This window comes from Oncorhynchus kisutch, linkage group LG13, assembly GCF_002021735.2.
Source record: "Oncorhynchus kisutch isolate 150728-3 linkage group LG13, Okis_V2, whole genome shotgun sequence".
NCBI lineage: Eukaryota > Metazoa > Chordata > Actinopteri > Salmoniformes > Salmonidae > Oncorhynchus > Oncorhynchus kisutch.
The window spans coordinates 66,320,234-66,464,412 of record NC_034186.2 but is presented as its reverse complement, the minus strand read 5'-3'; the positions used below and the strand labels follow the sequence as shown (position 1 = coordinate 66,464,412).

Here is a 144,179-nt window from a genome sequence, read left to right as displayed (position 1 = left end):
TGGTGATGGTGTTGGAGTAGAGCAACACCATTGCGATTGAGGAGTCAATCGCAATGTAACTCTCTAGGCTAATATCAGAGTGTACTATACTTGTCCCTCTTGTGAAAGGACTGTATATTATTAAGCCGTTAGCCATAAGCCATTAGGCCATAGCTCTTCAGAGGGGGTTTCAGGGAAATCTGTAGATTGACACAAGGTCAGTGAGGACATACCCCTGGAGGGCTTCCTCTCTCACTCTCTCTGATTGTCTCCTTTTCCTTTCTTTTGGTTCGATCTTTCATCCTTTTATTTGTACTGTATCATCACTGTGTGTGATGCTGTATATTCACTCATTTTTACGTGTACACTTTTTTCCTCTGCGTTGCTTTTTAATTTAAATGCATTAAAACTGTAATGGATATGTTCCTTTTTAGATTGAAGAATGTGCCTTACTGATTGACTGCTTATAGAAAACAGCCATTTGAATCATTTGACACCTTAACACTGTGGTTGTTCTGTTTTTGCACATCGGACTCCAGTACTATATTTGAAGTTGTATGAACAATAAAAAGGAAAATAAATACATTATTTCCAGCACTGAATCTTGCACTGTGAAGTCCATTGTACAAAAGCAAACACATGCTATCTGAAGCTTAACCTAAGGAATATATAAGGTATTGGCGATGGTCCACTGTCTCTATTACAGGCTTATAAACTCAGGTTTTCAAGAAGAGCTGTGAAAATCAAACATTCACCTGGGTTACATAAACTCCATTAAACTCTAGCCTATACCTACAGTACTTAACACGTTAGGCCCTCCCTCTCAAATTGGGGGACCTCAGTAGAATGGGCAAGCGTTCTATAAACTCTGTGCTATTTCTTCAACCATTGCAAATGTGTCTGACTCATACAGCCTCCTGTTGAAACACTTTCCCTGTTTCCCAGACGCTGTCATTGGATTTGTTCTACTCCAGACAGGAGTGCCATTCCTACTCCCGGTATTTAAGACAGGCTTACTGACTGTCAAGGTTGTTCACCGGCACCGCACTGCCACCGACTCGACCAGACCTGGAAATTGGCTTGATTGTGTGCTCAGGACGCAACGATGGGGAAGGACGCCGCAAGAGCAGAGTGGGACAATCCCATGCAATTTGTCCTGGCGTGTGTATCATACGCGGTTGGACTGGGAAATGTGTGGCGTTTTCCATACTTGTGTCAAATGCATGGCGGGGGTAAGCAATATTTATTTATTGTTTAGGTGCAGCGCATAGCCTAATTTATGGTTTAATCCATAATCTATTGTACATTTAGTCCAACAGTTATTTTTTTGATTAAATATAGAACTGCAATATTGGACACTGTGTAAAATGAATGAATACAATTAGTGTTTACTGATTAAAAGTGGTAATGTAGGCTATATGAATAGCCAGTCAGAGTCCAATTTATTCACCTTTATCCATGCGCAATGGCACACTGATGTTGTGTGGTTGTAGAATGGGTTAGTTATTGTTTTACCCTGGGTGAAACGTTGTCAGTTTATTATCCATTTACATGGAATCTGAACAATTACTATATTGGTTAGAGTCAGTCACATTGTTAAACATTTATAGTGAGTGAAGGTGTTTACTGTGCAGCCATTTGTTTTCTTCCTCTAAAAGTTAATGGTGCAGGAATGGATTAAAAAATGATCTCACTTAGTTGTTAGTTGTCACGCCCTGGTCGAAGTATTTTGTGTTTATCTTCATTTATCTGGTCAGGCTAGGGTGTGGCATGGGTTTTTGTATGTGGTGTGTATGTACTGGGATTGTAGTTTAGTGGGGTGTTCTAGTTAAGTCTATGGCTGTCTGAAGTTATTCTCAATCGGAGGCAGGTGTTTATCGTTGTCTCTGATTGGGAACCATATTTAGGCAGCCATATTCTTTGAGTGTTTTGTGGGCGATTGTCCTTAGTGTCCTTGTTCCTGTGTTAGTTTACACTAGTATAGGCTGTTTCGGTTTTCTTTACGTTCTTTGTTTGGTAGTGTTTATAATTGATTCGTGTTTTACGTTTATTTAACATGGATCGCAATCTACAAGCTGCATTTTGGTCCGACTCTCCTTCACCACAAGAGAGTCGTTACATTAGTTCAATTCGTATTTTTCATTTTCCTCCCCCATAAGTCACTGAGAACCATTAGTCCTCTCAAAAACAGAGGGTATGGACGTACCAAAGCGCATATATAAAGGAGCTTTCAAAAGCGCACGCATAAAATAGCTTTCCACTCCAAGTTTAGACTGATACAGATCACATTTTTAACCCTTAACAGGCCCCGTTGTTTATCACAGAATAACAATGGACCCGTTGTTTATCACAGAATAACAATGGATTAACATTTTCTTTTGCATTTCACTTTTAATGGTCTCAACTGATTGCAACGTTTTACAACAGGTGTTATCATGTGTTCTTCCATTCATAGATTCATAGAAAATGTTCACATACAGGAGACTCCTTGATGCCTCTGTTGCTTTAAGGCCAATATGTCCATTCTGTAAATACAGGTGTGGTATGCAAGTAGAGTTATTCTGTATTTCTTATTGTAGAGTTATTGCCTTAATGTAACTGTCCAGTGAAAACAAAACACTTAAAAGTTAATATTGTGTTAACCCAAATAATGTTATTGTTTAATCCTATACTCGTATTTATGTCCAAAGCATAAATTGGATAAAATACACTTCAAAAACCCAAACTTGTATCTCAAACAGACAGTTAAATAGTTTTTTGCTATTTCCTCATAGAGTATCAAATCAACAAGACTTATGGTGAAATGCTTATGGGCCCTTCACAACAATGCAGAGAGTAATAACAAAAGGAATAAATACACAAAGAGTAACGATAACTTGGCTATATACACGGGGTACGGGTACCGAGTCCATGTGCAGGGGTATGAAGTAATTGAGATAAATATGTCCATATAGGTAGGGGTAAAGTGACTAAGTAACGGGATAGAAAATAAAGAGTAGCAGCAGCGTATGTGATGAGTGAAAAGTTAGTAAAAAGAAGGTCAATGCAGATAGTCTGGGTAGCTATTTGGTTAACTATTTAGTAGTCATATGGCTTGGGGGTAGAAGCTGTTCAGGGTCCTGTTGTTCCAGACTTGGTGCATCGGTACCACTTGCCCTGCGTTAGAAGAGAGAACATTGGGTGGCTGGAGTCTTGGACAATTTTTAGGGCATTCTTCTGACACCACCTGGTGTAGATGGCAGGAAGCTCGTCACCAGTGATATACTGGGTTGTACAAACTACCCTCTGCAGGGCCTTGCGGTCAAGGGGGAAGAGGGGGGAAGAGGGGGGAAGAGGGGGAAGAGGCAATGTCGTGATGTGATGGGGTTGAGGCACGACTCCAACACCATCATTAAGTTTGCTGACGACACAACAGTGGTAGGCCTGATCACCGACAACGACGAGACAGTCTATAGGGAGGAGGTCAGAGACCTGGCCGGGTGGTGCCAGAATAACAACCTATCCCTCAATGTAACCAAGACTAAGGAGATGATTGTGGACCACAGGAAAAGGAGCACGTCCCCATTCTCATCGACAGGGCTGTAGTGGAGCAGGTTGAGAGCTCCAAATTCCTTGGTGTTCACATGAACAACAAACTAGATTGGTCCAAACACACCAAGACAGTCGTGAAGAGGGCGTGACAAAACCTATTTCCCCTCAGGAAACCGCAAGGCACTTCAGAGGGTAGTGCATATGGCCCAGACTACCCGGACTATTTGCATTGTGTGCCCCCCCCAACCCCTCTTTTACGCTGCTGCTACTCTCTGTTTATCTTATATGCTTAGTCACTTTAACTATACATTCATGTACATACTACCTAAATTGGCCCGACCAACCAGTGCTCCCGCACATTGGCTAACCGGGCTATCTGCATTGTGTCCCACCACCCGCCAACCCCTCTTTTTACGCTTCTGCTACTCTCTGTTCAGCATATATGCACAGTCACTTTAACGATACCTACATGTACATACTACCTCAATACGCCTGACTAACAGGTGTCTGTATATAGCCTTGCTACTCTTTTTTCAGATGTCTTTCAACTGTTGTTACATTTCTTTACTCACCTACACACACACACACATACCTTTTTTTGGCACCATTGGTTAGAGCCTGTAAGTAAGCATTTCACTGTAAGGTTTACACCTGTTGTATTCGGCGCATGTGACAAATAAACATTGATTTGATTTGATTTGTGTGTGGACCATGTTAATTCCTTAGTGATGTTGATACCGAGGAACTTGAAGCTTTTGACCCACTCCACTACCTACCCTTCGATGTGGATGGATGCTCAGCCCTGCGTTTCCTGTAGTTCACGATCAGCTCATTTGTCTTGCTGACATTGAGGGAGAGGTTGTTGTCTTGGCACCACACTGCCAGGTCACTGACCTTCTCTCTATAGGCAGTCTCACCGTTGTGTCGTCAGCAAACTTAATGGTGTTGGAGTCATGCGTGGCCACGCAGTCTGAGCTGCCTGAGCTTAGTTATGAGCTTGTAAGGTGTTGAATGCTGAGCTGTGGTCAGTGAACAGCATTCTCACAGAATACAAGGACTGAGACCACATTCATTATGTAAATTAAGTATAACTATTAAGAATGAGAACACATTTTCAAGGGTTCAATTCTCGGACCGACTCTTTTCTCTGTATATATCAACGATGTCGCTCTTGCTGCGGGTGATTCCCTGATCCACCTCTACGCAGACGACACCATTCTGTATACATCTGTCCCTTCTTTGGACACTGTGTTAGCTAACCTCCAAACGAGCTTCAATGCCATACAACACTCCTTCCGTGGCCTCCAACTGCTCTTAAACGCTAGTAAAACTAAATGCATGCTTTTCAACCGTTCGCTGCCCGCACCCGCCCGCAAGACTAGCATCACTACTCTGGACGGTTCTGACTTAGAAAATGTGGACAACTACAAATACCTAGGTGTCTGGCTAGACTGTAAACTCTCCTTCCAGACTCATATTAAACATCTCCAATCCAAAATGAAATCTAGAATCGGCTTCCTATTTCACAACAAAGCCTCCTTCACTCACCCCGCCAAAACATACCCTCGTAAAAACTGACCGATCATCAACATCGGCGATGTCATTTACAAGATAGCTTCCAACACTTTACTCAGCAAACTGGATGTAGTCTATCACAATGCCATCCGTTTTGTCACCAAAGCCCCTTATACCACCCACCACTGTGACCTTTATGCTCTAGTCGGCTGGCCCTCGCTACATATTCGTTGCCAGACCCACTGGCTACAGGTCATCTATAAGTCTATGCTCGGTAAAGCTCTGCCTTATCTCAGCTCACTGGTCATGATAACAACACCCACCCGTAGCACGCACTCCAGCAGGTATATCTCACTGGTCATCCCCAAAGCCAACACCTACTTTGGCCGCCTTTCCTTCCAGTTCTCTGCTACAAATGACGGGAACAATTGCAAAAATCGCTGAACCTGGAGACTTATATTTCCCTCTCTAACTTTAAACATCAGCTATCTGAGCTGATCGCTGCAGCTGTACATAGCCAACCCAATCTACCTACCTCATCCCCATATTGTTTTTATTTACTTTTCTGCTCTTTTGAACACAAGTATTTCTACTTGCACATCATCATCTGCTCATCTATCACTCCAGTGTTAATTTGCTAAATTGTAATTACTCTGCTACTATGGCCTATTTATTGCATTACCTCTTCACGCCATTTGCACACACTGTATATAGACTTTCTTTCTTTCAATTGTGTTATTGTACTGTATGCTTGTTTATGCAATGTGTAACTGTGTTGTTGTTTATGTCGCACTACTTTGCTTTATCTTGGCCAGGTCGCAGTTGTAAATGAGAACTTGTTCTCAACTAGCCTACCTGGTTAAATAAAGGTGAAATAAAAAATAAATAAAAAATCATAATAATTTAAAAATCTGGGTGTCATGTGAATCTGAAGCTCAGTTCATCACCTTATAGATGATGTGTGTGTTTTTGTCTCTGCTACTGCAGGTGTTTTGAATGGTAAAATATACTGTGTGTGTGTTCTTTTTCTGTCCTCAGGTGGGTTCCTGATCCCATACATGCTCATGCTGGTCCTGTTGGGGGTACCCCTGTTCTACATGGAGTTAGCCATTGGCCAGAAGATGCGTCTGGGCAGCATTGGAGCATGGAGAGCTATTAGCCCCTATCTGGGGGGAGTGGGTGAGTACTGAAATATATATACAGTGGGGAGAACAAGTATTTGATACACTGCCGATTTTGCAGGGTTTCCTACTTACAAAGCATGTAGAGGTCTGTAGTTTTTTTTTATCATGGGTACAATTCAACTGTGATTGACTGAATCTAAAACAAAAATCCAGAAAATCACATTGTATGATTTTTAAGTCATTAATTTGCATCAAGTTTCTAAATGTTTTATTACTATTTTCTACATTGTAGAGTAATAGTGAAGACATTAACATTTTGTTTAACACTTTTTTGGTTACTACGTGATTCCAAATGTGTTATTTCCTAGTATTGATGTCTTCACTATTATTCTACAAAGTAGAAAATAGTAAAAATAACCCTTGAATGAGTAGGTGTGTCCAAACTTTTGACTGGTACTGTATATATTATTTATTTATTTATTGTTATTATTATTATTAATATTTTTGGGGACAGAGGACACTGCACATAGAGTGCAACACATGTATGGGTGCACATTGCCATTAAATAAAGTACATAAACTTGCCTATAATTTATCACATTACACATATTTAAATATACGGTTTTGTTACATTTAGGCCAGTACTTTTGTGTCAAATATACAGTGTTGGGGAAACTACTCTAAAAATATAGTATATAGTTTAAGCTACCAATTACTTCACACTGGAAGAAAAATATAGTTTACTTCACTAAAGTTACTTTGAAAAAGTAGTTATTATCTGCTTCTAGTTTAAATGGATCTGTTCTTCTCTCTGCTGGTTCCAGGTATGGCCAGTGTTGTGACCTCCATGTACCTATGCCTCTATTACAACGTCATCAATGCATGGAGTTTCTGGTACCTCTTTCATTCATTCCAGGTTAGTTCCAGTCTCACAATGTCAAAATTCTAATTATTTGACCTACATTCAGATGTATGATGCGATCATAAAATGTAGACAATCTTCAATAACTTGTTACAATCTTATTGCCAGATATATCCAGAACCAACAGAATCAAAGTCACCACTCAGCTTTGAGTGCACACTATTGGTCCTGTGCAGACTGTTTTGTTTGGAGTCTTAGAAGATGCAGTTCATTGCTCTAGTGCTATCTGTAACATCCTGTGCCTGACCTGACCTGTGCTGTTTCCTCCCACTCTGCCCCAGTCGGTCCTGCCATGGGCAGAGTGCCCGGTTAACAGCAACCTGACCGGCCCTGTGGAGGAGTGTGAGCGGGCCACGCCCACCCAGTACTTCTTCTACAGAGAGACCCTGGACATCTCCGGGTCCATCGAGGAGAACGGAGGGATTCACATGGGACAGGCGCTCTGCCTCCTGCTGGCCTGGATTATTGTCTACCTGTTCATCGTCAAGGGGGTCAAGTCCACCGGGAAGGTGAGAGGTCAAGAGTTCAGCTCGGGAACGATGGACAGGGTCAGGACAGTTATAGCACCCTTATGTCATACTAGCTGCAGATCTAGTGGACATAGGTCACTATCGTCTCCTATGTCATACAGGTAACTGCCAAAAGAAAGGAAACACCAACATAAAGTGTCTTAATAGGTTATTGGGCCACCACGAGCCAGAACAGCTTCAATGCACCTTGGAATAGATTCTATAAGTGTCTGGAAATTTATCGGAGGCATGCAGCACCATTCTTCCACGAGAAATTCCATTTGGTGTTTTGTTGATTGTGTTGAAAACGCTGTTGCAGGCACCACTCCAGAATCTCCCATAAGTGTTCAATTGGGTTGAGATCTGGTGAATGAGATGGCCTTGGCATATGGTTTACATCGTTTCATGCTCATTCAGTGACGCCTCATGCCCTGTGGATGGGGGCATAGCCATGGTGGCAAAAATAATGACCTGCCCAGTATTTGTATACATGACCCTAAGCATGATGGGATGCTAATTGCTTAATTAACTCAGGAACCACACCTGTGTGAAAGCACCTGCTTTCATTATACTTTGTATCCCTCATTTAGTCAAGTGTTTCCTTTATTTTGGCAGTTACCTGTATTTTTACTGAGCAGAGGAAAACATTCAGCTGAGAGGTGACCTCAATAACAAAGGAAAGGGTCAAAAAAGTTATTCGTAATGGTGAGACAAGGTACAAACAGTTCAATATTCTATATGGTCAGATAGTTGTCCATCAAGGCCTGGCGAATAAAACAGTCAAAGTTTGTGGCTGCAGTTTGCCAACTCAGAATTATGGAGCAGGGAAAGGAGAAGCAGATCCAATGGATCTTTACTGAACTGAGGAAAACATCTGCTGAGAGAGTGAGGGGGCATCATAGGAAAGTTTTGAAAACCTTGGCCTACTTCATTACAAAACTATCTGGAGTAGGAGTCTCTGAGGAGACAAGCCAGGGTGAAAGTAAAGGATACCGTGTCAACACAGACAGAGAACTGTTTTCTGGTCTGCTGTTCACAGTGGACTCATGGCAGAACCGGTGTTATGGGCGGGCCCACGGGCCCTGGCCTGCCCTGCTGTACCTCCTTGCCAGTCCAAATAAAATATTGAAGTTTTAATAAATGATTTATCCGAGACACGCACGGACACAAAGACTCTGATAAAGCGTCTGAGCGTGTGAAACAGCAGTGAAACAACCATGTCTCCGTATGTGTAGACCATGTATCTGATGCTCTCTGGACAAAAGGAGTATGGCATGACTTACCTTTTCTGTCCAGACACCATCAGATACATCTGCTGCATTGTTTACATTTACATTTTTACATTTTAGTCATTTAGCAGACGCTCTTATCCAGAGGGCTCACTCACGTCCAAATCTATCCTGAATAAGCCCAATGTCTTTCTATGGGCATAATATGCAGATATAAGCTTGTCGCCTACATTCCCGCCTTTGGGACCACGACTCACATTGTTAGTGCAGAGATGAGAATCTGGTCATCATATACAAATCTCTGGTTTCAGCCACTTGTGAATTAGAAAGGAAACCGTGCACTGTTCGATGCTGGCTTCCCCTAAAGTTAATTGATGTTTTGCCAAAATTATATAATTACTCCTGTCTAAATAAAATAATTAAAAATACTTTACCAGAGAGCTTGACTTAGCCACAGAGGATCACTAGCGTCTTCATTTTTTAAACTAGCTGTGGATTGTTTCAAATCACAAGTGCTGTAGGCCCTATTTGGGAAGCCAGCAAATTTGTCAACGGGCGTGGCAATAGGCCTATCTGATTATTGAGTTGCGGATGCCAGTGAAAAGCATCTACAAATGTGTGAAGATAATGTGTCTTGAGTATCATTTAAAATGTTGAGACAAGAATAAGGGGACGGGTGAGTGGTGAAAATATGGGCATCTGCGTCTCTCTCCAGAATGCATGCACTCAGCTCTCAAAAATGTGCTTCAATGTCTTCCAACAATTCTTCACATTCATTGTTTATTGTGTGAATTATTTTCCCTTTGATTGCTTATTTTGATCAATTCCCCATTATATACAGTATGTAACCAGTAGGCCTAATAAAGTTACCGTTAATCCCCGTCATTTGGTTACATACATTTCTGTTAATTCATGTATTACAGTAATTTACCGTTCTCATTCTTGGAGTGGAACGTTGTTTGCAGAGTTCACAACCTGCTACACTTGTGAGAAACAGGTTTTGGTTTATTTAGGAGTTTTGTCAATTTTCTTCAATGTTTTTCATTTGGAGTGCTCCATGTGGGAAATGAGCATGTGTATGGTTTCTCTGTCATAACGTAGAGGGAGCGCACACGTCTGAGCACGCCAACCTGCTAAATTTAAACAATGGTGCACTTCACTAGCGATAGCTCAAGTCAAGACAGATAGAAAGGGAGGCAGAAAGGCTAATGCGTTTGAAAAAACAGAATTTTCACAAGGATATTTTCTACTGTTTTAATTTGTTTTAGGCCTATTTTACTTAGTTGACGATGGAAGTTATAGGCCTACTGCTGCATTGGCCTATAGGCTAACGCTGAGTTCCATGTTCTAATTTCTTTAGCTGCCAATGGATCACAGTGTATCTATGTGTCCATGTGGCAAAGGCTAGTGCTCTTGCATTAATTCAGATTTTAATTCAGATTTTTCTGATTAACCACGTGAGAGTAATTTTGAGAAAGGAAAACGTTATTATTTAAATGAAGCTGTTCCACAAATATAACTGTCATGCAGATAGGTAGAAACGGTAGGATAAATTGTAAGCTTCCCCAAACTTGAAACTCACGAGCTGCCTATGATCTTTATTACAACACGCAAGAGGTCCTGTGAAAACTGAATCGTTCTGAGTCGTTCTGATTCGTTCTGACAAGGGGCTTTTGATTTTGATCTAAAATGACCTAGAAGAGGTCACATTTTAATCATCACATGCTTCATAAACAACAGGTGTAGATTAACAGTGAAATGGTTTCATACGGCCCTTCCCAACAATACAGAGAGAAATAATCGAAAAGTAATAGCATCGTTATCAATTGATGGAAAGATATACACAAACAAGTTCACTTCCACCTACAACTTCACAGTAAATTCAGTGAGCAACATTATAAAACCATGGGAAAAGTGGGCCAAATTTGTGTTGGCAAACAAGCAACCAGTGCAGCATAGTTGAACTTTGACCCTGAATCCCGCTGATGTTTCTCCCCTCTCTAGGTGGTGTACTTCACAGCCACATTCCCCTACCTGGTCCTCATCATCTACCTCATCCGTGGGGTCACCCTTCACGGAGCCATCAACGGTGTGAAGTACATGTTCACGCCCAAGGTATGAATGATTAGATGAATGAAACAATGTTATTGATCAAATACAATCAAATCTTATTGGTCACATGCACATGCACAGCAGATGTTAATGTGAGTATAGCGAAATGCTTGTGATTGTAGTTCCGACAGTGCAGCAATATCTAACAAGTAATCTAACAATTCCCCAACAACTACCTAATACACACAAATCTAAGTAAAGGGATGGAATAAGAATAAGTACATATAAATATATGGATGTGCAAAGACAGAGCGGCATAGACGCGATGCAATAGATCTATGTTTTCCCAGCCAAGGTATGGTAGCTCATGTACATTGTTCTGTTATGTTATGTTTAATCCTGCTTTACACATGTGTGTGTGCCATTACTAATGTGTGTGTGTTTGCTGTCTCAGATGGAACAGCTGGCTAAACCCACCACGTGGATCAACGCGGCCACTCAGATCTTCTTCTCTCTGGGCCTGGGCTTTGGATCCCTCATTGCCTTTGCCAGCTACAACCAGTACAACAACAACTTTGAGAAGCAGGCCATCGTCGTGTCCATGGTCAACAGTAGCACCTCCATCTTCGCCAGTATCGTCACCTTCTCCATCTATGGCTTTAAGGCCACCTTCAACTACGAGAGCTGCCTGGAGAGGTGAGGCCCTGGGTGGGGTCGCGGTCTGGTTGGTTGTCTCAATGACTTTGGCATCGAACTTTCAACTCAGAGAAGTAGGTAACACCAGCCAGCAGCACTCATCCAGTACAAACGTGAACAATTCTAGGTCAAACATGTACAATTAATTTAACGTCTGTAGACTGTAGCACTTTCTGCAGACATACAGATGGAAGAGATGACAGGTGCTTGGACTGGGGAAAGCATTGGAATCTAGATCAGCAATGAGTGGAATTGTATAGGGTGCTAGATATACTGTATGATTCAGATCAGAAATGCCCTTTCCAGTGGCGTAGCATGCAGCCCCACTAGGCGGGGAGGTCCCAACCAAAAAATGTATAAATGTCATAAGCCATGGCAAAATGTTTAGAATGACAGGACATTAGCTATAAAACTGCTAAATCTTCTCTCAACCTCATGGCAAAATGCGTAGAATAGCAGGAAGTTACCTGGCCCACCCCACCCCCTCTAAAAAAAAGTTCTGAGAAATCGCACTACACCACTTGTCCTTTTTCATGACACTGACATTTCTCTTCTTCTCCCAGGGTGCGACTGCTGCTCCTGAACACCTTTGATCTAGCAGAGGACACCATCAGTCTGGAGAATGTCAACCACTGGATCGCTGAGCTGAACAGGACACACCCAGAACAGTTTGCCAGTCTGGGAGGTAGGCTGGAGACCTGTGACCTAGAGGCTGAACTAGACACGGTAGGTCATGATAACACACAACTCAAATGAACTAATAAACTCAAAAGGAAAACTTGTGCAAAATACTGATAAGACAACTTCATTTACTACTTCTCTTAGTGCTCGATTCAATCTGAATCGCAGAAGTTCTGCGATATGGCGAGATTGATATTTAAAGGCAGTGTTCCCGCGTTCACGGTGACTGCTGCATAAATCGTCTTAATCCGATCTAACCCGATCTAACCTTAAAACCTTAAAATGTTTGCACTATAGCACAGAACGTCTAACAAAATACCTCTGGTTTCCTGACAATATGTTATCATGTAGCAACAAAATTTATAAATTTTACTGTGAGTCAATAAAAACTTTACTCACCATTCTATAAATCGTTAATCTTTTAGTAATAGTTAAATGTCACCTATACAACTTGATTTGACTCTGTGGTGGTGGTAGTGAGATGTGGCAAGTTTCATTGGTTGTTGCAGTTACAATTAATGTTAATATTTCATTTTCAATTGTCTCCTGGATTTTCCATTTTGACTTTAATAAACTATCCCACTTAAGTTTCCAATGGAGGAAAGCAAAAAATGAAATACTGACTTTAGCCACTTTTGCACTATGCTCTCTCTCTCTCTCTCTCTCTCTCTCTCTCTCTCTCTCTCTCTCTCTCTCTCTCTCTCTCTCTCTCTCTCTCTCTCTCTCTCTCTCTCTCTCTCTCTCTCTCTCTCTCTCTCTCTCTCCCTCCCTCCCTCCCCCTTCCCAGGCTGTTGAGGGTACAGGCCTGGCCTTCATAGTGTACAGTGAGGCCATTAAGAACATGCCCGTGTCTCAGCTGTGGTCTGTGCTCTACTTCATCATGCTGCTGCTGCTGGGCATGGGCAGTATGCTGGGCAACGTCATCGCCGTCATCACCCCCCTCAGTGACTTGAAGTTCATCAGCCACTACATGAGCACCAAAACACTCAATGGTGAGATAGAAGGGGTGATGAGGGGAAGAGTGGAAGGGGGGTTAGGGTTGAGCTACGGTGTGGTCGTGAAGCTAGGGTTAGGGTTGTGGTTGGGGGTAAGAATTGAGCTAAGGTATGAACATGAGGGTTAGGGTTGACCCTTGACCTTTAGGTTGGTGTGTCTGTTCTGCCTGCTGCTTGAGTTAGGTGTGTGTGTGTGTGTGTGTGTGTGTGTGTGTGTGTGTGTGTGTGTGTGTGTGTGTGTGTGTGTGTGTGTGTGTGTGTGTGTGTGTGTGTGTGTGTGTGTGTGTGTGTGGCTGGGTGAGACAACTACATATCACAGTCGTAGTAAATAAATGTTTTCTTAATAAAGAAGTTTTCAGCAAAGTCAGTGCTAGTAGGAAAATACAAGTGAAAGTTTTTAATGTCTTATTTATTACCTTATTTAAGATATTATTTGATGAGATAGGTTTTCAGACATTTTCAGAAGACGGGCAGGGACTCTGCTGTCCTAACATCGGGGGAAGCTGGTACAACCATTGGGTTGCCAGGACAGAGATAAGCTTGGTAGACTAGGCTGAGTGGGCCAATCCTGTAGGTCTGGTGTGTGTGACTAACAAGTGTGTTGTCATATCCTGTACGTCTGGTGAGTGTGACTAACAAGTGTGTTGTCATATCCTGTAGGTCTTGTGTGTGTGACTAACAGGTGTGTTGTCATATCCTGTAGGTCTGGTGTGTGTGACTAACAGGTGTGTTGTCATATCTTGTAGGTCTGGTGTGTCTATTCTGCCTGCTGCTTGGCCTGGGCTTCACCACCCGCTCTGGGAACTACTGGTTCACCATGTTCAACGACTATGGAGCCACCTTCTCTCTGCTCTTCATCGTCCTCATTGAAGTTATCACCGTCTGCTACATATATGGCATCAAAAGGTGTGTGTGTGTGTGCACAATATTGACAATGAAGAATGACTCATTTCAGAAACTTTCTAAGCATCATCACCTTTGCTGTGTGAAAAAAAAAAAACTAGCACATTTCGTCGTATAGTACCTTATCTCCAAGAAACAATAGTTGAGCTGAATTTATTTGAAACAGTTTCTACTGGAGAATGTGTAGCCCTACTGCAGTTGTGTTAGCAGCCAGTAGAGTTAAGTCTTTAAAGTACCTCATAAAAGCTGTATTGTAACCAGTAATGCCAAACAACACTTAGCATAATCCTCCACAAATACCTCATATTCCTTTCACTCTTCTCTCAGGCTTTTGACTTGGTTGTCCTGTGGTTTTTTAAGTTGGGCTTGTACTGTTTATTAAAAGCAAAATGGCTTATGAAGCATATAAGCAATTTCCTTTGAATGTTGAATTAATTTTTAAACTAAAATACCAAGGTTGTCTTTTGCCCGTACAAAATATATGAAAGTATTTTAGGGAAGGGAAAGGGGATACCTAGTGAGATGCACAACTGAATGTGTCTTCTGCATTCAACCCAACCCCTCTGAATCAGAGCGGTGCGGGGGGCTGCCTTAATCGACAGAGTCCTCATGTCAATGCTCCTGCAACCTTTCCCTCTCCAGGTTTGAGAAGGATGTAGAAGACATGTTAGGTCATCGTCTTAATTGGTACTGGAAGATCATGTTGGCAGGAGTCAGTCCCATCCTCCTCATTGCACTATTCATCTTCTACATCGTCAACTACATCCAGGGAGGAACGCCCACATACCAGGCTTGGAACAAAGAACTGGTAAGGCCTCTCTTTTTATCTCCAATATCTTATCAATAACCCTGTCATTACACTAACAAGCACTCGGCCCAAAAAACTGGTAAGATAAGGTATTACTTTATTAATCCCCAAAGGGGGATTTGGTTGTACCAGTCATGCATGAATGAAAGAAAAGTACTGTAACAGAATATGATGCTTCGGGTTTTATTCATGCACCCAGATACAATGTTGATCTCTGCCTGTCCTGTTGTCTTCCCCCTCCTCCAGGGGAAGTCTGTGGTGACGGAGTATCCTCCCTACGCCCAAGCCTTCATCGGCCTCCTCCTAGCCTCCTCTGTCTGCTGTATCCCTTTGACGGCCCTCTACACCTACTGTAAGAAGAGGAACCTGGCCAGTGGGAAGAGAGAGCGCACTGTCAGCACTGTGTCAGCGTAAAGACCGACGTATTGGTTGACAGACAGAGTGACACAAGGCAGAGCTGCTACATTACGGCTCTGAGACTGACTGGACCCGCTAGTTAAAGGATCGACAGCCTACCTTACGTATCATGGCTGTCTTAACAGAACAGTACCTCACTCTCCTGGTGCAGTGGTTCATGCCACACCACAAACCAAAGGCCCTCTTTCTCCCCCCGGGGCAGGCTGGCTCTGCCACTGTGCTGCTGGTGGACAGACCGCCAGATTTGTACCTAGTATTAGGCCTAGTCGTCCTTTGACAACTAACATTTACTGGGTGATAATAACTTTTGTATTTTGTAGCTGTGGTTCTGAGCAGGGCTTAGAACTACGTCCAAAATATTTCAGAAGTGAAGAATGAACAAATACTCTTGTCAATGGTTTATTGCATTGTTTAAAGGCCCAGTGCAGTAAAAAACGTGATTTCCTGAGTTTTATACATATTTCTAGGCTACTGTGATATTGGGAAAATTATTATAATCTTTAGTAATAATAATTTAGTGTAAGAGCTGTTTGGTGGGATGGAGCATGGTAAATGAGTTAATAGACCAATAAGAAAGAGAGATCCAAACCTCTGCATATAACAGTTAGTTTTCTGTTTTCTCCTCCCCACTCAGATCACTCCAAGACAGTCCGAGCAAAATTCTTGCCTGAGAAATTGCTCTTTGCTAAGTAGCTATTTTTGTTTATTTTTGACCATTGTTTTCATTTAAAATCACAGTAAGGCACTTAATTGTAACCCATCAATTATTTGATATTGAGATAAAAATGGCTGTTTTGGACCTTTAATGTTTAGCTTTCAGTCGCAGATTTTTGAGACACAGTGTGTCAACCCTCTTTATTTAAAGCGCCACAAAATGTTTAAGATATTTTTTCCCTTAAATGTCATTATGGTGAAGTATGTTGTATCCCATTGGTTTACTGTAGATATTCTGTAGATTACTCAATGAGTTGTGAGATATGTTGAGTGCCTGGATGTACAAGGCAGACCTACGTCTGACTCGGTTATGACTGAATACAGTCTGACTGGTGTCAAATGACCAAGAACAACTTGTAGCAATAGCTGTATGTTTGCAAACATACTGATAATTTCACATATAACGAACAAATCTCTATGACCAGGACCAAGACCATATCTATACCTATGGGCTTTGTTGTCAATCCACCATCAGTGACTTCTAACCAGGATGGGTACTCAGTAGGGTGTAATGTAACAGAATGTTCAGATACATATATATTTTGTAGAACATACACTATTTTCTGTCTAATGGAATTGGAAATCATGTCATAGAAAACTCTATAGGAAGCATTTCTTTCTGCAACATTCCCAGAACGTTTCACCTCCTGAACGCGTGAAAGTATCTGTGCTCTTCTAAGTAGAAAGTACTGTAGTGTTGCACTGCTGTTATAGAATCCATATCAACTGGACTTGGGATACAGCCCAATGGCTATGCACCAATGTGCTGTGCATATTCACAAACAAAGACACAATGTAGGCCTTTTTACAGTCAAATGTATGGGTTTGCACAGAAACACTTGCCAAACATGTTGTAATACTGTGAGCATTTTTAATGTAAACAATTAGAAACAATAACAGGGGCGCAACTTTCACTGGGGACGGGGTGACATGCCCCCTCACATTCTGAAATTGCATTTTTGTCCCCTTCCGGTTTTGTCATTGGAATGTGATACAAAATGAGGCAACTGTGTGTTTTAGGACCATGCAGAGGCCTCCGAGCGGTCGGGTAGGCTGTTTGAAGTGTTTATTATGTTGAGTACATGTTGGTGTTAGTGTGAACCAAGTATTGGTGTGAACAATTATTATTTTAACTGTTCATATGTGTGATGTGTTCATATTTTATAAGTAGTATTTTCTATGGTGAAATTATTAAAGACATGAAGACATTTGAACCATTGGTATGACTGAACAAGTTACACATACAGAAGCCAGCCTGTTGCAAACCAGGCATGTCATTCAGTCCTACTTGCTAGTATCCAGCAAGGATGACACATTTCAATGGCATGAAATCTGGATTTTTTAAGTGCTTGGTTTGACAAGCTATGTACTTTATAATACCATTGGATGTATAGACCACAGAACTATACTGAACAAAAATATAAAGGCAACATGCAACAATTTCAAAGATTTTACCGAGTTACAGTTCATATAAGGAAATAAATAAATAAATAAGGCCCTAATCTATGTACTTCATATGACATATGACTGGGCAAGGACACAGCCATGGGTGAGCCTGGGAGGGTATGGGGTCACCACTTGGGAGCCAGGCCCACCCACTGGTGAGCCAGGCCAAGCCAATCAGAATGAGTTTTTCCCCACAAAAGGGCTTTATTACAGACAGAAATTCTCCTCAGCATAGCCTCAGACGATCCCGCAAGTGAAGAGGCGGATGTGGAGGTCCTGGACTAGAGTGGTTACACGTGGCCTGCGGTTGTGAGGCTCATTGGACCTACTGCCAAATTCTATAAAATGATGTTGGATGCGGTTTATGGTAGATAAATGGACATTACATTCTCTGGCAACAGCTGTGGTGGACATTCCTGCAGTGAGCATACCAATTGCATACTCCCTCAAATCTGTGACATTGTGTTGTGAGACAAAACTTCACATTTTAAAGTGGCTTTTTATTGTCCCCAGCAATAGGTCCAACTGTGTAAGGATCATGCTGTTTAATCAGTTTATTGATATGCCACAACTGTCAGGTGGATGGATTATCTTGGCAAAGGAGAAATTCTCACTAACAGTGATGTAAACACATTTGAGCACATTTGAGAGAAATAAGCTTTTTTTTGCATGTGGAAAATATCTGGGATCGTTTATTTCAGCTCATGAAACGTGGGACCAACACTTTACATGTTGCGTTTATATTTTCGTCCAGTATAGCATGAGATTATATTTCTATGAGATAGACATGGGCCATCCAAGAACCACCTGCATTAAAAAGCGTGTTTGTCTGAAGTTAAGCATTTATTTTCCTCTGTCAAAGACTGGAATGTAGTCTTGTCTTCAGCCTAGTGAGCTGAGGTTTAGGGCTGAATATAACAGGGTCATTCTACAAGTATTTTTGATATTTCAAGTAGACATTTTAAAGCCTGCTACATTAAATGAAGTGCCCTTTAATACAAACTACATGGAAAATGTAATATATCCTATTTTTTATATGAATAAATACTTGCTAAAGTGCCAAAAATGGTCATTTTGAAATGGCCCACGTCATGGTTTTCTGACTTCTCCGAAGATTTTAACACACAACCCCTAAATGCCCCCCCCCCCCCCCCCATGTCACTGTAAAGCCCGAGATATTTTCTTGCATTAGTGATTAATTTACATTTGTCTCACATTTTAAGGTCAATCCTGTTATGTAAACTAGACCAATTTTAATATGCTGAAAGTATTTCTATTAAATTTCTATTAAAGAAATACTGAACAGGGAGCATGCTCCCAAGTGGCACAGCAGTCCCCAGTGGTGTAGTAGTCTAAGACACTGTATCTCAGTTCTAGAAGTGTCACTACAGACACCCTGGTTCAAATCCAGGCTGTGTCACAAACAGCCATGTTTGGGAGTCTCATAGGGTGGTGCACAATTGGCCCAGCATCATCTGACTTTGGCTGGTGTAGGCTGTCATTGTTAATAAGAATTTGTTCTGACTTGTATAGTTAAATAAAGGTTAAAAAAAAGTGTCATTTTCTGTTGTTTTGTGGTAAAAAAAACGGTTAGCGTTGAGCATAACACTTCAAGCCTGTTACCCATAGATGGGCTAGAAACGTTTTAACACGTTTTGTTTTGTTAAGCTTGCAGGGGGTTATAGCTGATTTAAGATAAAATTGTCCATCCTGTTACGGTCAACCCTGTTACTTTAATTGCCATTTTTTCTTAATTTGACCTCTTGAGTAGGAAACACATGTTTTTATGAATTGAAACGTTTGCTCCTTCTGACAGAATGATAATATTAGGTGAAATATGTTTTTTTTTACAGAATAACACTACCCAAATGTCACTCTTTTTGTGGAGCAAACCAAAGGGTAATATAAACAGGAATGTGTTTTCTCCCAGATCTCAATACCCAGTAATAGTTCCATACTTCCAATAGAATGACCAAGGTCCACCTTTTCAGTAGAAATTCATTTTGTGTATGTGAGATAGACTAGTTATATTTGCAATATCTGTAGTCTTTTTCAAGATCTGTATGGAATTAAAAGCATTTAGTACTATTTTGTTATGAAGTGTCAACACTGACTGCAATATCAGAAATGCAGAAATGTACTGACACACGCTATGGAAATGTACTGACACACACTATGGAAATGTACTGACACATGCTATGGAAATGTACTGACACACGCTATGGAAATGTACTGACACGCTATGGAAATGTACTGATACACGCTATGGAAATGTAATGACAGCTATGGAAATGTACTGACACAAGCTATGGAAATGTACTGACACACGCTAAACTTCTGTAGTAACACAGGGGTAACTGAGGCTGCAATGTCAAGGCAGGAAAGGAGAGAGCTGAGGATATTAATCAGGCAGCCACCATTGGCAGCCCAGGCCACCACGATGATCACACACATAAATAACAGGCCAAGCAGTGGGGCTACACAGAGGACACACAAGGGCAGGGAGGCAAAAGGCCAGCCATTGAATTAGAAGGCAATTTAGAGTTAAACGAATCCCATCTGCAACTCAGATTTATTGGACAGCGACAGGGTTTGTCTGGTTGATAAACCACTAGTTCAGTTCCAACAAAATTAAAAACAAACTGATATATCTAAATAAACAGGTGAACTTGCTAAAACAAATATGTTGTTTGATCTGGAACTAACAGAGTATGACGGAAGTTAGAGGTAGTTTCCCAAGCCAATGCTAATTTGGAATTAGAGCATTAGAGCATGACTGGAAGTCTACAGGTACGCTTTTTTTTTCCTCTAGGACATCAGGCATGTGATCTACATTGGCATGTATTCATGGATGCCAAGGCAAGCCAGGCTTCCCCCAAATGTATTTTTTTTTTAATACATACAATAATTTATCTTTCATCTCTCTGTGTTTCATAATTGTCCTTCAATTCATCAGAGGCTGAATGTATCTCACAGGAGAAAGCATCCGAGCGAGCAAAACAGAGCCCACCTGTCTCTGTATGTACAGCCCATCTATCTGATGCTGTCTGGTCAAAAAGAGTATTACATTGTTCCCGCCCGCCGTAATATTGAATGCAAGGGAAGCCAGCGAGCATTTGGCCTCCCTTGATGAAAAATTATACAATAAAAAGTGTCAAGCAAAGCCAATTTGGATTTGGCTTCACACCAATCACATCACATCAAAAGCCAATATCATTGACAGAAAAAATGTGCATTGTTCCATCTCCTTATTGTCCTCCGGTGGCTAGCTGGCTAAAATTGGCCCTTTCCTGAATTAGCCATTGAGAACGGGATCTAGACTTGTGCTTTTACTTAATTATCCGTACTGGACAATGATTATAATGGTGACTCTAATCCAACCATAAATTCATACATTGTGCCTCTGGCCTGAGAGGATTTAAGTTCAATATGTAGCTAGATGTAGTAGGCTAATGTTAGCTGGCTTAATCGTTGCCCATGAATGGAAGTTAGGCAAGCAAGCATTTTAGCCAGGTAGCCTAGAACAACAAAAAGTTAAAGCATGTACTGTATAATAGAGTCATAGCCCATTTCGGCAACACAAGAGAGATTAGGATGGCATTGGCATTTCTCTACAAGCAGGGTGAGTCAACATGCTTTTTTCTGCCTATATGCTGACCACACTGCTCGCTTCACGTGTGCGAGTGTTACAAAATAAATGTACACATGCATTTTATTCAATCATTGCACCCACACTGCTTGCGAGCGTCTATGTAGCCATTCGGTAAAATAGAACTTGGTTCTATTTGTGATGCTTGACGCAATGCAAGTCCCGCCTCTCCCATCTCCTTATTGGTTTTTAGTATCATATACCCAGGTGCCATCTCCTCATTGGTTTTAGGAGCATATACCCACGTGGGTGATTGAAAGATGAACTGAGGTCCATACTCCAGTCGGTAGTGGTAATGCACCTTAAAGTTGGTTGCCAACCACCATATCAAGTCCAAAGAAGAAGATTTATCCTGAAGGAGAAGAGAGTACTAGAAACAAACTCGGTTTACCCTTTTATCTGTGAATAATTGTCGGAGTAGAGGACCTTGCTGTTGCTAGCTAATTTGTCCTGAGATATAAACATTGGGTTGTTATTTTACCTGAGATGCTAAAATAACAACCCAATGTTTATATCCCAGGACAAATTAGCTAGAAACAGCAAGCTAGCTAGCTAAATTGCCATAAATGTTTAATGCATTTTGACCTGTCCCCAAATCAATATAGTTGGTTCAGAGTTGGTTTTGATATTATTCATGCATCCTTTTTAATATCCATCCAACCTTTTTATGAGAGTAAAGTACATGTCAAATTAAAAATGTCATGACAGGCCTGATGAAAGTTTCGTTACACTTTCCAAATATCGACAAAACAAATAAACTACAAAAGGTGGGATATTTTTGTGTTGGTAAAATGAATTATGCTAGAAATGTCAGTGGAAACACTTATGCAGAAATATTGATATAATAATCATCCTATCTATGTAAACTTGGAGTCACACAATGTCAATGTTGTGTGGTCCTCCCACTACAACGTATCAGGAAAGCATGCAGTTTATTAAGCTACAGATGATATAAATATGCTGAACTTTACAGGATGTGTGAAAGTGCAAGGGTGATGAGGTTGATGCTTGACAAATAAAATTAATATCCCTCTAGTGTCCACAATGATAACAGTAATAATAATAATAATAGTAAAGAACAAGAAGGCCGCACACTGTTAAAGTTACAATGAAGCGGTGAATTGGGAGCTTTAACAGTGTGTGGGCCTTCTCGTTCTTTACTAGTATTCTTTCTTATGACCACATACTTTTCATAATAATTATAATAATCTCCTCATGTAGGCTATACATGCACTCTAGCGGACAGATAACGCTGTTGGCTAGAGCACACGTGACAATACTAAAGTGGGCACACACTGTATTATGCATCACCTTTTGTGAGAAAACCATCAGTAGAGTTGAAAATACAATGGAAATCCATGGGGATTTAAGTGCAAAATGTATTTTTATGTGCACTACGTCATGACACACAGCCTTTTATCAGCAAAATGTCAATTTGATGGAAACATCTCTGGTGGGAAAATGTGCATAATGTTTTCATGCAGATTTTTGAATATTTACATGAAAATATGTCACCAATTGGATGGACACCTACTGTGTCTCTCATTGTCTCGGCCTTAGGCCTATATCACAGTGGCAAGGCATATGAACTAACAGGATTTATAGTGCAAACAATGCAATAAGGCTTTTTTCTGGCTCTGCTTCCCCAGTGATTTTACCCATGCACCGTTTCTTGTTGTCAATGGTGTGCTCTTTTTCAGGCAACCATGTAACCTAGTGGGCACATTATTTCAACCTGAGATAGGCTAAGGACTAGATGTGCTACATGAGTTCCATGTTTGTCTCTGTTGAAAGTTATAACACCTGCCAGTGTCACATACTTGTGCTGTGTGTGTTAAGGTGCACGTATGACTTTAAATGATTATGCGTCCAAATGAGGCATCCGAAATGCGCTTGCACAGTCTGTCTCACCGGAAGTGATTCCCATGCTCAGACGAGGTCAAAATGGCGACTTGCTACATGTGAAGAGGACATAAGGGAGCCGGCTTTATGCTACAAAAACATGTACAAATCGACATGTAGCAGACTCACAGGTGAACACATAGATAATGGGCTTATCTTTCTGATGCACCCGAATAAAATGTTAATTTACTGTGCTTTTGCTGGTCGAAAATACCAACGTTTGCTCGGTTAGGTAAGCTTGCTAACATAAAACTGTTAGCTATGTACCGGTATGTTATGTATATGTCTGTCAGTTAGCAATGCTGCATGACCTTCGATTTAATCCAGCCAATGTGTGCCAATCTACTCTCGATTCATCTAGTCATTTGACATATCGCTATACACATCGTGTGGTGTTGCAGTGCCAGCACCAAATCCGTCAACTGTACTTTGCGTTGAAGAGTTATCTAGCTAGCAAATGCTAGCACTATAACAAGTTGCTGATGTTAGCTGGGCTGTCTGTAACTCGATACCCCATTAACGATAATATCTTCTGCCCATGTGTATTTGTTAAGCGCCCCGACGCTTGGTCTAAACATTTAACACGCATCGTTTGCGGTACGGTTTGGGAAACATAAGGAGCGTATCTTTATCAGGGAGAAAAAAATAATAAAAAAGCTACATTACACACCTTTCTATAATGTTACTGTTCCTACACGGCATATTTCCATCTGACAGTTTTTGTTTAGGAAACAGTGGCATACAGTACCTGTGCTAACGTTAATTACAGTGCCTTCGGAAAGTATTCAGACCCTTGAGCTTTTTCAACATTTTGTTTAGTTACAGCCTTCTAATATAACCGATTAAATCAAGTAATCCTCATCAATCTGCACACAATACCCCATAATGACAAAGCGAAAACAGGTTTTTAGAAATGTTTGCTGATTTTGTTAAATAAAAAAACAGATATGTAATTTACATAAGAATTCAGACCCTTTGCCATGAGACTCGAAATAGAGCTCAGGTGCATCCTGTTTTCATTGATCATCCTTGATGTTTCTATAACTTGACTGGATTCCACCTTTGGTAAATTCAATTGGTTGGACATGATTTGGAAAGGCACACACCTGTCTATATAAAAGTCCCACAGTTGACAGTGCATGTCAGAGCAACAACCAAGCCATGAGGTCAGGGAGGTGACCAAAAACCTGATGGTCACTGACAGAGCTCTAGAGTTTTTCTGTGGAGATGGGAGATTCTCCCAGAAGGACAACCATGGTCACCTCCCTGACCTCATGGCACTCCACCAATCAGGCCTTTATGGTAGAGTGGCCAGACGGAATCCACTCCTCACAATAAAAGGCACATGACCGCCTGCTTGGAGTTTGCCAAAAGGCACCGAAAGACACTGACCATGAAAAAACAAGATTCTGTGGTCTGATGAAACCAAGATCGAACTCTTTGGCCTGAATGCAAAGCATCACGTCTGGAGGAAACCTGGCACCATCTCTACGGTGACGCGTGGTGGCAGTATCATGCTGTGGGGATGTTTTTCAGCGGCAGGGATTGGGAGGCTAGTTGGGATCGAGGGAAAGATGAATGGAGCAAAGTACAGTGAGATCCTTGATGAAAACCTGCTCAGGACCTCAGACTGGGGTGAAGGTTCACCTTCCAACAGGACAACGACCCTAAGCACACAGGCAAGACAACAAGAGAACGAGAGGCACCTTTTCATTATAATGTTGAAGAAAATGCGTTCCTAGCGTGTAAGGAATGTGTTGCTGGCCTAATAAATTCTAGCCAGCTAGCTAATGTTTATAATTATTTTTGGCTACACTTATGCTAACCCGTTTGCGGTCCTTTTAGCGTTGCTGGCTAGTTAGCTACAGTATTTGGCTACTACCGTCAGTGTTTATCATATTTTGCCTATTCCATCATTTGTAGAATGCATACTGGCATTTGATTATAGCGCGGGAAAAGGTAATGTGGACACGGTAGACACATTTTATATGTAGGTGTAGAGGCATTACTCGTTCGGAATTCTATGATCAGAACTTTGTGATCAGAATACTAAAGCTGCATGAACTGTTAAGTCTAGACATGGCTTGAGGTGTGGCTAAGGTGTCTGTGGTTCAGGGCAGGGTTCTGGAATTATTTCAGCCTCCTGAGTTTGAAAGAGACGCTGTTGCGCCTTCATCACACTTTGTAAAGGGACCATTTCAGGTCGTCAGTGATGTGCACACCACGGAACTTTAATCTTCTGACCCACTCGTCTGCAGCCCCATCGATGTGGATGGGGCGTGCTCTGTCTGCTGTCTCCTGTAGTCCATGATCAGCCACTTTGTTTTGGCACTCACATCCTCCCTGTCATCAGCAAACTTAATGGAGTTGGGGACGTGCTTGGTCATGGAGTCGTGGGCGAACATGGAGTGAAGGAGGGGGCTGAGCACGTACCCCAGGGGGCGCCCGTTAGAGAATGACCGAGAATATATTGGGCCGATATTATACTTTTTCTAATCTATAGTCCCTTTTATATAGCAAAACTGCTGCTATACCAGCCGCCACTCACCGTCTGTGCCATGTGTACCTCAATGCCTAGGAATGTCTAGCTGGGAAAATCAGCAGAAAGCGTCAAGCTAACTCATTCTCCAACAGAGATGTGATGTATTGAGAAGTGGATGAATTGGCACAGTGACCAAAATCAAATCAAACTCCTGTTGCAAATGATAGGTTTAGTTAATTCACGAATAATAAAGCTTGTGTCGAACAGGTTCGGATATGCATGCAATAAGAAAGCTAGCAAGCTAATGAAATGGCTATGTGACCTGTTAGCAAAGATTACGATAACTATCCCTTTCATCTGTGGCGTTAACTAGCTAGCATTATTAGCTACTATGCTAGCTAGCTGGTTAGGTGATTGTGGTGCTAAGATATCAGATATGATCTAATAGCTAGCTAATGTTAGCTGGTTAGTATTTTGAACATGCACCATTTTCGGCAACGAGCCATCTGACTTGCCAGTGTAACTTTAGCTATTTAATGGTGTACTGATCTGACCAGTAGCAATTGTATCCGTAAATTGACAGTTGATAGTCGGATTAGATTGTCGTAATAGGGACAGAAGTGTCTTAAAAATGCAGAAATAAATATTGATATTGATTTGGCCCCCCTTTGCTGCTATAACAGCCTCTACTCTTCTGGTAAGGCTTTCCGCTAGGTGTTGGAACATTGCTGCAGGGATATGTGCATTAGTGAGGTCAAGCACTGATGTTGGGCGATTAAGCCTAGCCCGCAGTCAGCATTGCAATTCATCCCAAAGATGTTCATTCTGTCAGGGTTCTGTGCAGGCCCGTCAAGTTCTTCCACACCGATCTCAACAAACCATTTCTGTATGGACCTTGCTTTGTACACAGAAGGGCAACTGTAACAGGAAAGGTCCTTCCCCAAACTGTTGCTACAAAGTTGGAAGCACCAAATCATCTAGAATGTCATTGTATGCTGTAGCGTTAAGATTTCCCTTCACCGAAAGTAGGGGCCTAGTCCGAACCATGGAAAACAGCCCCAGACTATTATTCATCCACCAAACTTTACAGTTGGCACTATGCATTGGGGCAGCTAGCGTTCTCCTGGCATCCGCCAAAACCAGATCTTTCTGTCAGACTGCCAGATGGTGAAGCGGGATTCATCACCCCAGAGAACGCGTTTCCACTGCTCCGGAGTCTAATGGCGGCGAGTTTTACATCACTCCAGCCAACGCTTGGCATTGCCCTTAGGCTTGTGTGTGGCTGCCCATTTCATGAAGTTCCTGACAAAATAATGATTGTGCTGACGTTTCTTCCAGAGGCTGTTTGGATGTCTGTAGTGAGTGTTGCGACAATGGACAGACAATAGTGACATGCTTCTGCACTCGGCAACCCCGTTGTGTGAGTTTGTGTGGCCTATTAGGAATTTATACACTTGTCAGCAACGGGTTTGGTTCAAATAGCCGAATCCAGAAATATGAAGGGGTGTCCACATACTTTTGTATGTGTAGTACCAGTCAATAGTTTGGACACTTACTCATTCCAGGGTTTTTCTTTTTACTATTTTCTACATTGTAGAATAATAATGAAGACATCAAAACTATGAAATAACACATGGAATCATGTAGTAACCAAAAAAGTGTTAAACAAATCAAAACCTATTTGAGATTCTTCAGCTGCCTTGCCAGCTTTGCAAACTTGTGGCATTCTCTCAACCAGCTTCATGAGGTAGTCACCTGGAATGCATTTCAATTAACAGGTGTGCCTTGTTAATTTGTGGAATTTATTTTCTTCTTAATGTGTTTTGAGCCAATCAGTTGTAAAGATAGCACTATTTGGTACAAGACCAATTCCATATTATGGAAAGAACCGCTCAAATAACCAAAGAGAAACAACAGTCCATCATTACTTTTAGACATGAAGGTCAGTCAATCCGGACAATTTCAAGAACTTCACATTTTTCTTCAAGTGCAGTTGCAAAAAACAATCAAGCACTATGATGAAACTGGCTCACATGACGACTGCCACTGAAAAGGAAGACCCAGAGTTAGCTCTGCTGCAGAGGATAAGTTCATTAGTTACCAGCCTCAGTTTACATCCCAAATAAATGCTTCAGTTCAAGTAAAAGACACATCTCAACATCAACTTTTCAGAGGAGACTGCGTGAATCAGGCCTTCTTGGTCGAATTGCTGCCATGAAACCACTTCTAGGGCACTAATAAGAAGAGACTTGGTTGGGGCAAGAAACACGAGCAATGGACATTAGACTGTTGGAAATCTGTCCTTTGGTCTGATGGGTGCAAATTTGAGATTTTTGGTTCCAACTGCCGTGTCTTTGTGAGACGCAGAGTAAGTGAACGGATGATCTCCGCATGTGTGGTTCCCACCGTGAAGCATGGAGGAGGTGGTGGGGGTGTGCTTTGCTGGTAACACTGTCAGTGATTTATTTAGAATTCAAGGCACACTTCACCAGCATGGCTACCACAGCATTCTGCAGCGATAATTTCTTTTTCAACAGGACAATGACCCAAAACACACCCCCCAGGCTGTGTAAGGGATATTTGACCAATGAGTGTGATGATGGAGTGCTGCATCAGATGACCTGGCCTCTACAATCCCCCAACCAATTGAAATGGTTTGGGATGAGTTGGACTGCAGAGTGAAGGAAAAGCAGCCAACAACTGCTCAGCATATGTGGGAACTCCTTCAAGACTGTTGGAAAAGCATTCCTTATAAAGCTGGTTGAGAGGATGCAAAGAGTTTGCAAAGCTGTCAAGGCAAAGGGTGGCTACTTTGAAGAATCTCAAATATATGTTGATTTTGACACTTTACTACATTATTTCTTAGTTTTGATGTGTTCACTATTCTGCAATGTAAAATAAAGAAAAACCCTTGAATGGGTAGGTGTTTCTAAATATTTGACGTGTGTGTATAGATAGATCTCTCTCACATGTAAAGTGTTGGTTTCATGAGCTACAAAAAGCTTGTTACCCCAAAAAAAATTGCGCATATTTGTTCATACCTGTTAGTGAGCATTTCTCCTTTGCCAAGATAATCCATCCACTTGACAGGTGTGGAATATCAAGAAGCTGATTAAACAGCACATGCAGTTTTGTCACACAATGCAACAGATGTCTCAGGTTTGCGGGAGCGTGCATTTGGCATGCTGACTGCAGGAATGTCCACCAGCACTGTTACCAGAGAACTGAATGTTCATCTCTCTACCATAAACCGCTTCCAATGTCGCTTTAGAGAATTTGGCAGAGCGCCCAACCGGCCTCAACTGCATGCGGTTGGGTGTGCGAGCGGTTTGCTGATTTTCAACACTGTAAACAGAGTGCCCCATGGTGGCGTTGGGGTTTGGGATGGAATAAGCTACGGAAAAGAACACAATTGCGTTTTAGCGATGGCAAATTGAATTAATAGAAATACCGCGACGAGATCCCGAGGCCCATTTCTTTTAAGGTGTGACCAACAGATGCGTATCTGTATTCCCAGTCATGTGAAATCCATAGATTAGGGCCTAATGAATGTATTTATATTGACTGGTTTCCTCATATGAGCTGTAAGTCTGTCAAATTTATTGTAGCAGGTTGTGTTTTTGTTCAGTTATTCTATATTTTTTTTACTACATCTTTGGGAAGATTCAGTGTATTCGGCGCATGTGATAACTTAAACTATAGGCAGATTTGAGTCGTTCAGACAATGTTCGTTTTCATTTTTCCCCTCCTACCCTCACTGTTCATGTTTTAGATATTATGCACATTTATGGCTTGGTAGAAAATGTCATCGCCATTGAGCTAGTTCTCATAGTAGCAGGAAACTGCAGAAACTGATATGAGCGACGGTGAGAAATGTGATTGGATACCTCGCTCTATCCAATCGTAGCAGTTACTTCCCGCCCATTTCTTGACATATGGCTGAACTAGCCAATTGATTAGTTTCGAATTTCATCCTGGCAGCTGAGCTGTTTAGAGATGCGTCCTGACAGTGGGGGAATAAGAAAAGAAAAATCTGCCATCGCGGAAACTGACCACACGTTATCACTGAGCAATGAGAACATCTTTGACATTATGTTGGACCCTTTTCCACTGAGTAGATATTTTATATTCTCAAACTAAACTGAAAATGTTGAAGACAAACATGCATCAAACATGTATTAATGCATACATTTGAAATCAAACAATACATTAACTCATTGTTTTTTACCAAACGACATAATGGTTATAATTGTATTTGAATGCTAAATCTCTTGATAAACTAGGTCAATTTATATGGCATAGGCCTACTCACAATACATGTGAATGCATATTCAGTAGGAGTATGTATAAGTGAAACAACTCAGACCGCTGCACCACTCGGGAGCCCAAGGCACTGCCTCTCGGTGCAAGAGGCGTCACTGCAGTCCCTGGTTCGAATCCAGGCTGCATCACATCCAGCCGTGATTGGGAGTCCCATAAGGCGGCGCACAATTGGCACAGCATCGTCCGGGTTTGGCGGGGTAGCATCGTAACCATCGTAAATAAGAATTGTTCTTAACTGACTTGCCTAGTCAACCTTCTTTAATTAATACATTAATAAATAAATAAATAACAGCTGTGCATATGTCCTTCCACAGGGGCGTGACATGCTGGAGTGACGCTTCTCTATGCAAATGTTGATCAGTAGGCTGTACAGAAGGCAAGCAGTTTGGCTCTCGAACGGAAGGCAAGCAGTTTGGCTCTCGAACGGAAGGCAAGCAGTTTGGCTCTCGAACGGAAGGCAAGCAGTTTGGCTTTCGAACGGAAGGCAAGCAGTTTGGCTCTCGAACGGAAGGCAAGCAGTTTGGCTCTCGAACGGAAGGCAAGCAGTTTGGCTCTCGAACGGAAGGCAAGCAGTTTGGCTCTCGAACGGAAGGCAAGCAGTTTGGCTCTCGAACGGAAGGCAAGCAGTTTGGCTCTCGAACGGAAGGCAAGCAGTTTGGCTCTCGAACGGAAGGCAAGCAGTTTGGCTCTCGAACGGAAGGCAAGCAGTTTGGCTCTCGAACGGAAGGCAAGCAGTTTGGCTCTCGAACGGAAGGCAAGCAGTTTGGCTCTCGAACGGAAGGCAAGCAGTTTGGCTCTCGAACGGAAGGCAAGCAGTTTGGCATCTGTAGCACCATAGACTCCACCGATCAGCCAAAACAAGCTTAACTCAATGCATACACATACTCCTATTGAATATGCATTCGCATATATTGGTAGTAAGACTATGCCATCTAAATTTCCCTAGTTTATCAAGAGATTTACGATTCAAACAAAATTATTACCGTTATGTAATTTTGGTAAAAACAAAGTAAAATGTATTGTTTGATTTGAAAATGTATGTAATGCATACATGGCTGTCTGGGAAATGTTTGTCTTCAACATTGTCAAATGTCATTTTGAATTTCGTCCTAAAAATTGTCCATCGGTTTCCTAGACCCCCGAGGATCAGCGTGGCGGAGGTGTTGTTGCCTACGTTCACCACATGGGCTTGGCCTGTCAGGAAGTCCAGGATCCAGTTGCACAGGGGGGTTTGGGCCCTGAGCTTAGTGATGGGCTTGGACTATGGTGTTGAAGGCTGAACTGCATTCTTACATGGTATTCCTCTTGTCCAGGTGGGTTAGGGCATTGTGTAGTGCAATGGCGGTTGCATTGTACGTGGACCTGTTGGGGCAGTATGCAAATTGTAGTGGATCTAGGGTGTCAGGTAAGATGGAGGTGATATGGTCCTTAACTGGCCTCTCGTCTCGTGTTTGAGCTGTTGAATTGTGACTCCACTTTGTCTCTACTGACGTTTTGCCTCTTTGATTGCCTCATAGTTCTTCCAGAGCCGATTAGCTTTTAAACAAAACCATGTAAAGTCCTTGGACTATAGGGACTAATGTTAGGCTCTTTTAGTCCATTGTTGGGCTAGCCTCTGTTATAGCAGAGAAGCATAAATTACTTTTCTAGCAAGCCCAAAACAGTGGGCATTTCGGTCAGATGATGCATATTCATGTCATGAACAGGGTTGTTTTGTGTTTTTTAGGTCTGGTTGGTGTGAGTGTGAACCAGAAACTATTTGGTAGAAATGCCATTAGAAATCACAAGAGTGCTCGCAGCCTCATCCAGATGTCCAGGAGAGACCCATCACAATGGATTCACCACCTCAACTTCTTGAAGCGCCAGGGTAAGTCGCATCCTGCCCATTTATCAGGCAACAACAACACTGTTTTGTAAGTGATAGGGCACAATCTAAGGACAGAATGTTGTCTATCATACCAATTGACTTCTCAGTCCATGCTCATGTAACCTAGTTGGCCTATATGTACCAGGTAATGTCAGGACATGTACACAGGATTAGCTGTATTACACTTGCAGCTGTATAGGCTATGTCATGGGCAGCCGCCACTTATTGATCAAAAAATAAGAGAACAACTAGCTCGATGTGTTACATGTTTTTGTCAGCTGCATGTTATGCCAGTGCCACCTAACCGTGTTGTGTGCCAATGTACAAGTATGACTTTCACTGCTTGTACTTTCGAAGGAGGAATATGTGCCAATAGAGCGCCTTTATCTTCACACCCACTATCTGCTCTACCCCCCTCTTCCCAGTATGTGATGAGGAGTAACAATGCCCTCTATCAGAGAGCTAAACCTAAGCAAACAGCCATCTTGACCGTCCTCGAGGACCATCGTGATGACGGCATGGACAGTCAGATCCGGCAAGTCCCAACCATCGACCATGTGCCTATGGTCACCGATGTCACACCACAGCCAGAGACCACAACCACAAATATGACTGCAACACCTGTCTCAAGTCCTGTCTCGACTGTGGCAGCACTTGCTGTGTTGAAACCTCCCTCCAGCAAGACTGTGTCACCACCACAGACAAAGGCTGTGTCCAATGCAGCTGAGTCTGGGACTGAGATGTTAGAGGTGCCCCATGTGCAGGTGGAGTCTGACGAAGAAGCCAGGGAGGCTCGGCTGGAGAGGCAGTGGAAGGAGCTCAAGGTGGACCTGGCTGAGCTTCCAGATGTGTACGCCAAACTTTCCAAAATCAAACTCACAGGTATGTTAAGGACTAGGCTATGCATGCCAGACTACTTGGTAACCAAAATGAAGTCTTAATTGCTTAGTGATCAAACTTTAGCAAGCATTGACAGTGTTATGATTTTAGCCTTTTTTTTTATTGTCTGTAAAACCAAAGGAACATGTATGAAAGCATGTTATTTTTAATCAAGCATGTGCACAATTTGGTCTATGGTATTGCTTCACCTTTCACAAAGATGGGAACTTGTAGCATTCGCTGCAAACTCGTCACTTTCCAGCGATATCCGCCATTTTGATTTCAAAATGGGTTGTCCACATGAATCGTGTAGATCCTAAGAAAAAAGGTTTGGTGTGGGGGGTATGTTTCTCGTATTGAAAATATTGACTGAGCACAGAATGAATCCTCACGCGTCCTTCAATGAGAATATCAGAGTTCAGAGCGGAATGTCCTATCAGAATGAGTGTTTTATCCAATATCTTCAATTTAGGTGGCAGTTGCCGAATCAATATAATTATATATTCTGGTGTTCCTTAAATTCGGTTTTGGTGCCTAACTTTTGGAGCTGTGGGAGGGGGGGGTGGTGGGGGGGGGGGGGGGGGGTGTGACTGTGTAAAGTTGTCTGAAGAGTAGGCTAGTAATGGGGGTGGGGGGTCTAAATAACAGTTACGTAATGGATATTATTGTTGACGGTATCGTTTTGACTACCACAATATATATTTTCGCTAGTTAGCTTTACCTGCACCAAAACTCCATTATTTTTCCTTCATAGATTGTTCTCCATCTTCTTTTTAAATGGGAGCCGATTTTTTGTTTTCGGCACTTTTTTCCATGACTTTTTTTCTCATGACGCTTTCTTTTACCTCTGCAGCAGACATATGGTGAGCAATATGTTTGGAACATCGAATTGCAATTCATATCTCATCGGCAGCCAAGTATCATGATAATATCGTATCGTGAGGTTCCTGGCAATTCCGGGCCCTACTAAATATGGTTTCATATAGTGTTTTCTCCCCCTTACTGCCACAATGAAAATGCAGATCAATATGTGTTAATATTTTTGATTACATTCCTCCTGCCAAATCACAGGTAGGCCGTTGGATATGAGCAAATCGGCCATTTTCTGCAGTAGCCCATTCAATGTGTTGTATTGAGTAGAGGTGTGAATATCAGGGACCGGTTATTGTGTAGCACTGGTGCAGAATGTATAGAAAACTATCGTGATACTTGACCTTGTATCACATTGTTAGTAAAATGTTATCGTGACAACCCCACTCCGAAATTAACCAAACTTTCTAGCAGTTTACACAGAATTTTCTTGTGTTTCCGTGTCACCCTTTTCTGGCACTCACCAGTTTGCATTCCTGATCCTGTTCTGCCAGTAATTGCCCAAAGCTGTAGTCATATAATTGATATGGAAATTATGGTGGGTATTCAAGTATGATAAGCATGCATGTTGCTTGTGTGTGTAGGTATGATGTTGATATTATTGTCTGGTTGTTTCAGCATTAGTAGTGTGGACGGCAGCAGCTGGTTTTGCCATGGCTCCAGTGCCCTTTGACCCTGCCACCTTCTTCCTGGCATCCCTCGGGACAGGGCTCGCCTCCTGCACTGCCAACTCCATCAACCAGGTCAGTTGCGTCACAGCTGTGTGCGCGTGTGTCAAAATGGTCATGCAGAGTAGCCTGCCTGGGCATTCTTGGTTTGGTTTCAGACATGGTCTTGTTATTGCAGTGAGAGATGTGTCCATCGGTAAAGCACAATTAGCTGTGTATATAGGCCTGCTGTATTATTAATGCATGTATTATTGTGGACTATATCCCCTCCCCGTGATGAACTTTGTTTTACATGGAGAACAAAAGCCAAATCTTTGGTTTCTGGCACTGTATGGGGTGGTTATTAGCTCAAAACTTTAATGATTCTGCATTTAACATCTTCCCTGGTCAACCCCAGACTACAAAACATTAAAATCACTGTAATCGGTCCGAGTGGTCAATTTTTTTACTTTTATTTCTCCCTCTTAAGTTGTTTCTCTGAAAGATGGATGAGGTCTCATTTCAACGGCTGGCAAGATTACAGTTGGGTTCTGAAACGCGTAATAGATTTTCATTGCACTTTACACAAACATGAACTCACTGGCTGACAGACATGCACAACACAGTACTGTCCCCTCGTCGTGCACTTCATGTTGTTCTACAAAACATTGCGGGAGCCATTGACAGCACCTTTGAACTTTTAGATAAATTCCTCTCTCGCTGCGTATCTAAAAAATGCATTAACAGGCGACTCAAACTGGAATACTGTTATTATTTTGCTGAAGGTTTTTGTACCAAAAAATAAAGTGACCGCTGCGCCTGGACACTTAAAATGCCTGAATAATCAGACCTTGCTGAGTGTTGACGCTGTGCGCTGGAATGCGCTCCATGACTTAAGAATATTAGTTTAATGGACAACCTCTCCCTCAGCCCTGGGTTGAACCCCAATTAGCTGCAGCCTTCTGCCTGTAATTTTTCCAGGGCCCTGATTACACTGCAGGTTCCTGCCCTAGGGGCCAGACAGCAGGGTTATGTTCACTCAGGTAGGCTCCAAACCGAAGAAAACCGACTAAAACAGGGAGGGACTAACCTGACCTAGTCCAATGAGAAATGCTTGTTTTTGTTGCAAAATGTGTTCGGTGTAAAACCCTCCCTTAGCCCTAACATAGCCCAGCCTTCAACAGCCCAAATGTCACTCTTTTTGTGGAGCAAACCAAAGGGTAATATAAACAGGAATGTGTTTTCTCCCAGATCTCAATACCCAGTAATAGTTCCATACTTCCAATAGAATGACCAAGGTCCACCTTTTCAGTAGAAATTCATTTTGTGTATGTGAGATAGACTAGTTATATTTGCAATATCTGTAGTCTTTTTCAAGATCTGTATGGAATTAAAAGCATTTAGTACTATTTTGTTATGAAGTGTCAACACTGACTGCAATATCAGAAATGCAGAAATGTACTGACACACGCTATGGAAATGTACTGACACACACTATGGAAATGTACTGACACATGCTATGGAAATGTACTGACACACGCTATGGAAATGTACTGACACGCTATGGAAATGTACTGATACACGCTATGGAAATGTAATGACAAGCTATGGAAATGTACTGACACAAGCTATGGAAATGTACTGACACACGCTATGGGAATGTACTGGCACAAGCTATGGAAATGTACTGATACACGCTATGGAAATGTACTGATACACGCTATGGAAATGTACTGATACACGCTATGGAAATGTACTAACACACGCTATGGAAATGTACTGACACACGCTATGGGAATGTACTGATACACGCTATGGAAATGTACTGATACACGCTATAGAAATGTACTGATACACGCTATGGAAATGTACTAACACACGCTATGGAAATGTACTGACACACGCTATGGGAATGTACTGATACACGCTATGGGAATGTACTGACACACGCTATGGAAATGTACTGACACAAGCTATGGAAATGTACTGGCACAAGCTATGGAAATGTACTGACTCAAGCTATGGAAATGTACTGACACAAGCTATGGAAATGTACTGACACAAGCTATGGAAATGTACTGACACAAGCTATGGAAATGTAATGACACAAGCTATGGAAATGTACTGACACAAGCTATGGAAATGTATTGACACAAGCTATGGAAATGTACTGACACAAGCTATGGAAATGTACTGACACAAGCTATGGAAATGTATTGACACAAGCTATGGAAATGTACTGACACAAGCTATGGAAATGTACTGACACAAGCTATGGAAATGTATTGACACAAGCTATGGAAATGTACTGACACAAGCTATGGAAATGTACTGACACAAGCTATGGAAATGTACTGGCACAAGCTATGGAAATGTACTGACACAAGCTATGGAAATGTATTGACACAAGCTATGGAAATGTACTGACACAAGCTATGGAAATGTAATGACAAGCTATGGAAATGTACTGACACAAGCTATGGAAATGTACTGACACAAGCTATGGAAATGTAATGACACAAGCTATGGAAATGTACTGACACAAGCTATGGAAATGTACTGACACAAGCTATGGAAATGTAATGACAAGCTATGGAAATGTACTGATACAAGCTATGGAAATGTAATGACAAGCTATGGAAATGTACTGACACAAGCTATGGAAATGTACTGACACAAGCTATGGAAATGTACTGACACAAGCTATGGAAATGTAATGACAAGCTATGGAAATGTACTGACACAAGCTATGGAAATGTAATGACAAGCTATGGAAATGTACTGACACAAGCTATGGAAATGTACTGACACAAGCTATGGAAATGTACTGACACAAGCTATGGAAATGTACTGGCACAAGCTATGGAAATGTACTGACACACGCTATGGAAATGTAATGACACACGCTATGGAAATGTAATGACAAGCTATGGAAATGTACTGACACAAGCTATGGAAATGTAATGACAAGCTATGGAAATGTACTGACACACGCTATGGAAATGTACTGACACAAGCTATGGAAATGTAATGACACAAGCTATGGAAATGTACTGATACACGCTATGGAAATGTACTGATACACGCTATGGAAATGTACTGGGGTGCTGACTGACATGCACTTAACTTTCCCTTTGTGTAGCTCCCTGTCTCTCTTCCTCCTCAAATATTGATTCTTCACATCACTGGAAGGTGTGAAGTGAGTGAGAACATGCTCCAGACATATCATACAAGCTTCATATTGGCTGCAGATTCAACAGAGGAATAGTTGAGTATGCTAAACGTTTTTTTTGCTGAATATGGTCCAATAAGATATTTATTTATTAGGGCTCGATTCCATAAGTAGCGCTGAAGAATTTCAATAGCACAATGGAGCTGAACTTCAGCATTATGGATTAAATCAAGCCCTTAATTAAAGTTAATGTTACCTGAAGAAATTTGATTCTTAACATAATTGTATACCAACTGGCCAATCACATCCACCAATAGTTTTCTTTTTGGACTTATTCAACACCCCTAGTACAACTAAACCCAGCAAAACAAGAAACATCCCTTTTTCAGGAGCCTGTCTTTCAAAGATAATTCGTAAAAATCTTCATTGTAAAGGGTTTAAACACTGTTTCCCATGCTTGTTCAATGAATCATAAACAATTAATGAACATGCACCTGTGGAGCAGTCGTTAAGACACTAACAGCTTACAGACGGTAGCCAATTAAGGTCACAGTTATGAAAACTTAGGACACTAAAAGAGGCCTTTCAACTGACTCTGAAAAACACCAAAAGAAAGATGCCCAGGTTCCCTGCTCATCTGCGTGAATGTGCCTTAGGCATGCTGCAAGGAGGCATGAGGACTGCAGATGTGGCCAATAAATTGCAATGTCCATACTGTGAGACGCCTAAGACAGCGCTGAGTTTACTATGACTAATACTGCAGTAGACCAGTAGGCTGATAAATAACATAAAGCTGAGAGGGAATCTAATTTATGCCATTTTTACAAAATGTGCTCTCCAGACATATTTCTGGAGTAAAAAAACATATCTATCATAAATAATAATACTCCACAAAACGATTCAATGGATCTCTCAGTGGCTCTTTAGCCACCACACATTCCTTCTTTAATAATCCCACTTAAGTTACACCAATAGAACAGTCTTAATCAGACAACCTCCAGCTGCTTGTACTCAGCCCCCCAGTCCCCTCAGCCCACCCTCTCAGCCCGTCAGCCCCCCAGTCCCCTCAGCCCACCCTCTCAGCCCGTCAGCCCCCCAGTCCCCTCAGCCCACCCAGTCCCCTCAGCCCACCCTCTCAGCCCGTCAGTCCCCCAGTCCCCTCAGCCCACCCTCTCAGCCGTCAGCCCCCCAGTCCCCTCAGCCCACCCTCTCAGCCCGTCAGCCCCCCAGTCCCCTCAGCCCACCCTCTCAGCCCACCCTCTCAGCCCGTCAGCCCCCCAGTCCCCTCAGCCCACCCTCTCAGCCCGTCAGCCCCCCAGTCCCCTCAGCCCACCCTCTCAGCCCGTCAGTCCCCCAGTCCCCTCAGCCCACCCTCTCAGCCCGTCAGCCCCCCAGTCCCCTCAGCCCACCCTCTCAGCCCGTCAGCCCCCCAGTCCCCTCAGCCCACCCTCTCAGCCCACCCTCTCAGCCCGTCAGCCCCCCAGTCCCCTCAGCCCACCCTCTCAGCCCGTCAGCTCCCCAGTCCCCTCAGCCCACCCTCTCAGCCCGTCAGCCCCCCAGTCCCCTCAGCCCACCCTCTCAGCCCACCCTCTCAGCCCGTCAGCCCCCCAGTCCCCTCAGCCCACCCTCACAGCCCGTCAGCCCCCCAGTCCCCTCAGCCCACCCTCTCAGCCCGTCAGCTCCCCAATTGATCAGAAATACAGTGTAGACATTTGTTATGTAGTGAATGACTATTGTATGTCACTGACATGTTTACCTCAGATCAGCCTCACAGAATAGCACTAAAAACAAACAAGCAACCCAGAAAAGGACAAAACATAGCCCATATTAACATATGTAGCCTGAGAAACAAGGTTAATAAAATTGACACCTTACTAACATCAGAAAACATTAATATTCTGTCCATCTCTGAAACACACTTAGATAATCCCTTTGATGATCCAGTAAAAGCTATACATGGTTATAACATATACAGGAAAGATATGAATGCAAATGGGGAAGGTGTTGCTACAGTGCATTCAGACCCCTTGACTTTTTCCAGATTTTGTTACATTACAGCCTTGTTCCAAAATGGAATTTAAAAGAAGGATCTCATCAATCTACACACAATACCCCACAATGACAAAGTGAAAAAAAAGTTTTTTGAAATTTTTGCTAATTTATTAAAAACGAAAACAGAAATACCTTATTTACATAAGTATTCAGACACTTTGCTATGAGACTTGAAATTGAGATCAGGTGCATATTCTTTTCATTGATCATCCTTGAGATGTTTCTACAACTTGATTGGAGTCCACCTATGGTAAATTTAATTGATTGGACATGATTTGATTGGACACAGTTGACAATGCAAAAACCAAGCCATGAGTTTGAAGGAATTGCCCATAGAACTCTGAGACAGGATTGTGTCAAGGCACAGATCTGGGGAAGGGTCCCAAAACATTTCTGCAGCATTGAAGGTCCCCAAGAACACAGTGGCCTCCATCATTCTTAAATGGAAGAAGTTTGGAACCACCAACACTATTCCTAGAGCTGGCTGCCTGGCGCTTCTCCCCCAAAGCAACCCTGGGAGAAGGGCCTTGGTCAGGGAGGTGATGCTTTTCAGAGGCAGGGACAGGGAGACTAGTCAGGATCGATGGAAAGATGACCAGATCAAAGTACAGAGTGATCCTTGGTGAAAACCTGCTCCAGAGCGCTCCAGACCTCATACTAGGGCTGAAGGTTCATCTTTCAACAGGACAACGACCCTAAGCCGACAGCCAAAACAACTTAGGAGTGGCTTTGGGACAAGTCTCTGAATGTCCTTGAACGGCCCAGCCAGAGCCCAGACTTGAACCTGATCGAACATCTCTGTAGAGACCTGAAAATAGCTATGCAGCAAGGCTCCCCATCCTACCTGACAGAGCTTGAGAGGGTCTGCAGAAAATAATGTGATAAACTCCCCAAATACAGGTGTGCCAAGCTTGTAGCGTCATACCCAAGGAGCCTCGAGGCTGGAATTGCTGCCAAAGGTGCTTCAAAAATGTAAAGGGTATGAATACTTTGTATATATGATATTTCAATTTTAAAAAATATGTGCATTTGCTAACATTTCCAAAAAACAGTTTTTGCTTTGTCATTACAGGGTATTGTGTGTACATTAATGAGGGGGAAAAAACGATTTAATACATTTTAGAATAAGGCTGTAACGTAACAAAATGTGGAAAAAGTGACGGGGTGTGAATACTTTCCGAATGCACTGCAAACTAAAGCTAGCTTGGTGGCTTGCGGGAAAAATAACTTACTTATCTAGCCACCGTATTTCAAATCAAATCAAATTGTATTGGTTACATACACATACTTAGCAGATATTATTGTGGGTGTAGTGAAATGATTGTGTTCCTAGCAGATTTGTCATCTGCCCTGTTGGCTTCTAGCTAAACCCAACTCTTCGTTTTGAATTCTCTTCACAATACTCCGGTTGAAACATGTATGGTTGAATGTTTCCATGTAGATATTAGAACATTAAAAAAATGCTCCATCATCAAATTCGTGTTGATGAGGGCAATCACCTGAAGCCATTGCGGTCTTGTCAGTTCTTTCAGTTTTGCCCAAAGGATTGTGTCTTTCGTGTCCGCCTCCCTTTCCAAAAATCGCTCCTTGGGGAGAGACAGTGCCAGAGCACAAAACACCAGTTTTGTGCTCCATATCTATACACACACAAACGTATAGCGTGATGAATATATTACACAGTCTTTGCGAAATGCCCCCCCCCCCCATCAATACACCGGAAGCCATCAAATGATAACCCAAACCTGCCTTCCTCCTTGGCAATTATGTGTGAAACACATCTCACTGACATAGAAATGCCTCGTACATGAAAACAAGCCCAGGATCCTCCAGGGTGAAACGTCCCTTTAGGCAATGATGACTCATAAAATCACTAGCTGTCAGGACAGACAGGGCCACAAATCTTGACTGTCAGGCGGATCAGTAATTATCCTCACGCTCTGTTGAGACTAGTCTGTGTGAATATCTCTGATGTGTTATGTTGTAACTCCATGCTGTTTATTGGGCTATGTAAAGATCCAATTGTGTAGCTTGCAGTACCATGTTAATATGCATATTTCTTTATATTCTAAACCACATAAATTACTTTTTTTGTGTGCGTGTGTGTGGTGACTAAGAGAATAAAACTCTGGATATGGACACAACTGCTTGGTTCTTGTTGGACTGCCTGTAGTGGGTCAGATCAAAACAGAGTCAGCTTAAGTCACTAGCAGACGAGGGCTCAGAAGCCAACTGCTCAGACAGCTTCAGCTAGCCGTTTTTACATGGTTCTTCGAGACAGATTCTAACCTGCTATAGTTGTGATGTTGAGGTACCCTGAAGAGGAGTTTGTGCGTCTCACCATGAGATCACCACCCACCTCAGCTCACATTGCCACACGAAGCTGTCATACACCTGAGGAAGCTGAGAGGCCTTATCACCTCTCTCATCTAAGAGATGAGATCTAAGAGACAAGCCCTGCTGTGGACCTCCTCAGTGGCCACACCCTCTCCAGTTGGGAACTGCTGAGAGAATATGAGGAGCTGTCTATGAAATGGAACAGTTCACGAGAGTGTTCTGTAGGCCCTCCTGGCCTGAGTCACCGCAGCAGGAGCACCAATACCGTCGCTACTCTCCTGACTACCACCGCTCTAAGCCAGTTATTCACCAGATTCACATAACGCTTCGTATTCAGGACATGAAGCAAATTTATTAGCACAATTTTGGGCAGTTTTATTTTAGTGCCTTATTGCAAACAGGATGCATGTTTTGGAATATATTTTTACTCTGTCAATTAGGTTAGTATTGTAGCTTTCTCAGTTTTCTCGAATCACAGCCATTAACCTTTTACTACAGTGGGCTAAACCAGGGTCACACAGAGTTCCTTGGTAGTCTTAAACAATCTATTTTGAAACAAAAGTATACATCTCACACATGTTATGGGCTTAAAAAAGAAGACACCTATACCATGTCAGATATAGAGTTGACATGTAATAAATGTTGAGTTTGCATCCCAATATTACACTTTGAATACATCACAGAAGACTGAAGTAAGACAAAACAATTTGACATGGAAACACTGGATTTTCTGACAAAAAAAGTTTATTCATTATGAAATTATGAAAAATATGAAGAACATTCCCCCCGTGAGGCCACTAGGTTATTTGACTGCAGTAAAGTGATACACTCTGTAACTGTTCTAAAGTTACCTTTGACCTCATGGTGAAATCACTGAGCGGTTTCCTTCCTCTACTGCAACTGAGTTAGGAAGGACACCTGTATCTTTGTAGTGACTGGGTGTATTGATACACCATTCAAAGTGTAAATACTTCCCCATGCTCAAAAGGACATTCAATGTGTGTTTTTTTTTAACTCATCTACCAATAGGTGCACTTCTTTGTGAGGGAATCTGTGTTTGAAATTCATTGCACGACTGAGGGACCTTAAAGATAATTGAATGTGTGAATATCTCTGATGTGTTATGTTGTAATGCCATGCTAATTATTGGGCTATGTAAGTATTGCATTGTGTAGTTTGCAGTACCAAAATATTTGTATTTATTTAACCAGGCAAGTCAGTTAAGAACAAATTATTATTTACAATGACGGCCTACCGGACCAAACCCTAACGATGCTGAGCCAATTGCGCACCGCCCCATGAAACGACCGGTTGTGATACAGCCTGGAATTGAACCAGGGTAAGTAGTGGCGCCTCTAGCACTGAGATGCCTTAGACCACTGCACCATTCAGGAGCCCCAATATGCATGTTTAGTTCTATTCTTCTATAGAAACCACAAAAATCACTTCTGATGCAAATCTGTGTGTGTGTGCAACTGTGAGGTGGTGACTAAGAGAATAAAACTCTGGATGTAGACAAATCTGCCTGGTTCTTGCCGGACCGCCTGTAGTGGGTCAGACCAAAGTAGAATCAGCGGGTGAGGGCTCAGAAGCCAACCGCTCAGATGGCTACAGTTGGCCGTTTTAACATACACAGCGGGAGCGACACCAGTAGCAACGGGAGTGTTCTTCACCCCCACCTGCCGAACACTGCTGTCCAGCAGTTCTGTTAACGTTACGGCAAGGGCAGGTGCTCAGCAGGCGGGAGCAAATGACACTGTGAGCTAGCTAGTACTCCAGTAACTTTACACAGGCGTTCTGTTAACGTTACAGCGAGGGCGTCTGTGTCTGTGTCTGTTTGTCACAGCTTTCATCACAGCTTGGATAAAGAGGGGTGGGGTGGCTGGTAAATCTATTCCTGCAGATTTAGGAATGCCAACATGCAGGAACGACTCGAGTTGCGAGCCGCAATCACACACTATTACAGATTATTATGAAATAGATGCAAATGACTTACTCCAAATGTGTATTAGACACATGAAAAAATAAAACCTACTGTCTTTTTCTGTGACTGAAATGCACTGAATAGAAAATTGTGTGCTGGACACCATTTAAAAAAGCTGTCCTGTGTATTTCAAAAATACTTTGTGATAGTTGGTTGACAAAGTAGATTCATATTTGCGAAAAAAAAATGAATCTAATGAGATTGACCATATGACTGGATACTGACCATTGAATATAATTGACTGTTAAACGTTACCTCTCAGGTATTTTAAATGTCTACTTGTCAATGTTTTTGTAACGCCTGTAATGTATTTTTCGGTATGTGTCAGACCCCAAGTAGACTAGCTGTCGTCATGGCGTCAGCTAATGTGGATCCTAATCAAATCAAGTAAAATCAACATACTGACATATTGTGCCTCAAGGCATCACAAATGGTGAGAATAACAGCAAGAGCTGTACTGCTGTCCTACAAACTAAAGTATACACTTTTTGTGTGCCAGCACTAGTACTGGTGGTTGCCGCTTTGCAGTACTATGCCACCTAGGGAAGAACTGTCAAGAAAATCGTTTTGAATAATGATATACTCATTAAGGGCAGTTGTGAATATACTGTAGTTGATTCTGTTGGAACATTCAGCCCTATTGACAGAACTGAGTCATATTTATTCACCTAAAGCATCATTTCATTGGACCTTTCTGTTTTTTGGATCTTTGCATTCTGTGTAGGTCTATGGCACCTGGTGTCCCTGATAGGCCCTGACCTGGGTAGGGCTCAACGGACATGTGTGTGGGGTTAGACAAGAACAGGCATATACAGTCACAATCTTAGAGATTGGGCCAACTGCAACCCCTATTGACCGCCGTATTACAGTGAGGTGATCCATTAATATAGGCTAAGATCACCCACACAGCTGATCTCAATGATTTTAAAATTGCCACCGCTCCAAAGCCCCATTTAAAGCTTACCTGATGCTAAAATGCGTCCTTTGTCCTGATCTTGTCCATATTCTGATTGTGCCCACATTTTTAGACAGGTGTAGATGATTAAAAGACTCATTGTGATCCTAACCACCTCTGGAGGTAGTCAGGCACGGATTGTCTGGATATCTTTACAAGTGTAGACAGATCTGGACAGAGAAACCACTTAAATAATCATTATCCCGCCCTCTAAAATCATTGACTTATGACATCAATGTATGTTTTAAAATAAATGTAAAAAATTATGAAAGAATAGTATACATATATTTGGATACAGGGAGGGACCATGAAAAATTGTGCAGACAGTGGATGGATAAGAGACACATTTTAATACCATGTGAAGACAGATTACTGAAAATGTAGGCACACTCAGAATGTGCATAAGATCAGGAGACAGGAATAAACCAGGTATAAACAGGGCTCAAAAACCATTTCTTCCAAAACATTTTAGCTCTAAAACTAACCTTGGTATACAGTGCATTCAGAAAGGATTCAGACCCCTTCCCTTTTTCCACATTTTGTTACATTACAGCATTATTCTAAAATGATTAAATAAATACATTTTTCCCCCTCATCAATCTGCACACATCACCCCATAATGACAAAGCGAAAACAGCTTTTTAGAAATGTTTTCAAATGGATTAAAAATTAAAAATCAGAAATACCCTATCGTTATTTCTTCCACAATGTTCACTCTAAAACAAACCTTAATATAGATGATAGGTATTACAGCTAAAGCAGGCTGGACATGCACGTCCTCAAACTATAGTATGAACATCTAGTTCCAAAATCCATCGTTGTATGCAAAAATCCCCCTCACGGCATGACTGATCTTGGCATGTCAACTCCTTAATCTCCTCCTTGAGGATAATTTCATTGAAAATATTAGGTATAGAGAGAGATGTAGGCCGACTGTATGACACCAGGACAATGGATATAATGAGGAGTTCTGTTATAAAGCTGATAGGTTGTCATATCTTCAACCCTGTAGAATGACCATTACTCTTCAAAAAGGCAAAACAGCATATCCAAGTGAATCAAGGATGCTGATGAGAAGTGATCCTATTAGATGTTATGAGGAACATAAAAGCCTTACATAGTGCATCAATGTTCGGAAAAGAAACCGGACAATGATTAACCATTATCTAATAAAGAATACACTTGCTAAAATGGACTGCTACACACAAACTACCCCTTAAAGGAAGGAAGCACATTGCTTCTTATTACTTTACCAATAGTATGCTCCATATTGTCACTTAAAACTTAACTAAACCAGAAAACACTATGGACAATAAATAGGCTACATTTCATGTCAAATAACCATTTTTATAGAACAATATTAGGAAATGGAACAGAAAGACTGATGATACATTTATTACACAATTCTTGAACACAACGATGTTTAAAGTGACAAAAAAACACAATGATAACAAATGAATATCCTGGAAAATATCTGCCCCAAAATAAATCCTCAAACAAAAACATGTGACAATAATATAGGCCTATAAAACACTTAAAACTGTGATCCAGCTTGTTTTCTTCATACTGCCTTGAGTCAACAGTAGCAACCCATTTTCATTGGTAAAGCAGTCAAACCAAAAAGATGTGTAAAACCGCTCAAACATGACTCAGCTTAAATATCAGTCATTTGTATTGATCATTTTGCGCATCATTCTTACAAGCATACAATGCTTTGTGATTACATTAAATTGTATCTAGGCTTACATGGCATCTAAATCATCTGTTTAAAAACACAGATCAGCAAGAGACACTATGCTGGCTGATTCTTGAATTTGATAGGCTTATGGCTGATAATGCACTGTTGTCCCATTGGCATGGCAGCCGATGTGTACCTTGGGTTATGCTTTATCATAGTAACCATACACCAATGTATTATTGGACCACTACATTTAAAGTTATAGGACATACATACTCTCTCATTGTCATTTTGCACCACTACAGTTGAAGTGGAAAGACACATAAGCGGCAATATAATCAATTGAATATTAAAAATATGACATACTTTTTTCTTAACATTCTCAGATCAGCAGGTGCCACTCTGGCAGCAGGTAAGGTAAGTGTGATCCTGTAATGATTATGTACACTATACACCAGGGTTGGGCTCAATTTAATTTCAATTCAGGAGGTAAACTGACATTCCCATTCCAATTAAACATGTTCTCAATGAGAATGTTGTGAATTGGAACTTAATTCCTGAATTGACTGAATTCAAATGGAATTGGACCCAATCCTGCTAGTAAACACCCCATCTCTTATAAAGAAGCAGAATTTGACTTGGGGCTAGTGCTACAGAACAGCCAATAATCAAAGGATAAATAATATAGAGAAAGATTGTGTAAGAGAGAGCAACAGTTCACATTCCCATCCAGAGACACACTAAAACACTTAGAAATCGTCATAGAGGACAAGTGGCATTTAAAATCGCCAATGTCCCATGAGACTTTGTTTAAAATGCCCAGTTCAGTCAAAAACTAGATTTTCCCGTGTTTTATATACACTGCTCAAAAAAATAAAAGGTAACACTTAAACAACACAATGTAACTCCAAGTCAATCACACTTCTGTGAAATCAAACTGTCCACTGAGGAAGCAACACTGATTCACAATAAATTTCACATGCTGTTGTGCAAATGGAATAGACAACAGGTTGAAATTATAGGCAATTAGCAAGACACCCCAAATAAAGGAGTGGTTCTGCAGGTGGTAACCACAGACCACTTCTCAGTTCCTATGCTTCCTGGCTGATGTTTTGGTCACTTTTGAATGCTGGCGGTGCTTTCACTCTAGTGGTAGCATGAGACGGAGTCTACAACCCACACAAGTGGCTCAGGTAGTGCAGCTCATCCAGGATGGCACATCAATGCAAGCTGTGGCAAGAAGGTTTGCTGTGTCTGTCAGCGTAGTGTCCAGACCATGGAGGCGCTACCAGGAGACAGGCCAGTACATCAGGAGATGTGAAGGAGGCCGGAGGAGGGCAACAACCCAGCAGCAGGACCGCTACCTCCGCCTTTGTGCAAGGAGGAGCAGGAGGAGCACTGCCAGAGCCTGCAAAATGACCTCCAGCAGGCCATAAATGTGCATGTGTCTGCTCAAACGGTCAGAAACAGACTCCATGAGGGTGGTATGAGGGCCCGACATCCACAGGTAGGGGTTGTGCTTACAGCCCAACACCGTGCAGGACGTTTGGCATTTGCCAGAGAACACCAAGATTGGCAAATTCGCCACTGGCGCCCTGTGCTCTTCACAGATGAAAGCAGGTTCACACTGAGCACGTGACAGACGTGACAGAGTCTGGAGACGCCGTGGAGAACGTTCTGCTGCCTGCAACATCCTCCAGCATGACCGGTTTGGCAGTGGGTCAGTCATGGTGTGGGGTGGCATTTCTTTGGGGGGCCGAGCAGCCCTCCATGTGCTCGCCAGAGGTAGCCTGACTGCCATTAGGTACCGAGATGAGATCCTCAGACCCCTTGTGAGACCATATGCTGGTGCGGTTGGCCCTGGGTTCCTCCTAATGCAAGACAATGCTAGACCTCATGTGGCTGGACTATGTCAGCAGTTCCTGCAAGAGGAAGGCATTGATGCTATTGACTGGCCCGCCCGTTCCCCAGACCTGAATCTAATTGAGCACATCTGGGACATAATGTCTCGCTCCATCCACCAACGCCACGTTGCACTACAGACTGTCCAGGAATTGGCAGGTGCTTTAGTCCAGGTCTGGGAGGAGATCCCTCAGGAGACCATCCACCACCTCATCAGGAGCATGCCCAGGCGTTGTAAGGAGGTCATAGAGGCACGTGGAAGCCACACACACTACTGAGCCTCATTTTGACTTGTTTTAAGGACATTACATCAAAGTTGGATCAGCCTGTAGTGTGGTTTTCCACTTTAATTTTGAGTGTCACTCCAAATCCAGACCTCCATGGGTTGATAAATTTGATTTCCATTGATAATTTTTGTGTGATTTTGTTGTCAGCACATTCAACTATGTAAAGAAAAAAGTATGTAATGAGAATATTTCATTCATTCAGATCTAGGATGTGTTATTTTAGTGTTCCCTTTATTTTTTTGAGCAGTGTACATTTCCAGGTTGGAAATAATACTGTGAAAATTATAATGCTCTTAGTATTTTAAAAGACCGCCTGAAATTTCAGGCTGTTTTGGTGGGATGGAGTTTTGACCTGCTGGTGTAATCACCAGACGGTACAAATTTGTTAAAAGATGAATAACAAAGATTTCCAAACATCTCTGCCAATAACAGCTAGTTCAGTTTCCCCCTCCCCCAAAACCATTCCCAGACAATCCTAGACAACCATTTGAATTGAAAACAATAAGTTACTTAATTGTTACCCAGAAATGACTTGATATTGAGATAGAAATGGCTGCATTGGACCATTAAATCCATGCTTCATTATTAGCCTAGGTCTGGGCCTCACAGTCTACTGGTCAAAGACAGATCCTACTCACTGTAGTATATAGTTTGATGCTCTCTCACACCTTTTGGTTGTTAGAAACTAATGAGGATTTGTCTTTCCAGCTGTTTCATAAAGCTTTCCATACCTGGGAAGACTTGACAGCCAGACATACCACACAGACAAACATCCCTCTCGTCACATCTCAGAGCAATCCTCATGTGAAACGCTTAGTTTCTGTGCACTCAGGAGTGCAGTGAGTGAGAATAGTATGGGCAGTTATGGCATTAATGGTGATGGGACACCATAACTAAAGTTCCCTATTGAAACAGTTCAGCCCATTCTCTCCCCAACTATTGGCTAGCTAGAACATTCTCTCAACAACCACTGGCCAGCTAGCACGTTCTCTTCCTGCCTATTGACCAGCTAGAACATTCTCTCAACAACCACTGGCCAGCTAGCACATTCTCTCAACAACCACTGGCCAGCTAGCACGTTCTCTTCCTGCCTATTGAGCAGCTAGAACATTCTCTCAACAACCACTGGCCAGCTAGCACATTCTCTCCATGACTATTGGTGACCTAGTTTTGGGATCATGGCTTGGGCTGGGCCGACAGACAGCCACTGGCACCCAATAGGTCAGCTATCACACTAAGACACTACCTTCAGATCGACCACTAAGGGGCAATGACACTGAAACAATATGGCAACCAACAGAGCAAATATGACATGATGTAGCTAGGTGACAAATCAACAAAAAAGCAAGATATTTTTTTTAAGTAGTTCCCTTGGCTAGGTTGCTATGGCAACAACAGCAGTGCCCGTTCATATGCATTCCGTGCAGCGGAGTAACTGTGTTACCGTAGTGGGGTATTGTATCATAAAATCTGACAGTTTTCAGCTTATACAGTCAGTCTATGGACAAGGTTAGGGATCTTCCCCAGCCCAAACAATGTGCTTAGTGGTGTGGACAGCAGCAGGCCAGTGCAGAGCGAGTCCCTGTATGCTTCACAGCCCTACATCATACACCTGGCCTTTCTCTCACCCCACCCTCCTCTTCCTCTTCCTCATGCCATTGGCTCAGTAATCAGTACAGGCTCCAGGCCCGCTGATCCTGAGGGTACGATGATGAAGAAGAGTGGGATGAAGAGGAAGAGGAGAAGTCTGTGGGGCGTAGCCGCTTTCCACACGCACACATTCAGTCCATCTTCTCCTTCTGGACCAGCTTGGGCGAGTCTACAAACTCCCGACCGTTGAAGAGGATGACGCCGGCCGTCACAAAGCTAGCTGTGCCCCAGAACAGCACATACGCCAGGGTCTCCGTCCACGTGTCACCTGAGGGGGGGGTGGGGGGGGGGCGACATGGAGGGTGACTACAGGTAATAACTAGGTACCGAAAAAGTACTCATTGATAGCACATACTTGCCTAGTCAATACCAGTGGAAACAGTGTTGTAAAACGAAGTACGGCAAAATGTGTTTATGGGACCAAATCCGAACTTGAGATCGGTGCAGGTGTAAGTAGAATTTTCAAACAAATTCCATGCCCCTATTAGGATTCAATGCAGAATTGACAAGGGAGTCCACTGCGGTCTTACCAGCCATGAGGAGGCAGATGATACACATGGAGAATGCCACAACCATGATAATGGGCAACTAGAGGGGGAGAGGGGAAACAGGAGTTAAATAACATAACGAAATCTCAATCTACCACCTGTGACTGAAACCAACACATATTGTAGCCAATCAGTACACATAGCAGTGATCAGGCCTAGCCAATCCGATCTCACCGTGAGGAACTTCCAGTCTTTGGTCTCATGAAGGGGTGTGGTCATGTCTGCCTCATCAATGGAATAGTTACCCAGGAACAGATCAATAGAGTCCTGATGATCAGGAGAGATGTCTCAATTATCAGTTACCACACACGTCAAGCATTTTTCATTAGTCACATTTACAAAAACATGACTAATAACTGGCACACATGCACAGTAGACACACACCTGTCTGAAGCCATCTGAGAAGTTGTTCTTGTAGTATCTGATCATGGAGTTCCATCCATCCATCACCAGCCCCCATTGTGTCCTCTTCCCTGTTCTGAGACATGAGCAACTCTTCAGTCATCCTTGTCATAATCTCTCACACACACTACAAATAATCATCGATGTCATCCTCCACCCTTTCCTGAGCACGCTCTTACTCAAGAGTTGTCTTCCTGGTTATAACAAAGGTCACTAGCAAAACATCCTACTCCTTCCTCCCTGTTCTAAGGGCACCAGTCCATTCAATACTCATCACCAAAACCAGTACAATGTTTTTATGTAGTTCATAGCCAATAATGCATGGCCAACTTCATAGGTGTGTGGGGTGTGACTGACAGTGGGATGGTACTGTGCCAGCAGAAAGACAACTAGTTCTCTGTCATTATATAAATGGACAAGTTCTATTAGAATCCATGAAGAGAGCCAGTCCTGTGCCTTAGTTTGCTAATCACCAGATTAGGAAGAAACACGCGAACCCCTCTCTCTCACCTTGTGAAGTCCGTCTTCAAGGCCCCTGTGCCAGCATACTGCTTGGCACACGCATTGGCATTGTCTGCCCACGCTGCAGCGGGCAAGTGTGAGAGAGGAAAAGGGGGGTGGAAGAAAGAAAACAGATTTAGTGAGTGGAAAGAGGGGAGGATTTCAATCATGTTAATAAACCGTAGTGTTGGAATAATCTCATAAGGAAGACAATGCTGTGTTCGTGCTGGCAGAGGGGTAGGAAAGTGTGCAGATTTCAGCTGAGGATCACCATTTTTGTAGATCTTCTCGAAGTCGGACTGATCTTCAATCCTCTGGCCCATGTGGAGAACTCCCAGTCGCTGCAGATAAACAAAGATGTGTGGTGAGATACTGCAGTGGCCTGACCACAGGGGGCAAGGAGGAACCCAGATGGTCGCCATCAGATTCAGCACTGTTGTTTACCCGAAAGACCTTAATGCAACTGCACCTTCATCACCCTGTGGGTCAACCAGCAGCCTAACTACTACACTATTAATACATGTTTCAATGACAATTTAACCCACAGTGCTAAAACAGTTGAATAAAACACAATGGTACCTGAAGTATTTAATGTACCTGGGTGAGATGAGACCTGACCTTTTCACAGCCCACATAGGGTCAGATAACTAAAACAGCCCACAGTCAAAGTCCACAGAGACAGCAGCTTTAGTCAGAGGCCTTCAACATAGAGTTTGGATTTTCCAGTCTCAGTTTTGTCAGTTTGTTGCTCATTTGCAAATGTGGGTCAAGTGAGTCGAAGAAGTTGTGAAACGCATGACTTTGTCAAGTCAAAGGTCTGTTAGGTCAAAATGGACGAGCTCCTCCTGAAATGTAGTTTGCCATTAAGATTTTTTACCATTGCTTTTACAGAATGTAAAAGGGGAGGCTAGGTCTACACCTTTGATGATCAGTAAAACTCTGGAACAGAGAGGAACATGACATTGCTCATTATGTCAAAGACAGATAGTATGTCTAGATGTGGTGGAAGTGTTTAGATGGATGTAGTAAGAGTGTGTGTGTGATATATATATATATATATATATATATATATATCTATAAAATGGACATGTCTAGTCAGTGTGGGCGTGTCTGGTTGGTGGTTCCCACCTCCAGCTGTGACTGCAGTGAGCGTCGTGCCAGCAGACTCTGGATGACGTTGGTACGGTCCAAACAGTCCATGCAGTTACTGCGGAACATCCCTTCCTGTTGCACCAGAACGTTCCCATCCACATCAACCAAGAAGTACCTGACCAACCAATCAAACAATTTGATTCCTATTTGATTTTACAATAACATTTGTCACAAAACAAATCAGCAAACCACAGAGAGATGAACACCCCCACCCCAAAAAAAACTAAATACACAAAGACAGAATGACATGGCCGGCCATGCAGACTAAATACCTACCCATACTCATCCTGCATCTCTGTCACCATATCGACTAAGATCTGCAGGCGATGCCACCTCATCCGACTGCATTCCTTGTGGAAGTCAAACGCTATGTACCTAGAGGTGCACGGTACAGGGAGAAAAGTTATGTAAAATCCAATTAAATCATTTTCTGTAAGGGGTTATTTCAAGTTCCATGGCTTTAGACAGAATGTTCACCTCTAAAAAAATAAATACATGAATGACGTTAGAAGAAGACGGGCATAGTGGGATCAGAATGAATGATGGGGAAAAGCTATAGTCCTTACTTGACCATGCCGTTGCCCAAGCTGGACACCATTTTGTCAAAGGCCTGTTCCAATTGCTTCTCTGAGCCTTTCTGGTCAATCAGATTTAAAATCACTTGCTTTCCATAAATGATGATCTGCGAGTCAAAATGCCTTTGGAAGCCATCCAGCTGTGAAAGCAGGACAATAAAAGGTAAGAAAGGCTTTAGAACTCAGTAATAGTAATCCTCAATATCATATACCTCTACTGTAATTAAATGACTTGTACTGTAAATTAAAATGTTTGAACATGAAATAAAAAAATATGAATATTGTAACAGGTAGCTTACATGGTCAATGGTTTTGCTGATCTGAGGTTTTGGTTTGTACTTGAGGTTGGGTCGTTGGGACCAGTAGAAGGGGATGGAGCCTCGGGTCTGTACGAATGAGGCCTTGCCCCCGCTGTACTGGACAATCTGCTCCGTCTCCACAAAGTTAGCTGCATGACCCTCTGAGTCAATGCCTGATGGACCAAACAGACATTATGTAATGGTCCGTCTGAACGAGGAGTGTTTGACAGTAAAACTATAAAGTGGAGAGGACAATATTATCTGCAAATGGCTGGTGTGTGTGCAGGGTGTTGTTCCAACCCAGCTGTAAAACACCTGATTCCACGAATCAATATATTGATTGAAGACCCAGCTAGCATATAACGTTCTGAGAACCATGTTTCTTAGAGCTTGGTGAGAGTGTGGTTGTCCTATGATTATTTTGCAAAAAACCTTCCCACAACTTTCCGGAAATGGTGCAGGATAGTTCATTACTATGAAAATTCTCAGCACATTTAAGGAAGGAGAAAAAAAGGGGGGAGGGAGTATTTACTTGGTATTTCATTACCTTAACAGAACATTTCCTAAAAGTTCAAACATGGTTACATTGAATTTCAATGTTTGTAATGTTCTCCAAGTGGTTTGACATTGGGAATAATTCTAATTATAAACTCAAATGAACAACTTTGTATTTGTTAGAAAAATATATGGCATGCTAGCTCCATCCTGGTGGCGCAGTGGACTAATTCCATGGATCGAGAACAGAAGAGCATAGGTTTGGATCTTACCTATGCCATGCCACAATTTTTTTTTAAGAAACATGCCTAAGCATATGAATTTCCACGTGTCCTATCTGTGCACAAAACAGTTAACCCAAACTAAGATAGCAGTGTTAAGTCCAATTGAAACTTTTGCTCAGAACGTTAATAAAACCTAACAGAAAAACTTTCAGGGAACCATAGTAAAACATTCTCAGAACCTCCCTGCAAACAAAAAAAATGTATGTTGACAGCTTTGCACAGCCTTGTCATTCTCTCAACCAGCTTTATGAGGTAGTTACCTGGAATGCATTTCAATTAACAGGTGTGCCTTGTTAAAAGTTCATTTGTGGAATTTCTTTCCTTCTTAATGCGTTTGAGCCAATCAGTTGTGTTGTGACAAGGTAGGGGTGGTATACAGAAGATGGACTTGGTATTTTACCAAATAGGGCTATGTCATGGCAAGAACAGCTCAAATAAGCAAAGAGAAACGAAAGTCCATCAATAATTTAAGACATGAAGATCTTAATGCGGAAAACTAAGAACTTTGAACGTTTCTTCAAGTGTAGTCGCCAAAACCAGCAAGCGCTATGATGAAATTGGCTCTCATGAGGACCGCCACAGGAAAGTAAGACCCAGACTTAACTTTGCTGCAATGGACATTAGACCAGTAGAAATCTGTCTTTTGGTCTGATGAGTCCCTATTTCAGATTTTTGGTTCCAACCGCTGTGTCTATGTGACGCAGAGTAGGTGAACGGATAATCTCTGCATGTGTGGGCCCCACCGTGAAGCATGGAGGAGGAGGTGTGATGGTGCGGGAGTGCTTTGTTGGTGACACATGATTTATTTAGAATTCAAGGTCACACTTAACCAGCATGGCTACCACAGCATTCTGCAGCGATACACCATCCCATCTGGTTTGCGCCTAGTGGGACTATCATTTTTTTTTTTAACAGGACAATGACCCAATACACCTCCAGGCTGTGTAAGAGCTAGTTGACTAAGGAGAGTGATGGAGAGTGATGGAGTGCTGCATCAGATGATCTGGCCTCCACAATCACCCGACCTCAACCCAATTGAGATGGTTTGGACCGCAGAGTGAAGGAAAAGCAGCCAACAAGTGCTCAGCATATGTGGGCACTCCTTCAAGACTGTTGGAAAAGCATTCCTCATGAAGCTGGTTGAGAGAATGCCAAGAGTGTGCAAAGCTGTCATCAAGGCAAAGGGTGGCTACTTTTAAGAATCAAAATTTTATTTTGATTTGTTTAACACTTTTTTGATTACTACATGATTCCATTTCATACTTTTGATGTCTTCACTATTATTCTACAAGGAAAACCCCTTGAAAGAGTAGGCGTGTCCAAACTTTTGACTGGTACTGTATGTATTACTGTTTGGCTGGAACAAAACCCCCTGCACCCACACCGGTCCACTGTGGAAAAGATTGTCCGTCATCCCTGCTCTAGTCAGAAAGCTCCAGTTAGACGTGCTGGTGGATGTGGAGTCAGTCACCTCTGACGTAGTAACGTACTCCAGCCCTGAAGCAGCTCCGCCTGGAGATGATGTTCCAGTCAAAGATCTTCCCATTGATGCAGCAGGACTTCATAATGATGACTGGACAACACATGGTTAGGGGTAACACGTTCTAAACCTTTAAAGCCTAACTTTACCTCCTAAATTCAACCTTTCTCTGACCTCCTTTTCAGAAAATGTTTTGGAGTGTTGTGATGTTTATCATATTATGTCAATGGATTCACTTTCCTTGTCTGTAAATACAATACCCCTAATTTCCCAATTATAATATGAATCTCTAGCTCCCCCTTGTGGCTAAAGGAGCAAACTGCAAGTTCACTTCTATTGATATTTATTTAGCTTTATTTAACTAGGCAAGTCAGTTAAGAACAAATTCTTATTTTCAATGACGGCCTAGGAACAGTGGGTTAACTGCCTGTTCAGGGGCAGAACGACAGATTTGTACCTTGTCAGCTCGGGGGTTTGAATTTGCAACCTTCCGGTTGCTAGTCCAACGCTCGAATCACTAGGCTACCCTGCCGACCATATACATGGTCTATGCTTTTCTCAGGGAAAAGAATGACAAGACTAATCCAGAGAAATGGGGGAATCACGAGCTGGTTTACATCCAGTCATTCAGACCGCTAAACCCCATGCAAAATATGGAGGTGAAAATGACCATGTGATCTAGTGTGTTGTGCACACATGCAACTGTTCACAGAGGGTAGATTTCACACTATTTACAGATTACAGGGTTTAAACTACAATGCTGTTTAACAGTTCAGTCATTATAAACAACCGCCCTGTGAATGACATATCTCACATGGGCAATATCTGTTGTCTTACACAGGAAGTGGTAATGAGGTCTTCCTGTTTATGAGAATTGAAGAGTGGGAAAAGTCTTAATCTGGAGTTGGTAACAAAAAAACAAACCTGAAAGGATACAGCCGTGGACAACTGGGAAAGCAAACCTGTGCAGCTGTCAAGAGAAGAACAGAGACAATGCAGTTTAGAATGATCATAAGATCTGTACTGGAACATATTCATTCTATATTTACCACAAGTGGTTAACATGTGTCAGTTCTGTCCTTACCTCTGGCTGTGGCATGAATTCTCTCAACAGGTGACCATTCCACACAAACCGCTGATCTGCCTAAAAAAAAGAGGGCAAGAACACAACACATCTTTATCATTCCATTCGACTTGTTTCCACATGCCCTGCATAGGAAATGTCTGCATCTGTACAGGACACAAGTACAAACACATTACTTGTGTTTTCATGAATGTATCTCCAAATGGAAACATGTTTTTACATTATTTTCCTCCCTCACATACATATATATCCCCTCATTCTCTCACCCTTTCCAGCAGGCTCATCTCCTGGAACTCAGGGCTGGTGTTGGCAAGTCTCTGCAGAGTGTGGGTCAGGTCGTAGTCTGTAGCAAAGTAGAAGCCGTCTGTGAGCAGAACACTGTTGATCATGGACAGGAAGGCTTTGTTGTCCTGCATCTGATGAGGTCAGAGGTCAAAGATAGGTCAGGTGGCAGGTTGAACAAGGAAAGCAGAGGGGTCAAAGGTGAGAGGTCAGGAAGCTGGTTAACCAAGGAAAGCACAGAGGTCAAAGGTGAGAGGTCAGGAGGAAGGTTGAAGAAGGAAAGCAAAACAGAAGTTAGGTGGAATGATGGTTAGAAAGTATCGGATGACCACTATCCTAAAATAATATATACAAGGAATCTAAACTTATATACTATAAATAACATCTCCTCCACCAGTACTGTAACTAGAGGCCAACATAGAGATGCTCACTAATAGAGAAACACAGAGTGTTCTTGTAACAGCTACATGATGACACCATCTGAATGCAGTACTTGTTCTGTCTGTGAGAAGGGGTCTCTTTCTCTTTGCCCTTCACATACACTTGACTGTCTACAGACACACTGTCTGCCGTGGACCGGCTCCATAGCCAATTCAACACAGGGCATCTATGTCAGCGCAGATGCCTAGCATCCTCTGTCCAATATAATGCATTCGTATTGGTCAGGCTAGGGTTTGACAGGTCAGCATCCACATCAAAACAACCCACCATCATTAACATGCTGAGCTTGGGTGCTCGTGGTTGTGGGCTGGCACTGGGGCCCCAACTCACACCTCCCTACCTGGTTGTCTGTCAGGTGCAGCACAGTCTTCTTGTAAGAGATAACGTCAAAGTCCATAGCCTTCCACACAGCATGGCCCAACAGGTCACCCACCTTTTTCTTCTTTGTGACAACGATGAGGTACGTGCCTGGGGAGGGTAGGCAGAGGGGCACAGGTAAAGTAAACACTCACCCTGTTAAGAACATTTGTGTGTACACAGGTAAAGTCTTCTCAATGGATCATTTTACAGAGTGCAAGATTGAACCTACCTGCCACCAGACGGATAGTTCCCATGATCCCACATATTGGCCTGGTGACCGCATGGGGAGGAATGTCTTTCCTCACTAGAGAGACAAAGACAAATAATCATCATTTTTTAAAACATTTGAGTAATTTTAGCAGACACGCTTATCTTGAGTGACTTACGGTAGTGAGTGCAGACATTTTCATACTTGTTTTGTACTGGTCTCCCATGGGAATCAAACCCACAACTCTGCCATTGCACAGTGCTCTACCAACTGAGCCACATCATTTTTTCATTGCCTTTATGATCACAAACCACCATTCGCTTATCTTTCAGTTCGCTGCAGCTAGTGACTGGAACGAGCTGCAACAAACACTCAAACTGGACAGTTTTATCTCAGTCTCTTCATTCAAAGACTCAATCATGGACACTCTTACTGACAGTTGTGGCTGCATTGCGTGGTGTATTGTTGTCTCAACCTTCTTGCCCTTTGTGCTGTTGTCTGTGCCCAACAATGTTTGTACCGTTTTGTGCTGCTGCCGTGTTGTTACCATGTCGTTGTCATGTTGCTACCATGCTGTGTTGTCGTCTTAGGTCTCTCTTTATGTAGTGTTGCGTTTATCTCTCGTCGTGATGTGTTTTGTCCTATTATTAATCCCAGCCCTCTTCCCCGCAGGAGGCCTTTTGGTAGGCCATCATTGTAAATAAGAATCTGTTCTTAAACGGACTTTCCTAGTTAAATAAAAAAATATATACAATGGACTTGGTCGGCATAAGACAGTATCATGCCATGATGATATAACACACACACAAACACAGCCTACTCAACATACCGGTGAGGATCATTTCTGTGGACACCCTGTCAATGGACAGTACATCATTGGAGCCGTCATCACAAGCCTCAATGTAAAACTTCTCTGGGGTAGTGTGCCTATGGGGGGGGGGGGGGGGGGGGGGCACAGAGGAGGGAGATACAAAATCAGTGCCCTTGGTAGACGAACATTTGGCATGGTGACGCCTTATACAAAGGGAAAACATTGGCTTGATTTGGCAAACGCTCAACTTAGTTAATGGCTAACGTCACCACAAGCTAGCTCACACATACTAGCTCCTCACTAGCTGGCTCAATAGGCTAACTAACGTTAACAGCTAAGCTAACTATTTTTTAGCTAGCTGCTTCATCAACAAGATCGATTGAATTCTACCACTCAATTAAATCGAAAGGCAGATGGCTAAATAAGTACTGTTACGGACAACACAACTACACATCCTTGACATGACTGTAAACTAACGTTAGCTACAATACTGTAAACTGAAACAAATCCCGCATACGAATGACTGCAGCCTGTAATTGCTGTTGAACGTTAGCTAACTAGTTTATCATCTGCTAGCTAGCTCTAGACGTACACCTACGGCAATTTTCTCTCATCAAAATATGGCAACGTTTTCAGAAAAGTTGTACTAGCTAGCTTCTGAATATAAAAGACTGAAAACTATATATATTTTCAAGACTTACAGGTTGAATTTCTCGTAGGCGGTCGCCATCTTTAGAGGTCTGACCTAGTGACGTGTCAATGAATGTGCACATTGTATATTATGGCTGGACCGGAGTTCGCGTCCAGGGTCAAACATTTAGCGTCGTAGTACATTTGCAAACTATGATAAAGTATAGGCAGCAACTTATTATGTATCACACACAAATACATAATTTGAACAAAGTTACAGTTTAATAATCGCACTATGACTCTACAAATCAGATCGTGATAACTTTATAAAGTAATAGTTCCTGTATCATTTTCAGCGGGCTAGTGGCGCAATGGATAACGCGTCTGACTACGGATCAGAAGATTCTAGGTTCGACTCCTGGCTAGCTCGTTCCTTTTTTCTCTCCGGATATCCTCTGATATTTTTTATCCGAAAATGAACCTATAGGTTGTTTGTTGTCATGATGAAGGAAGATATTATTCTTTGTTTCGATGGTATCATGACTTGTTTGATTGAGTTCGACTCTTGGCTGACTGATCTTCTGATTCAGAACTTTTCGTCGCCTAGGGACTACTGCATATTTGATTCTGCCCTGCCGCGAGTTTGTTGAAAAAACATCGCTGTCTGGTCTGACGTTACTGCTCATATTAAGGTTGATCAAACTTTTTCTATTCTATATGTTTTTGTGAGTCCTAATAGCCTCAAAGGGACAATCAGCAGTTGACATATCCATACATTAATGCTCTGTACCCATTGATTCTTGAAGAATATCATTTATATTCTTCAAGAATCAATGGGAATCAATCAATGTATATAACTGTCGTACCCCATCAGAACCAAAAATATAAGCTTGTATTACTCAATGTTTTTAAAAACAAAGTAAATGTTAATAAAAACCTATTTTGCAACCGTAGCTATGTCTATGAATATGAGAGGGATTACATTTCTCCAGCCCAATCCCTCAATTTTTTTACTGAAACAGTGGTGGGGAACGCTTTGTTGTCGTTGCAACTGCTGATTGGCCCTTTAAGGCTGCATTTATTTGGATTATCCTAAATACCTGTGTACCACAGCTGTGCAAAAGCTTTCGTTGTATACAGGCTAGGCTACTTGTTCATGAAGAAGAGACAGACAATTTGACAATCTATTACAATGCATTTATTTTTGTTAAATATTTGATATGGACATCTCTCAAATCATTTTTAAATACAGTAAACGACTGGAATACTTCACATACTTTGAACATATGATTAATGACCATGGGATTTTTTTCAAACAAGGATAAATATAAGAAATCATGAACTATGATAGACTAAGCCTACTGAAACTTAATCATTTAGAGTAACTTTTTTTGTCACTACAAACCAAAATGGGTTATCAGGGGTTGTTCATAGATATTGAATTCAGGGGTTTATTGGAATAGAATAAACCTAGTTATCTATTTTCTTAGGTGGTAATTGTGTGCAGGGATTTTGGAAACATTGTTGACCCAGAAATAACTGCCATATTTGGGTTAATAATCTAATAGAAGTTAACACTACGGGGGTGTCCTCGGATGGGTCCACAGTGTCTCCTGACCCCTCCTGTCTCAGCCTCCAGTATTTATGCTGCAGTAGTTTATGTGTCGGGGGGCTAGGGTCAGTTTGTTATATCTGGAGTACTTCTCCTGTCCTATTCGGTGTCCTGTGTGAATCTAAGTGTGCGTTCTCTAATTCTCTCCTTCTCTCTTTCTTTCTCTCTCTCGGAGGACCTGAGCCCTAGGACCATGCCCCAGGATTACCTGACATGATGACTCCTTGCTGTCCCCAGTCCACCTGGCCGTGCTGCTGCTCCAGTTTCAACTGTTCTGCCTTCTTATTATTCGAACATGCTGGTCATTTATGAACATTTGAACATCTTGGCCATGTTCTGTTATAATCTCCACCCGGCACAGCCAGAAGAGGACTGGCCACCCCACATAGCTTGGTTCCTCTCTAGGTTTCTTCCTAGGTTTTGGCCTTTCTAGGGAGTTTTTCCTAGCCACCGTGCTTCTACACCTGCATTGCTTGCTGTTTGGGGTTTTAGGCTGGGTTTCTGTACAGCACTTTGAGATATCAGCTGATGTACGAAGGGCTATATAAATACATTTGATTTGATTTGATTTAGAAAGTATATTCTATGAGTGGTGTGTGACAGAGGACAGTGGGAATATTAGCCCAGTATCAGTGTTGGGAACAGAACATCCAGGGTTCATTTAACAATAGAAATGTAATACTAATACAACATGATTCCCACTGACATGGAATAATACAGGACCATGTACAGTTTGTGTATTAAATTGCTAACTTAGTCTTTCTAGACACTACCTGCATATAAGCTACAATGAGTAATGAAGGTATTTCACGTAAAAAAATGTAATGGAAACGCACCTTCATAACCCACACACGGAGACATACAACAAAACTGGGCAATTGCTCTATTCAGCTATGCAAACTATGTCTACTGTATCAGTATCTACAAACACATTGATTCAAACTGAGCAACTGAAATTGGTGGCACACAAAGGGGAAAATGAAGATCAGGATATTTACACAAGCACATGAAATGCATATTTATTTACACACAATGCACCTAATTGAGACTATAAATTGTATTGTTATAATTCCATGCTTAATTGTTTTGGTATCAGTCATTAAAATACAACTGTGCTTTGGCATTGGTATTTAAATATATATGTATTTAAAAAATATTTCCAGAGTATTAACATTTGTGTCAGATGAAAGTTCAACACTTTACAACTAATAAACATTGTCTTCAATAGAGAAATAGATTTTTTCATAAAAAAATTATAACAGGTCAATCTCATTTACACGCACACTCCCACACACGCAATCAATCAATCAACCAATCGCACAATTAACCCTAACAGAGACCTAACTTACATCAGAGATGTACAGTAAAGGCATACATTATCATTCAAACCATTATAGACAGATTTTTTGGGGCAGATTGGTTGTGGTTGGTTATTGGCAGTTAGTTCAGAGGGCCACCTGGTGGCACCATGCACTAGATCCTAAAACTAGAACTGGTGCTGGTAGGAGGCAGCGGTGGGTGAGGCGCAGCCTGGCTCGATGTGCTTCAGGTGACAGGCGTGGCAGAGGAGGTGGCCATCCAGCGGGTAGCAGCGGTGCCCCTCCTCGTCGTTCAGCTCCATCTGACAGTCCTACAGACCAACACAGAGGGATGAGGAAGATAAAAGGGAAAAGCCTATAAAATAAATTGAATAACACTTGAACATTACCCCAAAAGGTGATTGTGATTCCATCTATGGAATCTTAACTGCAAAATATGCATTAAAAACGCTGGTTTAAAATACACATTTGTCTATATTCCAGAGGCATAGCTATCTATACCAGCAAGGTGAATTGTGGGCCATTCTCTCCTCCAATGTAAACATCTTTGAGAAGAACAGAACCTTGTCAAAGGCGAAAGAACTTGAAGGTATTCTTAAATCCTCTTGAATTGCCCAGCAGGCTTGACAGACTAAATACTGTATGAGAAGGACATTGGGTGTCCTCTTGTCCTCTTTCCACTCCTATTAATTGTTTAACTAGCTTCCACAGTGGTGCTATTCAGAGAGAGAGATCCACAAAAGCTCTCGTCTCCACTCGGCTTACTGGTGTTTGTTTTCAAGTGCTCTCCGAACTCCATAAGTCAATCAAATGCTGTTGAGGCGGGAGTCAGGAGAAGAGGCACTTGAGGAGAATCATCAGACAGTGTTGACGAGCGAAGCAAATTAACATGTGCTTGAGCTCCTCTTTCTAGCTCGCAATTAGTACCAAGACTGTAATTAAGCACTGGGACCACCTTGTCTATGATCTGTGTGCAGTAAATAGCTTTCCAGAATCTCTCTAACGTTTATTTTAAAAGACTAAATGATGACTGAAATATGGAGTTCTTGATATGATGAGAAGGCTGACATATGGTATAGGATCTACCCCCTGGCATTTAAGCACATTCATGTGGAGAAGTAACGAGGCATTTTATAGTGGATATACTTACTAAGATGACAGCTTTAACATTTAGTATGGTCACCAACAACACAGAACATCCAGTCTCTACAAGGATATAGGGAAAACAACAAGGAAATAGAAAAGGGAATTTGTATCTTAATGTTTACCCACTTCACAGTGATAGCACTCCACGTGGTAGTCTTTATCCATGGATACCACTCGGATGGTTTCATCAGAGCCCTGTGGAGAGAAACAGACAGCCTTTTCAGTGTCCACTGAACCCGAGTAGCTATCAGTATAGGCTGGATCCATTCATTTAAACAGTTAAACATGGCATGCATGGCCTGGACAACTCTCCATTTTTTCCTGCAGCCAATGTCAGGTATGGAGAAATATGTGACAGGTGGCTCTGTTCAGTGGAGTTTTAAAATTATATATAAAACATTTAGACATTTAGCAGCCTCTCTTAGCCAGAGCGATTGACAGTTAGTGCATCTTAAGATAGTTGAGCCCATAGTGATCCAATTAAATGATTCTATGGCTGTGACAACCACTTATCACAGTCATAGTATGTACATTTTTCATCAGTAGTTATCAGCAAAGTTGTTTTGTCTGTTGGTTTATGGACAAAACCGTAAGTAGATGTTGGCAGTAACAGAGTGCATTCAATTCAGTGCACTTTTCATCTTCTGCAGGTGCAGGTGACAGAGGGAAATGCATCAGCCAATCAGAGTCCTGTAACCAAAGAGATCCTATTCAAATGGGATTCTATAGGTCGTTATCAACAAAACGTTACAATAAGGTGCCGAACGTTCGATTTGCCTGCTGGGGGGCAAGGAGACCCCTAGCTCCACTAAAACAATTGACAACTACATGCTGTTTTTAAGGGCTTGTTAAATGTTAAAACTATTTGGTTTAAAATACCATCACCTTGAAGAGCATAGTTCAGAACTACACAGTTCAGATTACTCCACATGTAGCTCTGTCATCAGAGTTATACAGCAAGTAACTGCATGCTTGTCATGATCAGTAAACATCAATTGATCATGTTTTTCAGATTCGTGAGGGTAGCCGATCCATTTGGCATGTAGCTAGCATGTTAGCTAACTTCACGCGGTAGGCCTACGTTGGTTGGAGACAAAAGTACATACGGTCAACTTAGCACCATGTTTAACCAACGGTACAAAGTTTCTACCGGTAGCTTGCAAAGTAAGCCATTATCAGATAACAATGGGCTTACATCGGCAAATGCGCCCTTCTGCTGCTTGACAGGCAGAGCCCACAAAGGATGGTGAAGTGAACCTAAAAAAACACTCAAACTAATCAGGTGTAGTTCACTTATAATTCAATTATCAAATTAATGGTGGCCAATATTGAGAGATATCGTGGGGCTACCGTCCTTGCCTTATTGTGACGTTTTATTGATAACAACTTAGATGTAATTCTATGCCTCTAATAGCATGTATTATGATGTCACAACACCAAAATGATGGAATCCATCAGTGACATAATCACAACAATGACAGAAGTCAACACTTAAATGATGGATTGACCACCACTAACTTGAGCTCTCCACCTTCAGAGAGGACTGTTGAGATCCTTAGATAGCCAACAGTACGTTTTTACATGCTGAGCATCCATTGATAAAAATATTCCTTTGCGTTATAGGCCTCTGTCCATTGCCTTTTCATTTAGCCTGATTCTTTTTCAGCTACAGTTAGCCGTGATTGCTAACAGGTACAGTAAACTAATTACTGCTGATATATCAACCAGCAGGCAAGCTACTTAGGCTTTGTTCTGACATCCATATGTGTCCTTTTACTTCCAACTTTTACAAACTACAACATTTGAAATAGGCCTAAAAATAGGCCAAAATTGGCAAGAAGGTAGTTGTGTAGAAACTTGTTCTTTGGCCAACACCAGAATTCTGGACAGTACTGTGAACCTTCACCTGTTTTCTCAGGTGAAGGTTCACAGTACTGTCCAGAATTCTGGTGTTGGCCAAAGAACACATTTCTACACAACATATGGCTAACGAACAGTTAGCTTCTGACAGACAGTCTGGGTTCAGCCTACTACAGCTTCAGAGGGCAGGTACTACAGCTGGAATGTTCCATATTTATCAGACTTTCACCAATTATTACCGTCATCACACAAGCTATTCATCATGGACATGTGGTTACATACCATTGTTATGTGATAATAAAGTAAGGCTTGTTAGAACTGACATTATAATATAATTAACTATTCAGCTAACTGACATCTTATATTCTATATCAGCCAGACACACTCAGCAGGAGGGTACATGGAAGATTTTCAGCTATCAACTCATTTAAAACCAGTTACACACATTAAATAAAAGCTATTATAAACTCTCCCCCTTGTACTGCACTGTGGTCCCTTCTACAAACCACCTGCTAGTAGGCATGAATTTATCTGGCCTTTTTCATGACAAAGTACATGCACGTCCAACACAAACTGCCCCCCTATTCTGAATTCTACCCTTATAGCCTCAGTGAGGAGGGGCAACATTCCTGTCGAGTCAACTCTAATTTTGGACATTTTTTTAAGAGGGAGGGATAACGTTTAGGGCAACAGTCATGCACTGGGTGAGGCGTAGGCTGCAGTGCCTGCATCTGAACCACACACCAAAATAGGCAAACAACACCCCTCCCAAAACCACCCCACGTAGGCCTACACACAGAGGTCTCCAATAGAAGCCCAGCCCTGAATCTACACCTCAGTGGATGGTGTCCTAGTAGGGCCTCTGTTTCAAATAGCGCTCTTTCAGATACATTAATAGTTCTATTGAGCCTGAATGGAGTGCAAGATCCTATGGGTTTGCTCTTTTGGGACTTTTCCATTGGTTCCATTGCGCCAGCTCAATCAAGCACTAAATAAATAAATAAAATGTTGGGGGGGGGGGGGGTCTGCTGACCTGCGTGTAACTATGGCAGCCATTACAACAAGAGATGTTCCCAGGTCTGTTATCAGGTTGATTTATTGTTACAGCCCAGACCTTAGACTGAGTAAATAGCTGTGAAAATTGATGTCTTCCTGAATCCTGACTGCAGCTTGCTTGGCTCAGGAGAGAGTGAGACTTCAGAGACGAGTTCCAAATGATTAAAGAGGGAAAGCTGATCATCATGCCTGAGATCCCTTTCAAGTCCCTCTACATCCAAACAGTTGCTTAAAGGGATACCTGCTCATATGCAATATGTTAAAACACAGCACACCCCTTCCTCCTCCTTCTCTTGCACTAGAGCCTGACCTAGGATAATAGCATGCATCGTTTCCTACTGCCTCAGTAGGATACTTGATCGTTTCCTACTGCCTCAGTAGGATACTTGATCGTTTCCTACTGCCTCAGTAGGATACTTGATCGTTTCCTATTGCCTCAGTAGGATACTTGATCGTTTCCTACTGCCTCAGTAAGATACTTGATCGTTTCCAACTGCCTCAGTAAGATTCTTGATCGTTTCCTACTGCCTCAGTAGGATTCTTGATCGTTTTCTACTGCCTCAGTAGGGTACTTGATCGTTTTCTACTGCCTCAGTAGGATTCTTTATGTTTGCTACTGCCTCAATAGGACACTTAATCGTTTGCTATGCCAGAGGAACTCTCTCCTCACATCTGGCTCCTGTCTCAGGTTCAACACTGGGGTTGGTTATCAATCTTTACCCTGAGGGAATCAGGTCAGAGGTTGCAATGTGACTGTCTATATTGACATGGGATGGGAGTGGAAGTGTTTGCATCGTAAACCATAATATATGCCTGAACATTTTGATTATCATTCATCATTACTGCGGACAGGAGTTCTTCCTGTTGAAATCACTTTGCAGACAGGAACCATTCCAGGCCCTGTTCATTATACTAGTAGTCAACCGATCAATTTGGTATTTTGTCATACATGACATGCAGATGATCAGAAAAACACCTATTTTATGGCTACATACATGTAAGTCCTTAGGCTATTACTTGAAGATGTTGTGTTCAAAGAGAGCTTACCTCTGAAGGCAGAATGGGCTGGTTACATGCTGCACATTTGGGGGCCAAGACCCTGAGAAAACGAGGGAACAACGAAGATACATCAATTGGTAGAAATAATAACAGTTTCAGACTGAAAATATATGTCTGGTTTATACTGGTTCCCTACAGAAAGACCACCAGGCTTAATATAGATACAGCACTTGTATCTGTTACTCTTTTTTCAGGTTAATACTTCTAACACTTCTTCTCTTTCACCAGTTCCCCCGTTGCCCATTCTCTTCTCCTTTGCCCATTCTCTCCCCCGTTGCCCATTCTCTCCCCCGTTGCCCATTCTCTCCTCCTTTGCCCATTCTCTCCTCCTTTGCCCATTCTCTCCTCCTTTGCCCATTCTCTCCCCCGTTGCCCATTCTCTCCCCCGTTGCCCATTCTCTCCCCCATTGCCCATTCTCTCCTCCTTACCCCCTTCTCTCCTCCTTTCCCCCTTCTCTCCTCCTTTCCTCCTCTCTCCCCTTCAGTGTGTGTGTGCATGAGAGCGTTGAGACTGCTAAGGAGAGGTGGTGAATCTCCAGGGCTGATTCAACCAATCCAGAAAAATACATTAATTATTTCCCCACACACACAGACACACACACACCGTGTGCAGCTGGCTGGCACCTGAATGTCTGAGTCTGTAAAACAAAGGCCCTCTCAGTGTAGTGGGCATGACTAGGTCTGATTGAGAAACCACACACATTTCTTGTCCTAGATATATGCGTAATAGGGTATCCGTATTAAATTCCTGTTTTTCCTGGACTCTGCGCAGTATTTATAAGAGTATTATTGTGTTAATAGCCCAGCGTAACGCCACTGACTTGAATTGCGTTAAAGGGATAGTTCAGCCAAATTACAAAAGTACACATGGTTTCCTTATCCTGTAAGCAGTCTATGGATAAGGTATAACAGCAATCCATGCTTTTCTTTAGTTTCTTTGGCACTGTTTCCACATGCTAAAGTTTTAGCATTTGTGTCACAAATCAAGTCATGGGACCAATATTAGCATTTGTGTCACAAATCAAGTCATGGGACCAATATTAGCATTTGTGTCACAAATCAAGTCATGGGACCAATATTAGCATTTTTGTCATATTGTGTTCAAAGCATCTATAAGTGACTTTGTTGAGGATGCTGGTTCGAATCCCCGAGCCTGGAATCGAACCAGGATCTGTAGTGATGCCTCTAGCACTGAGATGCAGTAGCTTAGACCACTGTGCCACTCGGGAGCCAAATGATGATTTGGACATGATGCATGAAAAATGCTAATATCGGTTTCATGACTTCAATGGGATTGGTGCCAGAAATGCTAAAATGTTAGCATGTGGAAACAGTGACAGGGAAACTAAACCAAAGCATTTTTATTTAACCTTTATTTAACTCTGCAAGTCAGTTAAGAACTAATTCTTATTTACAATGAAGTCCTACCAAAAGGCAAAAGGCTTCCTGCGGGGACGGGGGCTTGACACACATCACAACAAGAGGGACAACACAACACTACATAAAGAGAGACCTAAGACAACAACATAGCAAGGAAGCAACACATGACAACACAACATGGTAGCAGCATAAAACATGGTACACACATTATTGGGCACAGACAACAGCACAAAGGGTAAGAAGGTAGAAACAACAATACATCACGTAAAGCAGCCACAACTGTCAGTATGAGTGTCCATGATTGAGTCTTTGAATGAAGAGATTGAAATAAAACTGTCCAGTTTGAGTGTTTGTTGCAGCTCGTTCCAGTCGCTAGCTGCAGCTAACTGAAAAGAGGAGGGACCCAGGGATGTGTGTGCTTTGGGGACCTTTAACAGAATGTGACTGGCAGAACGGGTGTTGTATGTGGACGATGAGGGCAGCAGTAGATATCTCAGATAGGGGGGAGTGAGGCCTAAGAGGGTTTGAGCATTGATTGATGTCATACCTTGTCAATAGACTGCCTATAGGTTAAGGAAACCAATGTGTAATTTTGTAATTTGGGGGAACTATCCCTTTAATCAAAGCAACAGTATGCTAGTGAATGAATGCTAGTGACGATTAATCATGAATAGGCGGACAAAGACATCTGGTGGCTTCAGTACAGTGAGCTCTGATTGCTCTAACATAAGGCCCATGGCTCTTACTTTCCCCATGGTTCTGTCAGTATAGTGGGCTGTTGCCCTGGTCAGGCCTGGCCGGCTGCTGTGGATTCCATTGTGACCAGATTCCTGATTCAGTGTGTTTGTTGTGCTTGGCTGAGGTGACCCCATGCTGCTACTCCCTTTGCTCTTCCACAGGAGACTCATCCCTTCCTACCTAACATCTCTCTCCCCCTTCCTCTCCACATGGCAAAAACCTGATCCTGCTGGAACTGCCGCTGACTTCTGTTATAGCAACATGACTTCTGGCCGTATTGTTAGCGCCAGTTAAACTAATATGTTTATGTTTTGCAGTGTTCATAACGGTTGTACCCACATACCTGTGGTAGTCTTTGACACAGTAAATCTTGTTCTCTGTGTCCACAGTGAAGGGCACTCCGTCCAGACTGTCGTTACAGATGACACAACGGAAACAGCCAGGGTGGTAGGACTTCCCAAGGGCCTGCAGGATCTATAGAGGTGGAGGGGGGAGAGATAGAAAGGGAGGGGAGAGCGAGAGAGAAAGAGAAGGGGAGAGAGAAAGAGAGAGGGTGGATGGAGAGACAGAAAGAGAGAAGGGGAGACGTAGAGAGGGACAGAGAGAGAAGGGAATAGAGAGAGCAAGAGAAGGAGAGTGAAAGAGAGAGAGAATTTCAATGCTTTATCATATCTAACAAGTAGTGGATCGCTGATCACTCATCCACAGAGCATAGAGTTGACTGTCTTACAGTGAGTTAGTAGCTGAGGGAAGCAGTGTGTTGGAGAGAGAGACAGTGATAATAGGAAAACAGATCTCTCCCCCCCTGCTACAGCTCTGTATGGTTAACATGTGTAAAGCCATGTCATGGTAAATCCTTAATGTGTTACAACACCTGCTGATGACTATCGGACTTGGGTTTTTACATTCTCTCCTTGTGTCTTGGTTTTACCCTAGTGTGTGTGTGTGTGTGCCTGTGTCCTCAAACCACCACTTCCTCCTAAGCTTTCTCCAGATGTGCGCACAGGAAGTTCTCTGCAGGAGGAGTGACTCCATGTTTCTGCTGCTCAACACACTGATGGAGGGCACACTCACTCACTCACTCACCATATCCATGATCAGATGTCCGCATGCGTTACACTTGTCTGCAGACTGCTGGAATCCAGAATACTGGAACAGGCAGAGGAGAGGGGAGGACAGTGAGGTTACGGCTGCTACATCATCTCATAGGAAACTGCTGGCATCTTAGACTGACTCTTAGTCTTCTTCTCATATGAGCCCAGTCCACCTCATATGATACATGGGGGAATTCTCCCACATCAACTTAATGTTTAATTAGGGATAAACACAACCATGTCCAGAAATAGTCCTCTAATACCAGGCGAGATAAGTTAGACTCATTAGCAGCACATAGACAGTAGGACAACTGATTGAATCGACTAGTAACAGACAAACTGTAATGTAATGGAGCGTGTTGTTGTGACAGGGCAGCTGAGGTAAACATGGGTCCTCCTGCTCGTTCTTCTTTATACAAGGTGTCATTGTGCAAAGCCCAGGGGTGTATGCCTCTAAAACATGGATAAGTACTAGCTCCAGTTACCCGACCTCCCCCTCCCTAATGCTCCTACAGGAGTAAACTGATCCAGAAACTCTTAGAAACTTGAACCTGGGCCACAAGGTGAAGAAATCAAATGTAAACTATAATCTGGAGTCCAGAGGTCCCGGTCACATATAGTCACTGTAGCACACGGTGGAAGACACATATCTGCTGTCAGAAAGATAATACCCTATTCACATACTGCTAAACTATGCAGGGTTCTAGATACTGTATCCAGATGGACTACTTACCAGAAAGTCCTCTTCACAGAACACCTTCCCACCGACGTAGTAAAATGCTTTCCCCCGTAGCCTTCTGCCTGGGACGAAGAACAGAGATGGGCTTTTAGAGTATAAACTTAACTGAAACAACACTGAACAGTTTGGGCTGGGCCCAACCATGAGACCCATTTGTCTGACCATAATTAGACCAAACATTACTTTTACTAAATTGCAGCAGATCACACAGGAGGCATCTGGGAGTATTCGGGGGGGTGTATGATCTCCATATGAAATCCTAGCCTGGTCTCAGATCTATTTGACAGCACAAACTGATCTGGGACCAGGCTAATGAGCCCTATGCATCTCCCCTAAGTCACACCAGAAGAATGCCCAGAAGCGCTGTGGTAACTTATTTCAGCTCAAAGGCTCCAGAACGTCAGACAGAATCCATTAAGTCTGGCTAATTCCCAGACACCAACTCAAATAAACACTGAGTCTAATACTGTAGCAGCCTCTTGATTTAATCTGCTTCAGAGAGAGACTGGCCTGGTTGGACAGCTTTCTGCTGCACTGGGAACTACTGGGAACACACCTGGGACCTCGCTGAGACAATCACTAGCACATGAGGAGAAAATGGTGTGATTGAATACAATGACTAAACAGAGCGTAACTGATTAAAACAGAGTTCTCTAATGGTTTGCTTCACGTGGCAAAGAGAGAGAGAGACAGAGAGAGCGAGAGAGACCCAGGCCTCAGGCCCAGAGGCAGCGCTAGCTCTTCTTCTTTCCCTCATCTTTCCTGCTTTCTGTCTGTTCTCTAATAGATCACTCCACACACCGAGAGCACATCCTGTCCGTCTGAATTCCCCTCTCCTCCTCTCCTTCATAATAAACCCCCTTCTCTTCTCCCCTCCCTCCATTCCTACAGCCCATCCCACAGGAAGGGGAAACATTCCACACATTTTCAGGGAGGAGGTGAAGGAGGGACGGGGGAGAGAGGGAGGGAGGAGGGTTAACACTAGTGAATGGGAGCCTTCTTCATCTCCTGGCTGCCACAGAGCTATTAGCTACACACGTTAGACTAATCAAAAATGGAGGAAGGCGAGTAGAGCGATGGTGCTAAAATAATCACTAAGCGATTAGGAACTAACATGTTTTATTCAGAGGTCTCATTGTCAGAGATGGCTGGCTGAGGGAATGGGAGTCTTAACACAACAGGCCTGGGATGGAGAGAAGAGCAGAGCACCGGTTGCAATGATACCAGTGGTGACCTGATCATGGCATTGAGGGGGCAGCAGAGTTCAGACAAACAGCTAAAAGCGAAACCTTTTGCACTGGAAAACGGACATGTGTGTTCTTATCGGACAGTTCAGGTAGTTTTGGCCAATAAGAACACTGAAGTTCAGGTAGTACCTCCCCGTTTCTCCTGAGTTTCAAAATGTTTTCTCCCCTACTGAACATGACCCTAGTGACCCCTGAGACATTCCACTGATGGAAATATGGGCCCCTCTCAGGGGTAACAACAATAGACACTAAATCACAGTAGATCTCCTGAAAGCCCACAGCAGCCATCTGAAAGGGTTTGTACCTCTTACGGACATAGATAGAGCCAAACAATGAGACATCCTGTACTATACTTGTATCAAGGCTTTGAACCTACGCATTCAGTAGCATTATGAAACTGGCCAAGCTTCCTGGCAAAACTGGGAACTAACGGTCTAATCATGTACAACATTTAATTGAATTACATTGAACTGATTTGAATGGATTGTAACATTCCTTTGTAATAAGTGCCATATGACATGCCTATCCTCATTGAACTTCAGAGGGATAAACTGACAATATCAAGGTCAGAAAGGCAATCGTTACAACAACAAGACAACCATCTCTGCATCAGGAAAAGATGCAAAACTGTCCCTTGAATAATCATCATTTAATAACCCTATTTTCCCCTTCATTTCCCTCAGGAATGAAGAAAAGAGTGATGGATGGAATGAACACACAGAGAGAGAGAGAGAGAGAGAGAGAGAGAGAGAGAGAGAGAGAGAGAGAGAGAGAGAGAGAGAGAGACAGAGAGAGAGAGACAGAGAGAGAGACAGAGAGAGAGAGAGAGAGAGACAGAGAGAGAGACAGAGAGAGAGACAGAGAGAGAGCCTTGTGAGACGATAAGATGAATGAATGGCAGAAGAAGACTGTGCTGACAGTAATGAAAGAGTTGCAGAAGAATGATGACTATGTCCCCCCCTAATATAAATGATAAATGCCTCAGAGACAGAAAACACACACAGGCCTGGGCTGTTTTCTAGTGAAAACGTTCTTTAATACCTCAAGATTGATTCTAAGATCCATCTGTCCACTTCTCTAACACCATTCATGAATTATGTATAAGTCTGTCTATTACTGTACTATAAACACTAGCAATCTAGGAAGAAAATCACAAGAGCTACGTGAGAAATGCACAGATCAGATGCAGTCAAAGCAAAAGAGAATGGACCACATTTCACATGTACTGAAAAAAATCATAATACCCATAACCCACTCTTCATTAGAAAAGCTGGAATGGTTCTCAACAAGTATGTGAATTTAGATTCATTTAGTTGAATCCTATCTAATCCTTATTTCCCCAGCACAACAACATATGTCCAATAGGGCCTATAAGTGTTTACTTGGAGGATATTGTTACTCACAGCAACGTCCTCCCTTACCTCAATCACATTTATCAGATGTAGAGTGTGGACACAGGGACAGGGTAGGGTGTTTAAGCTTCACAAACTATCCACCATCTAAGAGTGCCAGCAATAAAACCATAGCAGTTTTCAGATCACTAACGTCACATCCAATCCATGCTTGTGTTCTATAACGGCAGAAGATTAGTTGGAGAGGCTGATGTTGTAAGGTGGGTTGGGATTGGTTGGGCTCAGGACAAAGCAACAATTACACTTCTGTTCTCACAAAAAACAACCCAGCTCCAGTCTCATCTCAGCCAAAAGCTCTAGTCCAACCCAGCTCCAGTCTCATCTCAGCCAAAAGCTCTAGTCCAACCCAGCTCCAGTCTCATCTCAGCCAAAAGCTCTAGTCCAACCCAGCTCCAGTCTCATCTCAGCCAAAAGCTCTAGTCCAACCCAGCTCCAGTCTCATCTCAGCCAAAAGCTCTAGTCCAACCCAGCTCCAGTCTCATCTCAGCCAAAAGCTCTAGTCCAACCCAGCTCCAGTCTCATCTCAGCCAAAAGCTCTAGTCCAACCCAGCTCCAGTCTCATCTCAGCCAAAAGCTCTAGTCCAACCCAGCGCCAGTCTCATCTCAGCCAAAAGCTCTAGTCCAACCCAGCTCCAGTCTCATCTCAGCCAAAACCTCTAGTCCAACCCAGCTCCAGTCTCATCTCAGCCAGCGCACTTCTGTATGTTGGTCGCTGCCCATATCATTGCATAATAAAGAAGATACACAAGAGTTCAGGGGCCTTGCTTTAACAAAGTTAACCATTTTCACTGTAGTGTCCAAATTTTTTTTCAAGCTGTCTGGCATTCCCTTGGCAGCAAGAGCCTCTCGGTGGATGCTGCAGTGTACCCAAGTGGCGTCGGGAACAACTGCTTGCATGCGCGTTACCACTCTACTATGTCTCCCTGTCATGGATTTTGCGCCATCAGTACAGATAACACATCTTGACCACTATAGTCCATTTGATGTCACAAAGATGACCAGTACTTTAAAAACATCCTCTCATGTTGTCCTGGTTTCCAGAAGAGGATGTCTTCCTTAATTGACCCCCCATAAACGTAACTGACATATACCAGGAGCTGTGCCAGGCCTGCCACGTCTGTTGATTCATCCAGCTGTAACGCATATAATTCACTGGCTTGTATGCGAAGCAGTAATTATTTCAAAACATCTCCTGCCATGTTAGATGTACCCCAGTTTGGGAATACCTGCTCCAGTCCACACACACAATGCGCTACTCTCCACTTGATCAAATCATGCCAAATCATGTTCCATTGGGAAAAGTTGGGAGATGGCTGCCTAACTGTGTCTAGTGAAGGCAGATTTAGACTCTACGTTTGTGGGAACAGGGTCTCTTTATTGAGGGAGACAAAGACAACACTTTTTTTTGATGCAAATATCTCTAGTCGTGCTGGTATTAAAGGTGTTCCATTCTCTCTGGTCCAAAGTTGTATGGTAGACATTTGAATGAGAATGATGGTGCAAAATACAATTAATGGTGGCAAAAATATCTTAGGCGTCATGGCGACCAAAACCACTTCCTGCCCATGTAATTTCCTGTCCAGTGCGTTTTTTTTAACCTTTATTTAACTAGGCAAGTCAGTTCAGAACAAATTCTTATTTACAATGACGGCCTAGGAACGAACAGTGGGTTAACTGCCTTATTCTGGGGCAGAACGACAGATTTTTACCTTGTCAGCTCGGGGATTCGATCTTGCAACCTTTCAGTTACTAGTCCAGCGCTCTAACCAATAGGCTACCTGCCGCCCCACAGCTTCCCAGCCGTCTAGTCTGCTGATCTGCTCTGAGGCTGAGATATGTAATCCCCCACAATCCTTCACTCTAGTTCTCACCTACTCTGGGCTTTAGCATCCTACTGGAGCTTTGCTGTCTCCTCTCACTTTCTGGTTTTGTTGCTCCTTCTAACAGCCCTTTGTCTTGACCAACAGATTATTGTCGCAGACTACCTGGAAGCCCACTATATAGCCCACTTTAGACCTGGAAGTCCTCCTCTTTACAAACAAGCCCATATCTCCCCTAGATGAAGGAGAGTTCTAGGGGGTTAAAGGGGGTTGAGTGGGGTTTTGGGCTGCTGTGTGCTGGTGCTTTAAAGAGGCTTGTGACCTTTCTAGAAGCTGCTTTAACTGGAACCTTTAGTGAGCGATGCGTCTTCTGTCTTCTGTCCTAGACATGCAGCTTCAACTATCCTCCTGCCTAACAAAGGATGCACCCCTTGCCTCCCCCTACCTCCACCCTGCCTCCCCCCTACCTTCCCACTACCTCCACCCTGCCTCCCCCTACCTCCACCCTGCCTCCCCCTACCTCCACCCTGCCTGTCTCCCAGGCACCTTGAGGAAGGGGGAGACATTCCCCTTTAAGTATTTTAAGTTCAGGGTCTTAAAGATTCTGTTATGCAACAAAAGAACCATGAAGGTGGTTGAGGGGTTAAGGGGGAGGGAGAGTCTGCTTAACAAGACTGTTGCTGTGTGTGTGTGTGTGTGTGTGTGTGTGTGTGTGTGTGTGTGTGTGTGTGTGTGTGTGTGTGTGTGTGTGTGTGTGTGTGTGTGTGTGTGTTTGTTCCGGCGTAGGTGGTAGTTCTGAATGGTCCTGCCCCGTGCACCCCTACCTCCCTGGATACAGCATAACACCAGTCTGTGGACTCCCACCCCAAGGCCCCCTACGCATGCATTCCTCCACGGCCCGGTCCCTCTCCCTGTAGAGCCGGCCCGCAGCCTCTGTGCCCTCAGATGGAGAAGGGTATGGGAGGTATGCAGTCAGAGAGTATCCACCTAACTCCCCCCAGTTTAGACCCCACCTGCCTCCCTAACTTTCTCCCTTCCGTGGCTCTTCTTTTTAGTGCCTCACACAGTCACACTTTCTCTCTCTCTGATACACAAACAAGGACACACAAACACACACAAAAGGTTGGGAAGATAAAGGACAACACAGGGTGTGTTAATCAGTGATGGTAGAGAATGAGCTTTCAGGTCAGGGGTCAGGAGGCCTCTCACTGCCCTCTAATGTGCATGGGCAGAGGTCACAGATCATCTCCACAGGGGATTTTAATTGGTCGACTCATCTATAGATACCAGAGCGGCAACCATCTGGACAGGATGGCTCTGGAATCCCTCTGAAGTTCTAGTAAGGAGATCACAGTGGAAAGACAGGCTCATTTATGGGAGAAGCCAAGGTCAGGGGAGGTGAGGAGACAGACAGGCAAGGTCAGGGGAGGTGAGGAGACAGACAGGCAAGGGCAGGGGAGGTGAGGAGACAGACAGGCAAGGTCAGGGGAGGTGAGGAGACAGACAGGCAAGGTCAGGGGAGGTGAGGAGACAGACAGGCAAGGTCAGGGGGAAGCAAATTTGGTGGAGCCAGGGAACCATCCAAGCTGAACATCACTAAAACAGTGAGACACTGAACCATAAAGTTGGTGAACTACTGAATCACATCGATTGATTTGATGAATCAATGAGCCACTAAACTGTAGCTGCGGTGATCTAGCTTCATGTCCCAGGGTCTGTGTGTTCTGATGTGGCATTCTCTTCTCTTTGTGTGGGCTGGCGGAGAGACTGACACACCCCGAAACTAAACACCACAGTTCCTTGGTTGTAATCATGGAGCTGACGGTGTGTGTATATGTGTGCAGTATTGTGTGTGTGTGTGTGCCTGGGGCTGGGGATGACTGTCAGAGAGATGATGTGACAGTTCCATTTAGTAGAACAGGAACTCAGCATACAATACAACTCATAGGAACATGATCTGACATGAGCTGCATGGGAGCCTGTTCAACACACTGGGTGGACTAGGTCAGGGATTCCCAAACTCGGTCCTAGGGCACCCACGTCTGGGTGCACGTTGTGGTTTTTGCCTTAGCACTACACAGCTGATTCAAATAATCCAAACTTAATGATCAATTGGTAGTCTGGCTCCCATGCAGCTCATGTCAGAAAGGGCAAAAAACGAAATGTGCACTCAGAGTCACCTAGGACAGAGTTTGAGAAACCCTGGACTAGGTGACTGTGTGTGTGTGTGTGTGTGTGTGTGTGTGTGTGTGCGCACGTGCCTACGTGCAATGTACACAGAAGGTGAGGAAAGAGTGAGTGAGGCAGGTAGGGTTTGTGTATATAGATCAGTAGGTTTGGGGGGTGGCTGATGTGGTAGTGGTTGTGGTCGTGGTAGTGGTTGTGGTCGTGGCCAATGGTGCGGTCTCCTTAGAGGCTGAATTTTAGATGCCGCAGAGACAACATCTTGCTGTTTTCTAGCTAATTTCCTGCAATTCTACACATTTTGCCATGGGGCAAAGAGAACATTTTTACAGTTTTAAAACTAGTTTCCCACAATTTTACACATTTTGTCATGGGGCTGAAAGACACAAGCTAAGTTCTTATGCTATCTGAGTAACAACAACATTATAACAACATCAATGGGGGCCCCATGCCATGACATTTTTAGAATTTTAGATCGTCCCGGTCTAGTTTTTATTTTGGTGATTGTTAGTCCTCAAAAGATGATTATATTTAAAAAATATACAGCTCCATTATATTTTCTACATCATTTATATCTGTTTAAGTCATTTAAGTTTACACTGAAAGCACTTTACCATTTAAGTTTACACTGAAAGCACTTTACCATTTAAGTTTACACTGAAAGCACTTTACCATTTAAGTTTACACTGAAAGCACTTTACCATCCATTATAACAAAATAAAAAAATGTGTTTGAATAATTATATACATATATATTAATATAGGGGGGAAAGTGGTAGGTTACTTACTTCAGGTGAAGTATGTCATGTTAGAGGTAAGGAGAGAGTAGGTGAGGTGGACAGGGTTTACTGTAGTAGTACTTACTGCAGGCGCTGCAGGTGAAGTATGTCATGTTAGAGGTAAGGTGAGAGAAGGTGAGGTGGACAGTGTTTACTGTAGTAGTACTTACTGCAGGCGCTGTAGGTGAAGTATGTCATGTTAGAGGTAAGGAGAGCGAAGGTGAGGTGGACAGGGTTTACTGTAGTAGTACTTACTGCAGGCGCTGTAGGTGAAGTATGTCATGTTAGAGGTAAGTAGAGCGAAGGTGAGGTGGACAGGGTTTACTGTAGTAGTATTTACTGCAGGCGCTGCAGGTGAAGTATGGCATGTTAGAGGTAAGGAGAGCGAAGGTGAGGTGGACAGGGTTTACTGTAGTAGTACTTGCTGCAGGCGCTGCAGGTGAAGTATGTCATGTTAGAGGTAAGTAGAGCGAAGGTGAGGTGGACAGGGTTTACTGTAGTAGTACTTACTGCAGGCGCTGCAGGTGGAGTATGTCATGTTAGAGGTAAGGAGAGAGTAGGTGAGGTGGACAGGGTTTACTGTAGTAGCACTTACTGCAGGCGCTGCAGGTGAAGTATGTCATGTTAGAGGTAAGGAGAGCGAAGGTGAGGTGGACAGGGTTTACTGTAGTAGTATTTACTGCAGGCGCTGCAGGTGAAGTATGGCATGTTAGAGGTAAGGAGAGAGTAGGTGAGATGGACAGGGTTTACTGTAGTAGTACTTACTGCAGGCGCTGCAGGTGAAGCAGACATCATGATAGAGGCTTCCCATAGCCTGGCAGGCCGCAGTGGCTCCGTACACCGCCTTGTTACACTTCACACAGCTCCCTGGAACACAACATAACAGCCAGGTCAGAGACATGAACTAGAGGTCGACCGATTATGATTTTCCAACGCCAATACCGATTATTAGAGGACCAAAAAAAGCAGATTTATATATATATATATATATATATATATATATATATTTGTAATAATGACAATTACAACAATACTGAATGAACAATGAACGCTTATTTTAACTAATATAATACATCAATAACATCTATTTAGTCTCCAATAAATAATGAAACATGCTCAATTTAGTTGAAATAATGCAAAACCACAGTGCTGGGGAAGAAAGTAAAAGTGCAATATGTGCCATGTAAAAAAGCTAACGTTTAAGTTCCTTGCTCAGAACATATGAAAGCTGGTGGTTCAATATTCCCAGTTCTTCAATATTCCCAGTTAAGAAGTTTTAGGTTGTAGTTATTATAGGAATTATGACACGTCAACTATTTCTCGCTATACCATTTGTATTTCATATACTTTGGACTATTGGATGTTCTAATAGGCACTTTAGTATTGCCAGCCTAATCTCAGGAGTTGATAGGCTTGAAGTCATAAACAGCGCTGTGAATCAAGCATTGCTTGGAGCTTCTGGCAAATGCAGTATAGTTTAAATGAATGCTTACGAGCCTGCTGCTGCCTACCACCGTTCAATCAGACTGCTCTATCAAATATCAAATCATAGACTTAATTATGATATAATAAACACAGAAATACAAGCCTTAGGTCAGTAATATGGTCAAATCCGGAAACTATCATTTCGAAAACAACACGTTTATTCTTTCAGTGAAATACGTAACCGTTCAGTATTTTATCTAACAGGTGGCATCCATAAGTCTAAATATTGCTGTTACATTGCACAACCTTCAATGTTATGTCATAATTATGTACAATTCTGGCAAATTAGTTCGCAATGAGCCAGGAGGCCCAAACTGCTGCATATACCCTGACTCTGCATGCAATAAACGCAAGAGAAGTGACACAATTTCCCTAGTAAATATCGCCTGCTAACCTGGATTTATTTTAACTAAATATGCAGGTTTAAAAATATATACTTCTGTGTATTGATTTTAAGAAAAGCATTTATGTTTATGGTTAGGTACACTCGTGCAACGATTGTGCTTTTTTCGCAAATGCACTTTTGTTACAACATCACCCGTTTGGCGAAGTAGGCTGTGATTCGATGATAAATTAACAGGCATCGCATTGATTATATGCAACGCAGGACAAGCTAGTTAACCTAGTAATATCATCAACCATGTGTAGTTAATTAGTAATTATGTGAATATTGATTGTTTTTTATAAGATACGTTTAATGCTAGCTAGCACCTTACCTTGGCTCCTTGCTGCACTCGCGTAAACAGGTAGTCAGCCTGCCACGCAGTCTCCTCGTGGAGTGCAATGTAATCGACCATGATCAGTGTCCAAAAATGCAGATGACCAATTGTTATGAAAATTTGAAATCAGCCCTAGTTAATCATCCATGCCGATTAATCGGTCGACCTCTAACATGAACACACACACACCACACACACACACACACACACACACACACACACACACACACACACACACAATCATCATCATGTACTTTGGCACCACTAGTGTCTCAGTCATAAGCAGTTGTCCTGTTAGAATAAAAAGTTAGAGTTGTACGCATTCCATAACACAAATAAAAACAGTCTGATTAAGAGGCTGGATCCATAACAAGCAGCCTGATGAAACCAGACACAAACAATGTAATGAAAAAAGCCTAACAACAGTCAAAGGAAATGAGTTAGCCATGCTGTATCATTGAAAGGGGAAATATATTCCAATCTGCTTGTTTGGTTTGGCTCTGGGCTAGAGGAGTCTGTCACATGAACACAGTGATAAAAGACCTGTTCCTGCCAAATGCTGCTCCCTTCACACACTGCTGCTAGACGCACGCACGCACACACACACACACACACACACAGTTCTACACACTTCAGCCAGACTGAAAGACACACAAACAAACGTCCCTTTCGCCCTCCCCTTTATAGACCACCAGTCATACAGGACAGGAAGTGAGAGGTTGGTGGTAGAAAAAGACAGACAAGAGAAGGAAAGAGAGAGAAAGGAGTGAGAGAAAAAGAGGAGAAAGGGATAGAAAAGTAAGAGACTGTAATGCAAGTTGGAGAGCTGTCCAAGCTGGTGTGTATACCTGTGGTGGGTGAGGTTCAGTAGTTCATATGGGCCAACTGTTATTGGGTTGTCACCCAGAACATGCCATGTCATAATCAATGTATAATGTTGGGTCTTCACAGCCAGTGGTTTGTTCTGTCACCATCTTCAATCATGCATGTGCATACTGCAGTGCATAGCAACGTACACACACACACACAGCCAATCATGCAGTATAATCTAGTCAGCTGACAGGCAGCGGAGGTGGAAAGTTCCATAGACTGAGAGAGTGTGAGAGAGCGAGAGAAAGAAAGACAGAAAGAGTGAGAGAAAGAACGAGAAAGAGAGCGAGAGAGAGTCCAGCGAAAATAGAAAGAGCTCGTGTCATGTGTCCTCTGAGGTGTTTTGTGTGCTGAGGTCTTCTGACTGAGCTGAGAGGTTGGCAGTGTGCTGAGAGAGAGGTGGTAACAGAACAACATGAGCCCACAGCAGCATGGCGTGGCACTGTGCTGAAACAACAGTGTGTTACACACACAACATTCCCCAGGGGGACGAAGACCACGCTAGGGACACTACCGCCTCGCCTAGCCACTCACAAAGAAGCTTCTGTCTCTGGCCTGCTCTCCTGCAGACAGACATCACCAGGCACTACGTCTGTATGCCTCCTCCCCTAACTCACTGGCAAGATCCCCAAAGGCCCCTACTCCCTACATTGGGAATAGGGGCCCATTTGCAACGCATCCACAGACAAGAGATAACATTAAGTTCACCTCTTCATACTGTAACACAATATAGAGCTATACAGTTTATTAGGTGCACCACCCCATTCCCAAAAATGGTTCGCTCCTACAGACAGTGAGTCACGTGGCCGTGGCTGGCTATATAAAGCAGGTAGACAGGCATTCAGTTACTGTTTGATCGAACGTGCAAAAGGGGTGACCTAAGCGACTTTGAGCGTGGTATGATAGTCGGTGCCAGGCTCGCTGGTTCCAGTATCTCAGAACGGGCCGGCCTCCTGGACTTTCCATGCAGGACAGTGTCTAGGGATTACAGAGTACCACACAGGGTTCCACTCATATTAACTAAAAACAAGAAGAAGCGGCTCCAGTGGGCACGCGATCACCAACACTGGACAATTTAGGAGTGGAAAAACATTTCATTGTCTGACAAATCCTGGTTCCTGTTGCGTCATGCTGGTGGCAGAGTCAGGATTTGGCGTAAGCAGCATGACTCCATGTCCCCATCCAGCCTGGTGTTAATGGTACAGGCTGGTGGTGTAATGGTGTGGGGAATGTTTTCCTTGAAACCAATTGAGCAATGTTTCCATACCCCAAATAATTCAGACTGTTCTGGAGGCAAGGGGGGTCCGACCTGGTACTAGATGGGTGTACTTAACAAACTGAACATACAATGAGTGTACAAAACATGAAGAACAACTGCTCTTTCCATGACATAGACTGACCAGGTGAATCCAGGTAAAAGCTATGATCCCTTCTTGATGTCACTTTCTTTAAATCCACTTCAAATCAGTGTAGATGAAGGGGAGGAGACAGGTTAAAGAAGGATTTATGAGACACGGATTGTGTATGTGTGCCATTCAGAGGGTGAATGGGCAAGACATGAAGATTGAAGTGCCTTTGAACGGGGTATGGTAGTAGGTGCCAGGCACACCGGTTTGTGTCAATAACTGCAACGCTGCTGGGTTTTTCCATGCTTAAGAATGGTTCACCACGAAAGGACATCAAGCTAACTTGACACATTTGAGCATTTGAAAGCATTTGAGTCAACATGGGCCAGCATCCATGTGGAACGCTTTCAACACCTTGTAGTGCTAATGTTTAGTGTACTCAGTGTAGATACTGTAACAAAATATAGGAATACCTCTGATACTGTAACAAAATATAGGAATACATCTGATACTGTAACAAAATATAGGAATGAGCTATATACAGACCTTATTGAATTAACCCTCCCCTCAAAATGACAATAAACCACTGTAGCCTACAGCACAGCCATCTACCTATCCCCTTACATAACAATGTCTGGAGATTAAGGTCCTAATCCTCTCATCGTGTGTTCCTCCCTTCTCTCCTCTCCTCTTTCTCTACCCCTCCTCTCCTCTCCTCCAAACCATCTGGCCTCAACCCTGGAATTCTAGGTTCAATCCATCATTAGACAGACAGACAGTTCGACTGTATGGACTCAACAGGGTTGGGTTTGTTCAGCTCAACTTTGGTTTTACTTGGTGAAATTTCAAAACAGAGAATTGTATGATATTCCACCAGAGTTGAAAGTCACAGCTGTTGTTTGTAATGCACATGCCATGTAAAATGCACTGAAAAGTAAGAGGGATACATAAACAACCAAACAAACTGGTTCCTGTTTAGGACAAACATTCTTAGGTAAAGAAGCAACATTTTCCTCCCTGATTACAGTCCCATATTCCAAACCCCCTGTGATTTTATAGGGGAGTGCTTTCTTTAACGGTTATGAGGGCATGGGTGAGGGGGGAATGGAATCAAAACACAGAGCCAAAACCTCACCCCCCATCCTCCCCCTCACTTCACCCCCCAAACACCAGCCCAGCAGCCCAGCTGTCAAAACGTCTGCCTCTACTGCTTCCCAATGGCTCACAACAAGCCTCTTCATAAACCTCCACAATCTCTGACAGGAACTTGATATTATGGTAGTTGACTTGTCATGTTAGAAGCCAAATATGACTACTGCACTTAGTAATAGTCCTTATAGTAGTACTAGTTTTTTTGTGTGTGTGTATCATATGGAAGTATTAGAATCCAAGGCTAGAACATTATGAAATCACATCAACACTGGTCCAACCCAAAACAACAGCCTAAGATCACAAAAACATTCTCTCACTACACTAACACACATTTACTTATACAACCAATCAAACAATGAAGCAAGTCCCCGGGCCCAGACACAGAGAGAGATAAAGAGAGAGAGACAGAGAGAGATAAAGAGAGAGAGAGAGATAAAGAGAGAGAGAGAGATAAAGAGAGAGAGAGAGAGATACACACACACACACAAAGGCTTCCTGCAGGACTTGTCAGGGGTACAGATTGAGTGCCAAAGCAGAAGCCAAGACACCCTGGGAAGAGTTAAGGTAAACTGTCCAGTCAACAGACAGACTACAGCCTGATAGGAGAAAGACATCCTTAATCACAATACAAAGCACTCAACCTCTACTATCTGTGTGTGTGTGGGGGGGGGGGGGGGCTCCACCCTCTGTCCTGTCCCACCACCCACCCTTCCTGTCTGACCTCCCACCCATAAATCTGCTCTCTGCTCTGCCTCTCTTTCCCTGCTCTACCTCCCTCCCTCTCTCTCTCACAGCCAAAGACGCGACAAAAGGTTCTATAAATTAACCCGAAGTACCTTCTGTTAATCTAATCATTTATGAAACTAAGTGTGCTCACCACCCACTCTTTATATTCCTCAGCCCCGTCCCGTCCTCCAGACATTCCTCTGTGTTCCCCCGGCGCAGCCGTTTGGCACGACACTCAGTTTCCCAGAACATCCAGCTGCAGCTCTGCCAATCAGAGCAGAGGGTATATGATTTGAGACCCCAGCCCTAGCTGGCAGGAACTCACTTGGCATGGATCTGAAATGGCACCTTTTCCCCTATACAGTGCACTACTATATGGGCCCTGGTCACAAGTAGTGCACTAAATAGGCAATAGGGTATCATTTTGGAAGTGACCCATATGAGCCTTTAGGATGGCCACACTAATCTCCCTTTTTCATGAACCTAATACATCACTAGGTATATGCCCCCAGTTTAAATATGGCTTACATACTTAATACTCTATAGTCACACTGGTCAATAATATACTGTATCATACAAATTAGGCAATCCTTTAATAAATGACACCAAATATTGAACTGATAACCCTGGAATAGAACATCATTCCCATAGTATTATGGTTCTGCATTTAGCCATAGTTTAGCTTGGTAGAGAGGAGTAGCTCAACACAATCTGGCCTTAATGACCATGTACTCTTATAATCTTCACCCGACACAGCCACCCCTCGGAGCCTGGTTCCCCTCTAGGTTTCTAGGATCCTGCCTTTCTAGGGAGTTTCTCCTAGACACTGTGCTTCGGCTTCTGCATTGCTTTCTCTTTGAGCATCCAGACCTATGGTTCAGGCTGAAAGAATACTCCTCTCCTTTCAGTGGAAAAAGCAGGTCAGGGATGGAGCTTCTCTTTCAGTTCAGTATGTAGACCAGGCCAGGAACTGCATCTGGCCGTCACGCAGGCTATTTTCTGGCACGACAGTATGACGCAGAAAATGAGTGTGTGCTGTGAGCGTGCCAGCGTTACAGTATTGTCATACACAAAGGTTCTACCATCTTCCACTGTTGCCCCCCATAGGAATCTCTATAATATGTTAACATGTGTGCTTATGAATCTGTGTGGGTGTGTTCAGCATGACAGCGACATGCCCCAGAACATCTTCCCTTACATACTGAAGGAGTGGACTCTGGGGGAATTACAATCCGGACTGACGTTCCTCGTTCCTGCAGGAAATTCCTTTTACGAGGCGGCAGTGAGATGCTTTATGACCGCTGGACAAGTGCACGCTATGTGTTCCTCTCTCTCTCATTGTTCTTCTCTCTCTCGTTGTTCTTCTCTCTCTCGTTGTTCTTCTCTCTCTCGTTGTTCCTCTCTCTCTCGTTGTTCCTCTCTCTCTCTCTCTCTCTCTCTCTCTCTCGTTGTTCCTCTCTCTCTCGTTGTTCTTCTCTCTCTCGTTGTTCTTCTCTCTCTCGTTGTTCTTCTCTCTCTCGTTGTTCTTCTCTCTCTCGTTGTTCTTCTCTCTCTCGCGTTCTTCTCTCTCTCGCGTTGTTCTTCTCTCTCTCGTTGTTCTTCTCTCTCTCGTTGTTCCTCTCTCTCTCTCTCGTTGTTCCTCTCTCTCGTTGTTCCTCTCTCTCGCACTCTCTCGGCTGGACGTCCCATTCCGATGACTGCCCTTGCCTCAACATGCCGAACCCAAGCATCCATGTGAACTAAACTTAATCCCAAATCAACATTGTCATTCACACACAAGCCTTAATAATGACTATACATACATGGTAGTACATACTTAGGACAAGGAGTTAGAACCTTGTCATAACCTATGACAACTAGCATCTGTACTTTTTCCTGAAAGGGTCATTTGGTGAGGAGGAAAAACTCCTGGCCTTACCTACATGACATAGTATACTGTACGCATCTTTTACATGGGTACCGTGTCCGTGTGAGTAACAGGACTAGCCTGGAACTGGGCTCTCAGAGCAGAGTCATAAACACCTTGTCAGCAGTTTCTAACTGCACACAGAGTACAGGTCTGGTACAGTACAACAGTACAGCAGTATAGCTGGGGGAAAGACAGCCAAGCACTTATTTTCTCTCCCTTATTTCCAGATAAGAACTCGAAGAGAGCCCGCAAACTGGGTTCTGCGTGGCACTAGCTTAATAAAAGGAGCAGAAAGCAATGCTCTTGGGCCATTTACAAATCTGTTTCTGCTGACCAGTTGAATTACTCCTCCTGCCCTACCTCTTTCTCTCTTCTCCTCCTGCCCTACCTCTTTCTCTCTTCTCCTCCTGCCCTACCTCTTTCTCTCTTCTCCTCCTGCCCTACCTCTTTCTCTCTTCTCCTCCTGCCCTACCTCTTTCTCTCTTCTCCTCCTGCCCTACCTCTTTTTCTCTTCTCCTCCTGCCCTACCTCTTTCTCTCTTCTCCTCCTGCCCTACCTCTTTCTCTCTTCTCCTCCTGCCCTACCTCTTTTTCTCTTCTCCTCCTGCCCTACCTCTTTTTCTCTTCTCCTCCTGCCCTACCTCTTTTTCTCCTCCTGCCCTACCTCTTTCTCACTTCTCCTCCTGCCCTACCTCTTTCTCCTCCTGCCCTACCTCTTTCTCTCCTCCTGCCCTACCTCTTTCTCTCTTCTCCTCCTGCCCTACCTCTTTCTCTCTTCTCCTCCTGCCCTACCTCTTTTTCTCCTCCTGCCCTACCTCTTTCTCACTTCTCCTCCTGCCCTACCTCTTTTTCTCCTCTGCCCTACCTCTTTCTCTCTTCTCCTCCTGCCCTACCTCTTTCTCTCTTCTCCTCCTGCCCTACCTCTTTCTCTCTTCTCCTCCTGCCCTACCTCTTTCTCTCTTCTCCTCCTGCCCTACCTCTCTCTCTTCTCCTCCTGCCCTACCTCTCTCTCTTCTCCTCCTGCCCTACCTCTTTTTCTCTTCTCCTCCTGCCCTACCTCTTTCTCTCTTCTCCTCCTGCCCTACCTCTTTCTCTCTTCTCCTCCTGCCCTACCTCTTTCTCTCTTCTCCTCCTGCCCTACCTCTTTTTCTCTTCTCCTCCTGCCCTACCTCTTTTTCTCCTCCTGCCCTACCTCTTTCTCACTTCTCCTCCTGCCCTACCTCTTTTTCTCTTCTCCTCCTGCCCTACCTCTTTCTCTCTTCTCCTCCTGCCCTACCTCTTTCTCTCTTCTCCTCCTGCCCTACCTCTTTCTCTCTTCTCCTCCTGCCCTACCTCTTTTTCTCTTCTCCTCCTGCCCTACCTCTTTTTCTCCTCCTGCCCTACCTCTTTCTCACTTCTCCTCCTGCCCTACCTCTTTTTCTCCTCCTGCCCTACCTCTTTCTCTCCTCCTGCCCTACCTCTTTCTCTCTTCTCCTCCTGCCCTACCTCTTTCTCTCTTCTCCTCCTGCCCTACCTCTTTTTCTCCTCCTGCCCTACCTCTTTCTCTCTTCTCCTCCTGCCCTACCTCTCTCTCTTTTTCTCCTCCTGCCTACCTCTTTCTCTCTTCTCCTCCTGCCCTACCTCTTTTTCTCCTCCTGCCCTACCTCTTTCTCTCTTCTCCTCCTGCCCTACCTCTTTTTCTCCTCCTGCCCTTCCTCTTTCTCTCTTCTCCTCCTGCCCTACCTCGTTCTCTTTTCTCCTCCTGCCCTACCTCTTTCTCTTCTCCTCCTGCCCTACCTCTTTCTCTCTTCTCCTCCTGCCCTACCTCTTTTTCTCCTCCTGCCCTACCTCTTTCTCACTTCTCCTCCTGCCCTAACTCTTTCTCTGTTCTCCTCCTGCCCTACCTCTTTCTCTCTTCTCCTCCTGCCCTACCTCTTTCTCTCTGCTCCTCGTGCCCTACCTCTTTCTCTCTGCTCCTCCTGCCCTACCTCTTTCTCTCTTCTCCTCCTGCCCTACCTCTTTTTCTCCTCCTGCCCTACCTCTTTCTCATTTCTCCTCCTGCCCTACCTCTTTTTCTCCTCCTGCCCTACCTCTTTCTCTCTTCTCCTCCTGCCCTACCTCTTTTTCTCCTCCTGCCCTACCTCTTTCTCTCTTCTCCTCCTGCCCTACCTCTTTCTCTCTTCTCCTCCTGCCCTACCTCTTTCTCTCTTCTCCTCCTGCCCTACCTCTTTCTCTCTTCTCCTCCTGCCCTACCTCTTTCTCTCTTCTCCCCCTGCCCTACCTCTTTCTCTCTTCTCCTCCTGCCCTACCTCTCTCTCTCTTCTCCTCCTGCCCTACCTCTTTCTCACTTCTCCTCCTGCCCTACCTCTTTCTCACTTCTCCTCCTGCCCTACCTCTTTCTCTCTTCTCCTCCTGCCCTACCTCTTTCTCTCTTCTCCTCCTGCCCTACCTCTTTCTCTCTTCTCCTCCTGCCCTACCTCTTTCTCTCTTCTCCTCCTGCCCTACCTCTTTCTCTCTTCTCCTCCTGCCCTACCTCTTTCTCTCTTCTCCTCCTGCCCTACCTCTTTCTCTCTTCTCCTCCTGCCCTACCTCTTTCTCTCTTCTCCTCCTGCCCTACCTCTTTTCTCCTCCTGCCCTACCTCTTTCTCTCTTCTCCTCCTGCCCTACCTCTTTCTCTCTTCTCCTCCTGCCCTACCTTTTTTCTCCCCCTGCCCTACCTCTTTCTCGCTTCTCCTCCTGCCCTACCATTTTTCTCCTCCTGCCCTACCTCTTTCTCTCTTCTCCTCCTGCCCTACCTCTTTCTCTCTTCTCCTCCTGCCCTACCTTTTTTCTCCCCCTGCCCTACCTCTTTCTCGCTTCTCCTCCTGCCCTACCATTTTTCTCCTCCTGCCCTACCTCTTTCTCTCTTCTCCTCCTGCCCTACCTCTTTCTCTCTTCTCCTCCTGCCCTACCCCTTTCTCTCTCACTCTCTCCTTTTCCTCTTTCTTTCTGCCTCAATGCTTTTGTCATCTGTAGATCAGCCCCACCAAACATGTGCTCTTTCACTTCCACTTCTCCTGTTGCACACATTGGGCACAAATTTTATATTCAATAGTTATTTCTGCATTAAAAGGGAAGAGTGTAAATTTACTCGGAACCAGTTATATATTCATCTGTACTTAAACTAAACTACACAAGAGACTGATGTCATGTATCCTAGGGCAGCTACAGGCTACGTGGAAAAACACTAACAGGTGCTGTTATTCAGTTGTCATTGTCTGTATTCCCCAGACTGTGGCTGCGTACAAAAGGTGTGTGTGTGTGTGTGTGCCTGTGTGCCTTTGTGTGTATATGGATGCATGTGTGTGTGCGTGATTGCACATGGTGGTTTAGAGCAAGAATGTGCAAGCCCGGGTCTGTGCTAGGCCATGTGATATTATTTGGAAAGACTGAGTCAAACAGCCAAACACATGACAAGACAATGGATGTGATCGGGGAGAGAACGGATGTGTTCGGGGAGAGAACGGGTGTGATCGGGCAGAGAACGGGTGTGATCGGGGGGAGAGTATAGATGTGATCGGGGAGAGTATAGATGTGATCGGGGAGAGTATAGATGTGATCGGGGAGAGTATAGGTGTGATCGGGGAGAGTATAGGTGTGATCGGGGAGAGAACGGATGTGATCGGGGAGAGAACGGGTGTGATCGGGGAGAGTATAGATGTGATCGGGGAGAGTATAGATGTGATCGGGGAGAGTATAGATGTGATCGGGGAGAGTATAGATGTGATCGGGGAGAGTATAGATGTGATCGGGGAGAGTATAGATGTGATCGGGGAGAGAACCGATGTGATCGGGGAGAGAACGGATGTGATCGGGGAGAGTATAGATGTGATCGGGGAGAGAACGGATGTGATCGGGGAGAGAACGGGTGTGATCGGGGAGAGAACGGGTGTGATCGGGGAGAGTATAGATGTGATCAGGGAGAGTATAGATGTTTTACAGACAATGACGAAAGCGCAGCGCTGATCTAACAAAAAGCAGCCTGCATTCTGTTACTAATGAATTTTGTTATTGATGTGTGCTCCACTTAATCCACCAGGCTTATTACAGCTGAGAGGAGAAGACAACCTTCTCCTGGTTGGCCCTAGGCTGAGCCTCAGTCGGAACTACTAAAACGTGTATTATTACTGAGAGGTAGGTGGGCTGGTGGCAGTCACTGACATACACAGACGGGAGGATTTAAGAAGAAACAAATTAGACAATTATTCAATCTAGACTAAAAGACGGAGAAGAGAATAGAAGAAAGGCCTCTGGCTAAACGCTGTCTGTCTGTCTGTCGAGTTCAACACTGAACAACAGTATCTGCCATGATGATCATAAACATACACAGACAGAATTACCGCTAGGATGCTCTCACAACTATTCCACTTGATCTGGCATGAGCAAATCAACACATACACAAAGACAAGGTTAAATGAATGAGGTGAAAAGTTTTGAACAGTGGGCCATTTTCGCACTGTGACCCACACAGAGAAATTGTGAATTTGATTAAAGAGAGACACCAGGTCGATCAAAATGTCAAACTAAGCTTACCGAAGTAGTCTGCCTTTGGCTGGGCGTCCATCTCCTTCTCCAGACGCTTGGTCAGGGCTTCTAATTTGATCTCGGCGGCAGACGGCCCCTGCTCCGGCTGGACATGGAGAGTCTGGCAGGGCAGTTTGAGAGACTGGGGCTGGTGTTGGAGCTGGCAAGCCACACCACCAGAGGACAGCTGGCTGTCTAGGCCAGAGGGCACATCCACCCCCATGGCCACTTGCCTGCCCTGGGCCTGGCCTATACCTTGACCCTGGCCAAAGCTTCTAGAGACACTGGTTCCAGAGGGAGAGGCAGAGGCAGGGAAGTAAGCTCCAGTAGTGGCTTTGGGCTGGGTTGTCTCAGATGGGTGTACAGGTGGGGCTGGGACAGCCCCTTGAGCAGGGGTGGGGCTGGGAGTGAGAGCCACAGGACTCTGAGAGAGCCCGTTCTGGCGTAGATTTCCCTGGTTGGCGGTTGGTCTTGGGGCCATGCAGGGTGCTGCTGAGTAAGGGCCTGTTGGCGGTGTAACAGGGGCAGGTTGTGGAGACAGATGCTGGTACAGGTCAGCTCCGCCAGTGAAGGCACTCAGAGGGAGCGGTGCAATCAGTTCTGGGTTCCCCAAGCTCCGCATCCAGTCTGCTGCAGCCCCAGCCACCATGGGGGGTCTCTGCCGCACTAGTAGAGTGGCAGCCTTGCTCTGGTGCAGTCTAGTGGGGCTCGGAGATGGTAGGCTGTCGGAGAAGGAGGGAGATGGTGAGTGGTGTGGGGGCTGCTGAGGTGGGCTGCACATAAGCCCTGATGATCCACCAGGGCTGGAAGAGTAAGAGGCCCAAGTGACAGAGGGACTGGCAGGGTGACCAGAAGCATGTTTCGGTGCATTCCCTGGGCTGGTGGGACTCAAGGCGTGGTGGTAAGAATGCGGCTCAAAACGGTCCTTGTTATCGTAATTGTTTCCGTAGCTGTATGGCTGTTGACTGGGTGAATGGTGTTTCAGAGCGTCATAGGGCGCGTACTGACTCGCGCCACTGGCGGTGCCTGGCATAGGGCCAGAGAGTATGGGAGGCTTGGCCGCAGCTTCTCCTGCCTGTCTGTAGCTATTGATAGGCGGCCTGTCTTTGGTGTAAAACGTGCTGTCTGCCGCTCTGTTGTGACCCCCGTTCATTCTCACTGCCAAATTGTTTTTGGCTATTTCCTCTTGCTGTTTCTGTATGTGGATTTTTGTCATTTTGGAAGCAAAAACCCTCCTGGTTTCTTCAAAGTCGGAGTTGTTCCCTGCATCCCTCTTCACTCGGAACAACCCGTCCCTAGATGCCTCATACATATTGAGGTCTTCTAAAAATTTACTTGCCTCAAGATCCAAATCGTCGTATTTATCCATCTTGAAGTGAATTACAAAATGTGTATAAACTATGATCTGATTTAAGATTCGAGCCACAACTGTCACAAAAAAACGTTCTGTCCAAAATAAAATAACAAGTAGGCTAGCCAATAAAAACAATGTTAAACACAGTAAACAATTGAAACGAAAGGATTAAATCCAAACCCTCGTCCCTCTCAAAGTAAAAGATTACCAGGCTTCTGTCCAGTCCAGGCAGCGGAGAGAGAGCACTGTCAAGCGGTATTCTGACGTGAAGATCCCGACCTGAAGTTGAATTACAGTTTCTCCCGTAATGTGTTAGCTATCCCACGGAAGCAATTATGCCTAGGCCTACTCCGGAATGGACAAAGATCCGAATAATAGCGAGAAGAAGCTCCGTCCTCTCCTCCGTGAGCCAGCTGACTCTGCTCGCAACAGGATACTGTCTGTTTATAAAGTCAGATCAGATAGCCTACGACCCCAGCCTGCGCCCCCTTTCCGAATTTCACAGCCGAAGCATCCATTAAAAAAAACGTTGTTTGCAACTTTGTAGCGAGTGCATGCGTTCCAAACTTTTCCCGCAAGTTGCTAAACAAATTCCAGTGGGGTCCTATCACAACGCTAATTTAGCTCGCCTATAATTGAACAGTTATTACAAGTTCGTACGGCAAAATATACTGAACTAAAGCAAACCTCTTGGTCCGAATGTGGATAGTGTGGAGTCGACCGTGGGATTAGGGAGCGCTGTTTGTTTTTAAAGGCGCAGTGTACACTTCATTCTGGGGTAGATTTTGAGTCACGATATCCGGACCCCCAGATAACTCAAGGTACATAGCATAACAAACATTTACCTTTAGGCTATGTTTTAAAAAAAAATTTTTGTCACACATTGTTTATTCATATACTTACTTTATACCCACAATCTCTTTGGCTACCTTGTTGGTGCAGAACCAACTGAATTAAAGTTCATTATGAATCAACAGTGTAATAGCTAAGGAATCATGTAGGGCTACAACGTGTGATTTGCAGTCAAAATTAGTCACAAAAAAAAATTGGCCACATATGGTTAATGTGGATTTATACATTCAGATGACTCAAGTTCATATGATGTGCTGACAGATGTGTATAGGCTACTTTGACATGTTCACATCTTGTTTAAGTAAAAAAAAAAAAAGTGTCAAGTGTTCCAGTTTTTTCAGGTAGTCCAGAGCAGACCGCCCACCCCGCTTGTTCAATGGTAGGGAAAACCATGGCATATTGGTTAATAATTACTGATGACTATACTCTGTCCGCTCTACTGTCGTGGATGTATGATGTCACTCATTCCCCTCTAACCACATGCATGAGCCCAGAGGCTCCAAAAAACCAGAGCATTGTCGCTGTGCCCGATTATACCACCCACTCTATAGTGTTCCAGGTCCCGACCCAGGGTGGAAAGTTGGTGGGAGGAGAGGGAGGGCAGGGGTAGTGCTAAGATCATAGACTGTATAAACCTGAGCTTTAACCTGACCTATTCATGGATTCTCATAAGAAATGCACAATGGTGCTTTGTGGCTGGGAAGTACTGTTGTACTAATCAAATCAAATTGTTTTGGTCACATACATGTTTTTTAGCAGATGTTAATGCTTGTGTTTCTAGCTCCAACAGTGCAGTAATATCTAACAAGTAATATCTAACAATTTCACAACAATACACACAAATCTAAAGTAAAGGAATGGAATTAAGAAAATATAAATATTTGGACGAGCAATGTCAGAGCGGTATAGACTAAAATACAGTAGAATAGAATAAAATACAATTTATACATATGAGATGAGTAATGCAAAATATGTAAACATTACTGTGTGGAAAGGAGGGGGGAGGGTCTTTCTCAAACTGACAAGTTGGGACACATCTGTATTTTTCTGTGCCCTTGGTGGGGACTTTAAGTACTGTGTATGAATCCCATTGTCTGTGGAGCCAAGCTGTATATATTTTTTTATTTTACCTTTATTTTACTAGGCAAGTGAGTTAAAAACAAAATCTTATTTTCAATGATGGCCTAGGAACAGTGGGTTAACTGCCTGTTCAGGGGCAGAACGACAGATTTGTACCTTGTCAGCTCAGGGATTCGAACTTGCAGCCTTTCGGTTACTAGTCCAACGCTCTAACCACTAGGCTACCCTGCCGCCCCATATACATATATATGTAGAAGGATAGAGACTGTGAGAGTGGTGGCTGGCTGTGATGTAATCAAAACAGAATGTTTATAAAGGCACTGTCAGTAACCATCTGTACACTAATTAGGAAACGGTCACCACAAACAGCCATCCTCAAAAAGGAGCTCAGTACACTTGTTTATAACGTTCTCATGCAAATACCCACCAACAACAGGCAGGCACTACTTTGAGCTCATTAAGATTGTGATGGAAATCTTGTTGGAGAAAATCATGTTGTTTTACTGCTCGGATTAATCAGCTCTAACAATTAGAACATGGATATTTATTAAGGCAGAGCTCTCCCTTCCCAGTAAATGGTACAGTTTCAGGCAACAACCATTAGTGGTGTGTGGGTAAAATCACTGGGGAAGCCAAGCCATAATTAGTTGTTTGCTCTATAACCTGTTAGTTCATATCCCTTAACACCGTGAAATATACGCCTAAGGCCAAGACAATAAGATGACACAATAGCAAAATAAATTCAACAACACATTTGTTTCATCACAAAACCAAAGAGCAACCTCTGTCCGGTGAAGTCCACAAAGCATATTGCATGTAACAACAGTTAAGACCTACAGCATGGTCAAGTAAGTTCATGCTTCCAAAATTTTCGGACAACTAAACAACTATTGATTTAGAACCACAGAAAGTTACCGCAAGTCGCAAAGAAAACAGGAGCTGCCTCCAACATTCCAGCACCCTTTTTAACGTCAACATTTCAACATCATCAGATCACCTATGCTTAGTCTAATACAGTGACATCTAAAAGATACCAAAAACTATTTAGTCCAATCAATGTAAGGTAAATATGATTTGGCTGTCCATGGTGCTGATTTCTCTGTGTGTGTGTGTGTGTGTGTGTGTGTGTGTGTGTGTGTGTGTGTGTGTGCATTCGTGCAAGTTGAAAAAACATGTCGGCTCACCCTACGTGTAGAGAAATGTCAATGCCATCCTCCACTCTTTCATGTTAACAAAATGGTCTATGACTCTGTCAAACAGTACACAATTTTAGTTTTTGTTGTCCTAGACTTCCTGGCTAAAATGCTTGCTCGCTAGCCTAACTTCCTTTCATGGAGAACGAAAGGGCCAGATAGTTAACATTAGCCTACTACATCTAGCTACATATTCAACTTCCATCCTCTCAGGCCAGGGTCACAATTTATGAATTTTTGTTGGATCAGAATTACCATTATAATCATTGGCCAGTATGGAGAAATAAGTAAAACCTCAAGTCCAAATCCCTATCTCCATCCATGGCTAATTTAGGAAAGGGACAATTTTATCTACAGTAGCTAACTAGCCTTCAGGACAACATAACGAGATACAACTATTTAAGTAGTTTCTGTCAATTACATTTGGCTCTCGATGTGATTGGTGTGAAGCCAAATCCAAACTGGCTTCCCTCAACACTTTTCTTTGGTGCGCCAGGACTATTCACAGCTGAGCTCAGTCAGATTAGCGCAACTCTGATTGGCTATTATTTTATGTCATACTCTTTTTGACCAGACAGCATCAGATAGATGAGTTACACATACAGAGACAAAGGGGGACTGTTTCACTCGCTCGGATGCTTTCTCCAGTGAGATACATTCAGCCTCTTGCGAATTTAAGGAAAATGATGAAACACAGAGACTCATTTTTTGGGGGGAAACTTGGCTTCCCTTGGCTTCCATGAATATACGCCACTGGCAACAACAGAGCTGTTACATTTTCATTTGGAAAAGGTGAAATTAGCAATAGAACTGAGACCTAATTTCATAATGTACGCACATTTAAAAAATATGAAATACCAATGTACAGTTAAAAACATGAAATTAGAATGTAAAAGAACTTGAGCCAACCTGCTCCAAGTGATGGGTTGCTATGGAGAGAATAACTGTAGCTTAATGTGGTCCTTTACCAGACATACCAATGCTTTAGCATCAAAACAATGAAATATAACAGACTAGCCTCATTGTGCCATGGAGGCATAGACAATATATCCTGGGACGACCAAATTACCCGATTTAGTTCAGTCTATGAGAAAATGAGCTAACTCATCCTTGTACAACCACACAATGATTTGGTGGGCTTATATATAAAGCTTGCCAGATCAGTCTGGTTGTACCAGGCTAGTATGTTTTATCCCCTTCAAACAATTAAGCAGGCTGGGATCAGCCTAGTGAAATGCAGAATGCTTGTGTGACTAGCCCTCATACTCCACCCTTTAGTTTCCACCAAGTCAAGCTCGGGGCAAGGGAAACTTTCAAACCCATTAAAGACTATGTTAATGTAGGCCTTCTGTAAGTCTTTGGAGAGGGCCTGCTGCTAGGATTGTGGTTTTCCTCTGGTAGTTGAGTCACAGAGGAATATTGTTGCCTATTTAATGATTTACAGTAGCCATGGAAACAGCCGCACTGATGAAGGTGTCAAATGTCTCGGGGGCTATTGCTAACACAATTAAATGTGTGTTCAGGGAAATTTGGGTATGAACTGTGTCAATATACTGTATGATAACTGGGCAATGAAATGTATTTATGTGAGCATAAAGTAATACCTAACTTTTTTTATCACTATTGACTGTCACAAGCCTTCCACTATTGACTGTCACTAGCTATGTCTCCATTAAATTAAATTTTTGTTGACATTTAGAAAGTTTGCATAGAAAATAGATGCGGGAAACAAATAGATGTTTTTCCATTTAACTATCTTGTGTGTCGATAAAAACAGTTGGATGTAATGACGTCATAATTAAAAAATAATCATGCAATAACCTATATTGTCAAATAAAAATGTAGTGGTTGAAGTGTTTCCATTGCCCATTAAGGCTAATTGCGCAATAATAAATTGCCACAGCCCATATGTCCTGACACCTGTTTCAAGTCTAGGTAGCCCGCGAAAGTCAGCATGGATAGAATGCAATAAGTTACTATAATTTGCCATATTCTAATGTCTCATGTGCTCACATATCGCCAGGGTCCGTGCCATTGTGAAACTTGCAGATCTGAAATAATTGGATGGTGAAACTTCCCGGCGAACCAGAAAAGCAAAGCGAAGCAATTCAAGCAGTCTTGAAAATCAGGACAATCCTTGTCAGGCAAAGCAAATGTGTTTAGCAAGCATTTGGCTAGACATTTATAATTAAATGTGGAGTGGAGTATATAGTTATGCTACGCAATGACATCATGTACCTTCAGAATTAACTTCTTGGATATAGGGGGCGCTATTTTAATTTTTGGATGAAAAATTTTCCCGTTTTAAACAAGATATTTTGTCACGAAAAGATGCTCGACTATGCATATAATTGACAGCTTTGGAGAGAAAACACTCTGACGTTTCCAAAACTGCAAAGATATTGTCTGAGTGCCACAGAACTGATGTTACAGAAAAAACCCAGATAAAAATCCAATCAGGAAGTGCCGCATTTTTTTGAAACTGCCTCATGCCAATGACTCCTTATATGGCTGTGAAGGAGCTAGGAGTCAGCTTATGTTTTCCACGTTTTCCCCAAGGTGTCTGCAGCATTGTGACGTATTTGTAGGCATATCATTGGAAGATTGACCATAAGAGACTACATCTACCAGGTGGTCGCTTGGTGTCCTCCGTCGCAATTATTGCGTAATCTCCAGCTGCAGTATTTTTCCGTTTGCTTCTGATGAGAAGCCAACTGCCACCACTGATAGATTATCGAATAGATATGTGAAAAACACCTTGAGGATTGATTCTAAACAACGTTTGCCATGTTTCTGTCGATATTATGGAGCTAATTTGGAAAGAAGTTCGCGCGTTGTAAGTGACTGCATTTTCCGCTCTTTTTCTTAGCCAAACGTGATGAACAAAACGGAGCTATTTCGTCTACACAAATAATATTTTTGGAAAAAATGAACATTTGCTATCTAACTGAGAGTCTCGTCATTGAAAACATCCGAAGTTCTTCAAAAGGTAAATGATTTTATTTGAATGCTTTTCTTGTTTTTGTGAAAATGTTGCCTGCTGAATGCTAGGCTTAATGATATGCTAGCTATCAATACTCTTACACAAATGCTTGTGTAGCTTTGGTTGAAAAGCATATTTTGAAAATCTGAGATGACAGTGTTGTTAACAAAAGGCTAAGCTTGTGTTTGAATATATTTATTTCATTTGCGATTTTCATGAATAGGAAACGTTGCGTTATGGTAATGAGCTTGAGGCTATGATTACGCTCCCGGATACGGGATTGCTCGACGCTAGAGGTTAATCAATGGATCATTTATTCTAAAAAAACAGCATTTTCATCATCATTTTTTAAAAGTTAGACAAACGAAATCCACCCCTGAACGGATATTTTTTTTTTCGACCTTTAAACATTTCTATATCTGCAGTTTCCATTACAGATGTCGCAATGATTATTATATTAATTTTTTTACAATGCTTTTGTCGAATAAACCTGGGTCAATGGAAACCTGCTTAGTGTCTCTCTCCTCCACGAAGGCAGTGGGCAGGGAGCTCAAAACACCATGAGAAAACTGCTGAAGTTGGCTAGCAAGTGTGTCCATTTCACTACATTTGTGTGATACTCAGGCTAGATTCCAGGCTAGAACACTTGTGGATCCAGAGTGAGAATGTAATGGTGAAGGAGCAATAACAACACTGTGAGAGAGAAAGAGGAGGGAATCAGGTGGCTGATAACGATTCACAACCATCTCCCTCATATATCACACACAGCCTTGAGTCATGCCTCAGCAGAGTGTGAAACAAAACACACTACATGCCAAAAGAGAAACACTGATAGGACTGAATGAGAGTAGCTAGAATGCATCTTTCTCTCCTTCCTTCCCTCTCTCTTTCTTTTCTCTCCATTTTGTTCTCTCTGATGACAACACCAGTAAAGAGAGGACTAGTCAGGTTGGGTTCTGTTGTTTCACTTGCAACACCATGAGAACAAAACATGTATGCACCTTCTCATAAGACAGCTATGGTGTCTGTCAACTAAAAAATAAATCAAGTACTCAGTTCAGCTTGAGTCATTTTCATGATGTGTCGATAATGAAGGGGGCTGTGCTTATTTACTGATTGGCTCGCCTTTGTGTTTCTCACTTAAACACCCACATGGGCAGTTACACACAGCCCATGAGCCCCGCCCCCCTTTCAATACAACTGCTGGATTTTCAAATCCAAACAAGGAGAGGTTTCAACCCACCAGGGGGGAAAAACTGTTTGAGAGAACCAATCAAAGCTCAAGCCACCTTCTGCACTAATGGCCTCCTGTCCTGTCCAGACCAGTGTGTCACAGCTCTCCCTCGTATCAGCCTGACTACAATACTGCAACATTAGGATAACACCTGCTTATTACTGCTTGAAACTGCACCATTTAGGGTATCTTAGCCAGTCATTATCAGCTAATAAGTATCCAACTTAAAACCGAGTGAAAACGCTTTCACCAAGCCAATTAAGTCAAATCAGCTGCAACTACTTCAAGGATTGTGGGGGAATTGTTTTCTAAAAGGGTCACTGGTCCTTAGCTCCTCCCCTAATTCCTGGTCATTTTTCTAACTTCCTGTTATTCTGTCTCTCCTGTGAGTAATTTCCTGTCCACCTGATGGTCAGAGATACACATGGAATGTCCAGGGGGTCTGGGTCAAAGGTCAGGGGCTTACTGAGGCAGAAAGGCTTCCTATAGTATACCGCTCAGCCTCTGCCATTCTTTAAAGGCAAACCTCTACCCCTTCCCCTATATTAATCTGTCTCCCTTATTCCCTGTTATTTAAATGTTCCACCTGATTACATTTCACACTGTCTGACCTTGTCAAATCTAAAACAACATCATAATAGAATGATAGACAGGCTTCTCCTTCTCTGAGCTAACCCAGAGTTTCAGACCATACATTATAAGGTCTGTGTATCAATTACATACATACAATGTCACCTTGAACATTCACACAGTAGAAGCCACAGTAGGAGACAAAAGGAGTAACATCAAAACAGACATAAGGCTATACAATTCATATAAAAGGACCATAGAAGGTCAGGATGGAACAAGAGATGGGTATTGAAAGACTGATCTTGAGACTGGCACATCACATAGAGTCCGGGAATCAAATGACAACTTCCTGATTGCTCAGAATGCATGTCTAATCCTGCTGAAGGGAGCTGTCCATTTTGTGGTGGACCCTTTTAATTGCTACTGGAATAAAACGTCCTGCCAGCAACATGATCTGAGTGACTCACTTAGAACCAGTAATGGGTCTAGTCAGGAGATGTTAGACAGAGGACTCCGTGCTCAGTCACTGGGGTATACATGACAGGGAAGGGGAGTTATAAATGTGGTGAAGGATGAATGAATGAATGAATGGGCTGTGGTAAGGGGTGACTGGATTCAAATAACTTGTGTCCTCTTCACTTCATCTCCCCCCGTCCCATTCCTATGACCCCATCAATCCAACCCAGCCGCAACCTGTACCCATTGGTCAATACACTGATGACATCGTCAGTCAGACCAGAATACCAGCTGTGATTCCAGACGCCAGTCAAATTCCTCTATGTTCTGGTTCCGACAGTTACAGACTGGAATCAACACCTTTCAGTCTGTTCTCTGGTCTGGCTGACTCACTCTGTCCTGAGCCCTGTCTTATATGTCCCTGTCCCTGCTGCAGTCTGTCTCAACAACATACTTGGAGTTCTGAATTAGTGCTCTGAATGGAATGTGATTGTGTTCCCACTGAGGCCAGATGTCCTGGTTCTGGAATGTCCCTCAGCACTTCTGTTCAAACTGGAAGCCACTGATGGAGAGGCCAACATGAGTGGGACCTAATCACATCACAATATCAGTATTTATCAGTGGACTCTATGTAGCTTAATCCTCACTCACCTGTTGAATAGCTAGGGACAGATGTTAGAGACACACTGGAGCCATATCACCTGGTAACCATGCATGACCGTATGTTAACATGGTGACTTCAGATTGCAAAACAACCCTCTGCACTGGAGTAGGGTCTGGTGTCACCATGGTGACAAGGAGAATGTGATAAACATGTCATCCAGTCTAAAAACACTTCCAGTCTCAGTGTATGACTCCTGGTATCACAACTGACAGACGGATGTCCCATTTCACTCATCAGATGTTTTTATTTTCTATATTTTTATTTTTACAAAAATTTCTGTTCATACTAGTTATTGTTTTTATTTATTTGAAAATTGTCTTTCATCCCTCCGTTCACATGATGTCCCCACCTTCAAGTCTGTGAGTGGCTGCGGTCTTCTGATTGACATGACAGTCCACCAATCAGCATCCAGGATTGAGTGGTCACTCCTCTATGAGGAAGTTGATGAGGGCGGTCCTAGGGGACAGAATGGCCTTCTTGATGGTCCGGTCTCCTAGGATACGCTGTCCCAGCTCGCTCCCCAGAACCAGCGCCCGTACCTGCTCTGTATCCTGGGCCACCTGTCGAGGCACCAACACCGTCCCACAAACCTTGTTGTTGACCTGAGAGGTGAAAGGGAGAGATGAAAAGGAGGAGAGAAAACCCCAAAAAGGTTAAGAGCACAAACCTGAATACTGTGACCTCCTCCCATAGAATACTCCACATCGCTAGTTAACATTGAGTGAGAGCAAACTTTGGTCCAGACATATTAAATAATGTACACTGACTGAGCCAACTCTTAGTGGAGGCTGTGGCTGCATCGAAAGTGATCTAATTACATCAGGGACTATAGAACATGCATATGCCTTTCCTCCTCTCCTTTCAGTAAACTGTGTGTGTAACATGAGCTGTCTAAAAACAGCCAACTTGTGGTGAAAATGGGCTGGGCAGTCAGATCCTCTACAGCTGAGTAGGAGGAACCTTTATTCCTCATTTCCAGTCTTTGTATGTTTGTGTATCAGCGTGTGTGTCTGTTTGGGTCAAGTCTAAGCTTTCTCCCAATTATGAGTGTGTGTATATGGTATCTGTATATTTGTGTGTTAAGATAAGCTCATAATTAATCAGTGCATGTGTGCACTTCTGTGTGTGTGTGTGTGTGTGTGTGAGTGAGTGAGAGAGTGAGAGAGAACGTGTGTGTATTGGCCTGCACTGTGGGCCGAACCCAGGCCTCAGTCTGTCATTAGAGTCCCAGTGAGATTGAGGTTAGTGCCGCTAGGCTGGGGAAACACACATCAAGGCCTCAGTCTGTCATTAAGAGTCCCAGTGAGATTGAGGTTAGCGCTGCTAGGCTGGGGAAACACACATCAAGGCCTCAGACGGTCAGAGTCCCAGTGAGATTGAGGTTAGTGCCGCTGGGCTGGGGAAACACACATCAAGGCCTCAGTCTGTCATTAGAGTCCCAGTGAGATTGAGGTTAGCGCTGCTAGGCTGGGGAAATACACATCAAGGCCTCAGACCAGATCCCAACCAACACCAGCATCATCACTACAGGTGCCAAAGGGTCAATTGGAGAAATAGTATATGTTTGTGTGTCTGTTTGTGTGTGTTACTGTGCCTGTGTGTGGGGGATGATTGTGTACCGTGGAACGGTAAACGGTTGTGTGTCCTTAATGTGTGTTTGAAAGGATTACAGCTCCCTCATGGGACAGGCCATGAGAGGAGGAAAACATCTACTTTAGATGAGCACAGTCTTTAGCTGGCTATTATCCATTATCGGAGTTAATGTTTAGAGGTGTGTGTGTGTGTGTGTGTGTGGATTCTGATTCCCCCCAGCAGGGCTCTCTTAGAGACTTCGATCTTTGAGCAGCTGACTCTGTGACCCCGCCCACCACAGCCGCACTGCCTGCTGATTGCCTAGGCATCCTGGGCTGCACGCGCACACACACTTTCCCTCTCAAGCCATATGATCATAGGCTCTGTGTAAATTACAGACAGTGAGCGCATGAATGGGGCTATGGCTGTTTTGGTTCAAGGGAGTGTGTGTAATTTTGAGTATTTACACAAGAGTATGCCTGTGAGTGTGTGGGAGTGTTATTTTATTTCAGTCTATCATTTTCTGCAGGGGTGTGTGCCTTGGCATATGTATGGGCATGTGTGAGAGTGAAAGGGGATTGAGTGTGTGAGAGGTGTGTGTGTGTGTGTCAAATCAAATCGATGTTTATTTGTTGCGTACACAGACCAGCAGATGTTAAAGCAGCTGCAGGGAAATGCTTGTGTTTCTAGCTCCAGCAGTGCAGTACGTTTCTAACAGTACAACACTAACACAAAAGATCCCCCCCAACAAGAAGAAACGAGCATGCCATAGTTCGGGAATATAAACACATGGTGTCCATAGACAGTATGAACAATATACAGTGTATAAGTAGGAAGGTCTGTGCAGCAGTAGTTATATGGATGAGCTATGTACCTATAAAGTAAGTCATCAATTAGCGTCATTTCTCAGCGATCCAAATAAATGATTTCGGAGCAATACGATTTCATAACAATACACATTATTAAAGTGACCAGTGTTCAATGACTATGTACATAGGGCAGAAGTCTCTAAGGTGCAAGGTAAAAATCTGTCGTTCTGTCCCTGAGCAAGGCAGCTAACCCACTGTTCCCCGGGCGCTGAAGACATGGATGTGGTAATGTGCGTTTGACAGCCTCACCCGTACAACCAGCTCCAGGGTATCAGGGGTCTCCAGGTACAGAGAGTCTGGGGTGGGCCACGGCTGCTGCAGCACGTCTCCTCCGCGGGAGAGGAGAGGGCTCAGGGGGTTCCTCACCTGGCTCAGCCCTGAATGGAGGGGAAGACAACAAGTCACAAACTAGCAATCAACCAATCACATTTGATTTTTATAGTACTTTACAGACACCCAGCCTAGACGATCCAAGCGTCAGCCACTACAAAACTTCACTGACTGACCATCTCACCACTGTGAGCCCTACGGTTATGCCTCAAGTAATAGGGGACATTCTTACTTTTGAAAACTCTATGGAGCATTACAGGAAAGCTGTCAAGAGCTCCCTACAGATCGAGGATTAACAACAGTCCTTCGGTTTGCCCACCCACCGCCTCCTTACGCTAATGTGGGGGGGGGACCCACAGGGGGCTGAAGGATATTAACTTACTCTCGTCCTTTCTGTCTATGAGGGAGAGATAAAGAGAGAGAAAGCGAGCAAGCGAGAACCACACACACACAGTTTATCTTTTCCATGTTCATCCCTCAGATTCCCTGACTGTGGCTATCAGCTGGAGGATGTTGCCTTTTCCTGCCTTTTCCCAAAAAGCCTCACTCCTCCATGCCCCTCCTCCCAGCCCCCTAGCCCATACTCCCAGTCCCAGCCCCCCACTCCTCCCAGCCCCCTTTCCCCTACTCCCAGTCCCCTTGCCCCTACTCCCAGTCCCCCACTCCTCCCAGCCCCCTTGCCCCTACTCCCAGTCCCCCACTCCTCCCAGCCCCCTTGCCCCTACTCCCAGTCCCCCACTCCTCCCAGCCCCCTTGCCCCTACTCCCAGTCCCCCACTCCTTCCAGCCCCCTTGCCCCTACTCCCAGTCCCAGCCCCTCCTCCCAGTCCAAGCCCCCACTCCTCAAAGTCCCAGCCCCCCACTCCTCCCAGTCCCCTAGCTCCTACTCCCAGTCCCCTAGCTCCTACTCCCAGCCCCCTAGCTCCTACTCCCAGCCCCTACTCCTAGCCCCCTAGCTCCTACTCCCAGCTCCTACTCCCAGCCCCTAAGCTCCTACTCCCAGCCCCCAAGCTCCTACTCCCAGCCCCCAAGCTCCTACTCCCAGCCCCCAAGCTCCTACTCCCAGCCCAAAGTCCCCTAGCCCCAGATTACCAGTCCTACTCCCAGCCCCTATGTCCAGCCCTCTAGCACCAGACCCCAGTCCCTCAAGAGAGGAATTGTTTCTGTGTATTTAACAATAGGGGGATGTTCTACTGGACAGTGCGGGGGCACACTTCCTCTTCTGGCTATTTTTATACCATCAGATCACATGGGTCAACCTTTGTCCTGACTCAGCATCAGCTACATTGTTTATGTGATAGGGCTGGGGATTCTCAGTTTGGGTCTGGGGATATTTAGTCACAATCACATTCTGGAGGAGATTCCTGTGAAATTACTGTGTACTGAACTCCTAGACCTTGACTTTACATAGCTTTTCATGCCTATTTTGGTTCATCAACTCAGATTCTTGAAGTATTCACATGGGTACACCACACACAAACAAATTATCTCAATGGACTGTGATGACATCACCAGGGCGTTGCAAAGCGTTGTGCGTGTTAGATAAGAGGCCCCATCAACATGACACCCTGAGGTAACTTCCTGTTAGATTCTTTCCAAACCCATATCATAATTCCAGACGGTCCTCTCATCTCCTCTCCAGTCAGTCTCTGTCTCACTAGGAGTGTAGCAGACTATTCCTTTTCCCTGTCTGAAATGGGATTATCATAGCAAAACTCACATGACAACACATCATGTGACACCACATCATGTGACACATCATTCATCTTTTGATGAAAACATATTATTGTCCATTATTTATTTATTCATTCATTCATTCATTCCCACAATGTGTGTGTGTGGCCCACCTGCCCAGAGTTCAGAGGCTAGGTGTGGAGCCATGGGAGCGGTCATCACACACAGCGTGGCGAGAGCCTCCTCAAACTCCACACTGTGCTGCAGCACGCGAGATGACACGTTCTGAGAGTGACAGAGAAAGATGTCAGAGGTCAGATTGAACGCACACGCACACACGCACACAGTGTCTACTCACAGAGAGTGTGTTGGTGAGTCCCATGAGTCGAGAGATGGCTGCATTCAGGAGGAAGTCTTCTGTGAAGTGACCTGTGACCTGGAAACACAAGACAGGTTGGTCACAGTGGCATCATATCCAGCCATACTGTCTCTGTGTGTGTCTCTCTCTCTCTCGCTCTCTGTGTGTGTCTCTCTCTCTCTGTGTGTGTGTGTGTGTGTGTGTCTCGCTCTCTCTCTGTGTGTGTGTGTCTCTCTTGCTCTCTGTGTGTGTGTGTGTGTGTGTGTCTCTCTCGCTCTCTGTGTGCGTCTCTCTCTCTCGCTCTCTGTGTGTGTGTGTGTGTGTGTGTGTGTCTCGCTCTCTCTGTGTGTGTGTGTGTCTCTCTTGCTCTCTGTGTGTGTGTGTGTGTGTGTGTCTCTCTTGCTCTCTCTGTGTGTGTGTGTGTCTCTTGCTCTCTCTGTGTGTGTGTCTCTCTTGCTCTGTGTGTGTGTGTGTCTCTCTCTCTTGCTCTGTGTGTGTGTGTGTCTCTCTCTCTTGCTCTCTGTGTGTGTGTGTGTCTCTCTCTCTTGCTCTCTGTGTGTGTGTCTCTCTCTTGCTCTGTGTGTGTGTGTCTCTCTCTCTTGCTCTGTGTGTGTGTGTGTCTCGCTCTCTGTGTGTGTGTGTGTCTCTGTGTGTGTGTGTGTGTGTGTGTGTGTCTCTCTCTCTTGCTCTGTGTGTGTGTGTGTGTGTGTGTGTGTGTGTGTGTGTGTGTGTGTGTGTGTGTGTGTGTGTGTGTCTCTCTTGCTCTGTGTGTGTGTGTGTCTCTCTCTTGCTCTATGTGTGTGTATGTGTGTGTCTCTCTCTCTTGCTCTGTGTGTGTGTGTCTCTCTTGCTCTCTGTATGTGTGTGTCTCTCTTGCTCTCTGTGTGTGTGTGTGTGTGTGTCTCTCTTGCTCTCTCTGTGTGTGTGTGTGTCTCTCTTGCTCTCTCTGTGTGTGTGTGTGTGTGTGTGTGTGTGTGTGTGTCTCTTGCTCTGTGTGTGTGTGTGTGTGTCTCTTGCTCTGTGTGTGTGTGTGTCTCTTGCTCTCTCTGTGTGTGTGTGTGTGTGTGTGTGTGTGTGTCTCTTGCTCTCTCTGTGTGTGTGTGTGTGTGTGTGTGTCTCTTGCTCTCTGTGTGTGTGTGTGTGTGTCTCTTGCTCTCTGTGTGTGTGTGTGTGTGTGTGTCTCTTGCTCTCTGTGTGTGTGTGTGTGTGTCTCTTGCTCTCTGTGTGTGTGTGTGTCTCTTGCTCTCTGTGTGTGTGTGTGTGTGTCTCTTGCTCTGTGTGTGTGTGTGTGTGTGTCTCTTGCTCTCTGTGTGTGTCTCTTGCTCTCTGTGTGTGTGTGTGTGTGTGTGTGTGTCTCTTGCTCTCTGTGTGTGTGTGTGTGTGTCTCTTGCTCTCTGTGTGTGTGTGTGTGTGTGTGTGTGTGTGTGTGTGTGTGTGTCTCTCTCTCTTGCTCTGTGAGTGTGTGTGTGTGTGTCTCTCTCTCGCTCACTGTGTGTGTGTGTGTGTCTCTCTCTCTCTATCTGTGTGTGTGTATGTCTCTCTCTCTCTCTCTGTGTGTGTGTGTGTGTCTCTCTCTCTCTATCTGTGTGTGTGTGTGTCTCTCTCTCTCTCTCTCTGTGTGTGTGTGTGTGTGTGTCACTCTCTTGCTCTGTGTGTCTCTCTCTCTAAAACAATGTTTCCCTGTGGTAAGGGATAGTATCAGAGAGAACCTCCCAGCTGCCTGTGATGGTTCATGGTGATGAATGGAAAACAACAATAGGACCAGAGGATAATCACTATACATGGTTCTGATAACTGGTTGGCTCACACTGTTTAAAACAAGAAGGCTACATGTGAACATTCCACAGTTAAGTCTTCTGGGAAAGAGAACCCCTTTGGCACGGGCCTTTGGGAGAAGGTCAAAGACAGAGGGTGGATCAAAGGATGGCTGGTGCTTTGGGGGGGCTTAGGGTGGGCCGGGCCATACACACGCACACAGGGCCCTTTAACAGTACAGACTCTGAAGGGCGAGAAGAGAAACCCCACCGACCACACTGAGGGAGTCGGAACAGAAGGCGGCTATTTATAAAAGTTTGAAAGCGTCACTATTGGATATCAAATCAATTTCCATTCTCTGCTCCTCACACCCGCTAGGCTACTCTGGGCTGCCAGACCTGAGAGTGGTCTCAGGTTACCATATAGATCCCAGGATGACATGACAACAGCAGCTTCTCCTGTTATGCAGCGCTGAGGCTAAAATGTATAGTATGGATGTATCCTCATGGAATACGATAAGGTGCTATAGTTAACACAGCGTCATCATCTTTTCTTATTTATATATTATTTTATCAAAATAAACTTTTCCTCCCCAATTTCGTGGTATCTAATTGGTTGTTACAGTCTGGTCACCGTACACCTGGCGACCGTGTCAGTGTGCACTGCGCCCTGTCCGACACAGGAGGCGCTAGAGAGCGAAGTAGACAAGAACATCCCTGCCGGCCAAACACTCCCCTAACCCGGACGACGCTGGGCCAATTGTGTGCTGCCTTATGGCTCTCACAGTCGCGGCCGGCTGCGACAGAGCCTGGACTCTAACCAGGATCTTTAGCGGCACAGCTAGCACTGTGATGCAGGACCGTAGACCACTTCTCCACTCGAGAGGCCTCCAGTGTCATGTTCACACACCACAAATAAAGGTCAAATAAAAAAAATGAATCCTGCAGCACTAATTGAACATTTGATGACAAGGTCTGCAGCGGGAGCATAAGAGAGAGACTAATACTGGTGTGACAAATACCCATTTCAACAAGTAAGAAGACCAGGATGATACAAATATTCAATGCATTTACATATTCAGGTATAAGGTCTGAGCATGATAAGGCAGTTTCAGTCATCTACAGTGACTGCAGTTAGTGACACCTACTGGTAAAAGTGGGTAGTACAACACAAACAATAGAATAATGAAAACATGACTTCTCTGTGTTTAGGAATGTTCAGTAACATTCTAAGAGTGTTGATATGTAGCGTGGACATTCTACCTGTTCCACGGCAAAGTTCTTGTTCTCCCAGATTTTCCTGGCGTCTGCCTGCTCCTTCCTCTTCAGCAACGAGGGGTTGGGGACGTCCCCATCCTGCCGAGCCCTCCTCAGCTTGGTCACCAGACCCCACAGACGAGACTGCCATCGCAGTACCCCGGGCAGAGCGTCCGCTGAGGAGACAACACAAATACACTTTACACCACAGACAAGACTGCCAAAACACATTATAAACATCCGTACTGGACCATTAAAAACAGTTTAATTAAACTCCCCCACAACATACAGTAATTTGACTGCAAAATAAATGCCACACAGTCTATTGTTGGTTGGGTTAGAGGGGAGGGGGGGGGGGGTCACAGGGTGCGTGTAACTCACTCTTGACATCCCAGAGGATGTCCTGTTCAGGGGGAGCAGCGTAGAGGATGTAAAGACGGACAGTGTCGATGCCATACTGCTGCACCACCTCCTGAGGGTCCAGGCCGTTGTGTTTTGACTTGGACATCTTCTCCCACGTCACCTGCAGCCCGGCCTTACTTCCCACCTGCACCGGCTCCTCACCTGACACAGGGGACAAGGCAATGGTTAGTACTTGACACCTCTATATCTCCAGCAAACTGTCCGTTGTCTGAAATGGCACTGTATTACTACTTTTGTAGTGCACAATATAGGGTGCCATTTCAGATTTGCCTGCAGCAAATGCTGACAGTAGAAGATAAATAGATTTTTTTTAAAGCCTCCTGAGAAACAGACAGATAGAAACAGACAGAAGTATCTTTCAGTCAATTCCTTGATCAGTCTGTTTACTCAGAGCTAGAACTCCTTTGTGTGTGTGTCCAGTGTGGAAGCCCTCAGAGAGTGATATAAAGCCTCACCTCTATGAACGGAGCCAGTGTCCGTGTTTACCCAGTTGCCAAGCAACGGGAAGAGGAGAAAAGCCATAAAAAAAGATATGATAAAGATCTGGCTTTTAACCCTCTAGTCTAGAGTCTAAGCCCCGTCTAATCCCAGGGGGGTGGGGGAATTGTTTTAAGATACCAAGGATCATTTAGCCATTTGATTTAGAATTTTAAGAAGGTATCAAAAAAATACTTAATTTTTTTAATGCATTACTGCTATTAGCCAATAGAAATGCAGTGAATGAGTCACTACATGGAACAAGAGAGTAAAAAAACAAAAAGGAAGTTTGTTCTGTTTTGTCTGTCCTATATCTGAGAGATACAAGAAAGATCAGGTATTTACCTTTTCTACATTTAGTTAGGTTTCAGCCTTATTCTAAAATTGATTAAATAGTTTTTTCCCCCTCATCAATCTACACACAATACCCCATAATGCTTTTAGAAATAAAACATCATTATATGAATATTATTCATACCCCTTTAATCAGGAATTTGTTAAAGCACCTTTGGCAGCAATTACAGCCTTGAGTCTTCTTGGGTATGACACCACAAGCATGGCACACCTGTATTTAGGGAGTTTCTTCAATTCTTCTCTGCAGATGCTCTCAAGCTGTCAGGTTGGATGGGGAGCATTGCTGTACAGCTAATTTCAGGTCTCTCCAGAGAAGTTAGATCGGGTTCAAGTCCGGCCATTCAAGGCCATTGTCCCGAAGCTACTCCTATGTTGTCTTGGCTGCGTGCCTTGGGTCGTTGTCCTGTTTGAAGGTGAACCTTCATCACAGTCTGAGGTCCTGAGCACTCTGGAGAAGGTTTTCATCAAGGATCTCTCTGTACTTTGCTCCGTTCAGATTTTCCTTTATCCTGACTAGTTTCCTAGTCTCTGCCTCTGAAAAACATCCCATGATATCGCCACCACCATGCTTCACCGTAGGGATGGTGCCAGGTTTCCTCCAGACGTGACACTTGGCATTCAGGCCAAAGAGTTCAATCTTGGTTTCATCAGACCAGAGAATCTTGTTTCTCATGGTCAGAGTTATTTAGGTGCCTTTTGGCAAACTCCAAGCAGGGGGGTTGTGCCTTTTACTGAGGAGTGGCTTCCGTCTGGCCACTCTACCATAAATACCTGATTGGTGGAGTGCTGCAGAGACGGAATAGTCTTGGTGATTCCAAACTTCTTCTATTTAAGAATGATGAGGCCACTGTGGTCTTGGGGACTTTTTGGTACCCTTCCCCAGATCTGTGCCTCGACACAATCCTGTCTCGGAGCTCTACAGACAATTCCTTCAACCTCATGGCTTGGTTTTTGCTCTGACATGCACTGTCAACAGTGGGACCTTATATGAACAGGTGTGTGTACCTTTCCAAATCATGTCCAATCAATAGAATCTACCACAGGCGGACTTCAATCAAGTTATAGAAACATCAAGGATGATCAATGGAAACAGGATGCACCTGAGCTCAATTTTGAGTCTCATAGTAAAGGGTCTGAATACTTACGTAAATAAGGTTCCTGTTTTTTTATTTCTAATACATTTGCTAACGTCTTTAAAAAACTGTTCTCAGTTTGTCATTATGAGGTATTGTGTGTAGATTGCTGAGGATTTTAATTTATTTAATCCATTTTAGAATAAGATCTGAATACTTTCCGACGGCACTGTATCTCCTTATTTTAGGAATTAAACCATCTCCATATACTGTACTTCCAGAAATGTTTTAAACTGGTACAGGGGACCTTCAGACAAGTCTGTCTCAGCTTTCCACAGAGGCGTGAGCTTTCCACACACACACACACACACACACATTAGTGTGTAGCCCCAAACCGTTCGGACGCTACAGACAGAACTACAAGACTTCCGATGAGTCTTGTGAGGCTTGTGGTCGTCCTAGAGCAAAATGGAGAACACCACTGTGTTCGTAAGAGTCTCATCGTAGAATGGTCATAATAGTTTGTAGGCTAAACTGTTTGGCTGCTACAGATGTTTTTGTGAGAAGACTGATTCTCGGGATGTCTCATGGTCTGACAAACACCGCGGGAGCTCAACCACTTTTCACCACAGATGCATGTTCATTTGATTTCCGCGGGGACGCAGAAATTGTAGGCTAAGGGTTAAGACGGTGCTCCTCCATTCCTTCTTCTAGGACCTGACCAGGAAGAACTTCTGAGCAACCTCAGGAATCCATCTGTGAGGGATGTCTACTAACTCTAACCTGTGAATGCAGGCGTGTAAAGTCCCCACCCTGCTGTGCCCACCTGTGAAGTCGATATCGTCTCTCTTCAGGTACTGTCCGCTGTCTGCAGCTCTAAACGTCTGGCCCTTGATGAGGCCCTGCACCAGCAGCTTCTTGAAAGGCTCCCTGGAGTGGACATTCAAAGAGCTTACATTTTTTACATGTTATTTCTGCAGGGGATAATTATACAAACGTTACAAAGACATTTTGGCAATGGTGCCTTCTTCAGTTAGCTTCCACTTACTTTTAAGTGGACATTTTCACTTGATGTCAATGGGAGACTAAGTGAAAATTCAGTTTCATTGGAAGTTAGGATTCACCCCTAAGTGGGTTCAACCTTTTGGCAGAATGGTTCTATTGATATCAACTAGTGAACAATAGTTGTTGTACCTGTGTCCAACTAGGCCCTGATCCCTACAGAAATGACTGAGGAAGCGTGCATAGTACAGGTGCATAACAGCATGCTCCTTCCCCCCAATGTACACGTCCACTGGAAGCCAGTGGTCTGCCAGGGAGCGCTCAAAAGGCCTGGGGTGGAGAAAGGGGGGCACAAGTTAGTTTGAGTGAAATGAACTGTTATCACTCCATTTTATATTTGGTGTTTTCTGTCTTTGTTATTTTTGAAACTTTTTTTTTAACAGTATAGTGAGATAATAATCATATTCATGGGAAGGGATTCACCAATATAACAAGTAGCTCAACTATAGAAGCTGTTATAGTAAATACAACTACATCATGTGTAAGGTCTTTGATATTATGTGTAGATATATCCTCTAGGGGGCAGACTGGGCTTTTTGCAGGCTAGCACAGGTAGCTACTATAATAACATCTATCCCACAAGTCAGACGAGGGGCATCCTCCTGAAGGCACACACACACACACACACACACACAGACGCAAACATAAATGTATATGCTGATGATGAGTAATCAGAGCTCAGAGAGGAGAGGTGAGGTAACCCTCCCTCTCAGATAGATCCTTCAGATAGGAATTGTCTGGTTGTAGATCTGACAAAGTCACCAGACAACAATGAGGAAGAGGATGGAAGATGTTAGATTGGCCAGATAGGAAAACACTGTACCTCAGCTCAAAACTCCTAATGCTACTTAGGTAATGCTATATCACTCTGTGTGTGTGTGTGTGTGTGTGTGTGTGTGTGTGTGTGTGTGTGTGTGTGTGTGTGTGTGTGTGTGTGTGTGTGTGTGTGTGTGTCACCTTACACAGTACACACAGTCCTCTCTGCCAGTGGATGATGTCTCAGGATAATTGAACTGGCTAAGCGAATTAGACTCACTGGGCAGAAAATGACCTACCCTCCCTGTATCCTGGTGTCAGGCCAAAAACACGTGCACACGCACACCCGCACACACAAACACACTAACCTCTTGGTGGCCCCCACCCTACCAAAACCTCAGCCCAGGCCACAGCAAGCCAACAGGATGTGCAAACAGTTTAATTGCTTTTTCAGTTCTGGCATAATCTGCCCAGCTAAGAAATAAAAGAGGGAGAGGCCAGCACCCTCTTAAAGCAGCTTAAAGCAGGGTAAATCCATTTGAATTCAATCCATTTTTGACAGCATCCATTTTGATTTGTTTCAAGCAGACCACCATAGTCCCTGTGCCCAAGAAAGTGAAGGTAACCTGCCTAAATGATTACCGCCCTGTAGCTCTCACGTCAGTAGCCATGAAGTGCTTTGAAAGGCTGGTCATGACTCACATCAACACCATCATCCTGGAAACCAAAGACCCACTCCACTTCGCATACCACCAACTACAGATCCACAGATGACACAAATCTCAATCTCAACCTCAATCGCACTCCACACTACCCTTTCCATTCAGGCCAAAGAGTTCAATCTTGGTTTCATCAGACCAGAGAATATTGTTTTTCATGGTCTAAGAGTCATGTGCTTTCATGTACCTTTTACTGAGGACTGGCTTCTGTCTGGCCACTCTACCATAAAGGCCTGATTGGTGGTGCTGCAGAAATAGTTGTCCTTCTGGAAGGTTCTCCCATCTCCACAGAGGAACTCTGGAGCTCTGTCAGAGTGACCATCGGGTTCTTGGACACCTCCCTGACCAAGGCCCTTCTCCCTTGATTGGTCAGTTTGGCCGGGCGACCAGCTCTTGGATGAGTCTTGGTGGTTCCAAACTTCTTCCATTTAAGAATGATGGAGGCCACTGTGTTCTTGCGGACCTTCAATGCTGCAAAAATCTTTTGGTACCCTTCCCAGATCTGTGCCTCCACAAAATCCTGTCTCGGAGCTCTACGGACAATTCCTTCGACCTCATGACTTGGTTTTTGCTTTGACATTCAACTGTCAACTGTGGGATCTTACATAGACAGGTGTGTGCCTTTCCAAATCATGTCCAATCAATTGAATTTACGACAGGTGGATTCCAATCAAGATGCAGAAACATCTCAAGGATGATCAATGGAAACAGGATTCACCTGAGCTCAATTTCAAATCTCATAGCGAAGGGCCTGAATTCTTATGTCAATAAGGCATCTGTTTTTGATTTTCTTACACATTTGCAAACATTTCCAAACACCTGTTTTTGCTTTGTCATTATGTGGTATTGTTCGTAGATTGATGAGGATTTTTTATTTATTTCATACATTTTAGAATAAGGCTGTAACGTAACAAAATGTGGAACAAGTCAAAGGGTCTGTATACTTTCCAAAGGCACTGTACATTGTAGCTCAGAGCATATTTCACATCATCTGAGGTTTCTGTGCTGTGTCAGCCATCGGTTGACCACAAAATACTCTTGAATAGTACTATAATAATACTAATAAATGGTGGATTTCATTTCATTTCAAATCATAGAAATAGAATTCATAGAATGGACCAATTTCTTCAGACCACTGCAATTGAGCTTTTAAACATGACTTACTACCACAAAGATGACCGCCCATTTTAGTACATTTATCAACCAAAACATGACACCCATCCTGTATTCAAGAGCATGTTGTGTCTCAACCGATGGCGGGCACAACACAAAAACCTCAGATGATGTCAAACAGGGTCGAAGATACAAAATATGTGAATATCAAAAAAATTATAATAATACAAAATAAAAAAAGAATTCCATAAATTATAAAATAGTTTGACAACCCTGTTTGTAAGCTTTAAAATGATATCAATCTCAACTGTTTATCTTTCCAGTGATGAGTACTTGGATGTCTCCTGGTATTGTGCCGTATACAACAATGAGTCAACTTTGAGCACCTTTATCTCAACTGTTTGGGCATTCAGGTCCAAAGTGTCACTTTCTGATCACTTCTACAAATGGGAAAATATGTATGTAAGGTTTTGTTCGAATCAAAAGGGGTGCTGTCAAAATGTGATTGAATTTAAATGGATTTACCCAGCAAGGTCAGTGAAGCAAAGACAAGTCCTGCCTTTGGGAAATGAATCTCTTTTGTTAAAGCTCTGGATATCGCCACCGCCCCAGCAGCTAACGGCCAGGAGTTTATCATCTCCATCAGCAGGGAATACAAGTTAACGGTATGAGTGCGTGTTTGCGTGTGTATGAAATTGACTGTTTGAGAGGAAGTGTAAAAGGGTGTGCTGATGTGTGAGTGGAAAAAACATTTGTCAGTGATTAAATGGACAATGCATATTACATTTGTAATATTTGTCTAGATTCTAGTTGTCTACAAAACAGATGTAACGTTCACTCGTGGAGAGTAGATTACCTTAAGGTGACTTTTGTCTCTACTGCGGTTTCATTTTGGAACAGTCCTAAAAAATAAAAATCTCTAATCTTTTTTTAAATCAGTCAGTACCAGGTCCTACAACACTCCCTCTCCCGCTCTCTATCCCTCTTTCATGTTGTAGGAACTGGTACTGACTGATTTAAAAGTAGAGATTATATTTTGGGGGGATAGGAAGATAGATAAAACAAACAGAGCGATACTACAGACAGGGGAAGAGAAAATCCCAGGTCACCCGTCTTGGTTGTGGGGGTCAGTGTATCTCACCTGTCTTGGTTGTGGGGGTCAGTGTATCTCACCTGTCTTGGTTGTGGGGGTCAGTGTATCTGAAATAGTACCAGGATGAGTCCACAAACGTGTCCATGGTGTCGGTCTCCCTTCTGGCCGGCCCTTTACACCTGATAAGACACAACAGGAGAGAGAGGTCAAATAGAATCAGAACAAACTTTATTTAAAGTGCATTTAAACACTGCATCAAATGTAACAGTTAGCGCTTCAATCTCATTTCTGCAGGAGATACCGCTGGAGGGAGATATGACTCCAAATGTCAAACACAGTATAATGATTGAATATGACACAGCTCAAGTCTTAGTGGATATTTTGTCATGTCGCTACAGTAGCTAGCTGGTTTGAATCACCGTTTCTTATTCGTAGTGACACATGAAAGAGGTAAGAGTGCAGTCATTTTAGAAATGATAAACGTCTACCCCATTGTCCTATTGTGAAATTACTTTTGTTAGTTTCGTTTTGTTAGTTTAGTTTGTAGGCATAAAGTGTCCAGAGGACTGGCCTGTGTATCTAATGTGAGCTGGAACCATCTGTCTGTGGAGGTCATGTCCCGTAGGAGATGCCACAGTGAGGCTGGAACCACTACACTACACAGCCATCAGATCCTTGCTCCTGTGCCCTGACTAAATAGCACTGCCAGAGGGACACAGAACCGGCCAGCACCATGCCAGCTTGGTGTGTGTGTGTGTGTGTGTGTGTGTGTGTGTGTGTGTGTGTGTGTGTGTGTGTGTGTGTGTGTGTGTGTGTGTGTGTGTGTGTGTGTGTGTGTGTGTGTGTGTGCGCCAGCTTGGTGTGTGTGTGTCTGCTGGAAGTGCCATCCCAGGCCCTTTTCATCCAATCCAAACAGAGCTCTCTGTACACACTGCTCATCTGTCAGCCTCACTGAGAGAGCAAAACAGGACACTCGCAAAGGCGATTGACAAAAAAATTAACTATTTTTTGTACCTACTTTCAACATGCACACTGGAACTGTTTAATGAGTCTCCATAGAATAGAACCACCCAGTCAGAATCACCATGCCAGGAAGACCATCAGCAACACTAGAGAAGAACACTACAGCACCCAGTCAGAATCACCATGCCAGGAAGACCATCAGCAACACTAGAGAAGAACACTACAGCACCCAGTCAGAATCACCATGCCAGGAAGACCATCAGCAACACTAGAGAAGAACACTACAGTACCCAGTCAGAATCACCATGCCAGGAAGACCATCAGCAACACTAGAGAAGAACACTACAGCACCCAGTCAGAATCACCATGCCAGGAAGACCATCAGCAACACTAGAGAAGAACACTACAGCACCCAGTCAGAATCACCATGCCAGGAAGACCATCAGCAACACTAGAGAAGAACACTACAGCACCCAGTCAGAATCACCATGCCAGGAAGACCATCAGCAACACTAGCGAAGAACACTACAGTACCCAGTCAGAATCACCATGCCAGGAAGACCATCAGCAACACTAGAGAAGAACACTACAGCACCCAGTCAGAATCACCATGCCAGGAAGACCATCAGCAACACTAGAGAAGAACACTACAGACCCAGTCAGAATCACCATGCCAGGAAGACCATCAGCAACACTAGAGAAGAACACTACAGACCCAGTCAGAATCACCATGCCAGGAAGACCATCAGCAACACTAGAGAAGAACACTACAGCACCCAGTCAGAATCACCATGCCAGGAAGACCATCAGCAACACTAGAGAAGAACACTACAGCACCCAGTCAGAATCACCATGCCAGGAAGACCATCAGCAACACTAGAGAAGAACACTACAGCACCCAGTCAGAATCACCATGCCAGGAAGACCATCAGCAACACTAGAGAAGAACACTACAGCACCCAGTCAGAATCACCATGCCAGGAAGACCATCATCAACACTAGAGAAGAACACTACAGCACCCAGTCAGAATCACCATGCCAGGAAGACCATCAGCAACACTAGAGAAGAACACTACAGCACCCAGTCAGAATCACCATGCCAGGAAGACCATCAGCAACACTAGAGAAGAACACTACAGCACCCAGTCAGAATCACCATGCCAGGAAGACCATCATCAACACTAGAGAAGAACACTACAGCACCCAGTCAGAATCACCATGCCAGGAAGACCATCATCAACACTAGAGAAGAACACTACAGCACCCAGTCAGAATCACCATGCCAGGAAGACCATCAGCAACACTAGAGAAGAACACTACAGCACCCAGTCAGAATCACCATGCCAGGAAGACCATCATCAACACTAGTGAAGAACACTACAGCACCCAGTCAGAATCACCATGCCAGGAAGACCATCAGCAACACTAGAGAAGAACACTACAGTACCCAGTCAGAATCACCATGCCAGGAAGACCATCATCAACACTAGAGAAGAACACTACAGCACCCAGTCAGAATCACCATGCCAGGAAGACCATCAGCAACACTAGAGAAGAACACTACAGCACCCAGTCAGAATCACCATGCCAGGAAGACCATCAGCAACACTAGAGAAGAACACTACAGCACCCAGTCAGAATCACCATGCCAGGAAGACCATCAGCAACACTAGAGAAGAACACTACAGCACTCAGTCAGAATCACCATGCCAGGAAGACCATCAGCAACACCCTCACACTTTTACTCTGAAGGTGAGATTACCCCTCTTCACAACCAACCAAACACACACACACAGACACACACAATAATAAGGCAGAGGGGTTGCTTAGCAACAAGGCTAAGGTGTAGCAGGTTAATACCCAGGTGCCATTTCATGAGATCAAAATGCACCATCATACCAAAGAGCCTTTCATGACAAAATAGCGAAATACATTTTAAAAAACAGAAGAGGCATTATAGTATTCCAAGAATTCCATGTGGCTGCACACTGCTCTCCTGTGGTTTTCCCTCTCTTTTCCAGATCAACCATTCAGGGTAAAAATTATTGTCATTTGACAGACAGACAGTTTCAGACTCCTGGGGGGGCTGTGATTGCCTGGACACGTGCGATCTATGACTATGGTTCTGACCAGTCCCACTGTATATAGGGCGATTTCAGGAATGACAGAGTAGCAGAGCTACAATTCTAACCAGATAGCAAAATGAAACTGAAATTGCATTGCGGGTGTGTGTGTGCCAGATTGGGGAAGTATCCCCTCAAACAGATGTGGCATCAGAAGCAAGAACAATTTAGTTCCTTACTGTAATAGTTTTGCATTAATAAGCTTTTTTCTCAAGGAAGAATTTATCTAGGACATATGGGAGTGAGGGACCTAATTGGAGGGATATGTAACATGGTAACTAGCTGCTATTGGCAGAGAGGTTTGGAACTCTCTTTGTTATTGGTCTATTAACTTATACCGCCTGGTGATGTCACCAGGCAAGCCAAAACGGGAATCAAAAACACTATCCTGGTGTAGCAAGCTAGCTGGACTAATTACACACAGGGTTCAACTGAGGGGCCAATTCACAGCAGTAGGCAGACAGGGAGCAGAGACAATATCAGCGGTGGAGGAAATGACTTCTCAAGGACGAGACAGACAGATAAAGCTCCATCTCCCCCACCATCTCTCATCAAACACCTTCTGTACACTCCACCCGATGGTTAATTGGACATGATCATTGAGTTAAGAGAGTGAATTTCCTCTGACGCTGTCAACAAGAGATGGAGAGACAAGGAAGAGGAGGAAGAGGAGGAGAACGTCTCTGGCTATAGCCGTGAGACCAGACGACCCCATCTCTCTCTCTGTATGACTGTCTGGCTGAGCTGTTGAAACAGCATTTCCTAGTTACTGTACCACAATTCCATGTCCAATCATGGAACTATAATGTTTTTCAAGGAGCAATCTCCCCTGAAGAAATCCTATGATGGTGAGGGTCTTGGTCATGAAAAGCTGGGTTTGCACGGTGGGCCTTGGCCAATAGTAGTGCACTATATAGGAAATAGGGTGCCATCTGGGATGCAACCGCCGTTTAACGAGCAGCAGGGAGCATTTTCACACATTTCACTGACAGTCACCGTCTGCCTGTCTCTGTGTCTGTGTGTGGTGGGGGCATAGACATGCCTGGCATGTAGGCCTCAGCTGGTTTATATAACCACGGTGACATCTGTCACTCATTACATAACCCTGGTGCCATGTGTGTGTGTGTGTGTGTGTGTGGTGGGGGCATAGACATGCCCGGCATGTAGGCCACAGCTGGTTTATATAACCACGGTGACATCTGTCACTCATTATATAACCCTGGTACCATGTGTGTGTGTGTGTGTGTGTGTGTGTGGTGGGGGCATAGACATGCCCGGCATGTAGGCCACAGCTGGTTTATATAACCACGGTGACATCTGTCACTCATTACATAACCCTGGTCCCTGTGTGTTAAAAACTAACCCGTATTCATATCCTCAACACACAGTGGTTGAATCACTTAATCCTGACTCTTAGTACAGGTAGAAAAAGGGGGAACTGATTGAGTACAAAACTGAAAACATCGGAAATAATTGCCTGAACCTAAGAGCAAGAGAGAGAGTCGCTGACTAACCATTGAGAAAGATATACGACCTTGAAAAAAAGATTGGATTTTAATATAAGTGGAATAAAGTGAATTCCATCACTAATGTCTGTGAACTAGCTATGAACTTCCAATCCAACTGACAGCACCAGCATTCATTTTCAAACTGAACTGACCGGATGGCATAAGATTCTGACCCAGGCTGATGGGTCCTGGTCAAGTGCAGTGCCCTACATAGGGAATAGAGTGCCATTTGGTATGCAACTGAAGTGTTCTCACGCCTCACTCCGTGTCAGTGTGTTCTCACCTGGGACAGGTACAGCTGATCCAGTCATCAGCGTGCTCCAGAGGGGATGCCCCCTTCCCCGTGAGGGACGGTAGTTTGGGGAGGGTGACTGGAAGTTGCTCCTCAGGGACTGCCACAGGACCACAAAACCCACAATGCACCATGGGGATGGGCGTGCCCCAGTACCGCTGCCGGGAAATCAGCCAATCCCTGAGCTTGGTGCTGGTCAGGTGGCCGCCCACTTTTCTCTCTCTGGCCTTCTGGGTGATGGAGTCAAAAGCATCCTCCCTGCTGAGGCCTGTGAACTACACAGAAGAGGGGGATGGGCGGAGAGAGAACAGGATGACAGTTTAGAAGCTCAAACACACGTGAATTCAACAAAACTCAACTATTGCCGATACTTCATTCAACCATAAATAAGGTTCTTCCATTAATAGCCATAAAACAATGTGAAATGCTGGTTTACTGGTAACGTTGTGTAGAGTAACAGTTTGTGTTGCTGTGTGTCCAGACAGACCTCAGCAGAGTTGATCAGTGTGTGTCCTCCATCCTCCTGGCTCTTCAGGACTGGGCTCCAGCTCAGACCCAGAGCCCTGGCCACAGAAGCATCCTCCACACGGCTGTCAGGGATACCTGCCAGGGACACACACATGATACATTTGTCACACACACTTGCACACCACCATGTCATTTTATAACACTAATTTCCTGCAATTCTACACATTTTGCAATAGAGTGGAGGCAAATTTTTGCACTTTTTAATATGATAACTGATAAACAATGAGCCCCACCGCGGTCGTTAATTCAACCTTGCTTACTATAACTTTAGATAACTGGGCGCAAGACTAACTTACCAAACAAAAAACATGGGCTAATTGAGTGACTGCTGATGCACAACCAAATTTCGAAATTGCACCTTATGTATTCTATTATTCTAACTCTCAACAGTGATGTGAGACCCCAACTGAGTTGAAATTGCTCCAAGGTCCTACAAAAAAAAGAGGTGGCCGTGTGTTGCTGGATTACGGCTAGTTCCTCATGGGTATTGCCTCCTTGTGGACTCGTGGAGTCAGACAAACACCCAAAGCACCAAGCAGGGAACTCCTTCTAGAGAGTTAAATGTGATTCATTAAATTTTCCAGGGAAAGGCTAAATGTGATTCATTAAATTTTCCAGGGAAAGGCTAAATGTGATTCATTAAATTTTCCTAGCCACCGTGCTTCTACAGTGCTCGCTGTTTGGGGTTTTAGGCTGGGTTTCTGTATAGCACTTTGTGACATCGGCTGATGTAAAAAGAGATTTATAAATACATTTGATTGATTGAAATTGGATTAAAATAGAGAGACGAATAAAAGCACAAGAACAAAAGCTCAGAGGTCAATAATACACAGTGAGAACATGCTGTATGTACAAGCCATGTGGACCTTCAAACCCACACACACATCCACGTACCGATGACAGTGTCTAGATGACCTTCAAACCCACACACACATCCACGTACCGATGACAGTGTCTAGATGACCTTCAAACCCACACACACATCTACGTACCGATGACAGTGTCTAGATGACCTTCAAACCCACACACACATCCACGTACCCATGACAGTGTCTAGATGACCTTCAAACCCACACACACATCCACGTACCCATGACAGTGTCTAGATGACCTTCAAACCCACACACACATCCACGTACCCATGACAGTGTCTAGATGACCTTCAAACCCACACACACATCCACGTACCCATGACAGTGTCTAGATGACCTTCAAACCCACACACACATCCACGTACCCATGACAGTGTCTAGATGACCTTCAAACTCCTGCTTGCTGGAGATCACCAGGGGAAGTTCCTGACCGGTAAATAGGTTGTGGGCGGTGACCTCTGTCAGGCAGTCTGGGGGGGGGTCAAAGGTCAGGAGTCAGCAAGGGAGAGCTTCTCCCCTGGTGCCTCATTATCAACAATCAGAGAGAGAAGATAAAGAGAGAGAGAAAGAGAGAGACAGCATGACAGAGGGAGAGAGAGAGAGAGAGAGAGAGAGAGAGAGAGAGAGGGGCCAATAGATAGTGAGAGTGAGAGAGGTGGGGTAGTGAGAGAAAGAGAGAGAGTGAGACAGATGGATAAAGAGAGCGATTCAGGGGAATCCCAATTAAAACACACAGAGGCAACAGGAGAAGAGCAGGAGAGCAACACATACAGTTGAAGTCAGAAGTTTACATACACCTTAGCCAAATACATTAAACTCAGTTTTTCACAATTCCTGACACTTAATCCAAGTTAAAATTCCCTGTCTTTGGATCACCACTTTATTTTAAGAATGTGAAATGTCAGAATAATAGTACCTGAAATAAATAACACAGAAATTTTCCATTCACACAAAAAGCTTATTTATCTCAGATTTTGTGCACAAATTTGTTTACATCCATGTTAGTGAGCATTTCTCCTTTGTCAAGATAATCCATCCACCTGACAGGTGTGGCATATCAAGAAGCCGATTAAATGTCATCATCATTACACAGGTGCACCTTGTGCTGGGAACAATAAAAGGCCACTCTAAAATGTGCAGTTGTGTCACAAAACACAATGCCACAGATGTTTCAAATTTTGAGGGGTCGTGGAATTGGCCTGCTGACTGCAGGGATGTCCACCAGAGCTGTTGCCAGAGAACTTATTGTTAATTTCTCTACCATAAGCCACCTCAAATGTTTTATAGAACCAGCCTTAGGCCACGTGTATGGCGTCCTGTGGGGGAGCGGTTTGCTGAATGTCAACATTGTGAACAGAGTGCCCCATGGTGAAGGTGGGGTTATGTTATCGCCAGGAATAAGCTAACATAAGTGCATTTCATCGATGGCAATTTGAATGCACAGAAATATCATGAAGTGATCCTGAGGCCCATTGTGAGGCCCATTTCTTTTAAGGTATCTGTGACCAAGAGATGCATATCTGTATTCCCAGTCATGTGAAATCCATAAATTAGGCCTAATAAATGTATTTCAATTGACTGATTCCCTTACATGAACTGTAACTTAGTAAAATCTTTGAAATTGTTGCATGTTACATTTCTATTTTTGTTCAGTAAAATGTGCCATTGAGAGTTACAATGGGCCACATACATTAAATACACTAAATATTTACTGTAAGCCACTATGGATAAAAGTGGCACTTAAAAAATGACCTCAGACTACCAGGTCTGGACAGTGGTTCCTTCCTACCTCTGCCTGTCTGCAGGACTCTCTCCAGGGCTGAGCGGACTGGGCTGGTACCATGCAGCAGTCTGTGGGAGGGGACAATGGACAGGTAGGCAGCCCCAAACACTGCCTCTGGGCTGGAGGTGTAGCCTGCTAGAGTCTCCCCTGTCTCCTTCCCATTCACCTTCATGGAGGGAAGGATAGAGACACACACACAGTTTATGGATAAATACATGACAGGATAGTAACTTGGTTACATTTAGTTGTTGAGCAGGGTAAAGGAGGATAGTTAAAAAACGAAACAACACTAGTTGGTAAGAAAAAAAGAAAAAACACTGTAGTATGCAATATTTAGCAATGGATTATGTTTTAACGTTAATCAGTTAACATACCTGACAGAAACTAAATTGGCACCAAAAATACAGAATCAGTCATTTAGTACAGAACACCCTTGACAATGTTAAAGATGTAATGGGACTGGTTCCTGCTTCCCATCTACAAAACCACTGCTGGCACTACTTTTAATTACCCCACTCTGCCTGGTTCTGACTGATTTATGAGAACCTCACACACACACACACACACACAGAGAGAGAGAGTCACAACCCACCTTTACCAGAAATTTGATTACAATTTTAATAAGGAAGGAAGGCATCAACCTAATACATTTCCTCCGTCTGTTGCAAGGAGTTCTGTGACTGGGGTGACTGGAGATCACAATAGGCTTTTAGCAAAACCATTTTAGAATGTCAATACTCTATTCAACATTCTAAAAGTGCATTTGGATAGTTCAATGGAAATAAACACAGAGCCCCACAGTCACTATGTTTGATTAAATTGCTGCTTGCAGAGAGACGACTGGTGCTGCTAGCTGAATGAGAATGATGTAGCAGGGGAGAATCTCAGAGCTAATCCTAGAATACCTTCAAATGTTTATACCTGGAAGACTAAGTAGTCGAAACTAAACCAGGATGGACTGACAAGAAGGAACAGATGAAAGATGTGAGTCTAACCTTGAGGTGAAAGTCGAAGTAGCAGCCGGTGCAGTCTCCAATCCAGTTGGCCTGCATGGCCTTGACCCCGTACCACTCTGGCAGTTCCGCCAGGGCATCCAGGAGGGGCTGGGAGAGAGAAATACATCATAAAAAATGTTAAATCATATTGATGCTAAATAAATCATAAAGATGTTATATCATATTGTAATGTCAGATGTTTAAGTTTAAGTCCCAGATCAGCACATCATTTACTTCTCCTCTTTACCCTGAGAGGCTCTTCCAAAGCTCAGCCAATCTCCTGGCACAATACCACAGTCTACCTCGTCTCACATCATGTAGTCAAAGAGGGATTTTAGAAATCATGACCTCCACATGCCCTACTTTTGCGTTTATCGCAAAGCAAATCGCTCATGACTCAACAACAGTTTCATAACGAGAGAGAGAGAGAGAGAGAGAGAAGAGAGAGACAGAGAGAGAGAAGAGAGAGAGACAGATAGAGAGACAGATAGAGAGAGAGATAGAGAGACAGAGAGAGAGAGAGAGACAGAGACAGAGAGAGAGAGAGAGAGAGAGAGACAGACACAGAGAGAGAGACAGACAGAGAGAGAGAGAGACAGACAGAGAGAGAGAGAGACAGACAGAGAGAGAGAGACAGACAGAGAGAGAGAGAGACAGAGAGAGAGAGACAGACAGAGAGAGAGAGAGACAGAGAGAGAGACAGACAGAGAGAGAGACAGACAGACAGAGAGAGAGACAGACAGACAGAGAGAGAGACAGAGAGAGAGACAGACAGAGAGAGAGACAGACAGAGAGAGAGACAGAGAGAGAGACAGAGAGAGAGACAGAGAGAGAGAGAGACAGACAGAGAGAGAGACAGAGAGAGAGACAGAGAGAGAGACAGAGAGAGAGAGAGACAGACAGAGAGAGAGAGAGACAGAGAGAGAGACAGACAGAGAGACAGACAGAGAGAGAGACACACACACACAGATTTTTAAAAGGAAGCTATGCATAACAACAAGGAGCAGGCCAGAAAGTCCCAGCTGGGTTCCGCTTCTATCTGAATGGAGAATATAAAAAGGCAACAGCACCAATTTGATATACTTCTCCCCCACTATCACAACCCATTACCAAGCCACCCTCTGAGATCTCTACCCAACATACTGTAATAACACCAATAACAGCAATACAACCAATACTAACAATGGCGATTAGGATGATTGTAATTGCAGTGTGTATCAATGTTATTTCACTGCTTCTCAAGCATGGATGGATGGAGAGCGAGAGAGAGAGAATGAAAGACAGAATCTGAGAGAGTGAGAAAGAGATGGGTGTCCTGCCATAAATGCTGGTGTCTTTGTGTCAGTCAAGCAGCCTAGCAACAACGCCAGTGTGAGCGTACAGCCTGCCCACCTCGAGGTGTCACAGCGATGTCACCAAGAACAGACACCCGCTGAGGGGAACGGAGGTGAGGTGGTACTCTGCTCAAACCATGAGAAGAGAAAAAAAAATTAACAAAACTGTGTTTTTGTCTCCAGAAAAGAAGCGACATCAATGGAGCCACATAAACCCGAGGGTTTAACCAGAGACGTAGGCCTATGGCTGGGCCAATTCCAAGGGTTTCCATGGCAACCTAGCAAAGCTATAAAATTCTATATCAATAAAATGAGGATGGCTAAGGTTTTGTGTGTGTTCGTGTCAATGTCCGTGAGTGTGTTTCCCTGCATCTTTTGGATACATGAAAGATTTGATGATACATGCACGTGAATATATCTGAGGCTGCCTATCATGTGTGTGTGTGTGAATCTCAGAGATAAAGTGGAGTGACAGGGTCATACTGCTGAAGCCTACTGGTTAATTTGTGAGTGACTAGTGTATGTCTTTACCAGGGGAAACTGGAAATGTTAGCAGCACACACACAATCAATCAACCCTTATCAATCAAGGCTCTAGCAGCACAGGGAACCTGACCTTCTGGTCCACCAATCAGACCGGTTTGGAAGGCTTCCACTCAGAGCCTCTCAGTACCAACCATTCCTCATCTGGAGAGGTTTGAATCAGCACACCTTCAGTTACTCTCACTCCATGTGCCCAGGTTCAAGCTGTGCGTGCGCATGCGTGTGTGTGTGTGTTTGTGCGCGTGTGCGTGTGTGTGTGTGTGTGTGTGCGCGTGTGTGTGCGTGTGCGTGTGTGTGTGTGTCCATCCCATGGGTGGAATAAATCTCCAGAGAGGGTCATTTCAACCCAGAGCGTAGCTGGTAGTGGCTGGTAGTGATTATGAGACCCTGCTGCTGGAGACGTGGGGGTTTCTCATCAGTCAGACTGGCCAGGAACGGCGAGGCCAGCCTGGGAATGACACTCTCAGCAGGCTGCTGATTACACAGCCAGGGCTGGGTTCAAGTAGTATTTATTTTCTTTCAAATACTCTGAGCATTTGATTGACCCAGTCTAACATGCCAGATGGGTGGGCTTTGCAGTTTGCACTTTTGGAACTATTCCATTGGTTCCATTGTGCCAGGTAAGATCACTCAATCACAGCTAAAGTATTTGAAAGAAAACAGATCCAACTTGAGCCCAGGTTTGTTCCACAGCCAGGGCTGAAGCTGCTGCCATGGTTTCTGCAGTGATTGACATTAGAGGGGTCTCCCCCCCTTCCATTCTCACACAGTCTCTAATGTAGCCAGCCAATCAGATTATGCCAAAAGGCGCAGGTGGCGAGATTGATGTGATAGGACGCCCTTTGACCCTTATTGCTGCTGACAGGATTATCACCAACACACCCGCCATACGCACGATACACACACACCTACCTTGGCGTAGTTGGTGGTCTTAATGAACCACTGCCTGAGTAATTTCTGCTCCACCAGAGCTCCAGACCTCCAGGAGCGCCCGTTGTCATCCACCTGCTCATCAGCCAACACCGTCTGGTCCACAGGGTCCCAGTTCACCACTGCCTGGAACACACACGTGCACACACACACACACACACACACATTACAATTACTACAACTACACACAGACACAAAGACAGACATAAGCCAACATCACAGGAGCTGATCGAATCAGAGAAAGAGACGGATGTCTACTGATACGAGTGCCAAAATACCTTGCATCTGATTAAACTACATGACCTCTCCACTACAGCACAGATTTTCCGATTGTCTGTAATCTACTACACAAAATGTGTTTTCCTCACAAAGCCACAGGAGGCTCCATAGTTACTGAAGACTGTTCCCCAGGCCACTGAGCCTCTGTGGCCTGCCTGAGAGTCATCCTCCTGGGGTGTGTCTCCCTCATCCTGCCTCCCTGGAGTTCTACACACAGCCTATGACAATACCAGGGGCATGACTGCATCACATTAGTTCAAAGTGTCATCATCTCCTCGTCAGCAGAGATGGAAAGGAGATGAAGAGAGGAAACCACTTTGGACTATTGAGACACAGCCTATGACAAGGATTGGACAAACTCAAGGCCACCAAATCTACCTCTTTCTGATAGGCCAGTCCTGCCTTGAAGAGCTTGACAAACAGCCACTGGGTCCACCTGTAGTAGTCTGGTAGGCAGGTGGTCACCTCCTGATCAGAGGAGAGGGAAGCAGAGTGATCCACAAGATGATTGATTACCACACGCACGAGAGAAAAGAGAGTCATCCACCCACACAGAGCCTACCACTGGAAGGTTGGAGGTGGTGCTCAGCTCCTCCCATTACTCACCTTGTCCCAATTAAAGCAGAGCCCTAGGCTGTCGAGCTGCTCCCGCATGGACTGGATATTACTGGGGACGGAGACAGACAGGGGAGAGGAGGATGTTAGGGGGAGTGTGTGTGTGTGTGTGTGTGTGTGTGTGTGTGTGTGTGAGTGAGAGAAAGGTGTTTGCGTCATATCTTGTATTGTACCTCTTAGTCCATTCCTCCGGGTCAAGGCCTCTCTCGATGGCAGCGTTCTCTGCTGGGAGTCCAAAAGCATCCCAGCCCATTGGGTTTAGCACCTAATAACAGTTACACAGAAATCAGTTACATATCACACCTGGCTGTTCTTCCCAGCCCATTGGGTTTTACACGTTACACACAACCCCCAAGATAACAGTTCAATTCAATTTAAAATACTTGATTTGTCCCCTTAGGCCGGGCAATTACTAAATACAGCTATAGCTGTGCTTCAGACAACAAACCGGCACAGACACCATATGTGAACATATCATACCTGACTTTTCAGTATATCCCTTTAACACAGGCCGGTTTGAGAGTGCTCTAGCACATCCCTAGTAAAGAACATCAACAACAAGGCCCGAACGCTGTACAAGAGCATTTGACCGTAATACTGTCGTGCATGAGTCTTTAGAAATGCATAACAGTGTCAACCTTTTCCGTCTCATTATCTATAATCTCTGTTCTATGCCCGAAGACATGTAATATATGTAGAAGCTGTTAAACCCAACCAGAGTGTAAGGCAGAGAGGTGAGGGAACATAACATCTAATGCATGTAGAGTGGCTGTGCACAGGCCCATAAAGGCCTAATGTTGTAATGTGAGTTATACAGGGAACATACCAGCGCTGGTCTGATTGGATGTGTTAAATGGAGGATGGTAATAGGAACCAAGGCCTCTCTGTTTGCATCATCATCATCTATATTTCATTCACACTAGTATGGGGATGTTGTGTTGAAAGGCATTGTACTTTGCAGCACTAACAGATGTGATCAGAGGTTTATACAGCCTTCCAGCTTGTGCTTGCAGTCAGTCAGACAGTCAGTCCCACCCCTCTCCTCATAATGTGTTTTCTCACTTATTTCCACTTCTTCACACCAGTGTCTCCCTCCTTCCCTCCGCTTCTCACAACACTATTAAGAATTGATAAGCTCTTTTCACCCTTCACTATTCCTTCTTGATCCTTCACTTTTCTTCCACCCAAACCCTTACTGAAGAGAAAGAAGGAGAGGCAGGAGTGGAGACGAGAAGAGAATGGAAGAGCAGTAGAGAGAGAGAGAGAGAGAGAGAGAGAGAGAGAGAGAGAGAGAGAGAGAGAGAGAGAGAGAGAGAGAGAGAGAGAGAGAGAGAGAGAGAGAGAGAGAGAGAGAGAGAGAGAGAAGAGAGAGGTGAGGGGGACAGGAGAGTGGAGAGGGAGTGTGTATCGACTAACGAGTCTGACGCTTCAGACAAATCGGTATCCTTGGTAACTGCCTGGGCCTAATTTGTAAAGCCGAGTGCTGGATGTTATCAGTCTAAGTGAGCGCCTTCGTGCCGAGGTAAAATATACAGACATTGACTAGAGAAATGAGTACCTGTAGATGTAGAAATATAAAGAAGTCCCTACGGTCATTAAAATAGATGTGCATGCCGTGTTAATACGCCGTTTTATCAGTTTAAATGTGTCCATTATCTAATGTAGTGAGGAGGACCTTTAGCTGATCTGTTGTCGAGAAGAGATGAACTCCTGACGGACAGGGACAGGCTGTCTGCCTCGGTTCATTTCTCAAAGTTACATCAGCCCAAAGAGACTGTCAGAGGCAAACCATCATCCCTTTTTAACAGCCGATGCTCCACAACAACCCCAGGGCCAAAGTCAAGGCTCTAACTCCCCCACTACAACTTATGGATAACCTATGGATAGAGGAGGAGCTAAGAGAGAAACCTGCCCACAGAGTGGACGTAGATGTATATTAGGGAGTGACTTGTCAATCCAGGACAGCCTGACAGACAGACAGGAGTCCCAGGGGAGGGGGCTGATTTTGGGCATGCAACACATTGGCATGGCTATGCTAAAGTGTATGTGTGTCCACCCACACACAAATCCCAAAAGCTCTGGTTCCATCTGTGAAGAGATGAGCTGCAAGCTGAAAGCAGAGCAGAGCCACAGGCAGTCTAACCATTAAACATCACACCACAACTAGGCTACAGGGAAGGGATTTTACTAAACATCACACCACAACTAGGCTACAGGGAAGGGATTTTACTAAACACCACAACTAGGCTACAGGGAAGGGATTTTACTAAACATCACACCACAACTAGGCTACAGGGAAGGGATTTTATTAAACATCACACCACAACTAGGCTACAGGGAAGGGATTTTATTAAACATCACACCACAACTAGGCTACAGGGAAGGGATTTTATTAAACATCACACCACAACTAGGCTACAGGGAAGGGATTTTACTAAACATCACACCACAACTAGGCTACAGGGAAGGGATTTCATTAAACATCACACCACAACTAGGCTACATGGAAGGGATTTTACTAAACATCACAACTAGGCTACGGGGAAGGGATTTTACTAAACATCACAACTAGGCTACAGGGAAGGGATTTTACTAAACATCACAACTAGGCTACAGGGAAGAGATTTTACTAAACATCACAACTAGGCTACAGGGAAGGGATTTTACTAAACACCACAACTAGGCTACGGGGAAGGGATTTTACTAAACACCACAACTAGGCTACAGGGAAGGGATTTTACTAAACATCACACCACAACTAGGCTACAGGGAAGGGATTTTACTAAACATCACACCACAACTAGGCTACAGGGAAGGGATTTTGTCTCTACAAGTGTAATCTCCTTGAACGAATGAACTAGTTGAAGACAACTTGTTCTCTCTCTGGTGTGTGTGTGTGTGTGTGTGTGTGTGTGTGTGTAAATGGATTATCTTTCTGACAGTTGCTGACAGACAGATATCCCCTTGGGCAGCAGCATGTAGCTGTCATTCACGACGGTCCATACGACAACTAAAATATTGGTTAGGAAGACAGCATTACAGCCTTACTGCTGGTAGCCCAGATACAGCCTACCTGCTAAGAAAATCCATATGAAGACAGAAATGTAGTCATCTCTCTCTGAGTGGGAGGGAACAAAACCCTGCTGCCTTCAAAACAATGACAGCCCGTTGTGCCACACTCACACAACACTGACATCACTTTGTCAGGCTCCATTAAAATCAGACCCTGGGGATTCATCCAAAATGGCACCCTATTCCCTATATAGTGCACTACTTTGGACCAGAGCCCTATGAACCCTGGTAAAAAAATAATGTACTATAAAGGGAATCTGGTGTCATTTGGGACGTAGCCTGAGAGAGGAGGGCCTACAACACAACACACACCAAACGGGGGGGGGGGGGTTATTGTGACAAAGAAGAATGGCTGGAGTAATGGTTTAGAACAGTATACAGTACAGAGGAAGGGAGGGGAAGAGAGGGGGGAGAGAGAGAGGAAGAGTGGGAGGAGGGGAGAGGGAGATAAAGCGAGAGAGAAGAAAAGAGATAAAGAGTGAGATAAATGAGTGAGGGTCACAGTGAATTATTTAGTAACCATTTCAAGCTATGGGTGACTGGATGCATTAGGGGACACAGTGACAGACAGTCCCTGGTCCCGAATGGTGTCTCTGGGGAGTCATTTGTCACCACTGGTTTGTAGGACACCAACGGTCTGATCATCATATCTCTTAAACACCAGCACACATCTTTCACACTTTTCTATGAGGAGAGTCATCAACACCTTAGAATGGATAGTGGGAGCTTCCCTCCCTGTTTTACCTCCGCAGAAACACTTAAAGGCAGATGTCTTAGAGGGACTCACCAACTGAAAGAGTCATTGTTTTGACATGAAACCTTTTTATGCTGTAATCCCGTCTGGTAATGTGCCATGCGTAGGTAGTCCCACTGAAAAGTGGTCTTGTGGCTAAGAGCACTTAGGTAAGTGTAGCGTAGGGCCAGGGACAATGGGGGCACTCTCAAAGCTACAATATGCAAATCCTTTTTCAGAAAATTGGCAGCCCCACCAGTTGAGGCTGGTGAAATGTCTTTTGAAATGACAATTGAACTCATTCCCAGATCGCAGATTGTACTTTTAAGAGCGGAGTTAGAAGGCAAAGGCAGAGCAGCATCTCTCTCAGTTTAAACAGCCTCCACACACACACCTCCTGCAGAACAGATGCCAACTGTGATTCAGACTAGACAGAACATCAAGGCCGTAATGACGATGGATCAGGGCTTCCATTTCAGAGAAGATGTAAAGAGAGCGAGAACGGACGGTGACCTTGTGGACTGCACACAAAGTGCTTCACAGCTGTATGCTTCTACGTGACTCACCTGGAGTCGTGACAGTACAGTTTGTGTGCATGCATATGCATATATATATATATATATGCACGCACAGACAGACAGACAGGCAGACAGGCAGAGAGAGAGACAGGCAGACAGGCACAGACAGGCAGACAGGCAGGCAGACAGGCAGAGAGAGAGAGAGGCAGACAGGCAGACAGGCAGACAGGCACAGACAGACAGACAGACAGACAGACAGACAGACAGAGAGACAGACAGAGAGACAGACAGACAGACAGAGAGACAGAGAGACATAGAGAGAGACATAGAGAGAGACATAGAGAGAGACATGCATAGAGGGGTGGAAAGGAGAAATGATAAAAGTTACCAGTATGGGCAGCTTAGCTTGTCACAGTTGTATCTCCAGCTACTAATCAGGGCCAGTCGCTTTGGCTGAAACAATCTGCTAAATGGTATATATTCTTATTACCTGGTGGCCCCTCATCCTCTGGAAGTGTCCGATGGTGTCACTGATTGTGTAGACCCGTACATGGCCCATGTGGAGACGGCCGGAGGGGTACGGGAACATAGACAGGACATAAAACTTCTTCCTATGGGAACTCTGGGGAATACAACAAACACATGCTCAGGGAAATAGACTTCATGAGGCTTGTGATAGCCTTGCAATCAATAATTATACAAAATGTTTGACAGGAACTAGCCCTACAAATCTGTGTCTAGCAACATGTGATTAGCGCAACTAACCTGTAGGAATACCAGTCGTATAGCTTACTGTGCGTTCATGCCAGTGTTATAAAAATGATTGAAAACAAAAACGTGATTTTTGGTCTTAATTTAGGGTTAGCAGTGTGGGTGAGGTTAGGGTTAGGATTAGGTTCAGAATCAGATTTGAGGATTTTGTGGTTAAGCCCCTAAGGGTTATACAGCCTGGGTCAGTGCTAGACTACACTCCTAGCTACTGGATTCTTCTGTCTGTATGTCTGGGTGCAGCAGGTTTCCAGAGTGTGTGAGGCAGCACAGATTCCCAGTGTCTTTGAGAAAGGCCAGCCAGGCCAGAGAGCCCCTCACTCTGCCATCAGTCTGGACTACACACAGTCTGCCTCCCAAATGGCACCCTATTTCCTACAGGCCATGGTCAAAAGTAGTGCAATACATGCAGGTTTGCATTTTTCGTCATGAATCTTGTTCTGGAGGCAGCTCTGCATAGTGGTCACTAGCTGGCACAGCCACACAAAGTCATAAAATCTGATTTCACACTTAATCTTAACACTTACCTCACCCACACGGATAATCCTAATGCCTAACCCTAAATTAAGACTGAAAAGCACATTTCTGTTTTCATACATATTTACAATAGAGCCAATTTTGACTTTGCAGCTGGCCTATCTAAGGGGCAATCGCTCAGTTCTGCCTCCATGACAAGACTCATAACAATAAATGTCAACCTGCGCAAAAAATAGGAAATAGGTTGCATTTGGGCCTGAATAACTCAATGAGCGCAGACTGACTAAACAACGGCTAAAATTATCTTATATCTTATATCTTATATTGATGGACTGAATACTTTTTGTGTGGAAAGCCTGGGCTGAATCATGATGCATTGTGTGTTTGTAACAATGTCGTGACAACATTGGATGTCAGGGTCAGTTACAGTACTATTTGCCTTGGAGGACTGTTGATGGTCGTGACAACAGTAACCAAAAACAGACGGACAAACAGGAGACTGTGAATAGGTTACTTCATTACTAAGCATATTACGCCTATGAGTCAAGAATATTAGACAGTAAGAGAATGATTCAATGAATGTTGAGTCTACACAAACCAGAAGGCCTCCCAAAGGGAACACTAAACAGGGTTCAACCAGACAGACACACACAAACTCAGCAAAAAAAGGTCTCTCACTGTCGACTGTGTTTATTTTCAGCAAACTTAACATGTGTAAATATTTGTATAAACATAAGACATATGTTCAACAGACATAAACTGAACAAGTTCCACAGACATGTGACTAACAGAAATGGAATAATGGAATAATGTCCCTGATCAAAGGGGGGGGGGGGGGTCAAAATCAACAGTCAGTATCTGGTGTGGCCACCAGCTGCATTAAGTACTGCAGTGCATCTCCTCCTCATGGACTGCACCAGATTTGCCAGTTCTTGATATGATATGGTACCCCACTCTTCCACCAAGGCACCTGCAAGTTTCCGGACATTTCTGGGGGGGAATGGCCCTATCCCTCACCCTCCAATCCAACAGGTCCCAGACGTGCTCAATGGGATTGAGATCCGGGTTCTTTGCTGGCCATGGCAGAACACTGACATTCCTGTCTTGCAGGAAATCACGCACAAAACGAGCAGTATGGCTGGTGGCATTGTCATTCTGGAGGGTCATGTCAGGATGAGCTTGCAGGAAGGGTACCACATGAGGGAGGAGGTTGTCTTCCCTGTAACGCACAGCGTTGTGATTGCCTGCAATGACAGCAAGCTCATTCCGATGATGCTGAGACACACCACCCCAGACCATGACGGACCCTCCACCTCCAAATCGATCCCGCTCCGGAGTACAAGTCTCGGTGTAACGCTCAATCCTTCGACGATAAACGCAAATCCAACCATCTCCCCTGGTGAGACAAAACCGCGAATCGTCAGTGAAGAGCACTTATTGCCCGTCCTGTCTGGTCCAGCGACGGTGGCTTTGTGCCCATAGGCGACGTTGTTGCTAGTGATGTCTGGTGAGGACCTGCCTTACAACAGGCTTACAAGCTCTCAGTCCAGCCTCTCTCAGCCTATTGCGGACAGTCTGAGCACTGATGAAGTGATTGTGCGTTCCTGGTGTAACTCAGGCAGTTGTTGCCATCCTGTACCTATCCCGCAGGTGTGATGTTCGGATGTACCGATCCTGTGCAGGTGTTGTTATATGTGGTCTGCCACTCCGTCCTGTCTCCTTGTGGCACTGTCTTAGGTGTCTCACAGTACGGACATTGCAATTTATTGCCCTTGCAACATCTGCAGTCCTCATGCCTCCTTGCTGCATGCCTAAGGCACATTCACGCAGATGAGCAGGGACCCTGGGTATCTTTCTTTTTGTGTTTTTCAGAGTCAGCTGAAAGGCCTCTTTAGTGTCCTTTTCATAACTGTGACCTTCATTGCCTACCATCTGTAAGCTGTTCCACAGGTGCATGTTCAGTAATTGTTTATGGTTCATTGAACAAGCATGAGACACAGTGTTAAAACCCTTTACAATGAAGATCTGTGAAGTTATATGGATTTTTACTAATTATCTTTGAAAGACAGTGTCCTGAAAAAGGGACGTTTCTTTTTTTGCTGAGTTTATAAACATAGCAATAGGCCCAGGTACTAATGTACCATGACGACTATGGTTATTCTGAAGGATGCTGCTTAATTACCAGAGTATGGTTGAATATTAGGCTAGATTATAATTGGAACTAAAGCCAGGGGTGTTTTAAAATATTCATCTGACAATCTTTCCCAGAAGCCTCTACTAAGGGCCAACAGAAAGCAAAGAAGGAAGTTAAGAATTGCTGCCTACTCACCTCCTCCAGCGTATCCCTCCGCCACTGCTCCATGATACGGGGGTGCCACCACTGCTCCACCCTGCGTCTGGTGTCCGCTTTATAGTTCCAGTCCCAGACCCCTGTCTCACTGAACAGGGTCCGAGCCCCGTGTCTGGGGCAGGGGGAGAGGAGGTGGGGCAGGGGGGCACGGTCAGCCCTGGACCTGGGTCGCCCCAATCCCAACAGGCCAATGCCACGAAGGCAGAGAGACCCTCTGTACGCTGCCATCTGCATGGCTCTGTTACCTAGGTAACAGGACACAGTTCTATTAGTCAGTGCTCTGCTCACAAGAAAAGACAGCAGAGCACACAGTAGCTGCTAGGAACAGGATGAAAATAACAGTCTGGAGTTTGATTCTGGTTAACAATAGTTGTAGAGTAATACCTGTTCATTAACACAGTAATAGATGTTTAATAACACCTGAAGGCATCAGATCACATAAGCCAAAAACTTTGCTGAAAAAAGGCACACACACAGTCGCCAAGGTAACCTGATAAGATATTATAGGTCAAATCCCTTTTCATTCAATCCCTTTTTGACAGCACTCATTTTGATTTGAACGATATCTTCCATACATATTTGCCCATTGTAGAAGTGCTCAGAAAGTGACTTTTTGCACCTGTATGTATGTCATTTTGCATACCCCACCATACCATGAGAAATACATGTCTACGTCACTGTAAAAGATACATGAGGTTGATCCAATTTAAAAGCTTACAAACAGGGTTGTCAAACTATTTTATAATGTCTGAGATTATATATATATATATATATATATATATATATATATATATACACACACACATACAGTGGGGCAAAAAAGTATTTAGTCAGCCACCAATTGTGCAAGTTCTCCCACTTAAAAAGATGAGAGAGGCCTGTAATTTTCATCATAGGTACACTTCAACTATGACAGACAAAATGAGGAGGAAAAAAAATCCAGAAAATCACATTGTAGGATTTTTTATGAATTTATTTGAAAATGATCGTGGAAAATAAGTATTTTGTCACCTACAAACAAGCAAGATTTCTGGCTCCCACAGACCTGTAACTTCTTCTTTAAGAGGCTCCTCTGTCCTCCACTCGTTACCTATATTAATGGCACCTGTTTGAACTTGTTATCAGTATAAAGGACACCTGTCCACAACCTCAAAATGTCACACTCCAAACTCCACTATGGCCAAGACCAAAGAGCTGTCAAAGGACACCAGAAACAAAATTGTAGACCTGCACCAGGCTGGGAAGACTGAATCTGCAATAGGTAAGTAGCTTGGTTTGAAGAAATCAACTGTGGGAGCAATTATTAGGAAATGGAAGACATACAAGACAACTGATAATCTCCCTCGATCTGGGGCTCCACACAAGATCTCACCCCGTGGAGTCAAAATTATCACAAGAACTGTGAGCAAAAATCCCAGAACCACACGGGGGGGGGGACCTAGTGAATGACCTGCAGAGAGCTGGGACCAAAGTAACAAAGCCTACCATCAGTAACACACTACGCCACCAGGGACTCAAATCCTGCAGTGCCAGATGTGTCCCCCTGCTTAAGCCAGTACATGTCCAGGCCCGTCTGAAGTTTGCTAGAGAGCATTTGGATGATCCAAAAGAAGATTGGGAGAATGTCATATGGTCAGATGAAACCAAAATAAAACTTTTTGGTAAAAACTCAACTCGTCGTGTTTGGAGGACAAAGAATGCTGAGTTGCATCCAAAGAACACCATACCTACTGTGAAGCATGGGGGTGGAAACATCATGCTTTGGGGCTGTTTTTCTGCAAAGGGACCAGGACGACAGGATCAGTGTAAAGGAAAGAATGGGGCCATGTATCGTGAGATTTTGAGTGAAAGCCTCCTTCCATCAGCAAGGGCATTGAAGATGAAACGTGGCTGGGTCTTTCAGCATGACAATGATCCCAAACACACCGCCCAGGCAACGAAGGAGTGGCTTCGTAAGAAGCATTTCAAGGTCCTGGAGTGGCCTAGCCAGTCTCCAGATCTCAACTCCATAGAAAATCTTTGGAGGGAGTTGAAAGTCCATGTTGCCCAGCAACAGCCCCAAAACATCACTGCTCTAGAGGAGATCTGCATGGAGGAATGGGCCAAAATACCAGCAACAGTGTGTGAAAACCTTGTGAAAACTTACAGAAAACGTTTGACCTCTGTCATTGCCAACAAAGGGTATATAACAAAGTATTGAGATAAACTTTTGTTATTGACCAAATACTTATTTTCCACCATAATTTGCAAATAAATTAATTAAAATTCCTACAATGTGATTTTCTGGATTTTTTTTCTCTCATTTTGTCTGTCATAGTTGAAGTGTACCTATGATGGAAATTACAGTCCTCATCTTTTTAAGTGGGAGAACTTGCACAATTGGTGGCTGACTAAATATTTTTGGCCCCACTGTAAGTCAAGGCCATCTAGTAATTTAAGTGGGTCAGACGTGTCAACATACAACTGCCTCTAGTAGTAGGGTATTTTCCTGGTCACTAAATCATCATTGCAAGACTGCCATAGAAGACATACAGTATGCTAGACTATATCCCTGAGCTGGTGGGCTGTGCTTATGAAGGGACCCCCTGGGAACTTCTCTAAAGAGCCTATAGCCTAGTGGTAGTTAGCTCGTCCATATCTATACAGAAGGTGACACACGGATACACTCAATCTGCAAGCCTATTGATATGGATAACTTGAATGAGTTGGTTTCACATAAGGTATCTATCTTTGAGAATTCAACAAAATGTTTAGTACCTCCATATATATCAAACAAATCACACACAAAATCACTACATGCACAAACAGTATATGTCAGTATCTTTCATGCACGACCAAGTCAATAACATGGAAAAATGTGAAATTATGATTGTCTGTAGAATGTAGAGCAAGTGTCACTCGCTCACCAGCCAGCAGCATTCATTCTCCTCAAACACCCACTCAAACCATAGATAGAGACATCTGCTCTGCTGTAGCCGAGCTACTCTATAGTCTCTATAGGAGATCAGTGCAATGCCACAGACACACTATCCTCCAGCTAGAGCAGAGAGGGATATAGAGAGAGAAAGAGACATAAACAAGGTTGTGTCTGTGCATATGAGTGTGTAGGAGAGAGAGATAGAGGATGATATGTTTCTATGGTTACATTGACCCTTGTGAATGCCATATCTTTACCATGGAGAGCCTTGCATAAACCTTGAGAGATTCAGGCGATGAAAATCACGTTGTTCCAAGTTCACATAGGGTAAATACATTAGCATTTGTGTAAAATAATAATGTTATGTGCTTGTTAGTTATTCACGAAATTAATCACGAATACAGTTAATAAAAAACATAGCTAGCTAGCTAAAAGTTAGATCGCGACTCGAGCCAATCATTATTGACATGACACTGACAGCCACATTAGCTAGCTAGTGACATTCGTAAGCTAGATGCATTGTTGAACGTCTGTGAAAAAATAGATTTGATCACAGGGTTTGAAGTTACTCACTGTGTCCAAATCCTTGCATTAAGCGATATGACTTTTATCATGATCCATTATCTATATCAGATTAAAAATGTTATTGTGCACGTAAAATCGTGCTCCTGCTGTCATAGCTCACACCTCCTTGTGCGCCGCCATGTTTGTTTTTAAAAGCTTTATTGGCAGCTTCCTCTTAGAACATTGTAACAGGGTGGGTTCCAAAGTACTTTACTGATAAACACTAATGCTTTTTTGTTTGTTAATTGCTATGAATGTTAAATTAAGAGGTTAAATATACATTTGATATATCATTATGTGCTTTTTTTTATACATGTAGGGGTTAATGGGTTCTTCAACACTCCCCATAGGATATCCCTTTGAAGAACCCTTTTTGGTTCCATGTAGTACTCTTTTAGTGTTAGGTGGAACTGTTTTGGGTTCCATGTGAAAACCCTTTCCACAGAGAGTTCTACATGGAACTCAAAAGGGTTCTATCTATGGGGACAGCTGAAGAACCTTTTTGGAACCCTTTTTTCTGTGTAGAATGTTACATGTCATCTGTGTGGCACACTTTTGCGGGACCCTAGACTTTATTTTATACCCAACAGTCATCCAAAACGGGTCTGGTCTTTTCCACAACTCAACTGTATGGGCAACCTGGTGAGTTAGGGGATCTCTCTTACAGTGTGTGGCTATCTTTCTCTGAAGCTGTGCTCATATATTGATTTTGTGTGTGTGTGTGTGTGTGTTCGTGCGTGCGTGCGTGCATTGTGTGTGCGTACGTGTGTGTGACTGTGTGTGTGTGTGTGTGTGTGTGTGTGTGTGTGTGTGTGTGTGTGTGTGTGTGTGTGTGTGTGTGTGTGTGTGTGTGTGTGTGTGTGTGTGTGTGTGTGTGTGTGTGTGCGCGCGTGCGTGCGTTGTGCGTGCGTGTGTGTGTGTGTCTGTGTGTTTGTGCATGCCGGCGGGCATGTGAGTTCATCTGAGTTCCTGTGTATGCCTACCTGACAAGACATCTTGTTATTATTCCCAAAATGAAAACAAATCAGTTCACTGAAACCAATCAAAACATGATGGATGAATGTATATGCAAATGTAAGAATTTTGGATACTAAGAAATAGAAAAGTCTATTTGAAGTTTTGGATGAAGTTAGATGGGAGTGAGACTATTTTCTCAAGGTCAGCACGTCCTAGTTTCACAGTCAGCTCTACTTCTCGTTTGTTCATTGTTGTCAATGTGCTGTGAATATCCTTCAAACAACAAAACTTTTTATCTGTTTCACTGTCATAACAGACACCATACCCACTGATAAAAATTCAGTATAGGCATTCTCAGTGTCGCCTTGATGCAATTTTTCCCATAGTTGTGATCTCAAAGGGAAAAGCTTGCAGTTGCATTCTCAAATGACAGGGTTTCTGCCCACATTGTCAACCTGTTTTATCGCATGATGATATCCTCAGGAACCAACTGAAATAAACACATAGTCACTTTGACAATAACAGTCAGCAATGACCAAGATATACTATGTGCATGTGTGTAGTCAACCCCAACTTCTGTCTTCTAATTTAGTCTGTATTACATTCAGTGTGTCTGTATTACGTTCTGTGAGTCTGTATTACATTCAGTGTGTCTGTATTACGTTCTGTGAGTCTGTATTGCATTCAGTGAGTCTGTATTACATTCAGTGAGTCTGTATTACATTCTGTGAGTCTGTATTACATTCAGTGAGTCTGTATTACATTCAGTGAGTCTGTATTACATTCAGTGAGTCTGTATAACATTCAGTGAGTCTGTATTACATTCAGTGAGTCTGTATTACATTCAGTGAGTCTGTATTACGTTCAGTGAATCTGTATTACGTTCAGTGAGTCTGTATTACATTCAGTATGTCAGTATTACAAAGGTTATGGAGTATTTTGTGTCAATAAAGGGACATTGTTGACTTTAGGCTACACATAAGTTATTGTTCTCAATCAAATTAAATAACTTGGATCTAACAGCTAAATATTGAGCTGTACATGTTAAAAGTTCAAACTTTACACTACAGAGTTTGCTTAATTTTATTAATTGCAGTGGCTGGCAGGCACGAGACGGTTCTGCTGGTTACCTTAGCAACCCTTTTATCTCCATACCAGATTATTTTCCGTTAAAGGATTTAGATTTGTGGAACTGGGAATTAGGCGAACCAACAAACACACACACACTCATGCACACACACACACACACACACACACATAAAGTCTCTCCTCAAACTTGTTACAGAGTGAAAGATACAAAATCACTAACTACACCGAAACTGAAAGGCCTTCTGTTATGTCTTGCAGTAGCACGTGCCTCTTTGATGTCGACTTCCATGGTAATATGATGACTGTACAGAGTACAGACTAGTGTTTCCATGCACTCCATCTCCATTACAGAAGAGATAGATCCAACGTGGAGGAGGATGCCTCGTCTAATCAGAGGCATTTCTCTATGAGAGATCCCCTGAGCATGCACCTTTGATCTGACTAACTAGCAGACAGAGGGAAGGAAGAAGTGAAAGATGGAGACGGGTGGGTGGTGGTGGTGTGGTGTGGTGGACAGGATAGCGAGCGGCAGAGAAGCAGCACAGAACAGAAAGGCTCTGCACTATCCATAGTCTGACTTCAGTGTGCTAAACTAAACCTGGGGTGCCGTGGCCGCTCTCCTTTCACGTTGTACATCAGAGTCAAGAGGACCACCTCCCTGCCCAGGGCACAACTCACAGGATGTGGTTATGAGGAGAAAAAGGTGGAAGAGGAAAATGGGTTTTTGACACTATTTAAAAAGTTTCCTCCTACTGCTCTTTTAAAGAATAAGCTTCCTTCAACTTGATCACTGTTGAATGAATG

General features: G+C 43.7%; 4 protein-coding genes and 1 non-coding gene across 7 annotated transcripts; 2 read left to right on the top strand and 3 right to left on the bottom strand.

Annotated features, from left to right (window-relative positions):
- The first annotated feature begins 740 nt into the window (after nt 1-740).
- LOC109901861 (sodium- and chloride-dependent transporter XTRP3-like) lies at nt 741-17,288 on the top strand. The gene is made up of 11 exons (XM_031787045.1): nt 741-1,211; nt 6,064-6,204; nt 6,973-7,064; nt 7,352-7,579; nt 10,813-10,923; nt 11,315-11,556; nt 12,120-12,282; nt 13,025-13,229; nt 13,979-14,138; nt 14,778-14,943; nt 15,190-17,288. Exons 1-11 carry the CDS (start codon nt 1,085-1,087, stop codon nt 15,355-15,357), a joined length of 1,803 nt encoding a protein of 600 aa, XP_031642905.1. The 5' UTR covers nt 741-1,084; the 3' UTR covers nt 15,358-17,288.
- A 27,679-nt stretch (nt 17,289-44,967) lies between these two features.
- Nucleotides 44,968-59,835, bottom strand: LOC109901862 (phosphatidylinositide phosphatase SAC1-B-like). The gene is made up of 18 exons (XM_031787044.1): nt 59,777-59,835; nt 59,094-59,191; nt 58,286-58,360; nt 58,037-58,164; nt 57,240-57,389; nt 56,974-57,033; nt 56,826-56,859; nt 55,881-55,982; nt 53,631-53,803; nt 53,323-53,471; nt 53,033-53,131; nt 52,733-52,871; nt 51,876-51,945; nt 51,614-51,686; nt 51,086-51,179; nt 50,876-50,968; nt 50,684-50,741; nt 44,968-50,421 (listed from the first exon to the last, which is right to left on the bottom strand). The coding sequence occupies exons 1-18, from the start codon at nt 59,803-59,805 to the stop codon at nt 50,285-50,287; spliced, it is 1,761 nt and encodes a 586-aa protein (XP_031642904.1). The 5' UTR covers nt 59,806-59,835; the 3' UTR covers nt 44,968-50,284.
- Nucleotides 59,836-60,062: 227 nt separating this feature from the next.
- Nucleotides 60,063-60,135, top strand: trnar-acg (transfer RNA arginine (anticodon ACG)). Its single transcript has one exon. It is a non-coding gene; the product is annotated as a tRNA-Arg (tRNA).
- Nucleotides 60,136-60,887: 752 nt separating this feature from the next.
- LOC109901679 (LIM domain-containing protein 1-like) lies at nt 60,888-94,000 on the bottom strand. Of its 2 annotated transcripts, XM_031787043.1 has the most exons (9): nt 93,460-93,998; nt 91,907-92,619; nt 79,915-80,016; nt 71,703-71,770; nt 70,962-71,024; nt 70,219-70,349; nt 67,746-67,797; nt 63,909-63,977; nt 60,888-62,947 (listed from the first exon to the last, which is right to left on the bottom strand). In XM_031787043.1, the coding sequence occupies exons 2-9, from the start codon at nt 92,544-92,546 to the stop codon at nt 62,804-62,806; spliced, it is 1,269 nt and encodes a 422-aa protein (XP_031642903.1). In that variant the 5' UTR covers nt 92,547-92,619; nt 93,460-93,998; the 3' UTR covers nt 60,888-62,803. The 2 variants fall into 2 exon arrangements, with proteins under 2 accessions (XP_031642903.1, XP_031642902.1); XM_031787042.1 differs by having other exon boundaries at nt 91,907-94,000.
- An 8,507-nt stretch (nt 94,001-102,507) lies between these two features.
- Nucleotides 102,508-141,489, bottom strand: lars2 (leucyl-tRNA synthetase 2, mitochondrial). 2 transcript variants are annotated; one of them, XM_031787040.1, is made up of 22 exons: nt 141,339-141,471; nt 141,023-141,043; nt 137,828-138,093; nt 134,744-134,875; nt 130,104-130,195; nt 129,922-129,982; nt 129,694-129,783; nt 129,019-129,162; nt 126,231-126,338; nt 125,242-125,401; nt 123,818-123,922; nt 122,540-122,655; nt 122,044-122,327; nt 117,247-117,345; nt 113,618-113,755; nt 113,250-113,353; nt 110,478-110,660; nt 110,103-110,272; nt 107,086-107,163; nt 106,901-107,012; nt 104,974-105,101; nt 102,508-102,885 (listed from the first exon to the last, which is right to left on the bottom strand). In XM_031787040.1, the coding sequence occupies exons 1-22, from the start codon at nt 141,355-141,357 to the stop codon at nt 102,706-102,708; spliced, it is 2,790 nt and encodes a 929-aa protein (XP_031642900.1). In that variant the 5' UTR covers nt 141,358-141,471; the 3' UTR covers nt 102,508-102,705. The 2 variants fall into 2 exon arrangements, with proteins under 2 accessions (XP_031642900.1, XP_031642901.1); XM_031787041.1 differs by lacking the exon at nt 141,023-141,043 and having other exon boundaries at nt 141,339-141,489.
- Nucleotides 141,490-144,179: the final 2,690 nt, after the last annotated feature.

Excerpts from the sequence above, each read along its gene's own strand:
- LOC109901861 (XM_031787045.1), top strand. The coding sequence starts at position 1,085 with ATGGGGAAGGACGCCGCAAGAGCAGAGTGGGACAATCCCATGCAATTT. Across the intron at positions 1,212-6,063 it reads GTGTCAAATGCATGGCGGGG|GTGGGTTCCTGATCCCATAC; the intron begins GTAAGCAATATT and ends TTCTGTCCTCAG. Across the intron at positions 12,283-13,024 it reads TAGAGGCTGAACTAGACACG|GCTGTTGAGGGTACAGGCCT; the intron begins GTAGGTCATGAT and ends CCCCCTTCCCAG.
- LOC109901862 (XM_031787044.1), bottom strand. The coding sequence starts at position 59,805 with ATGGCGACCGCCTACGAGAAATTCAACCT. Across the intron at positions 58,165-58,285 it reads AACTATCCGTCTGGTGGCAG|GCACGTACCTCATCGTTGTC; the intron begins GTAGGTTCAATC and ends TACCCTCCCCAG. Across the intron at positions 53,132-53,322 it reads TTGGGCAACGGCATGGTCAA|GTACATAGCGTTTGACTTCC; the intron begins GTAAGGACTATA and ends GTGCACCTCTAG.
- LOC109901679 (XM_031787042.1), bottom strand. The coding sequence starts at position 93,266 with ATGGATAAATACGACGATTTGGATCTTGAGGCAAGTAAATTTTTAGAA. Across the intron at positions 70,350-70,961 it reads GACATCTGATCATGGATATG|ATCCTGCAGGCCCTTGGGAA; the intron begins GTGAGTGAGTGA and ends CCACCTCTATAG. Across the intron at positions 67,798-70,218 it reads TGTGTCAAAGACTACCACAG|GGTCTTGGCCCCCAAATGTG; the intron begins GTATGTGGGTAC and ends TCGTTTTCTCAG.
- lars2 (XM_031787040.1), bottom strand. Across the intron at positions 138,094-141,022 it reads TTTATGCAAGGCTCTCCATG|GTAACAGAGCCATGCAGATG; the intron begins GTAAAGATATGG and ends CCTGTTACCTAG. Across the intron at positions 117,346-122,043 it reads ATCAGCTGTACCTGTCCCAG|GTGTAAAGGGCCGGCCAGAA; the intron begins GTGAGAACACAC and ends GTGTCTTATCAG.